Source organism: Schistocerca gregaria, chromosome 1 (genome assembly GCF_023897955.1).
Source record: "Schistocerca gregaria isolate iqSchGreg1 chromosome 1, iqSchGreg1.2, whole genome shotgun sequence".
Classification (NCBI taxonomy): Eukaryota; Metazoa; Arthropoda; class Insecta; order Orthoptera; family Acrididae; genus Schistocerca; species Schistocerca gregaria.
The window spans coordinates 1,131,116,519-1,131,260,697 of record NC_064920.1 but is presented as its reverse complement, the minus strand read 5'-3'; the positions used below and the strand labels follow the sequence as shown (position 1 = coordinate 1,131,260,697).

At 43.2% G+C, this 144,179-nt stretch overlaps 1 protein-coding gene across 1 annotated transcript; it reads left to right on the top strand.

Annotated features, from left to right (window-relative positions):
• Nucleotides 1–70,772: 70,772 nt before the first annotated feature.
• Nucleotides 70,773–133,121, top strand: LOC126316172 (uncharacterized). Its single transcript, XM_049992712.1, has 5 exons — nt 70,773–70,821; nt 81,726–81,847; nt 110,732–110,806; nt 116,913–117,068; nt 132,645–133,121. The coding sequence occupies exons 2-5, from the start codon at nt 81,741–81,743 to the stop codon at nt 132,778–132,780; spliced, it is 474 nt and encodes a 157-aa protein (XP_049848669.1). The 5' UTR covers nt 70,773–70,821; nt 81,726–81,740; the 3' UTR covers nt 132,781–133,121.
• The last annotated feature ends 11,058 nt before the right edge of the window (nt 133,122–144,179 follow it).

The following is a 144,179-nucleotide window of genomic DNA, read 5'->3' as shown; positions in this document are numbered from 1 at the left end:
ATTGTTTGTTTATAACTGGTATCTCTTCTAATTTTAGCTTTTGCTCAAAGAGAAGTGTGACATTCCCAAATGTTACGCTACCTTTCCCCATATCTATTATCGCTCGTCTCTCATTTAAAAAATCTGCACCTATAATCAAATCTACAATTAGTTTAGGTATAATCACGAAGTTGGCTTCGATCTTTTGACCTTGGCACGAAAGAGTTAACCTTGTTTGTCTCGTAACTTCCGCAGCATTGTTTCTAATAGGACCTCTTACTTCAATCTTACGTGTTTTCAGAACTGGCAATTCCTCATTGGCATTACACTGCATGAATAAATTTTCTGAGATCGCAGTAAGTTCACTTCCGCTATCAATTACAATATTGACTGGGATATGCTTTACCATGGCCTTCACAATTGGTTGAATTTTAATGGGTTGGTTCTGTTCTTCTTCTTCTTGCATCAACGAATCCTCCACTGAATCATACATGAGTCTTTTTAGGAGTTTCCCTTGTGAATTCGAACTTTCTGTAGGATAAGCTTCGACTGCTACTTCTCTCTCTTTTATTTCCTCTTCTCTAGTTCTTCCTTCATTTACGCTTTCTTCTATATCCTCTACTTTTTCCTCATCCTCAACTATCTTCTTCTTCTTCGTCGCTACTTCCACATAATCGCATCTAAATGCACTAATTATCGCTTCATAACTTCCTCCATTATATACGTTGGGTTGTGTGCCCACTCGTAACTTATTACAACTTCTGTCGACTGCGCATTATCCTCATTGAATTCGCTTTCCCTGGTTTTCATCTCAAATAGCTCTGCAATACTCATTACTTCGTCCTTTCCTCCTACATTCGTTGTGCATGCCTCTGGTAATTCATCTTCCTCGTCAGTATTCTCCCAATTAATTTCGTCCCAACACGATATTCTTATTTTCTTGTCTTCGTTTTCATCTGGTCCCTGCGGATTTGTTTCTTCCTTCCTCTCTTCTCGTGATAAGATTTTTACTTCTCTGTTCAAGGTGCTGCAATTGTCCTGGGTCGGTGCGTCATTCTCTTTGGCATGGGCGCTTAGCTGTCAACTCGAACGTTTATTGGGGTTTGGTGGTTTTACCTCCACCTCTTCTATCTGTATTCGCTTTTCTTGTTCAGCTTGTTGATAGTGGTTTCTTTGTTGATAATTTGTCGGTCTATTGGTTCTCCAGTACCCGTTCCGGTTGTCGTTATTCCCTCTGTAATAGTTGTTGCCGTTCCTGGGTGAATTATAGTTATTGACATATTCTCTTCTAAATCCATAACCGGTTCTTTGTTGAAATCTATTGTCGTTTCTTGGTGCGAAGTTATCACGTGGTTCGTAATTATTGTTTCTTCGTACTGTGTCTTGAGGATTCCACTGCTTTTTGCTTCGTTTTCACGTGCGCTTCCTCTTTTTCTTGCGTCATCTTCCGAAAATATGAACTCTAGTTCCCTTAGAATACTTTTAAATGCTTCGACGTCATTGCCTCCGCGACCTACTAATGATTGCTGGTATTTCAATGGTAGCTTCATCGCGCATAATTTAATCAGCTCTCCGTCACTGTATGGTACATCTAAGCATTGATTTTTGTTTGCCATTGCTTCGAAAAATTTCACGGGACTCTTCTCTCCAGAATTTTCAAAATATGGGTTCTGTAATAATCCGTACTTCACTCTGTTCTGTGCTTCGCTGGACCAATATCGTGAGAGAAACTTCTCTCTGAAATCTTCGTACGATCGACATGTCGGTGCAACATTTTGCACGATTTCTGCGACTGTTCCTGACATGTGTGCACATATAAAGTCTAATTTGTGTGCTAGCGTCCAGTGTTCTGGTAATCCTACTCGGAATTGATCAATAAAAGTTCGTGGGTGTAATGAGTTTCCTTCTCGAAAGTGTTGAAATTTTCTGACTGTGAGGAAATGATCGTTGTCGTACTTCGTCATAGTTCCATATGAAATTCGCGATTCTTCGCCACTTTTGTTTCTGATCATTTCTCCCGTCGTTCTTTCCGGTTGTGGTAGATCCATTGGATATTGTCCACTGTAACATTCGCGTACCCGCGGTGCAGGCTGTCCGATTTCACATATGCTACTTTCCGCCTGTGATTGGAATCGCAAATACGTAATATCTTCTTTAATTGCCTGTTTTTCCGTTGCTGTTACAGATACGGATGTGGTTGCAGATTCTGTGCTTATTCCATCCTGTTCACTACGGTCTTCAATGGTTTGCAACAACTCTGCTCGCAATTTCTAAAATTGTCGCTTCGTTTGCGCTTCTATTTTGACTATGCGGTTACCATATCTTTTCAGAGCTGCTTTTGTGATACGTTTGTGTAACATACTGTTTTTAACAATTTCACGCGCTGTACCTGCTGCTTGTCTAGTAATTACGTTTATCTGTTTCTTTAGTCTCTTGACTTCTCCCTGGGTGTTGTTACGTAATGTTTTGATCTCGTCCTCAGTGTCATTACACAATGTTTGTACGTTCGCTTGTACCTTGTCAATGTCTGTTCTCAATTGATTGTGACCTGTTATTAAGTTTCCTATCACTTATCGAGATTCTTTTGCCTCGTCTTCAATATGACTTAGGTGTAACTGAATTTTTTTGTTTTGTTCTTTAATCTCACGCATTTGTATTGTGGTTTCTGCATTCTGAATTTGAATTAGGTTCGCTATGTCTTTATTTTGCCTTGTCATGGTTTCCGTAATTTGTTGTAATAATTCTGCCAGATTGGTGGGTCCTATTGCATTTTCTTCCGACGTCCTACGCTCTGTGTTTTCGCCCAAGTGTTGGTTCGCAACCGATTGCATTGACTTCTGCTGTGACACGTTTCTGCTCGCATTCCTTTTACTCTGTGGTGAGAGAACTCTGATTACTTGTACTATGGGTTCTACGTATTCAAGACGCAAGTTAGAATCCTCATCGCCTGTCTCTCTACTTTCCTGCTCCTCTGTCGTATGCTGACCTAGATTTTCTGTGCCTTGGCGTACATTATCCTCGTTATGGTTCGTTATCTGTCCTACTTCTCGCGATACTGCATCGTCTGTTGTACTGTACTCTATTCTCTGTCCATTTTCATGCTGGGTCTCTACCTCAATTCGGTCAAGGTCTCGATTTGCCATTGCTAATCTTTCCGAATGACTTATTTTCTGTTTTAAAAGCAATTCACGCGACATACTTCGCGTCACAATGCGCTCATACGATCTCACACGTTTCATAAACTTTTTGTTCACACAATTTGACACTACCAAGACTGACAATCCATTCACTTACTTGTTGGGACAAAACCAACTTGTCAACGATGTACACGCCACCTGCGCGCTTGCATTGGAGAGAAAAATTATTTCTAACAATTTTCAATATTCATAACTTAATTATGCTATACACTAGAATTTTCACTATTTCTTGAATACTTTTACTATCTATCGCTGCAGCTACTGTTTTACTATGAATAACTTCGAGAAAAAATTTTTTTAGTAGGGAAACTTTTTCACCAGGTATTTTTCTGACCTAGTTAGGCATGTGGTCGACCTTCAATCATGGTATTTTACCATCCTGGCAGGGTCACCATTTTCTAAACATTCATGGTGGTGTCTGATTGTTCTATATCGTGTCTCCCTACCACTTTCGCGCAACGACGCTCTGAGCGTGTTTTTTAGGGAATAAACTAGTTTGAACCTGGGACCTGCTACTGGTAAGGAGACGCCAGACCACACATGACATGTAGAATTCAGAAGAGTTCAGTGAGACTAGCGATGACATAACCAAATACTAAATGATCTCAGCGTCAGCTCCACTGCACTCCCTGTAAAAGAATCTTAATACTAACTAAATTTAGTGGAAAGGGTTCAAGGCTTTCCTATTTTTAGTTAGCTGGTAAAATAACGTCGAAAAAGCAGTTAAGTTTACCATTGGAAATTTTATTCTACTCACAAAACATCGTTTATAAATTGCATTATTGATAAAAGGAAATGTTTTAATACAGGATGGTAAAAACCAACTGCGTTCAACAAAAATGTGAACGAATATTCCCTAAATGGGTTTCCAAGTTCTACAATCGATCGAAGGACGACCTATGCCATGTCACATTTATAATCTAGGTTTAAATTAAGTTTCACGAAAGAGAAAACTATCAAAATGGTTTACAGTGACCCTCAATTAATTTCAGTTGCTTATCTAACTTGTCGTAAATTACAATGGCTGATGTGGCATCTCAATAACTGTTGTTGTTGTCTTCAGTCCTGAGACTGGTTTGGTGCAGCTCTCCATGCTACTCTATCCTGTGCAAGCTGCTTCATCTCCCAGTACCTACTGCAACCTACATCCTTCTGAATCTGCTTAGTGTACTCATCTCTCGGTCTCCCTCTACGATTTTTACCCTCCACGCTGCCCTCCAATGCTAAATTTGTGATCCCTTGATGCCTCAAAACATGTCCTACCAACCGATCCCTTCTTCTAGTCAAGTTGTGCCACAAACTTCTCTTCTCCCCAATCCTATTCAATACCTCCTCATTAGTTACGTGATCTATCCACCTTATCTTCAGTATTCTTCTGTAGCACCACATTTCGAAAGCTTCCATTCTCTTCTTGTCCAAACTAGTTATCGTCCACGTTTCACTTCCATACATGGCTACACTCCAAACAAATACTTTCAGAAACGACTTCCTGATACATAAATCTATATTCGATGTTAACAAATTTCTCTTCTTCAGAAACGCTTTCCTTGCCATTGCCAGTCTACATTTTATATCCTCTCTACTTCGACCATCATCAGTTATTTTACTTCCTAAATAGCAAAACTCCTTTACTACTTTAAGTGTCTCATTTCCTAATCTAATTCCCTCAGCATCGCCCGATTTAATTTGACTACATTCCATTATCCTCGTTTTGCTTTTGTTAATGTTCATCTTATATCCTCCTTTCAAGACACTGTCCATTCCGTTCAACTGCTCTTCCAAGTCCTTTGCCGTCTCTGACAGAATTACAATGTCATCGGCGAACCTCAAAGTTTTTACTTCGTCTCCATGAATTTTAATACCTACTCCAAATTTTTCTTTTGTTTCCTTCACTGCTTGCTCAATATACAGATTGAATAACATCGGGGAGAGGCTACAACCCTGTCTCACTCCTTTCCCAACCACTGCTTCCCTTTCATGCCCCTCGACTCTTATGACTGCCATCTGGTTCTGTACAAATTATAAATAGCCTTTCGCTCCCTGTATTTTACCCCTGCCACCTTTAGAATTTGAAAAAGAGTATTCCAGTCAACATCTCAATAACTATAAAACAGAAAAATCATCGCGTGTCAGATCTTTACTTCAAGTGGCAAATGTGAACACCATGAGTTTTAATTAACGATCGTCACTAGTATTACGCAAAAAGGGGGTGTAACAGATGAGACTTCTGCAGTTCTGAGTGAAGCCTTATGCGCTCAAAAAAAATGCTGCATCGCGTGCGTTCATTACCTTGTCGGTGTCTAAGCAGCGTCAGGGCGGCAGCGGCCGGCGCAGCAGCCATCCAGCCCGCCGTCTCGGAACCAACTCTCTAACTTCTCCTTACTACAATTTACCGAAGTTATTTTTAAAAAAAACTATCTGGCTATGTTTTCATCTGACCAATCAGGGTCTTAATGTTAACCTTAAGCTCCGCCTACAAAAAAAAATTCTGTCTATCCAATGAGAAACGTTATACTTTCCGTGGTGGGGCAATGTTTTTAAAGTTTGCAACGTAACAGAGTCGCTAAAAAGTCTCACGCTAAAACCTGCAGCTAGTGTGGTCCTTTTAGCGTTAGCGTAAGATCTATACTGCTCTTCTGGAGGGCTATATCTTTTAACATGGGCTGGGGAGTGATCCTAATGTAACAGACACGCGAAAAAGTCTCACGCTAAAACTTGCGGGTGGTAGTGGCCCTTTTTGTGTTATCGTAAGATCTATACTGCTTTTCTGCTCTAGCTTTTAACATGGGCTGGGGGTGATCCTTGACGTACCTGAGACGCGAAAAAGCCTCACGCTAAAACGTGCGGTTTGTATAGTCGTACAGGTAGGCTCGCGGCGTGGGTGCCCAGCCCCTCCCTTATCTAGCTTAACACGGTTCTGCTCTCGGCTTCTGTCCTCGTTTCTCCCCTCGGAACTGCGTCTGCCTCACGGTGGGAAGGTACGACATGCATTTAGGCATTCTTGTGTTACTCTGTGGTATTCTATTTGCTTACTCGTTACTCGTATTACTTTGGTTAATTTAATGTCACGATTTATTCCGAGCTATGTGACATACTACTGGATTTGCTTATCATGTCAGGGTTTTCATGTAAGGTGTTGGATTTGCCTGACACCTTACACATTATATAGAAAAAACAGAAAAGTTATTTTGCTATAAATTACAGTATTAAAACGTTTGTACAAATACGGGTTTGAAATCACTTTTGGGGCAAGCGACAAATGCCTTTCATAAATAGCGATCGTATTTAGCAATTTACTAGGGAACCAACGCGCTCAGCATTCGCTGAAAACATGTTGGCGTACGAGGCATTGACACATTACCTGTAAAACCTTGCGCGATATAAATGCCAACAAACTATTTCGAAATGTAAGAGCTCTTTGGGAAATGTGCAGCGACAGACGAATAATTCACACATCTGGCGATCGCGTACGGCTATATATGGCGTGGCACGAGTTTATCCCTTGGGCAGATACGGTGCCCACGTGGATGACCGCCATCCACCGCTACAAGAAGGCACACGATGTTCCTCATCTTCTGCGGCAATTATGATATTATAACGAAGTAAGTGATTGGATAATGAATGTCCTGTTTGTGTATAAAAATGTATTCAATCTCTTCTTGGCTGCTCTTGAACCAAGTTAATTTTTATGAAACGGAGTTAAGACTCTTTATTACGTGGTCTGCCTTTCAGTCTGAACGAGATCGTGTCATAGGGCTACGAAAAACTGGGAGTTCCTTCCGCGATATTGCAGAAAGACTTGGCTAGAATGTTCTCTGCATAATTGCTGGCAGTTGTGGTCACGGGAAGGTACGGTTGCAAGAAGACAGGGCTCTAGACAGGCGGGAGGCTCTACCGAGAGGGAAGACATTTTTTCGGTTCCGGACAGAAGTGCCTAGACCCGCTCAGCCACATCGGCCGACGATAACATTTGTGTCTGGCGTATAGCTGCGGCGCATCACACAGCTACTGCAGCTGCAATCTGAGCAGCAGTCGCCACCAGCGACGCAACGAACTATTCTATATTATTGTGACATATTATTGGTCCTTTTTACATCTTACTTTTACTGGTCATTTTCCAGTTCATTGAATTGCAGATTGTTGTTGTTGTTGTGGTCTTCAGTCCTGATACTGGTTTGATGTAGCTCTCCATGCTACTCTATCCTGTGCAAGCTTCTTCATCTCCCAGTACATACTGCAACCTACATCCTTCTGAATCTGTTTAGTGTAGTCATCTCGTGGTCTCCCTCTACGATTTTTACCCTCCAAGCTGCCCTCCAATACTAAGTTGGTGATCCTATGATGCCTCAGAATGTGTCTTACCAACCGATCCCTTCTTCTAGTCACGCTGTGCCACAAACTCCTCCCCAATACTATTCAGTACCTCATCATTAGTTATGTGATCTACCCATATAGAATTGCACATTTTGCTTTTCATATTACTGCATATTTTATATCTATACGAATAAAACTAGATTTTGTTTTCTCGGCTCCTAACTTGGAATAATTTAAACACCCAATGAATCACCTATGACCAAGAGTTTATGCCAAACGATAAAGAAATAAATTAAAACACCTGGTTAGATGCATACGAAAAAGTTCTTAAAATGTGACAAATGCTAAAAGTCAGAAGTATATCTTCAGCTTATAGTACACTAAAGGAATAAAATAATTAATGAAGAATTATTAAATTTCGGGAGAACACTTGCCTAGGTACACTACTGGCCATGAGGAAAGTTTCCAACTGATTTCTCATACACAAACAGCAGTTGACAGGCGTGGCCTGGTGAAACGTTGTTCTGATGCCTCGTGTAAGGAGGAGAAATGCGACTTTGATAAAGGTCGGATTGTAGCCTATCGCGATTGCGGTTTATCGTATCGCGACATTGCTGCTCGCATTGGTCGAGATCCAATGACTGTTAGCAGAATATGGAATCGGTGGGTTCAAGAGGATAATACGGAACGCCGTGCTGGATCCCAACGGCCTCGTATCACTAGCAGTCAAGATGACAGGCATTTTATCCGCATGGCTGATCGTGCAGCCACGTCTCGACCTCTGAGTCAACAGATGGGGACGTTTAGAAGACAACAACCATCTGCACGAACAGTTCGACGACGTTTGCAGCTGCATGGACTATCAACTCGGAGACCATGGCTGCGGTTACCCTTTTCGGATGAATCGAGGTTCTGTTTACAGCATCATGATGGTCGCATCTGTGTTTGGCGACATTGCGGTGAACGCACATTGGAAGCGGTTATTCGTCACCGCCATACTGGCATATCATGTAATCACATGTTGATGGTATGGGCTGCCACTGGTTACACGTCTCGGTCACCTCTTGTTCGCATTGACGGCACTTTGAACAATGGACGTTACATTTCAGATGTGTTACGACCCGTGGCTCTACCCTTCATTCCATCCCTGCGAGTCCCTACATTTCAGCAGGATAATGCACGACCGCATGTTGCAGGTCCTGTACGGTCCTTTGTGGATACAGAAAATGTTCAACTGCTGCCCTGGCCAGCACATTCTCCAGATATCTCACCAATTGAAAACGTCTGGCCAATGGTGGCCGAGCAACTGGCTCGTCACAATACGCCAGTCACTACTCTTGATGAACTGTGGTATCGTGTTGAGGCTGCCATCCGAGCTCTGTTTGACTCAATGCCCACAGGTGGTTGTTCTGGGTACTGATTTCTGAGGATCTATGCACCCAAATTTCGTGAAAATGTAGTCACATGTCAGTTATAGTATAATATATTTGACCAATGATTACCCGTTTATCATCTGCATTTCTTCTTGGTGTAGTAATTTTAATGGCCAATAGTGTAAATCTAGTAATATTGTAAATCATATAGTATAGTACTAAATATTTATTCATTTACAGCCTCCTAGTTTCATTTTTAACTATAAGAACGTCCCAACTTTTCACCCAGATAAATCAGTTAAATTCTGTACCGCCATAGTATACCACAACTTCACTGTAAACTGTTTTCCTTATCATTGTTTTATAAGCAGTGGGGACCTACTTCACCAATACAGACAAAAAGCTACATCGAGGAAAAGCAATTCTAATGTAGCCCACTGATCATGCCGAAGATGAGGATGTAGACCCTGTGAAAGGATCGTGGAAGAAAATATAAGTGCCGAATGAGACAGTATTGTTTTAATTTGAAAGCTGCGTGACCAGAGCCTCCGACCCGATGCCTGATATTCGTCCTCAGCTGAACGAGTTAGGCAGCGTCTGCGAGCGGAGCTAGCTGGCGTCTTGCAGCGGCCGGCCGCGTGCTGACATGGGCGTTTGCGCTGACACCCGAGGATGCGACGCAGCGCTGACTCGGGCTGACAGCGCGCTGAGCTTCGCCGTGGGTGCCATTGTCTGGCTTCTTTTCCGTGGGACTTGCCGACGATGAAAATCTGTTTCCGGGGCCGACGTCTGTTCACGTGATGGCACGCGGGCACTCTGCTGGCTACGGTAACGTGCTTTTCCACATGTTCAGCACATAACGGCCATTCCTCAGCTAAGCAAGCCCACAGCACTGCACAGCCGTCTGCAGTTTCACAGCCGGGCTCACGTCCCGGTTCTTGTGTATTGTTAAAACGTGGCTGCGAGCGCGAAGATAGGTTCACTGTAAATTTAAATGAAGCCAAAACAAACGCAAATGGAGCATTGCGAGAAGCGTTCACTTCTGTTTCTAAAATGGAAGTGTATCTCTCCCACCTATCTAATCGTCCAACATCGCCAAAGATCAGTCCAGGGTTGGTCAAATAGAACTAAGAGCCAAAATACAATGGTTGACAATTGCTAAGGAACAGAGACACTGTTGGCGGGAATAATCACAGGCACTGATGGACGGCATGAAACATAATAAATAAGTAAGGATGTAGATGGACATATCACTAGGGGTAAGATCCGATGTTATTCAATCTCCATATTGAGCGAGCAGTAAAGCAAACAAAAGAAAAATTCGGAGTTGGAATTAAAATCGATCGAGAAGAAATAAAAACTTTGAGGTTCGCCGATGAAATTGTAATTCTGTCAGAGACAGCAAAGGACCTGGAAGAGCAGCTGAACGGACTGGACAGTGTCTTGAAAGTAGGATATAAGATGAACATCAAGAAAAGCAAAACGAGAATAATGGAACGTAGTCGAATTAAATCGGGTAATGCTGCGGGAATTAGATTAGAACATCAGACGCTTAAAGTAGTAAATGAGCTTTGCTATTTGGGGAGCAAAATAACTGTTGATGGTCGAAGTAGAGAGGATATAAAATGTAGTCTGGTAATGGCAAGGAAAGCGTTTCTGAAGAAGAGAAATTTGTTAACATCGAGTATAGATTTTAGTGTCAGGAAGTAGTTTCTGAAAGTATTTGTATGGAGTGTACCCATGTATGGAAATGAAACATGGACCATAAGTAGTTTAGGCAAGAAGAGAATAGAACCTTTCGAAATGTGGTGCTACAGAAGAATGCTGAAGATCACATACCTAATGAGGAGGTATTGAACAGAATTGGAGAGAAGAGAAATATGTGGCACAACTTGACTAGAAGAAGGGATCGGTTGGTAGGGCACATTATGAGGCATCAAGAGATCACCAATTGAGTATTGGCGGGCAGCGTGGAAGGTAAAAATCGTAGAGGGAGACCAAGAGATGAACACACTAAACAGATTCTGAAGGACGTAGGTTGTAGTAGGTACTGGGAGATGAAGAAGCTTGCACAGGATAGAGTAGCATGGAGAGCTGCGTCAAACCAGTCTCTGGACTAAAGACCACAACAACAACATAGACAGAGTAGTATATTTTTAACAAAAAAATGGTACAGCTTTTACCACATGAGAAAGCAAGATAAAGTACATAACGGTCATATTTGACACAGGTCAGTCTCCCAGCATAAAGGTCGATATCGGACTCTCAGTGAGAAGTATGACCTTCTCCGGCACTAATTCACATTTTGCTCCTGTAATTCGTTTTAGCTACCATACTATTGAGGAGTCCTTCGGGGATTCGTGCACAGTCAGAGTAGCAGACTTTCGTTGAGAAACACGTCTGCCAAGAGCGTTCCAGGCATGCTGTTTACGATTTAGGTCCGGGGAGAACGCAGGCCTTTCCACTCGTTCAGTATCTTCACTTTCCAGTGTGTCTGACATTCAGCATTCTATATGGGCGCGCATTGCCGTCCACAAATAGAAAGTAGGGACCTACAGCCCCCTAAGCAGACCAGGAACGATCCAGAATAATCTCCTTGCAATACCGCTGTGCTTTAACAGTACTACGCACAAATATACGCAGCATATTTGTGCCGTTGTGCATAATGCCTGCCCACACCATAAAGCCTAGACCATACCAACCACACCGAGCTAGATGGCTGAGTATTTAGCACACTGGACTCGCATTCGGGAGTAAGATGGTTCAAATCCCAGACCGGCCATCCGGATTTAGGTTTTCCGTGATTTCCCTAAATAACTAAAGGCTAGTGCCGGAATGGTTCGTCCGAAAGAACACGGCCGATTTCCTTCCCCATCCTTTCCTAATCCAAGTTTCTGCTCCGTCTCTAATGATCTAAGGGTGGACGAGACGTTGAACACTAACACTAACACTAACACTTGTTTTCGTGCCAAGGACGTTCATGAACATTCTCTGGGGTGTAACGTGTTCTCTCTTCCGACACTAACTAGTGGCCAGAATCACTTGCCACAGTGAAACAGGATTATTATTTATTTTTTTATTTATTGCTCCGTGGGACCAAATTAAGGAGTAGTCTCCATGGTCATGGAACGAGTTAATACATGAAATTATAACACGATATTACAAACAGATAAAATGAAATATAAAAAAAAAACATATTCAGGTGACAAGTCGTAAGTTTAAATAAAGATTCTATATCCTGATTCCATATCCTCGACCTGTCTCTGCAGACCAGCCACTTCCTTTACGACTGACCATATGATTTTAATTTTATCCTGAGACTTAGCTATTCTAACTGCATACCACATACCTTTTGCCTTCCTAATAACATTTTAAGCACCTTACAATACTGTTTGTAATGTGCTGCTGCATTTAGATTTTGACTGTTTCTAACGTTTTAATATAATTGCCACTTTGTTCTACAAGATATTCTTATCGCTCTAGTCAGCCACCCAGGCTGCCTGTTTGTGCTAGTACCCTGTTTTGAACGTTCTAACGGAAAGCAACTTTCAAAGAGCACGAGAAAAACCTTGAGAAAAGCATAATACACTCCTGGAAATGGAAAAAAAAAACACATTGACACCGGTGTGTCAGACCCACCATACTTGCTCCGGACACTGCGAGAGGGCTGTACAAGCAATGATCACACGCGCGGCACAGCGGACACACCAGGAACCGCGGTGTTGGCCGTCGAATGGCGCTAGCTGCGCAGCATTTGTGCACCGCCGCCGTCAGTGTCAGCCAGTTTGCCGTGGCATACGGAGCTCCATCGCAGTCTTTAACACTGGTAGCATGCCGCGACAGCGTGGACGTGAACCGTATGTGCAGTTGACGGACTTTGAGCTAGGGCGTATAGTGGGCATGCGGGAGGCCGGGTGGACGTACCGCCGAATTGCTCAACACGTGGGGCGTGAGGTCTCCACAGTACATCGATGTTGTCGCCAGTGGTCGGCGGAAGGTGCACGTTCCCGTCGACCTGGGACCGGACCGCAGCGACGCACGGATGCACGCCAAGACCGTAGGATCCTACGCAGTGCCGTAGGGGACCGCACCGCCACTTCCCAGCAAATTAGGGACACTGTTGCTCCTGGGGTATCGGCGAGGACCATTCGCAACCGTCTCCATGAAGCTGGGCTACGGACCCGCACACCGTTAGGCTGTCTTCCGCTCACGCCCCAACATCGTGCAGTCCGCCTCCAGTGGTGTCGCGACAGGCGTGAATGGAGGGACGAATGGAGACGTGTCGTCTTCAGCGATGAGAGTCGCTTCTGCCTTGGTGCCAATGATGGTCGTATGCGTGTTTGGCGCCGTGCAGGTGAGCGCCACAATCAGGACTGCATACGACCGAGGCACACAGGGCCAACACCCGGCATCATGGTGTGGGGAGCGATCTCCTACACTGGCCGTACACCTCTGGTGATCGTCGAGGGGACACTGAATAGTGCACGGTACATCCAAACCGTCATCGAACCCATCGTTCTACCATTCCTAGACCGGCAAGGGAACTTGCTGTTCCAACAGGACAATGCACGTCCGCATGTATCCCGTGCCAACCAACGTGCTCTAGAAGGTGTAAGTCAACTACCCTGGCCAGCAAGATCTCCGGATCTGTCCCCCATTGAGCATGTTTGGGACTGGATGAAGCGTCGTCTCACGCGGTCTGCACGTCCAGCACGAACGCTGGTCCAACTGAGGCGCCAGGTGGAAATGGCATGGCAAGCCGTTCCACAGGACTACATCCAGCATCTCTACGATCGTCTCCATGGGAGAATAGCAGCCTGCATTGCTGCTAAAGGTGGATATACACTGTACTAGTGCCGACATTGTGCATACTCTGTTGCCTGTGCCTATGTGCCTGTGGTTCTGTCAGTGTGATCATGTGATGTATCTGACCCCAGGAATGTGTCAATAAAGTTTCCCCTTCCTAGGACAATGAATTCACGGTGTTCTTATTTCAATTTCCAGGAGTGTATTTATCACCTACTGTATCAGCGCTATAAACATCTTGCCACTCTTCTTCCTTGATAAGGTTTACAAAAGTGTCTACAGCAACTGGATCAGCTTTCCTAAACAGCTGATGACTAGATTTAACACGTGTTGCAGCACAAAAATCTTTTAGAGTTAAAATTTGTGCATCATGATCTGAAAGGCCATTCACCTTTTTGCTAACAAAATGCCCTTCTAGTAATGAGGAATGAACAAAAATGTTGTCTATGGTTGTTGTACTGTTCCCTTGCACTCTCGTTGGAAAGAATACGGTTTGCGTAAGATTATATGAATTAAGGAGGTCTACCAGCATCCTTTCCCTTGCACAGTCTCTTATACAATTAATACTGAAGTCGCCACATGCAACTAACTTTTTGTATTTCCTATAAAGTGAACCAAGAACCTCCTCTAGCTTTAGCAAAAATGTTGTGAAATCGGCGTCTGGGGATCTATAAATAAGAACAGTTAGAAGTTTAGCTCCATTAAATTTAACCACACCTGCACAACATTCAAACACCTTTTCAGTGCAGTACTTTGAAACATCAATTGACTCAAATGGGATGCCGTTTTTCACATACATGGCTACTCCCCCACACTGCAAAGAGCTCATCGAAAAGCTGCCAGCCAACCCGTATCCTGGTAAAGGAAGCCTCTGAATTATCTCCTTATTTAAGAAGTGTTCAGATATATCTTAATAATTTCAGAGTCAACATCTATAAGCAGTTTACTAACTTTATCTATACCTAAGCTTTGTCAAAAGTGGTGCCTTTGTTAGAGAGACTTCCCTTAAGCAGGAATACCTATTCGTCGGAGAACAAAAGTGTGGATCACTGTTGATGACCCCCAACCAACATGCGCCCTACAGCAACGAACTTCTTCTCGACGATGACTTCTGAGCACGGAAACCAACCTGATTTCGCCGCGAAATGATTCTGGCAGACACGCGTTTCTGTAGCGTTTGCAAAGTCTGCAGCGATCTGTATAGGAGTGAGATTCCGGTTCCTTTTATCCACTAAGAGTTATGTATCGACCCTGTTGCAATGTGGTGGTCCATCTACGACCACCGGTATGCTTCCGCAAAATATTCCCCCTTCAGCGGGCTTTTGCGACCGCTAGATGACACTTTTGAAAACACCTGTCGAAGTATTAACACTATGACTGGCTTCAAGACGTCGAATTGCTTTCCCGCCATTATAAGTACTAAAATGATATTTTAGATTCATCCCACAGTACCACACGAAATGTCGCATTAATCGGTTCCTCAACAGCCTTCGACAAACACCGTACTGCATGAAGCGTCGAATGCATACAGAGCATCCGCGCACACGCTCCACTGCACTCAACACGTTCCGCCGTCTACGTTTAATTTTAGAGTCACTGGTCGAGTATTACGTAGCAATTGTTGTTTCGTAGCAACTGGCAGTTGTTCCTTACCATATGTCAATTGTTCCTTACCAACTAACAAGCAGTGTTCCTCGGTGGCACATTTGACCGACGGACCTTTGGAACTGAGGAAAGAAGGTAAACAGACTAGTGAACCTCGTGAGAGAACCGGTAGGTAGTACATGGGCAACAAATGAATTGGTTCTTCTCAAAGCATCCCTTGCGAGGTGTATTCTGCAGCAGACCACTGCGCACCAGTTTCAATCCGAAACACTCATGTGAAGGCAGTTGACGCAATAACAATAAATAAAATGGCCTCAGGCGATGTGATGGATAATGAAGGAAACAGACGTAACATTTGAATTCAGCTACGTGAACAAGTGGTGTCACAATCAAATCTTTACTTACATAACAATGCAGTCAAACATCTGTCCGGCTCACCTTCGTCGAAAGGCGGCTCTCTACAAAATTTGTCGGGAAGTTGCTAAAAGTGAATCAATCTCTCTCCACGAAGATTTACCCTCGTTGCTTAGGAAATAGCTCAAATACAGAAGACAGCATATGAAGAAGAAATTGATCGTAATGGAATTGTAAGAAATGCTCATGTGCTTGCAGAAAATGATAGTGAGTTAAATTTTGTTTTGTTTAATCCACAAATACGTTTCACCACGATTGTACCATCTTAATTGGGTTCAAATGGCTCTGAGCACTATGGGACTTACCATCTGAGGTCATCAGTCCCCTAGACGTAAAACTACTTAAACCTAACTAACCTAAGGACATCACTCACATCCATACCCGAGGCAGAATCCGAACCTGCGACCGTAGCAGCAGCGCGTTTCCGGACTGAAGCGCCTGAAACCGCTCGGTCACATCAGCCGGCTCTTCAGTGGGTTATTTATTTTAGTGTGCCTGAATATACCCACTGTTCACAAATTTTGTGTAGGTTAGGAATATCTTCGCCTCAGATTTGCCGCGCCAGCTAGCCGCGCCGTCTTGGCGTCTTGTCACAGTCCGTGCGGCTGCCCCCTTCGGAGGTTCGAGTCATTCCTCGGGCATGGGGGTGTGTGTCGTCCTTAGCGTAAGTTAATTTAAGTTAGATTAAATAGTGCATAAGCTTAAGGACGATGATCTCAGCAGTTTGGTCCCGTAAGACCTTACCGTAAATTTCCAATTTCCACATCAGATTTTGGTGTTGTTTACACTTTATACATACCTTACCTGTTTTTACATTATGTGTGCCCTGTGGCTGCCAACATAAATCAACCACAAGTATATATCAGTACAGCATGTCATCTGCAACAGAGGGATGTTGGGACAGCGTCAGAATCGAATGTTTGTTTAGATTATAACCTCTAAAGTTTAAACTATGTATTCCGGTAAAACATGGGAATATACATTTGAAGACCACCTCAATGAAAAAACTGCCATCCTAGTGGCACAGAAACGAACCTCAGGGCTTAAGAAGCAAAGGTCACCCTTATCATTTATTAACAACACAAGAAAAAGACGCTATCAAACAGGACAAAAAACTCATCTCTGCAAGAGAACAATAAAGCTATCAAAGTGCAAACAAATAGTATACTTACACACACACACACAAAATGAATACACATATGAACAATTCCACACTTCGTAGCCGCTAACCGAAAACAGAACAGTTCAACAAACGACTGTGTACGCCATATCTACAACATAAGTGTTGTGGTTGGCAGGAGAGCCAACACCGTGTTACTAGAGGAGGCCGAAAGGCACGCGTTTTAGCTCACGCAGGCTGGCGTGAGGTCTGGAACAGGACAAGGAAATTAGAATTTATAAAAACGGACGTAGCTGATGGAATACTTAACTTTAATCCATTAATGACGAACGTCGGCTTTGACGGTACATGTTTCTCAATATCAATAGTAACTGATAGTGGCGCCTTGCTAGGTCGTAGCAAATAACGTAGCTGAAGGCTATGCTAACTTTCGTCTCGGCAAATGAGATCGTATTTAGTCAGTGAACCATCGCTAGCAAAGTCGGCTGTACAACTGGGGCGAGTGCTAGGAAGTCTCTCTAGACCTGCCGTGTGGCGGCGCTCGGTCTGCAATCATGTAGTGGCGACATTCGGGTCCGACGTATACTACCGGACGTGGCCGATTTAAAGGCTACCACCTAGGAAGTGTGGTGTCTGGCGGTGACACCACAATAAGTGTGCAGTGAAAAGTACGTGTAACCCGCAGCAGCATAGTAACATCATGAATTCGCAATGAGCACGACAAAATATAAATAAACGCTGCTATTAATCCGCGAAACTATTTGTAAATAGCAAATCATACCAAATAACTCTACACACTAAAACCTCGTGACATTTCACCGATGCCCACTTGTCATTTTAAAAGAAAAACGCATTAAGCAGGTAAATAATAACAAAATTGCACTTCAGGACAGGTGAACTAGGCAATAGTAAACGTCAAAAAGAGGTACATGCCACTATTTTAGTGGAATTCATAGTTTAGAGGTTATATTCTAAACGCAAATTGAATTCAGACTTTGCCCTAACATCCCTGTGTTGTAGATAACATCTACATCTACATCTACATCTACATGATTACTCTGCAATTCACATTTAAGTTCTTGGCAGAGGGTTCATCGAACCACAATCATACTATCTCTCTACCATTCTACTCCCGAACAGCGCGCAGGGAAAACGAACACCTAAACCTTTCTGTGCGAGCTCTCTCTTATTTTATTTTGATGATCACTCCTACCTATGTAGGTTGGGCTCAACAAAATATTTTCTCATTCGGAAGAGAAAGTTGGTGTCTGAAATTTCGTAAATAGATCTCGCCGCGACGAAAACCGTCTTTGCTTTAATGACTTCCATCCCAACTCGCGTATCATATCTGCCACACTCTCTCCCCTATTACGTGATATGCTTTATTAATTCATGTTTGTGTCTGAATTCTGTTGGTAGCCATGGGACACATGTAAATTAAAAAGGGCAAAGCACTTTTGTAATCTAAACAACGACAAAATCTAATGTCAATAGATCCCCAACCTACATGAAATTTGAATTTGTATATTCAGAAACAACAAAAGTAAAACCACTAACGATCCCACAACCGTGGTGAAACACGTTTCGGGATTAAACACAACAAAACAAAAATTGTGTTCTTCCAAGAAAGTGGACCCTCTTTAATTCTTTATTAGCATTCAGTTTACTGAGAAGTTAAATTTTGCCAACTGATCTGACAAGAAATTTTCGGAACTTTTATTCTAATGTAGAGTCGTATCGGAGTTACCTTCCGTACTGTAGTCAGCTTGCACCGAAAGGGATAGAAAGATGATAGAGAGAAGACAGAAAAACTACATTGTTGACATAGCAACAGCTACGTCCTGCGCTGGTGATACAAATGAATATGCACCATATATTACGACTATGGAGATCAAGCTACGGCCTGCGCGGGGTTAGTATTTTAAAGTGTTCCGCTGAAGTCGGGAACTGGTGATCCTTTGTGATCTACAAAGTCACTTTCAAATACGGAAAGATTGTGAGACTCGTATTTTCCCTGTGCGGGTGTGTAATTCTGGTAATTTATTTTCAGTTTTCCAAAGCTATTGTTGCGTTTTATTGGGTATGCAATACTTGACAGAAATTTGAATCTTCTATAAGAGCTAGCAGCCATTAGCTGGCTTACGGTAGCGAAAACTGAAGGAAGCAGATTTAACGTGGTTGAATTTAAGGGAATAAATTCAATTTGTTTCCGTATAAATTCGAGTGTTGTATTTTTGCTTGTTTACGACATGCTGACGTTGAACTAAATTCCTGTTTTGCTGAGTGATGTTTATTAGCTGAGGCTGACTGGAGCGAATGTTGGAGACGCTCCAGGAGCTATTAGTAGTCCACTTATTCCGGTCCAGTGCACGGATCTCGGAATCTTCCTGATTGTAGTTGGACAGCCGCAGGCTCTCAATAATAGACGTTAGAGTACTGAGAGGTTTAATGCTCTCTCCAGGCTTAAAGCAAGAGTGGCGAGCTTCATGTAGATAGATGTTTAAGTGTAGCAATGCATAGGTCTAACCAATTTATCACATCTTCCATTAAAAGCTAGAGATACACGAAACCTATTTTAAGAAACGGTGCTGTACTCCATAGGTGAATACTTTGTGCGTTTCCCGTTTTATAAAGGCAGTCAAATAAAAACGAGACGGATGGAAAAAAGTGAATAGAATGTTTATTATTTTAAAAGTAATCGTTGTATCTGTTAATACATGTACGACACTGTGAGACAAAGCGGCCAGTGGAAGTAGATATTCTCGGTGTAGCGAAGCAGCTTAAATCATTTAAAAATGGCAAGTCTGAGATTTCCACATATTTTGCACCCGGTAGAATACATTCGTGGCCGTCGATTTGCTTCGGACGAAGAGATGAACGCCTGGGTAAATCAAGGCTCTGTAGACAAGCGCAAACCTTTTTCCATGCAGGCGCTGATCGTCTTGTCTCACAGTGGGATAAATAAATTGATCATTTTGGTGATTGCTCTTGAAATAAAAAACAGTTTGCTTACCTTTTTCCATCTGTTTCATTTCCATTTGACTACCTCTTATGTTGATGTTGTGTTCTGATACAGCTGGTCTGGTCTGATACAGCTCTCCATACTACTCCATCCTGTGCAAGCTTCTTCATCTATAAGTACCTACTGTAATCTACATATTTCTGAATCTGTTTAGTGTATTCATCTCTTGGTATCCCTCCACGATTTTCACCCTCCACGCTGCCCTCCGATACTAAATTGGTGAGCCCTACATGAATCAGAACATGTCCTACCAACTGATCCCTTCCTATAGTCAAGATGTGCCACAAATTCTTCTTCTCCCCAGTTCTATTCAGTACCTCCTCATTAGTTATATGATCTACCCATCTAATCTTCAGCATTCTTCTGTAGCACCACATTTCGAAAGCTTCTATTCTCTTCTTGTCAAAACTATTTATCGTCCATGTTTCACTTCCATACATGGCTACACTCTATACAAATACTTTCAGAAATGCCTTCCTGAGACTTAAATCTATACTCGATGTTACCAAATTTCTCTTCTTCAGAAACGGTTTCCTTGCCATTGCCAGTTTACATTAAATCCTCTCTACTTCGACCATCATCAGTTATTTTGCTGCCCATATAGCAAAACTCCTCCACTACTTTCAGTATCTCGTTTCCTAATATGATTACCTCAGCACCACCTGATTTAATTCAACTACATTCCATTATCCTTGTTTTGTTTATGTTGATGTTCATCTTATTTCCTTCTTTCAGGACACTGTCCATTCCGTTCAGCTGCTCTTTCAGGTCCTTTGATGTCTCTGACAGAATTAAAATGTCATCGGCGAACGTCAAAGTTTTTATTTTTTCTCCATGGATTTTCATACCTACTCCGAATTTTTCTATTGTTTCCTTTACTGCTTGCTCAATATATAGATTGAATAACATCGGGGATAGGCTACAACCCTGTCTCACTCCCTTCCCAACCGCTGCTTCCCTTTCATACCCCTTGACTCTTGTAGCTGCCGTCTGGTTTTTGTACAAATTGTAAATAACCCTTCTCTCCCTGTATTTTACCCCTGCCACATTCAGAATTTGAAAGAGAGCATTCCAGTCAACATTGTCAAAAGCTTTCTCTAAGTCTGCAACGTCTAGAAACGTAGATTTGCCTTTCCTTAATCTATCTTCTAAGGTAAGTCGTAGGGTCAGTATTGCCTCACGTGTTCCAACATTTCTACGGTTTCTATCACTCTTTCCATTCGTTTGCAAATAATTCGTGTTAGTATTTTGCAGACGTGACTTATTGACTTATACAGTGTAAATAATAAGATACTCATTTTAGTTTTTAGCATAATGATTACAATAATAACTATTATCGGTTATTTAACATTTAAAAAAAAGTTCTTTTTTACCTCCATAAATGCTTTATGATCCACCAAGTTTCTGATACTGAAACCTTGAACAGTGATTTAGTGTTGAGAATTTAAGATATTCAGTATTTGTAGTGGATCGCTGTGCCTGTCATGGGGAGAAATGGCTGCTCGTATTATCATCGCAAATAAGTGTGAAAATGACAGAGTTTATTTCCGTTGATAACTATCGCTTGTGCCAAGTGGACCTTAATGCAGTCTGCCAAGAAGTGACCGCGAAAAGGAATTCTTGATGATGTCCTGCGTCGTCCGGGTTCAAAGGTGCAAAACTTTCTTTTGATGTACTACATCCACGTGTGGAATGTGTATACCTTTTATGGGTTTGCTGATAGTTACCTGCCAACTTTTCTCCGAAAGACAGTCTGTTCCTTGTTATAAGCCGCACTTAAGATTACGGCTTTGCGGCACTGCCGCGTAGAACGCATTGCAAAAGGTCCGCTCTTGGAACAGAAGACCTCTTGTGATGGCTCTTGCGGCTTCCTTTAGTGCTCCATCTGCCTACTGACGTCATTCTGCGAAGGAAAATAAACTCTGCAGCGAGTTTGAAAGCAGGTCGCCGTAATCTCTTTATACCTCTTGGCCTAGCAAACAGCGCTGCGATCCGACTGTTAAGAAATCGCCTATCTCTCCTCCATCTGTTGTGTGTCCCGTTGAAAGTGTATTGTCTGGTAAAAAGCATAGAAAGAAAAAGACGTTACATCCAAATTTAAAGCTCACTACTTTTATTTCGTTTGTGTCTTGCATTTAAAATCATTTAATTACCATAAATTTTTTCTCTCAAAGCAATTGCAGTATAAAGTACCTAATGCTCCATTTCAGCCATAGCTACAAGATGTAACTCTTAAAACGGACAGATTTTGTGGCAGCATAACTGGTTCTGCCTGCTACAAAATTCTATAGTAATTTTATCTTTTGCTATCAGTAACCACAAAGGCGGAGTTACATTTTGAGTACTCAGTGATCTTACGAGTTTCTGGCACTTCTTACACCGTGATTCTTTGATATCCTAAACCTTCATTATTTTCTACATCTACATCTACATGTACGTGGATGTTCTGCAAATCACACATAAGTACCTGGCAGAGGGAAATAGGTTATGGGTTTAGTGTACGTATTGCAACGTACAGGGAATTTTATTGTACAATTATCGATATATTGAAAAATATCTACTGGTAGTCTTTGTCGACTTTGAGTTGCTATTTGACTTACGTCGGCTCTGTTTAACACGCTGTTACGCCTCCAGTATTGTTTTCATCGAAATTATCATTACACTCTAATTATTAAACAAAAATATGGTGATTGCTAGCAATGAAATCAATAAAACGGTGATTAGCATATGATACCAAATTAAAATTTATTCAGAGAACAGGATGAGCAATGTTTGTAGCCTAACATGACAATCCAATACACTCGCTAACCTAACCAGCCTATCATTGGCACAATGTATCCTCTTTTTCTATCTCCTTAAGTCAACACTGAAACCGCAAGTGACTCTAGTAAAGTTCTGCCTGAACGGGCACAGACTCAGAGAGCCCCAGTCAAAGAGCTAGAGGAATACGAACTCATTTAGAATTACAGTGCCCTACTTTGGCTGGTGATTGCTAATATCACAGTAATTTTCCGTGGTGATTATGAGGGTCGCCCCAGCCAATGTCGTGATGCCGTCTTTCCCGTGAGCGAGCTTGGCTTTAATCTAAAGCGTGGACGTGATTTGCGTCCCTGAACTACTGTACGTAAGTGTCCAGTTGCGGAGTCCGCCACGACTCAATACTCAAGCTACTTGCACATATGCCAAGAGCAGTTAGTCGATTCAAATGCGCGGCAGCAAAGGTACACTCCGGGTTGCATATGAAAACCACAAGTTAGTAAAAATCTGTTTCTCTTCTCAGAGGAACAGATAATGCTACGTGTGTACAGTCGTATGCTCTACACTGTTCAGACTTGGAGGGTAACCACTGGACTCAATGCGGTAATTTCTCTAACCTACTTCTCTCCACGCTCTCCAAGCAGAGCGGCCAGACACAGCGAGTGTTCCGACCGAATCCTGACCCCAGAGTCCTCATTCAGATTTTTGCAAACTTGGCCGTTGTTCACCGCATGGATCCGTGCGCGTTGGTAGCCAATCACTACACAGACTTCCATGTATCTGTGCGCCTTTGTACCAAACCACGACACAGAATTCTCCCGCGGTTACTGTTGCCGCCAAACTTTTAATATGTATCTCTACGCGCTGTGCGCCAATCCCGTCACAGTCTTCCGCAAATTTTCCACTGTGGCGCGAAATCGTCTTTCTCTCTTTCGCATATAGCTCCTTCTCGCTTCTTGTTGTGATGGCCCAGCCTCTCCCAAAGTCTTTGGTGGCCTGAAGTGCCGGCCGACAAAGGGGTCCGGCCGTGTTCCACCCTCTGCGGCCATCCCGTTAGTTTGACATGACACTCACAACTTCCTTCTTTTCTGTGTCCATTCTCTCCTACCGGTGGGCCAATTATCTAGGTTTTTATGGCTGTCTCCGTGTATACGGTGTATTAGTACTGGTTTAGCATCGCGTAAGGTGCAAAATCTGCTACCTTGCAGTATTATTTGCCGAAAACAGCAGATATAAATTGTTGTTGTTGTTGTTGTCTTCAGTCCTGAGACTGGTTTGATGCAGCTCTCCATGCTACTCTATCCTGTGCAAGCTGCTTCATCTCCCAGTACCTACTGCAACCTACATCCTTCTGAATCTGCTTAGTGTACTCATCTCTCGGTCTCCCTCTACGATTTTTACCCTCCACGCTGCCCTCCAATGCTAAATTTGTGATCCCTTGATGCCTCAAAACATGTCCTACCAACAGATCCCTTCTTCTAGTCAAGTTGTGCCACAAACTCTTCTTCTCCCCAATCCTATTCAATACCTCCTCATTAGTTACGTGATCTACCCATCTAATCTTCAGCATTCTTCTGTAGCACCACATTTCGAAAGCTTCTATTCTCTTCTTGTCCAAACTAGTTATCGTCCATGTTTCACTTCCATACATGGCTACACTCCAAACAAATACTTTCAGAAACGACTTCTTGATACATAAATCTATATTCGATGTTAACAAATTTCTCTTCTTCAGAAACGCTTTCCTTGACATTGCCAGTCTACATTTTATATCCTCTCAACTTCGACCATCATCAGTTATTTTACTTCCTAAATAGCAAAACTCCTTTACTACTTTAAGTGTCTCATTTCCTAATCTAATTCCCTCAGCATCACCCGATTTAATTTGACTACATTCCATTATCCTCGTTTTGCTTTTGTTGATGTTCATCTTATAACCTCTTTTCAAGACACTGTCCATTCCGTTCAACTGCTCTTCCAAGTCCTTTGCCGTCTCTGACAGAATTACAATGTCATCGGCGAACCTCAAAGTTTTTATTTCTTCTCCATGAATTTTAATACCTACTCCAAATTTTTCTTTTGTTTCGTTTACTGCTTGCTCAATATACAGATTGAATAACATCGGGGAGAGGCTACAACCCTGTCTCACTCCTTTCCCAAAGACTGCTTCCCTTTCATGCCTCTAGACTCTTATGACTGCCATCTGGTTTCTGTACAAATTGTAAATAGCCTTTCGCTCCCTGTATTTTACCCCTGCCACCTTCAGAATTTGAAAGAGAGTATTCCAGTCAACATTGTCAAAAGCTTTCTCTAAGTCTACAAATGCTAGAAACGTAGGTTTGCCTTTTCTTAATCTTTCTTCTAAGATAAGTCGTAAGGTCAGTATTGCCTCACGTGTTCCAACATTCCTACGGAATCCAAACTGATCCTCCCCGAGGTCCGCATCTACCAGTTTTTTCCATTCGTCTGTAAAGAATTCGCGTTAGTATTTTGCAGCTGTGACTTATTAAACTGATAGTTCGGTAATTTTCACATCTGTCAGCACCTGCTTTCTTTGGGATTGTAATTATTATATTCTTCTTGAAGTCTGAGGGTATTTCACCTGTCTCATACATCTTGCTCACCAGCTGGTAGAGTTTTGTCATGACTGGCTCTCCCAAGGCCGGCAGTAGTTCTAATGGAATGTTGTCTACGCCGGGGGCCTTGTTTCGACTCAGGTCTTTCAGTGCTCTGTCAAACTCTTCACGCAGTATCGTATTTCCCATTTCATCTTCATCTACATCCTCTTCCATTTCCATAATATTGTCCTCAAGTACATCGCCCTTGTATAGACCCTCTATATACTCGTTCCACCTTTCTGCTTTCCCTTCTTTGCTTAGAACTGGGTTTCCATCTGAGCTCTTGATGTTCATGCAAGTAGTTCTCTTATCTCCAAAGGTATCTTTAATTTCCTGTAGGCAGTATATATCTTACCCCTAGTGAGATAAGCCTCTATATCCTTACATTTGTCCTCTAGCCATACCTGCTTAGCCATTTTGCACTTCCTGTCGATGTTGTTTTTGAGACGTTTGTATTCCTTTTTGCCTGCTTCATTTATCGCATTTTTATATTTTCTCCTTTCATCAGTTAAATTCAATATTTCTTCTGTTACCCAAGGATTTCTACTAGCCCTCGTCGTTTTACCTATTTGATCCTCTGCTGCCTGCACTACTTCATCCCTCAAAGATACCCATTCTTCTTCTACTGTATTTCTTTCCACCATTCCTGTCAGTTGTTCCCTTATGCTCTCCCTGAAACTCTGTACAACCTCTGGTTCTTTCAGTTTATCCAGGTCCCATCTCCTTAAACTCCCACCTTTTTGCAGTTTCTTGAGTTTTAATCTACAAGTCATAACCAATAGATTGTGGTCAGAATCCACATCTGCCCCTGGAAATGTCTTACAATTTAAAACCTGGTTCCTAAATCTCTGTCTTACCATTATATAATCTATCTGATACTTAAAGGTCTTGAAATCCACAGCTAACACTTTTCAGACTAGCCTCTCTTCAGGTGAAAAAAACTGAAAAATTTTCATCTTCACTTTTTCGTTATTACCGAAGTCAGCAAGACTGGGTATCGCCTTGTTTATAGTATACACATCGTCTTCACCACTGTTTCGTTTCAGCTTTATGACCTTTCCTTCCCTGCTTTTCATGTCGCACACGTTTTTATTTTTACCTTTAGTTTGCACTATTCCGTTATTACAAAGCTGCAACTTCTATCTTCAAAAATGGTTCTAATGGCTCAGAGCACTATGGGACTGTTTCTGAGGTCATCAGTCCCCTAGAACTTAGAACTACTCAAACCTAACGAACCTAAGGACATTACACACATCCAGGTAGGATTCTAACCTGTGACCGTAGCGGTAGCGCGGTTTCAGACTGTATCGCCTAGAACCGCTCGGCCACCCCAGCCGTCCTTCCAACTTTAACCTGTACCTAAAACAAACGGTATTTCCAAGCTACCTTCGATTACAAAGTGCTACCATGTACGTGATGTAGACATTAAACTATGTTGTCAACCCTAGATAACAACTGCGCAGCGCAAAGCAACAAAATTGTGCATTGGCCCTATATGGGAGTGGATATAAACCAAGTTCTGAGTCAGCTTATTGTGAATGTTCATATATACAATATGGGCATCCAGTATAGATCAAGATAGATCATCATATGTCAGAAGCAAGCACACAAGCAACAATCTCAAAATTGACGACTGTGTGCTTTAGGCCCTTTTGGTTTTTGGAGCCTCAATTACATATTTTGAATCTTTTTAATTTGTTGCTTAAAAAAGAAAAAGCTGTGCTTTTTAAAATAATTTTAAGTGAATGTGAAGGCTACGGATTTACTTCATGAAAATCGAAGTCTGTTATTAATGTACGGTAACTACAATATTTGTGTGTATAAGCTGCGTAATTAATTGTCACGTTCATTATTGAAAAAGCACAATTTCGTTTGCAATGGATGTCCTCATTTTACAGTAGCGCATTTCACTTAATGTTTTAAACGCAAAACAATCCTCTCTTCATGTCAGTAGTGTCTAGTTGGTTATAGTTCCGTTTTCACTTGTAGATCTATTTTCTCGTTGCTCAATCTGACTCGCAGCCAACGCCTATTGTTCGGCAACCAGGCACACAGCGACGTCGGGCATGTAGAGTACTGGCTAGGAGGTCCTCCTTAAACGGCCCTTAGACGGTCTGTATTAGTGTTCAATATTTCCGAATGTGTAGTAATGTTGAACGGGGGAGGATTAGACTGAGAGATTGCGCAAGAATAACGTGCACATCACAGCTTTCACAACACACTGGGCTGCTTGAAATACCGTGTCTCTGTGGGCAGTATTGAAATATACTCGCCAGTGTCGCCCATACTAGAGTCATTAGCCATCTTCGTGTTCGCTGTTCGTTATTATCGTTGTACTGAGTTCAAAACAAAACGGAAAAGCGTTTTTATTGGAGTGCTGTTCCTCTGGTACGGTATCGAATACTAACGGAGGAAGATGTGCCTGTAAAAACTTAATTAATGCGGAATTTAAAAAAAGACGTCCACTTCCATGGTTGAGAGAGAAACGCCTACTGGAACATAAATGCAGTTCCTGTGTGCATGTCTCGTTCTTCAAGCGGTTTCTGGAACGTCTTTGGTGTGCACAGCGTACGGCAAACCAGATAAGAAGACGCACTACGGTAGCTCTGCTTCTGGCCTGAAGCCATCTGAGGTGCGTAGTGGAACTAGTCAATGGATCATCTTTTGTTGGATGGAAGATCCGCCAGTTATGTAATACGCCGTTTTTTCAAAGTTCCCAGACATGTTTCAGCAACTCTGTGCCATCATCAGTGAGTTTATGTTTTATTTAATCTGTCTTGTGAACATTTTACTGAACGATTACAAAATTACTGAAATATTTAGTTCAAACGACTATTTGTTCCTGTTAGTTGATACCTTTACATTCGGTATGCACGGTTTTGCAGGACCACTTGGGTATTATTTCCTACTGGTAGCTTGTCATCTGCCACCAAACGATGTTGATGAGAAATTTTGTTGGGAGTTAACCTAACACTTTATGCTATAAAGTTAATTTAATTTGTCGCAATATTTCGCATATGTATTCGTTTTTACCTAAATTGTCGTGTGGCAAGCCCTTTTTTCTAAGCGTCCTGATGAGGTGTTGTGAAGCAAATCTAAGTATAAACACACACTTTCAGAAATTTGTTCGTAAAAAAACACTTTACACTCCACCAAAACACAATGTAATCGCGGTTGTTGTGTTTCCCAGCCCAGTCAGTGTTCATTTGTTCACCAGTGACTTTGGCGCCAAATTTGAATTTTGTTCACATTTTATCTTTCTTCTTCGCTGTTTGTGTTGTCTTTTACTTGGTGTTCTTTTAGTGTGTAAAATGTTGAGCTTTTGCTGAGTGTATATGTTGTCGTTTTTGCAAAGTTCCTTTAACGTGTTAAATAGTGTAGCTCATCTTTCGTTTCGTACTCAATTACTTCATACAATTCATAAATTTACCTTACAATACAGATAATCTCAAAATTTCTCACAGTTTTAATATCATAAATGAAGTATTTTCGTACAATTAAGTAGACAATGTGTGTTCAAACATGAATGTAACATAAATAATGTTAATTTAATGATTTTTCAGAAAAAATTAATTATTTTTCATGTTTTGGATGTATCTCAAAATTTGGCTGTCCATCTTTTAACTTCATTTAAAGTCATCGACGCTAGAACTGTAAATAATACCTTTTCAAAAAGTAAACTAGGTCATACGGTAATGTAATCATAGAGAGGGATCAACAGGTGACGTCACTATTAAGCATTCTGGATTGGGATCAGGAATTTGAAGGTCCAAAATCTTCCGTTCCAGGTCCCTGTCGAACACATCGCAACGCGCTGCAGACTGTACGGAAATGTATTCGGTATCAGAGACTATTGCAAAAGTTCATACGAGGTGTTCGCAATGTAAAAGTGGATTTAAAGAAACATATTCTGTCATCCATTAACCTCTGCGCCCACAGAGACTTCGTGACGCACACAGGACAGCCTCAGACGCGTTCTGTTTGCAACGCCACGGACCATATGAGGAACGAATGCCGGAGAAAATGACCAGTACAGTTGGAAAGGGGAAACACTTCAGCAGGCGACTTCCTTCCAGTAGCGCTCCTCAAGTTAGCAACCAAATGTTTTGTAAATAATATAAAAATGCCATGACGAAAGTGTGAAGCCCGTGGCAAACTTGTGTTATGCCAGGTAGCAGCATCTTTAACGCCACCTGCACGTATCACTCAGTCTTCAGGCCACAAGTGGCCCATCGGGACCATCCGATCGGCTTGTCATCCTCAGTTGAGGATGCAGATAGGGGGGTGTTTGGTCAACACACCGCTCTCCCAGTCGTTTTGATGGTTTTCTGTGACCGGAGCCGATACTAATCGGTCGAGTAGCTTCTCAAATGGCATCACGAGGCTGAGTGCACCCCGAAATATGGCAACTGCGCATGACGGCCCGGATGGTCACCCATCCAAGTGCCGGTCACGCCCGACAATGCTTAACTTCGGTGATCTGACGAGAACCGGTGTATTATTTCGAGCAGTTAGTCCACGAAACCACGCGAATTGTAAATGGTTGCGAAAACACACTTGACCTCTTAGCCACAAACAATTCAGAGCTAATAGAGAGCATCATGACTGATACATAGAGTAGTGATCAAAAGGTCGTTGTAGCTAGGCTCAATATCATTTCTTTCAAATCCACCAGAAACAAACGAAAATAATTTTATTTAAAAAAAGCGGATAAAATGTCACTAGAAGTCTTCCTAAGATAAAATCTCCATTCCTTCCGAACTGACAATGCAAATGTAGACGAGATGTGGCTCAAATTGAAAGATATAGTAGCAACAGCAATTGAGAGATTCATACCTCATAAATTGGTAAGAGATGGAACTGATCCCCCATGGTACACAAAACAGGTCCGAACGCTGTTGCAGAGGCAACGGAAAAAGCATGCGAAGTTCAGAAGAACGCGAAATCCCGAAAATTGGCTAAAATTTACAGATGCGCGAAATTTGGCACGGACTTGAATGCGAGATGCCTTTAATAGGTTCCACAACGAAACATTGTCTGAAAATTTGGTAGAAAATCCGAAGAAATTCTGGTCGTATGTAAAGTACACAAGCGGCATGACGCAGTCAATACCTTCGCTGCGCAGTGCCGATGGTACTGTTACCGACGACTCAGCCGCTAAAGCGGAGTTATTGAACGCAGTTTTCCGAAATTCCTTCACCAGGGAAGACGAATGGAATATTCCAGAATTTGAAACACTAACAGCTGCTAGCATGAGTTTCTTAGAAGTAGATACGTTAGGGGTTGCGAAGCAACTCAAATCGCTTGGTACGGGCAACTCTTCAGGTCCAGATTGTATATCGATTAGGTTCCTTTCAGATTACGCTGATACAATAGCACCCTACTTAGCAATCATATACAACCGCTCGCTCACCGATAGATCTGTACCTACAGATTGGAAAATTGCACAGGTCGCACCAGTGTTTAAGAAGGGTAGTAGGAGTAATCCATCGAACTACAGACCTATATCATTGTCGTCGGTTTGCAGTAGGTTTTTGGAGCATATATTGTATTCAAACATTATGAATCACCTCGAAGGGAACGATCTATTGATACGCAATGAGCATGGTTTCAGAGAACATCGTTCTTGTGCAACACAGTTAGCTCTTTATTCGCTCGAAGTAATGGCTGCTATCGACAGGGATCTCAAGTTGATTCCGTATTTCTGGATTTCCGCAAAGCTTTTGACACCGTTCCTCACAAGCGACTTCTAATCAAGCTGCGGGCGTATGGGGTATCGTCTCAGTTGTGCGACTGGATTCGTGATTTCCTGTCAGGAAGGTCGCAGTTCATAGTAATAGACACCAAATCATCGAGTAAAACTGAAGTGATATCAGGTGTTCCCCAAGGAAGCGTCCTGGGACCTCTGCTGTTCCTGATCTATATAAATGACCTGGGTGACAATCTGAGCAGTTCTCTTAGGTTTTTCGCAGATGATGCTGTAATTTACCGTCTAGTAAGGTCATCCGAAGACCAGTATCAGTTGCAAAGCGATTTAGAAAAGATTGCTGTATGGTGTGTCAGGTGGCAGTTGACGCTAAATAACGGAAAGTGTGAGGTGATCCACATGAGTTCCAAAAGAAATCCGTTGGAATTCGATTACTCGATAAATAGTACAATTCTCAAGGCTGTGAATTCAACTAAGTACCTGGGTGTTAAAATTACGAACAACTTCAGTTGGAAAGACCACATAGATAATATTGTGGGGAAGGCGAGCCAAAGGTTGCGTTTCATTGGCAGGACACTTAGATGATGCAACAAGTCCACTAAAGAGACAGCTTACGCTACACTCGTTCGTCCACTGTTAGAATATTGCTGCGCGGTGTGGGATCCTTACCAGGTGGGATTGACGGAGGACATCGAAAGGGTGCAAAAAAGGGCAGCTCGTTTTGTATTATCACGTAATAGGGGAGAGGGTGTGGGAGATATGATACGCGAGTTGGGATGGAAGTCATTAAAGCAAAGACGTTTTTCGTCGCGGCGAGATCTATTTACGAAATTTCAGTCACCAATTTTCTCTTCCGAATGCGAAAATATTTTGTTGAGCCTAACCTACATAGGTAGGAATGATCATCAAAATAAAATAAGAGAAATCAGAGCTCGAACAGAAAGGTTTAGGTGTTGGTTTTTCCCGCGCGCTGTTCGGGAGTGGAATGGTAGAGAGATAGTATGACTGTGGTTCGATGAACCCTCTGCCAAGCACTTAAATGTGAATTGCAGAGTAGTCATGTAGATGTAGATGTAGATCCACTGGGTCAAGGCCGTTGCATCTGCACGTATAAAAACATGACAACAGATGCAGCGACTGCTAAAAATCCAGCAACCGTAATACCTGTAGGCTTTTATAAGGCTTTCGATAGAATCTACTACAATTACTTGACGAAAACATTAAGCCCGTGGCAGACCTGTGCTGTGACAGGTGAAAGCATCTTTAAATCTGACTGTACATAATGATATCCGATAGCACCTGCAGCGGCTACTCGAAAGCCAGCAGCCACCGTGTCTGTGGACTTTCATAAGGCTTTCGATAGCATCGATCACAGCCACTTGATGAAGACATTAGCCAGACTAGGTTTAGGATTGAAATGTAAAAGCATTGTCGATAAACTACTAAAGAATGCCAAATCCAAAATATCTACAAACGGCTGGATATCCAAATATATAACATTAAACATTTAAGTGAGAGAAGGCTGCCCCTATAAAATATAAATGTCGTGTGACTAGGGCCTCCAGTCGGATAGACCGTTCGCCGGGTGCAAGCTATTCGGTTTGACGCCACTTCGGCGACTTGCGCGTCGGTAGGGATGAAATGATTGACGATTAGTACAGCATAACACCCAGTCCCTGAGCGGAGAAAAATCTCCGACCCAGCCGGTAGTCGAAACCGGACCGTAGGATTGACATTCTGTCGCGCTGTCCACTCAGCTACCGGGGGCGGATTGCCCCCTGTCAATGGCCCTCTTCGCTGTAGAACTAAACACACTACTGAGGATGTTCTCTTATAGTATGGGAAACTACTCTGTGGGAGACAAAACAGTGACCTGCATAGCCTACATGGGTGACATAGGAATCTTCATCAAACAACAAGAAGACGTAACAACAGTAGAAGAAAGGTTGAAGACCTTTGAAGAAGCGTCACGCGCGAAGATAAACAGAACGAAAACAGCGCTACTGCCAATTGGCAATCACCAACTAAATGCAGCAAGCCAGTAGTATGCAGTAGTCGAGATCCACAAAGTACTCAGCATCTTCATACAGTCTTCCTCCCTGAGAATAGCAATAAACAACTGGAGAAACGTGTTACATCTACATCTACATCTACATCTACATGACTACTCTGCAATTCACATTTAAGTGCTTGGCAGAGGGTTCATCGAACCACAATCATACTATCTCTCTACTATTCCACTCCCGAACAGCGAGCGGGAAAAACGAACACCTAAACCTTTCTGTTAGAGCTCTGATTTCTCTTATTTTATTTTGATGATCATTCCTACCTATGTAGGTTGGGCTCAACAAAATATTTTCGCATTCGGAAGAGAAAGTTGGTGACTGAAATTTCGTAAAAAGGTCTCGCCGCGACGAAAAACGTCTATGCTCTAATGACTTCCATCCCAACTCGTGTATCATATCTGCCACACTCTCTCCCCTATAACGCGATAATACAAAACGAGCTGCCCTTCTTTGCACCCTCTCGATGTCCTCCGTCAATCCCACCTGGTAAGGATCCCACACCGCGCAGCAATATTCTAACAGAGGACGAACGAGTGTAGTGTAAGCTGTCTCTTTAGTGGACTTGTTGCATCTTCTAAGTGTCCTGCCAATGAAACGCAACCTTTGGCTCGCCTTCCCGACAATATTATCTATGTGGTCCTTCCAACTGAAGTTGTTTGTAATTTTAACACCCAGGTACTTAGTTGAATTGACAGCCTTGAGAATTGTACTATTTATCGAGTAATCGAATTCCAACGGATTTCTTTTGGAACTCATGTGGATCATCTCACACTTTTTGTTATTTAGCGTCAACTGCCACCTGACACACCATACAGCAATCTTTTCTAAATCGCTTTGCAGCTGATACTGGTCTTCGGATGACCTTACTAGACGGTAAATTACAGCATCATCTGCGAACAACCTAAGAGAACTGCTCAGATTGTCACCCAGGTCATTTATATAGATCAGGAACAGTAGAGGTCCCAGGACGCTTCCCTGGGGAACACCTGATATCACTTCAGTTTTACTCGATGATTTGCCGTCTATTACTACGAACTGCGACCTTCCTGACAGGAAATCACGAATCCAGTCGCACAACTGAGACGATACCCCATAGCTCCGCAGCTTGATGAGAAGTCGCTTGTGAGGAACGGTGTCAAAAGCTTTCCGGAAATCTAGAAATACGGAATCAACTTGAGATCCCCTGTCGATAGCGGCCATTACTTCGTGCGAATAAAGAGCTAGCTGCGTTGCACAAGAGCGATGTTTTCTGAAGCCATGCTGATTACGTGTCAATAGATCGTTCTCTTCGAATTGATTCATAATGTTTGAATACAGTATATGCTCCAAAACCCTGCTGCAAACCGACGACAATGATATAGGTCTGTAGTTAAATGGATTACTCCTACTACCCTTCTTGAACACTGGTGCGACCTACGCAATTTTCCAATCTGTAGGTACAGATCTATCGGTGAGCGAGCGGTTGTATATGAGTGCTAAGTAGGGAGCTATAGTATCAGCGTAATCTGAAAGGAACCTAATCGGTATACAATCTGGACCTGAAGACTTGCCCGTATCAAGCGATTTGAGTTGCTTCGCAACTCCTAAGGTATCTACTTCTAAGAAACTCATGCTAGCAGATGTTCGTGTTTCAAATTCTGGAATATTCCATTCGTCTTCCCTGGTGAAGGAATTTCGGAAAACTGCGTTCAATAACTCCGCTTTAGCGGCACAGTCGTCGATAACAGTACCATCGGCACTGCGCAGCGAAGGTAATGACTGCGTCTTGCCGCTTGTGTACTTTACATACGACCAGAATTTCTTCGGATTTTCTACCAAATTTCGAGACAATGTTTCGTTGTGGAACCTATTAAAGGCATCTCGCATCGAAGTACGTGCCAAATTTCGCGCGTCTGTAAATTTTAGCCCATCTTCAGGATTTCGCGTTCTTCTGAACATACCACACAGAGCATCACAAGAATAAACGCAACTAGGAAATTATCCCTCAATCAAAGAGCAGAACTTATGACTACAATGATCCCGTGGAACGGCTTTTACCTGACACAGACACTCAGCATACCTACGGAAATACCCACAAGAATAACGGGTACTACGTACTACCTCGTTTGGTGCAAGGAAAACAGTGGCCTGCATAGCCTACTTGGGTGACATGGGAATCTTCGCCAAACAACAAGTAGACATAACAACAGTAGAAGAAGTTGCGCAGGAAACATGCTCGCTACCGGTGGAAGTCAGAACGACATGTGCGGCGCTGTTTCTAAAAAGGACGCTCGAAATAAAGGACAAGAACCCGACAGCATCACTGCAGCGTTGCTGGAAAGAATGTAACCATGTTGACATAAATTTGTTGCACAGAGTCCGATTAATATTTGGCTATGCATGTTTGACAGAGCACTGAAAGACCTGTGTCGAAACTAGGCCCCGGGAGTAGACAACATTCCATTAGAACTGTTGACAGCCTTGGGAGAGCCAGTCCTGAGAAAACTCTACCATCTGGTGAGCAAGATATAGGGTACAGGTGAAATACCCTCGGACTTCAAGAAGAATTTAATAATTACAATCCCAAAGAAAGCAGGCGTTGACAGATGTGAAAATTACCGAACTATTAGTTTAATAAGTCACAGCTGCAAAATACTAACGCGAATTCTTTACAGACGAATGGAAAAACTGGTAGAAGCCGACCTCGGGGAAGATCAGTTTGGATTCCGTAGAAATATGTGGACACGTGAGGCAATACTGACCCTACGGCTTATTTTAGAAGCTAGATTAAGCAAAGGCAAACCTACGTTTCTAGCATTTGTAGACTTAGAGAAAGCTTTTGACAATGTTGACTGGAATATTCTCTTTCAAATTCTAAAGATGGCAGGGGTAAAATACAGGGAGAGAAAGGCTATTTTCAATTTGTACAGAAACCAGATGGCAGTTATAAGAGTCGAGGGACATGAAAGGGAAGCAGTGGTTGGGAAGGGAGTGAGACAGGGTTGTAGCCTCTCCCCGATGCTATTCAATCTGTATATTGAGCAAGCAGTAAAGGAAACAAAAGAAATATTCGGAGTAGGTATTAAAATTCATGGAGAAGAAATAAAAACCTTAAGGTTCGCTGATGACATTGTAATTCTGTCAGAGACAGAAAAAGGACTTGGAAGAGCAGTTGAACGGAATGGACAGTGTCTTAAAAGGAGGATATAAAATGAACATCAACAAAAGCAAAACGAGTATAACGAAATGTAGTCGAATTAAGTCGGGTGATGCTGAGGGAATTAGATTAGGAAATGTGGCACTTAAAGCAGTAAAGGAGTTTTGCTATTTGGGGAGCAAAATAACTGATGTTGGTCTATGTAGAGAGGATATAAAATGTAGACTGGCAATGGCACGGAAAGCGTTTCTGAAGAAGAGAACTTTTGTTAACACTGGGTATAGATTTAAGTGTCAGGAAGTCTTTTCTCAAAGTAAATGTATGGGATGTAGCCATGTATGGAAGTGAAACAGGGACGATAACTAGTTTGGACAAGAAGAGAATAGAAGCTTTCGAAATGTGGTGCTACAGAAGAATATTTAAGATTAGATGGGTAGATCACATAACTAATGAGGAGGTACTGAATAGGATTGGGGAGAAGAAGAGTTTGTGGCACAACTTGACTAGAAGAAGGGATCGGTTGGTAGGACATGTTCTGAGGCATCAAATGATCACAAATTTCGTATTGGAGGGCAGCGTGGAGGGTAAAAATCGTAGAGGGAGACCAAGAGATGAATACACTAAACAGATTCAGAAGGATGTTGGCTGCAGTACGTACTGGGAGATGAAGAATCTTGCACAGGATAGAGTAGCAAGGAGAGCTGCATCAAACCAGTCTCAGGACTGAAGACCACAACAACAACAACATTCATGTACGGCTTACCGCCTGATCCCATACTTCCATATGTCGTCAACCATACGTCCAAACATGTACTCGTACATCTATTATGTACAATTCCGTACAGGTGGGACAGTTGGCTGCATAATGTTGGTGGATATATAACAAAATTTCCTGTCAAAAGGGACATCGTAAATCAGAAAAACACTTGCACTGCTATATTGCATACTGTAATTAACTGAATCCTTTTTTTTTGTTTTGTTCAGTGTCTTGTTCAGGATATGGGGCTTGTTATTGTATGTTTCGCAACTGTAGCTTTTTTATGTTGAGGAAATGACAGCTCCCTGAGAGACAGTCGGATTGTCGTGGTTTTTAAAACTAAATAGAAGCGTGCAATTAGTACTGGTATTGTCTTCAAAATAAACTAATCCTATACCTTCGATCCCTATGAGTGCAAAATGTAGATGGTTGTTGTAAATTTCTTGATTCATCAATTACAGTTTGTTTTGAAACTTAGTAACGAGGCTTTCTCGGGGAAGCTTGCGTCTGTCTTCATGTGTGAGCCAATTCAGTTTCTTTGCATCTCTGTGGCACTGCTACACGGACGTCTGAGTCACAGCTCTTGTACAAGATAAGTAATTTAAGTAGTAATAAACTGTTTTTTAACACTTTAAACTAATTTATTACGTTAATTATAGTGCTCTGCAAGCTTACCATTAAAGGTTTTTGTCTTACTCGCGTATTTTCACAGTAATCACGTAAAGTTCGTTTTGTTTACATATCGCGGCCAGGCCGAACTTTTGAGTTTTCAGATTAAACTTCATACCGCAATCTTAAGTGCATTTACTGATAGTTTAGTGTGCTAAATACGTTTACTGCCCCTTTATATCTGTAGAGTATCGTCATCTCTTAAGTAATTTCCAGTAAAAAACTTCTGAACCACTGTTTACATAGTCGCGAGTAGGCCTAATTTTTCGTACACGTATTTTCATTGTTTTCCGGTAACTTAATTGTCTTTCTGTCACTAAAATCGATTTGTACCATGAGTGTAAAGTGCCTGACGTGCCGTAGGATCGTTAGCTCCGGGGTCTGGTGTGATGGATGTAGTAACATTTTTCATTGGGGCGACTGTAGTGGCGTGGGAATTGGGAAAATGAGCGAGACTCATCAGTGGTTCTGTAGGCTATGCAGTAGAGATAGGAAGATTGTGGAACAGGAGGGGAAAATTGCTGCCCTTCAGGCTGAGTTAGATGAGGCTAGGCGAGAACTGGGCAGGTTAAGGGGGGAGAAGGGTAAACAGGGGTGGGAAGTGGCAACAGGCATGAGGAACAGGCCAAGAAATTCTTCTGACAGCTTTGTTATTAATGTACAAAATAGGTTTGACCGGTTGCCTCAGTCAGAAACTGATGAGCCTCTCACAGAAGTAGATGTAGACAGGGCTCAACAAGCTTTCAGCAGCAAATTGATTAAGAATGTAGGGAAGTCTGCAAAGAGAAAGAAAGTCTTGTTGCTAGGTAGTTCGCATGCTAGGGGTGTGGGCCAACTTCTGCAGGATGAATTAGGGTTGGATTACCAGGTCACAAGTTTTTTCAAACTTAGTGCTGAACTTGGGCAGGTTACAGAGGATTTAGGTTCACTATGTAAAGGTTTTACTAAGGAAGACACCGTGGTTATTGTGGGTGGGCTGGGCAACAGTATTGACAGAGATCTGGGGTACAGCATAGAGTGTGACCTGGCAAAGATTGCATCGGCATCGAATCATACCAGTGTTGGGTTTGTGTCGGTTCTGGAGCCCCACGACCGACCTCATTTGACCTCTTCTGTCAGAAGAGTTAATTTGGAGTTGGAACGGCTACTTGGATCTGGTGCAGGGTCACACATTGGTGTGGTTCCTGTTGATTCACTCTGTAGGTGGGACTATACTAGACATGGCCTACACCTCAGCAGGAAAGGGAAGGGTAAACTGGCTGGGCTGATAGCAGGAAATTTAAAGGGGGGAGGAACTACATCTCATGGTGGAAACTCTTTTTTAGTGTAAGATCAGTGTCCAGTGGGAAACTCAGCCAGGCAAGTACTAAAGATGTTAAAAAAGTTCAAGATACTCACAAAAGTAAAGTGAAAAATACTGTTAGTATATTTCATCAAAATGTTGGGGGATTGAAGAATAAAATTGATGAGCTTCTGCTTTGTTTAGAAGATATAGGAACCAAGAATGTAATAGACATACTGTGCCTGTCTGAGCATCACATTGTCACTGATATGCAAAAGGTTAGCATCAATGGGTACAAATTAGCTGCACATGTAAGTAGAGATAATATGATGAGAGGAGGAGTTGCCATATATGTCAAAAGCTTCCACAGTGCAAAAAATTTAGAAACTAAAAAATTTTGTGTAGAGCAACATATGGAAGCATGTGCCACTGAACTTAAACTAAATGATCGCACTTTCATAATTGTAACAGTGTATAGGTCCCCCTCAGGGAATTTCCAGCTATTTCTAGAAAACTTGGATGCTTTGTTGTGCTATCTGTCAGACAGGGGGAAGCAAATTATCATTTGTGGGGATTTCAATGTTGATTCCCTGAAAGAGTGTAATAGGAAGAATGACCTTTTAGTATTACTCAGTTCTTTCAATTTGAGCTCCGTCATTGATTTTCCTACTCGGATAACAAAGAACAGCAGTACATTGATAGATAACTTTTTTATAGACCAAGATAAGTTTAAGGATGTAAATGCTTATCCTGTTGAGAATGGTCTTTCAGATCATAGTGCACAGCTTGTTACAGTACATGACATAGCTCCATGCAGTATAATAAATCAGACTTTCAAAGCAGTGCGTTCAATTAACAATATAAATATTGCAAACTTTAGGGAAAGCCTACAGCAGCTAGACTGGGATGAAGTGTATAAGGAACCCGATGCAAACTTGAAATATAACTTATTTCACAATACATTTTTAAGGGTATTTGAAAATTGTTTTCCCAAGAAAATAGTTAAACATAATTCCAAGAAAACATATAAAAAACCTTGGCTAACTAAAGGAATAAGAATATCTTGCAAGCGCAAAAGAGAACTGTATCTAACAGCAAGAGGGAGTACTGATCCCGAAATTGTTCAATATTATAAAAACTATTGTGCAATACTAAGAAAAGTTATTAAAAAGTCCAGAAGCATGTGTATCATGTCTGAGATCAGTAACTCTGATAATAAAATTAAAGCAATTTGGAATATTATTGAAAGGGAAACAGGGCAACCAAGAGCACAGGAAGACTTTAGTGCAATAAAACTGAATGACAAGTGCACTAACAAACAATCAGAAATTGAAAATATTTTGAATAATCATTTTTTAAATGTTGTGGAGAAAATAGGATCTAGATCTTCACTAGAAGAGGCAAGGCTATTAATAGAAGAGGCCATACCTGCGCAGTTTGAAACAACTGTAATTCCACCAACCTCTCCCTCTGAAATCAGTAAAATAATAAACTCACTGAAAAGTAAAAGCTCTTACGGAATTGATGGCATTTCCAGCAAAGTACTTAAAGCTTGTTCTCCACAGATAAGTAGGATTCTCAGCCACGTATGTAATAGCTCTTTGGAGCAGGGTGTTTTCCCTGATAGACTGAAATATGCCATTGTAAAACCATTGCATAAAAAGGGGGATACGTCGGATGTCAACAACTACCGCCCAATCTCTCTTCTGACAGCTCTATCAAAAATTTTTAAGAAAGTAATGTATTCAAGAGTAGCCTCCCATATTTGTAAAAATAAAGTACTAACAAAATGTCAGTTTGGTTTTCAGAAAGGCTTTTCAACAGAAAATGCTATATATGCTTTCACTGATCAAATATTAAATGCTCTGAATAACTGGACATCACCCATTGGTATTTTTTGTGATCTCTCAAAGGCCTTTGATTGTGTAAATCATGGAATTCTTTTAGATAAGCTAAATCATTATGGTTTGAGTGGGGCAGTGCACAAATGGTTTAATTCATACTTAACTGGAAGAATGCAGAAAGTTGAAATAAGTGGTTCGTGTACTGTCAAAACAACAGCTGATTCCTCAAACTGGGGTGCTATCAAGCACGGGGTCCCACAGGGTTCGGTCTTAGGTCCTTTACTGTTCTTGATATACATTAATGACTTACCATTCCACATTGATGTAGATGCAAAGTTAGTTCTTTTTGCTGATGATACAAGTATAGTAATAACATCCAAAAACCAAGAACTAAGTGATGTAATTGTAAATGATGTTTTTCACAAAATTATTAAGTGGTTCTCAGCAAACGGACTCTCTTTAAATTTTGATAAAACACAGTATATACAGTTCCGTACAGTAAATGGCACAACTCCAGTAATAAATATAGAATTTGAACAGAAGTCTGTAGCTAAGGTAGAATTTTCAAAATTTTTAGGTGTGTCCATTGATGAGAGGTTAAACTGGAAGCAACACATTGATGGTCTGCTGAAACGTCTGAGTTCAGCTACGTATGCTATTAGGGTTATTGCAAATTTTGGTGATAAGAATCTCAGTAAATTAGCTTACTATGCCTACTTTCATTCACTGCTTTCGTATGGCATCATATTCTGGGGTAATTCATCGTTGAGTAGAAAAGTATTCATTGCACAAAAACGTGTAATCAGAATAATTGCTGGAGCCCACCCACGGTCATCCTGCAGACATCTATTTAAGGATCTAGGGATCCTCACAGTAACCTCACAGTATATATATTCCCTTATGAAATTTGTTGATAATAATCCAACCCAATTCAAAAGTAATAGCAGTGTGCATAGGTATAACACCAGGAGAAAGGATGATCTTCACTATGCAGGGTTAAATCTGACTTTGGCACAGAAAGGGGTAAATTATGCTGCCACAAAAGTCTTTGGGCACCTACCAAACAGCATCAAAAGCCTGACAGATAGCCAACTAACATTTAAAAGTAAATTAAAAGAATTTCTAGATGACAACTCCTTCTACTCATTGGCTGAATTTTTAGATATAAACTAGGTTTAAAAAAAAAAAGCCTTAATCATTAGTGTCGTGCAATATTTTTTGTAATGTAATTTCTTGTACAGACATCTTTTATTAACCTGACACGTTCCACATCATTACGAAGTGTCGTATTCATGATCTATGGAACAAGTATTAATCTAATCTAATCTAATCTTTCACATGTGTCATAATAACCTGTCACCACTCGCGATTCCCTTTTCTGCATACATTCAATATCCCAAGTTAGTCCTATTCGGTACATGTCCCACACAGCTGTTCAATATTCTAGGATACATCCCGTAGATTTGGTTTCCCTAGTATCCTTCCAGCGAACCGAAGTCTACCATCTGCTTTACCTATGAGTGAACCTGTGCGATTTTTCAATTTCATATCTCCATAAATTGTTGAAAGAAGATTACCCTTTTTTTTTTTTTTTTTTTTTTTTTTTTTTCCAGTCTACTGACTGGTTTGATGCGGCCCGCCACGAATTCCTTTCCTGTGCTAACCTCTTCATCTCGGAGTAGCACTTGCAACCTACGTCCTCAATTATTTGCTTGACGTATTCCAATCTCTGTCTTCCTCTACAGTTTTTGCCCTCTACAGCTCCCTCTAGTACCATGGAAGTCATTCCCTCATGTCTTAGCAGATGTCCTATCATCTTGTCCCTTCTCCTTATCAGTGTTTTCCACATATTCCTTTCTTCTCCGATTCTGCGTAGAACCTCCTCATTGCTTACCTTATCAGTCCACCTAATTTTCAACATTCGTCTATAGCACCACATCTCAAATGCTTCGATTCTCTTCTGTTCCGGTTTTCCCACAGTCCATGTTTCACTACCGTACAACGTTGTACTCCAGACGTACATCCTCAGAAATTTCTTCCTCAAATTAAGGCCGGTATTTGGTATTAGTAGACTTCTCTTGGCCAGAAATGCCTTTTTTGCCATAGCGAGTTTGCTTTTGATGTCCTCCTTGCTCCGTCCGTCATTGGTTATTTTACAGTCTAGGTAGCAGAATTCCTTAACTTCTTTGACTTCGTGACCATCAATGCTGATGTTAAGTTTCTCGCTGTTCTCATTTCTACTACTTCTCATTACCTTCGTCTTTCTCCGATTTACTCTCAAGCCATACTGTGTACTCATTAGACTGTTCATTCCGTTCAGCAGATCATTTAATTCTTCTTGACTTTCACTCAGGATAGCAATGTCATCAGTGAATCGAATCATTGATATCCTTTCACCTTCTATTTTAATTCCACTCCTGAACCTTTCTTTTATTTCCATCATTGCTTCCTCGATGTACAGATTGAAGAGTAGGGGCGAAAGGCTACAGCCTTGTCTTACACCCTTCCTAATACGAGCACTTCGTTCTTGATCGTCCACTCTTATTATTCCCTCTTGGTTGTTGTACATATTGTATATGACCCGTCTCTCCCTATAGTTTACCCCTACTTTTTTCAGAATCTTGAACAGCTTGCACCATTTTATATTGTCGAACGCTTTTTCCAGGTCGACAAATCCTATGAACGTGTGTTGATTTTTCTTTAGCCTTGCTTCCATTATTAGCCGTAACGTCAGAATTGCCTCTCTCGTGCCTTTACTTTTCCTAAAGCCAAACTGATCGTCACCTAGCGCATTCTCAATTTTCTTTTCCATTCTTCTGTATATTATTCTTGTAAGCAGCTTCGATGCATGAGCTGTTAAGCTGTTTGTGCGATAAATCTCGCACTTGTCAGCTCTTGCCGGAATTGTGTGGATGATGCTTTTCCGAAAATCAGATGGTATCTCGCCAGACTCATATATTCTACACACCAACGTGAATAGTCGTTTTGCTGCCACTTCCCCTAATGATTGGATCTATGGTGGAGAACGTGATCTGCTGGGCCTCGACACACGACACTAACCAGAACACTACTAGCTCTATCTCACTTCACACACGTGAATCCAGGTTATGGCATCAAACTACGCCACCACGAAGCATCTATATTCTACCATACAAAAAAAAGGAAAAATATGGTTCGAAAGAACAGGGTGCTGAGAAATAGATATTATAGCTCTGCGTCGCAGCAGCAAATACTTTACCGTCCTACTGGTCAAGCCGGCACACTATGATGCGTTCGGTGACTGAAGTCATGGATGGCGGAAATCTGTTATTAAATGCAGGTTCCCGAAAAATGCAAGTACGCGGTCTCGCTTTCGGTTAATTCAGAACGCATTTACTTCCCTAAGAGCCTCTGAAACCCTGACGGATTCCAGTGTGCAGGTGGACCAGTTTGCTGGTCTGCCAAACCAATTTGACACTGTGAGACGACTGTGCGTGTCGGAATACGTCAAATGTTTAGACGGCGACTCAAGACAACTAAGTACACCCACGTGTCATTCGTTGTGACCGTGATGATATAAACAGTGCCTCTGAGGGTTCAGAAGGTGACTGGCACAGGCTCTAAGTCACGCCCTAGTAAAGGACACAAGTCTCACCGTTTAGGTAGATCTGCATTTCTTTACTAGCGAAGCGCCAGTACAAGAGGCTTGTACATGAGAGTGACGATCTCCCGTTCACTGTGTTGCCTCCTCAGCTCGGTTTGAAAATCACATTTCTCTTTCTTGACTTCCCCCAATTTTTCACAAGCCAATCACGACCTGGAGCCCGGCATTCTAAGCTCAGTGAATGGTCTTTGCACTGCAAACCAATTGACCAATCAGAAACTTAAAGTTAATTGGCAGAAAATGGAAAAAAATTCAGCTTCGCGGCCTCTTTCCCACATGTTTACCATGTCTTCTGCTAACACAATACAGAGTGGAAGCACAGCCCACCATAAACAGCCTGTTATCTCCCCTGTTGCGTCCATTTCAAAGTTTGCAGGGAACTACCATAAAATCGCATTGACAAAACATGTTTTGTAACAGAGTCTGCATGTCTGGGCGCCAGTTTTCCTGTCCCACGAACTTTTGCAGAATGTTTACATTTCTTTTGGCGGCTTGCTCGCTAACAAGGCCTACAATGCGCTGTCGGCGACTTTTCGGCGCTGGGCCGTATCCCTGAACATCTACCCCTGTCCGTGGCGCCAAGCTTAATGTGTTTATGCACAATACGACCACGGCATGGAGCTGTCTGGAAATGTCTCTTCATCGTTCTCCTGAAAAAAAAAGCGCTTTGTGGCCCCAACAACACCGTGCTTTTAGTGCAGTCATTTAAGTCGGTACCCTGTTCCTTTGAACGCAGGTAAAGCTTACCGTATTTCTTTCCCTAGAGCACGCAAACAAGACCATAAACTGCTGCCCACCATTTCATCACAATGTAGGAAGTCAAATCGCCGTAGATCGTATTCCCTACACTGAATCAGAAGTGAGAGTGCTCATTGTTACACCCAGGTATTTATTTGAGTCGACCAATTCCAGTTGTGACCAGCTGATATTATATATAGCCATAGGATGCTGCAATCACTGTAGCTTGAAAACTCTTTGGTTGGCGTGCGTAGAACAAAATGGGATTGTGGGTCTGCCTTGATGCAAACACCTGTTTGATTGCTTCCCCAAACTAATATCAGAGAAAATTTCGCCGTCGTGAGTGGGTTCCTTTTCTTTTCTAAAACATGCAAAATAAGCGTCGTTACAAAATGTTAGGAAAACGACATTACATTGTGCTGTTTAGTTCCACATGTTCCACATGCTGTATTGTGGGATAGTTGTATAATAGGAAACTACGTTTTTTAGTTTCCTGAAGTGCACAGGTTTATATGTTAGAACATTTAAAGCAAGTAGCCAACCTTTTTACCACTTTGAAATTCTGTAAAGGATCGACTGAATATTTATGCAGCTGTTATTTGATATTGCTTCATTGTAGTTACGTAACTGCATAACCTGGAGGAAGTCTGAGCTTACTATTAATATTGTTTGTAAAGTTACTAATACACAACATGAGGATATAGAGTCCCAAAAGATACCCAGGGGCACAAATGAAGTTACTTCTTCATCTGTCGATAATATCACTATTGGACAGGTGTAATAGAAGACATAAACCGTCAATAGAGTGCAGTGTATCCGACAGCTTTCCTGAATGCAAAAATCTAGGCAAGAGAGTGCAATATTTCACAACTGCGATTTTTAATACCATAAACTTGGAGCAATTCCTGTTGTTTATTGTATCACATGTTGATAGATTTATTGCATTATTTTCGTTCCTTCTATTTTCTGAAGCTGACTGGCACAATGAAAGCTAAATAATATGCGGTTTTAAAGCTACATTTTTGCGTTGTGTGGCTAAAGGGTAAATATTTGACGAGGGGACTATGGTATACCTCCCGCAACAATCAAATTTCCAGTTACAATCGACTCTTAATAGACTGGAACAGAACCAACATGACAGCATAATACGTTGTGTTGGACTCCATGGAGTCTGAGAAGCTCCAATCTCGAGTGAAAATCTTCTCCATCATGATTCTTTTCAATGTTTCGCCTCTTCTAGTGAAGAAATTGGTATTTTCTATTTCCAAGTGAGGCTTTTGGGTCCTTCGATGAAGAACAGTGGAGTACATCTGCGGTACAGTAAGATCGCGTTCATTAGAGTCCACTACAGTCGTTCTGCGACTATAGGACTAAATGTTGTTGAAGCAAGTCGTGACGGGTTTCCATTGACCACAGAGAAATGATAAACAAGTGCTGTGATTAAGTTGCTCAGCGGTAGGAGGAGATGGTGTCTTTGTGAGAACTTGGGGGGCTGATATTGGCCAGTTATACTGTGGACACATTAGTTTGAGCTGGGAATAGGGGCCGGAAATAGTACGTAGTTGTGTTGGAACGGTCCCTTTCTTGGCTCGGCAAGGTGAGAGGCACCCACATGCCTTGCTCATACTGTGGCATCAAGCAGTCAGGCCTGCAAGGTGAATGGTCAGCCAAGCGAATGGATTTGTTGTTATTTCTCGTGTAACATCAATGACTGATTATGAGCTCTAGTACCCACAATTAAGCTACAAATTATTCTCCTGTTTGAATATTACGCAACGGAAACGGATAGCGCACATCTGACTATTAGTAATTTACACAAGTCTGATTGTTCACTACGCTCTGGCAATACCACATTTTCTTTCTTACCCAACGGCTTTGACGAACACGTAGCCATCGCACTGAATGTGAATGGCGCACACATTATAAATTCTGGGTATCATGACTACACACTACTCGAAGAACAAGGCCACCAATCTTTTTCTTTTCACTATCTTCTTTATTCCGATAAATTATATTATGGTTCAAAGATAACCTAAACACACCATTACATTTTATGCAACAATTTCACATGAGGAACTCCGCCCAGTGAACATGGCTTTACATTGGTGATTCTCTATCTTATTGTCTCGTAATTATTTAACGCTACAGTGCACTTTCTGGATAGGATGGTGGATCTTTTATTATATCTCACACTTGGACTCTCACTCCCATTATCACGAAAATTTACTCCAGACTGAGAGCTACAAAAAGGAACGTGCATAACCCACTGCCTCTGAACCTGTCTTGCTACTCTCCCATGCAAACCACACATACTTAAATTACATTAAATACATCACACTGGCAACATACATCACAAAGAATAGTCACAACGTTAGAATCGCTTCACTTTCAGCTTTCCCACTTCAATTAGTATAACATCCCAGTTTCACACGACACTGCCCCACTTCGTAACTTTTCTTTCCTACTACGAACTCTGGAGGATATATGCACGTCTTCCTGTGCAAATGCAAGCCAAGTGGCGTTGCTGGGTAGACGACTGACTCACCTTGCTTCTCTCTCAGAGTATTAGAGTTTGAATCCAGCGTCACACGGAAATGTAACACACAAAGTAATATTAAGGAACATATTCGTCACACATGCGAGTCCTCAACTGATACCATGGACGGGTACTTCTCTTTATCCTTTGTCCCATACACAGATTGAGACTCACACAGTACTCACCACGTGGAAGTACCCGTCTCTAATTTCAAATCCTGCTCACGCCATTTCCTAACTATTTCCAACTTATAGTACACACGCCAGTAATTCAGCTTAACTTTGGCACTCGGAAGTATTTCAACTTAGTACTAGCACTCGTAAGTATTCCAACTTAGTACTAACACTCGCAAGTATTTCAGCTTATTGCTACACGTGGTTTCTCTGAGACTGTTGGTCACTTCTGAAGATTACTACAATCCCCTTAATATTACCTGCCTGTCATTTAATTCTCCCCCAAAAGTTCCTGAAATAGAGAAATAATTATTCCAAACTACTCTTAAGTATTTTCGTGCGTACCATTTTCTCCACTCTTTTGCCTTTACGGAGCACGCCTAAGACAGGTCTTACCAACACAAGATCCAGCGCCAGAGCGCTGAAAACATGACCGTTCTTCAGGTCATCTCGTACCTCTGACGAGGTGAGGGGAGCACCAAGCTACCGTATTGGCCAGCCACATTTCAGGCGCTCAAAACTCAGGTAAATTTCATCTCTTTGGTTCCACCAAAGGTGACCAAAGGACCGTCTCAAAGATGATCATATATTGCACATTCACTATCTGCTGTTAGCAGACGACCATACATTCGTTCATTTCGCAGATCTCACCAAATTGGATGTAGGGATTTATTTTGCGGGAGTGTACATGTGATCGATTAAATAAACAAATTGAAATTCTTTCCTACACTGATATCTGGCTTCGGTGTATTAAGTGAAATTGAGTTATTACCCACAAACAATATGTTGTTCTGACAAGAATAACGAAGAATGTTGTACCTATTTTCAATGTCGGGCGGTACTGTGCCCTTTCAAAGGATTGTATGAGGAAGGGCCAATGAAGGTTTGGGGGCTATGGCTATGAACACTATGGGACTTCACATCTGAGGTCATCAGTCCCCTAGAACGTAGAACTACTTAAACCTAACGAACCTAAGGACATCACACACATCCATGCACGAGGCAGGATTGAAACCTGCGACCGTAGCGGTCATGCGGTTCCAGACCGATGCGCCTAGAACTGCACGGACACACTGGCCGACTTTGGGGGCTATATTTAGACAATATTCTCTAAATCTTCACATGCACCTCGAATGTACAACAACGCCGAAATGAGCGCCGGTCCAAAGAAAAGCCATAATTTCCCGTTTGTAACAGCCTGTCTATGAAGCCTTCCCTTGTGGACCCCGATGTCGACTGCGTAGATCAGGCGATGTTAAAATGGGCTCATACATTTGGATTCCGCAGAAATATTGACACATTGCGAAGCAATGCTGACCGGACGACATAACTTAGAAGATACGTTAAGGAAAGGCAAACCTACATTTATAGCGTTTGTAGACGTAGAGAAAGCTTTTGACATTGTTGAATGGAGTACTCTCTATGAAATTCTGAAGATAGCAGGGGTCAAATACAGGGAGCGAAGGGCTTTTACAACTTGTACAGAAGTGAGACGGCAGTTATAAGAGTTGAGGGTTATGAACAAGAGGCAGTGGTTGAGACGGGAACGAGACAGGGTTGTTGCCTATCCCCCATTTTGTTGAGTCTGTACCATGAATAAGGAGTAGAGGAAACCAAAGAAAAATTTCGTATAGCTTTTTTTTTGTTTTGCATTTTTTTTAAGGGTGAGTGGTTTATGGTGTGGGTTCCTGTAGTCATGTCCTAGTTCATGAACCACGGGCAGTGGAGAGTGGTTTATGGTGTGGGTTCCTGTAGTCATGTCCTAGTTCATGAACCACGGGCAACGTATGAGTGGCCAAGTAAATGGTCCCGACAGTCGGGATACCAGTTACTTTGGAATAAGGCTGGGCATCTCGGACATATTCTGAGTCGTGGTCACCTTGTGCTCATACGGCAAAGACTACCAAATTCACCGGTTAGTCCCTCAGCCGTTAGGGGTAAAACCCAATGGGGCTCGGGGCAAGTAAGGGTAGCAACCTGCTTCCCTGGTACTTTAAATATGATGCTGGCAACAATCGGAGCAAAATGCCTCGGACCTTTGGAGGTGACGGAGTCCCACCTCCAACTGACAAACCAGGGACTCCTAAGATACGACTTGGCAAACAAATGGTAATGAGATGGGGAGCTATTAATATCAATGGGGACTACTCTAGGAAGAAGGTAGAGCTGGCAGAGGCTGCAAGTAAGATGGGGCTGGACGTTTCAGCTGTTAGTGACATTCGGGTAAGGGGTGAGAAAGAAGAAGTGGGAGAATACAAGGTCTACCTGTCAGGAGTCAAAGCAGGAATAGCACAATGGGGTGTAGGGCTTTACACCGGGAAAGAAATGGAACCCAGCGTAGTTGCAATAAGGTACGTAAACGAATGACTGATGTGGATAGATTTGACAGTGTCTAGCAAGAAGATTGGGATTGTGTCAGTATATTCGCCTTTTGAAGGGACAGATCAAGATAAGATGGATAATTTTTATGAGGCACTCAGTGATGTAGTTGTTAGAGTAAAGGACAAGGACAGTGTTCTGCTCATGGGTGATTTTAACGCCAGGATTGGAAATCGAACAGAAGGGTATGAAAAGGTTATGGGTAAATTTGGAGAGGATATGGAGGCGAACAGGAACGGGAAACAACTCTTGGATCTCTGTGTCAGTATGGGCTTAGTAATCACAAACTCCTTTTTTAAACATAAGAACATTCACCGGTATACATGGGAAAGCAGGGAAACCGGATCTGTCATTGACTATATAATAACAGATCTGGAATTCAGGAAGGCTGTGAGAGACACGCGTGTATTCAGGGGATTCGTTGATGACACTGATCATTATTTAATCTGCAGTGAAGTTGGGATTGTGAGGCCGAAAGTGCAGTAGGTCAGGTCGATATGTAGGGGGATAAGAGTGGAGAAACTTCAGGATAAGGAAATCAGGCGCAAGTACATAACAGCGATCTCAGAAAGGTACCAGTTAGTTGAATGTAGTCAATGACAGTCATTGGAAAAGGAATGGACAAGGTACAGGGACTCAGTACTAGAAGTGGCTAAAGAATGTCTTGGAACAGTAGTGCGTAAAAGTAGGATGAAGTAAACAGCTTGGCAGAATGACACAATCAAGGCAGCCTGTAAAAGGAAAAAGAAGGCGTATCAAAAATGGCTACATGCTAGAACTCAGGTAGACAGAGAAAGTTACGTTGAAGAAAAAAACAAATCCAAACAGATAATTGCAGCATCCAAGAAGAAATCTTGGGAAGACTTTGGAAACAGGTTGGATACTATGGGTCAAGCTGCTGGAAAACCATTCTGGAGTGTAAAATTAGCAGTCTTCGAAAGGGAGGTAAGAAGGAAATGACAAGCATTTTGGTGAACCCTGTGGATGCCTTGGGCAGATGGAGGGAATATTTTGAAGAGTTGCTCAATGTGGTGAAAATACGATCAGTAATGTTTCAGATTTCAAGGTAGAATGGGATAGGAATGATGATGGAAATACGATCACATTCGAGGAAGTGGAGAAAATGGTCAATAGATTGTAGTGCAATAAAGCAGCTGGGGTCGATGAAATTAAGTCAGAACTCATCAAATACAGTGGAATGTCAGGTCTTAAATGACTACACCGGATAATTGAAATGGCATGGGTGTCGGGACAGGTTCCATCAGACTGGACAAAAGCAGTAATCACACCAACCTTTAAACATGGAAACAGAAAAGATTGTAACAACTACAGAGGTATCTCTTTAATCAGCGTTGTGGGTAAAATCTTCTCAGGCATTGTTGAAAGGAAAGTGCGAGTATTAGTTGAGGACCAATTGGATGAAAATCAGTGTGGGTTTAGGCCTCTTAGAGGTTGTCAGGACCAGATCTTTAGCTTACGGCAAATAATGGAGAAGTGTTGTGAGTGGAACAGGGAACTGTATCTATGCTTTATAGATCTAGAAAAGGCATATGACCGGGTTCCTAGGAGGAAGTTATTGTCGGTTCTACGAGATTATGGAATAGGAGGCAATCTTTTGCAAGCAATTAAAGGTCTAGACATGGATAGTCAGGCAGCAGTTAGAGTTGACAGTAAACTGAGTTCATGGTTCAGAGTAGTTTCAGGAGTAAGACAGGGCTGCAACCTGTCTCCACTGTTGTTCATATTATTTATGGATCATATGTGGAAAACAATAGACTGGCTGGGTGAGATTACGATATGTGAACACAAAATAAGCAGTCTTGCATATGCAGATGACTTAGTTGTGATGGCAGATTCGATTGAAAGTTTACAAAGTAATATTTCAGAGCTAGATCAGACTATGGTATGAAGATTAGCATCTCCAAAACGAAAGTAATGTCAGTGGAAAAGAAATATAAACGGATTGAGTGTCAAATAGGAGGAACAAAGTTAGAACAGGTTTACGGTTTCAAGTACATAGGATGCATATTCTCACAGGATGACAACATAGTGAAAGAACTGGAAGCAAGGGGTAGCAAAGCCAATGCAGTGAGCGTTCAGCTACGATCTACTCTCTTCTGCAAGAAGGAAGTCAGTACCAAGACTAAGTTATCTGTGCACCGTTCAATCTTTCGACCAACTTTGTTGTATGGGAGCGAAAGCTGGGTGGATTCAGGTTACCTTATCAACAAGGTTGAGGTTACGGATATGAAAGTAGCTAGGATGATTGCAGGGACTAGTAGATGGGAACAATGGAAGGAGGGTGTCCACAATGAGGAAATAAAAGAAAAACTGGGAATGAACTCTATAGATGTAGCAGTCAGGGCGGACAGGCTCAGATGGTGGGGTCGTGTTACACGCATGGGAGAAGCAAGGTTACCCAAAAGACTCATGGGTTCAGGAGTAGAGGGTAGGAGGAGTCGGGGCAGACCAAGGAGAAGGTATCTGGATTCGGTTAAGAACGATTTTGAAGTAATAGGCTTATCATCAGAAGAGGCACCAATGTTAGCACTGAATAGGGGATCATGGAGGAATTTTATAAGGGGGATTATGCTCCAGACTGAACGCTGAAAGGCGTAATCGGTCTTAAATGATGATGATGATGATGATGATGATTTAGGGAGAAGAAGTAAAAGCTTTGAGATTTGCCTGCCGGCCGCTGGTGGCCGAGTGGTTCGAGGCGCTTCAGTCTGGAACCACGCGACCGATACGGTTGCAGGTTCGATTCCTGCCTCGGGCATGGATGTGTGTGATGTCCTTAGGTTAGTTAGGTTTAAGTAGTTCTAAGTTCTAGGGGACTGATGACCTGAGGTATTAAGTCCCATAGTGCTCAGACCCATTTGAGCCATTTTGAGATTTGCCGATGACATTGTAATTCTATCAGAGACAGCAAAGGACTTGGAAGAGCACTTGAACGGAATGTACAGTTGCTTAGAAAGTGGGTATACGATGAACATCAACAAAAGCTAAACAAAGGTAATGGAATGTAGTTGAATTGAATCAGGTGATGCTTAGGGAATTAGATTAGGAAACGAGACACTTAAAGCAGTAGATGTGTTTTGATATTTGGACATTAAAATAACTGACGATGGCCGAAGTAGGGAGGATATAAAATGTAGACTGGCTATTATAAGAAGAGCGTTTCTGAAGAAAAGAAATTTGATAGCATCGTTTATAAATTTAAGTGTTAGGAAGTCTTTTCTGAAAGTATTTACGAGGGTTGGAGCTTAAATAGTGGCAACTATTTATTCACAACCGATATAAAAGAATTGTAGGTTTTCACCTGTTACTGTTCTTCAAAGTAATCACCAGCGTTTGTAGAACCTGTTGCCAGCAAGTTGAAGATGTAGTATACCGTTAACATAGCCTGTTCTGTTGATGGTGCAAATGGAGCGAACTACTGTCTGTTTAATGTCTGTTACATTTCTCAAGAGAATGCCATGAAGTGGTTCCTTCATTTTCGGAATCAAATCAAAGTCACAAGGACTTAAGTCCTGGGAGTATGGTCGACGGTACAGTACTTCCTAGTACCTTCGACTGAACAGAGCAGCCACAGGTTGCGCTGTATGCGCCCGCGCATTGTCTTGCAAAATGATGGGTAGGTTGCGCAGAAAGTGTCGCTGCTTCTTTTGCAAAGCTGGTCGCAGGTGATGCTCCAAAAACGAACAGCATTGCTGTGCATTGAGGGTCTGCTGTGGAGGAACGTAGTGCATTAGGATAACACCATCACAGCCGTACACGAAAATCACCACAACTTTCACCATACTGGGGCTCTGACACTCTTTCGACTTTCGCGGCGACCCATAATGACACCATTCGTTGGATTGGTGTTTCAGTTTTGGCTCGTACTATGTGGTCCATGACTCATCCAGTGCTACAATGCGGCATAAGAAAGCCTCTCCTTCGCGCTCATAGCGCTCCAAGTGCGTCTGAGCAGAGTCGTAACGCATCCATTTCTGCATTTTTGTCAAGTCATGCGGAACCCATCGTGATGCAATTTTCGCATGCCCCGGCGTTCCTACAGGATGCGAAGCACAGTCGTTTACGCTAATCCGAATTCGTGGGCAAGCTCACGAATCGTATGGCATCGATCACTCTCCACTAACGCGGCAACAGCATGCACTTCTTCTTCAGAGACGCTAGGATGACCTGCCCGATGCATGTTTGCCACAGTTTGCGGACCTTCGTTGAAGGCTTTTACCCAACGTGCCACTGTTCTATACGGCAATGCCGATTCCCTGACGCCTCTTGAAGACCTTGATGATACTGTCGTGCTGTACAACCTCTGGTACATTCAATCTTGATCCAACTTCGTAGTTCCTGTTTCGAAAACATAGTGACACCGTTACGTTATACCACTCGCTCACAAGTGACTGTGTTTCCCTCGACTGAGCGCACGCCGGTGACGTGGGACGGGCGAGTCCATTTGCTCGGGGATAAGGTAGGTATGTCAACAACGTGTGCTATCAGCGACAATAGTAGATTCCATTGCATAGTGTCTCCACAGCAGTGTTGCCACTATTTAAGTTCCAACCTACGTATATGGAATCTAGCCGTGTATGGAAGTGAAATATGGACGATAAATACACTCCTGGAAATGGAAAAAAGAACACATTGACACCGGCGTGTCAGACCCACCATACTTGCTCCGGACACTGCGAGAGGGCTGTACAAGCAATGATCACACGCGCGGCACAGCGGACCCACCAGGAACCGCGGTGTTGGCCGTCGAATGGCGCTAGCTGCGCAGCATTTGTGCACCGCCGCCGTCAGTGTCTGCCAGTTTGCCGTGGCATACGGAGCTCCATCGCAGTCTTTAACACTGGTAGCATGCCGCGACAGCGTGGACGTGAACCTTATGTGCATTTGACGGACTTTGAGAGAGGGCGTATAGTGGGTATGCGGGAGGCCGGGTGGACGTACCGCCGAATTGCTCAACACATGGGGCGTGAGGTCTCCACAGTACATCGATGTTGTCGCCAGTGGTCGGCGGAAGGTGCACGTGCCCGTCGGCCTGGGACCGGACCGCAGCGACGCACGGATGCACGCCAAGACCGTAGGATCCTACGCATTGCCGTAGGGGACCGCACCGCCACTTCTCAGCAAATTAGGGACACTGTTGCTCCTGGGGCATCGGCGAGGACCATTCGCAACCGTCTCCATGAAGCTGGGCTACGGTCCCGCACACCGTTAGGCCGTCTTCCGCTCACGCCCCATCATCGTGCAGCCCGCCTCCAGTGGTGTCGCGACAGGCGTGAATGGAGGGACGAATGGAGACGTGTCGTCTTCAGCGATGAGAGTCGCTTCTGCCTTGGTGCCAATGATGGTCGTATGCGTGTTTGGCGCCGTGCAGGTGAGCGCCACAATCAGGACTGCATGCGACCGAGGCACACAGGGCCAACACTTGGCATCATGGTGTGGGGAGCGATCTCCTACACTGGGCGTACACCTCTGGTGATCGTCGAGAGGACACTGAATAGTGCACGGTACATCCAAACCGTCATCGAACCCATCGTTCTACCATTCCTAGACCGGCAAGGGAACTTGCTGTTCCAACAGGACAATGCACGTCCGCATGTATCCCGTGCCACCCAACGTGCTCTAGAAGGTGTAAGTCAACTACCCTGTCCAGCGAGATCTCCGGATCTGTCCCCCATTGAGCATGTTTGGGACTGGATGAAGCGTCGTCTCACGCGGTCTGCACGTCCAGTACAAACGCTGGTCCAACTGAGGCGCCAGGTGGAAATGGCATGGCAAGCCTTTCCACAGGACTACATCCAGCATCTCTACGATCGTCTCCATGGGAGAATAGCAGCCTGCATTGCTGCGAAAGGTGGATATACACTGTACTAGTGCTGACATTGTGCATGCTCTGTTGCCTGTGTCTATGTGCCTGTGGTTCTGTCAATGTGATCATGTGATGTATCTGACCCCAGGAATGTGTCAATAAAGTTTCCACTTCCTGGGACAATGAATTCACGGTGTTCTTATTTCAATTTCCAGGAGTGTATTTTAGACAAGAAGGGAATACAAGATTTTGAAATGTGGTGCTACCGAAGAACGTTGAAGATCAGATGGATGGATCACATTACTATTGAGGAGGTGATGAATGTAATTTGGGGGAAAAGAAATTTGTGGTACATCTCGACGAGAAGAAGGGACAGGTTGACAGGACAAATTCTGAGACATCATGGGATCACCAATTAAGTTCAAATGTTCCTATGGGACCAAACTGCTTAGGTCATCGGTCCCTAGACTTACACACTACTTAAACTGACTTAAACTTACTTATGCTAAGAACAACACACACATCCATGCCCGAGGGAGGACTCGAACCTTCGGCGGTAGGGGCCGCGCAGTCCGTTACATGACGCCTCAAACTGCGAGGCCACTCCGCGTGGCACCAATTTAGTATTGGAGGGAAATATGTCGGATAAAAATCGTAGAGAGAGATGAATTGAGGAATACTGTAAACAGATTTAGAAGAATGTAAGTTCAGTAGTTATCCGTGGACGAAGAGGCTTTTACAGGATAGAGTCGCATCAAAACAGTCATCGGACTGAAGAAGACAACAACAACATGTTAGATTTGAGACACCTTGTATATTCCGGGTAACTGCTGTTTCGTTCGTGCCTCTTGTCGATGGGCGCAGGTGAACGCAAGAACGAAACAGGCGCGAGCTGTTGGCAACAGAGGAGAGACCTGTGTGGCCACCGTGTTGATGGAGAACGCAAGAACGAAACAGGCTCGAGCTGTTGGCAACAGAGGAGAGACCTGTGTGGCCATCGTGTTGATGGAGAACGCAAGAACGAAACAGGCGCGAGCTGTTGGCAACAGAGGAGAGACCTGTGTGGCCACCGTGTTGATGGAGAACGCAAGAACGAAACAGGCTCGAGCTGTTGGCAACAGAGGAGAGACCTGTGTGGCCACCGTGTTGATGGAGAAGCACACTGCGCACAAAGGCGCCCTCTGTGGGCCGCGGCGAAGTCAGCAGCGCTCGCCCGCATGTCACACTTCGCATCGTCACTTCTCTCACGCACAAGAACGCCGCCAGGCAACGTTCTCAATCTGTTTCAGGATCGCCGGGGAAAATGGTACAGCTGTCCCGCCGACTTTAATTTACTGTAAAATTACGAATCAGTTGTTTTTGTTCCTGTGTGATGTCTTCCATGGAACCGTAAGCACACCTGTCAACCTCATGAAACGTCTCGCTAATACCGCCTTTGACTTGGCTTAGTTTCGATGAGGACCAAAGTCTACAGGTTTCTCGAAGTGTGCTACATCTAGCTGAAGCCACTCATTAATAATTAGGTACCGTAGAACTGCCAAACTGCAGGAGTTTTGATTTGCACTCTGTTCCAAATACTTTCAAACAATTTCTGTGGGACTGAGACTCCATGGTTTAGCCACCAACACCACATGTGACGCTGCTCGAGAGCTGAGTAAAGCAAGACAGGCGAAACCGGAAGGGAAAGGTCGTCGACGAAGGAAAAAATAACTGAAAGAGTCACTTCCCAAATGGTTGGAAGAAACGTTTCAGCCGCAAGGTGTACAACTTTGCTTCCACCGTTTTCTCCACAACATTTGAGGCTTTAATGAAACAAATTGCTTACACATGTATTATTCAAAGTATTTGCCATCGCTGGCCACTACTTTTTCCCATCTTTCGGGCAGTGTAAGAATCCCGCGTCGACATAATTGTTCATCATTTGAAGCGAACCACGAATCGATCCAATTTGTGACTTCTTCATGAGATCGGAAGTGTTGGTCAGCCAGGCCATGCGCCATTGGTCTGAACAGGTGATAGTCAGAGGGAGCAATGTCTGGTGAATACGGTGGGTGGGGCAGGACTTCCCATTTTAACGTTTCCCTTTTGACTTCTTTTGCAACGTAAGGTTGTCGTGCTACAAAATCACATTATCGTGCCTCTCACTATATTGTGGCCGTTTGTCTTAATACTCTGTTCAAACGCTTTAATTACGTTCGACAACGGGCACCTGTGATTGTTTCACTTGGTTTTAACACCTCGTAGTACATGAGGCCGAACTGGTCCCATCAAATTCAGAGCATGATCTTGGAGCCGTGAATATTTGGTTTGGCTGCCGATGTGGAAGTATGGCCGGGACATCCCAATGATTTTTTGCGTTTAGGACTATCGTAATGGACCCATTTTTCTTCCCCGGTCACAATGCGATACAGAAATCCCTTCCGTTTTTGCCTCAGAAGCAACTGTTCACAAGCACACAAACGACTTTCAACGTCTCTTGGTTTCAGCTCACACGGCACGCAAGTTCCTTCTTTCTGAATCATGCCCATAGCCTTGAGACGTTTTCAAATGGCTTGTTGTGTCACTCCCGCTAATCGTGCCAGTTCTTGAGTTTGACGTGAGTCTTCACTCTGCAATGTATCCAGTTCTACATCTTCGAAAACATTCTCTCTTCCACCAATATGCCGGTCTGTGATGTTAAAATCACTGTTCTTGAAGCGTTGAAACCACTCACGAGACGTTCTTTCACTAATAGCGTCCTTACCATACGTACTTGAGAGTATTCGATGAGACTGAGCCGCTGCTTTCTCCATATTGAAACAAAAGAGTAACACCTCCCGCAAATGACGAGAATTAGGCTCCTTAAGCGACATTTTCAATCAAGAACAACTTCATGGTGCAGACACAAATCGACTAATGTTTGAATGAGGTTATGTTGACCAAGGTCCAAGCTAACTGCCTGACGTTTGCGATCTGTTTCTTTCGACTGCTACTTACCGATGTCGCCACCAATGGGCAAACGGCGGAAGCAAAGTTGTACACCTTGTATTTACACGCTCACACTGTCATATGCAGCCTCGGCCATGAAGCTACGTGAACACTGGTAATACCTTGGTAACACTGCGATTTTAACCCAAGTAAATTATCACAATTTCTGATTTTTGAGAGTTGGTTGCTATTATAGTTCTTAGTTTTTCGGTACACATATGACAGGTTGTTGTGACCGCAGAAAATTTTAATTTTTATTCTTGCTTTTGTGACCATAATAAGAGTCCTGGCTCCATAGGCAAACAGCCAGCCGACATTAAGAAATAGTCCACCAGGACGTAGGGACAAGATAAGCAGCGGAGGCTGCCGAGTATGGCTTGTTGATCAAATAACTTTGACTTCCTGCCAGAGGAAGCAGCGTGAATCAAATTTGCGCAATGGAAGACTCAAACACCAGGGCGATAATACAGCAAGCGAGAGTGTCAATCATGTGTGGAAAAGACTCGTGTGGAACCAAATTAAGTTGCGTGCAGCTAGAAACGAAAGTGTCGTGTGGAACTGAAGGCATTCTTGCGCAAGCCGACCAATTAGAACGAGAGTGTCGTGTGGAACCATAGTCATTGTTGTGGAATCCGATCACTTAGAAATGAAATGGTCATGTGAAATAAATTAACTCTTGTGCACCCAAGTAAATGAGTAACGAAATAAAAGGCGAGGCAGCGGAATAGCTAGAGGCAGAGATTCAGATGTGGATTCAGAGCCAGTGCCGGCAGCTTGGAGATTCCGCAGCGAGACGCCAGCGTGGCCGAGTAGGCCCACAGCAGACGATACAGCTGATAAAGATTTCAACAAAGAGAAGACGGTGATAGACTCTGGTGGACACTCAGGAACTGCAGGTCAAGTAGGATTTTTAGAGTTTCACTGGAATAGTGTTGAACAGAGGCTGTCAGTCTTTGTCTCAATTACTTAGAGAGATTTCAGTGCTAACCAAGAATAAGTGATTGCTTTGTACTTGTTTCTTATATGTACTGGCAATTAGCTTTCAAGTAGCAAGTCCGAATAAATAGACTGAATCTTACTAAGGGGTTTATGGTCCAACAGCTCACATAAGTATATGTGAGAACAAACTTGATAGAAACTAACCAATCTTTTCTGCCTATTGCAATTCTGCAACCTATTTTCAGGAAACTTATTTGCTTCAAACCAAGGAGATTCTCTCCCTCTCATCTCCGATACAAAGGTTGACAGCAATTTATAACTAACCCATTGTCGTTAACGTCCCGGTTGCGCTACGCAGTTCGCACTGACTTCATTCTGGTATAGTGTGGCTGTGCCGGGATGCGACAGGGTAGTCAAATGAAACTACACAAATGGAAAAAAGTAAGTAAACTGTTTATTATTTCAAAAGTAATCACAATAACGGCAAATGCATTTGTTCCACTGTCAGGCAAGATGGTCAGAGCTTTCATGGATAAAAGTTTGCGTTTGCCTACGGGACCACGATTGCACCTAAGCTCGCAGGGCATCGTCCAGAGCAAACTGAAAGCCACGAATGTCTTTCGTCAGGGCACCAAAGATATGGAAATCTCGCGGGAAGAGATTGAAAGTCCATGTAAGATGTGTAAGAGCTTCCCAGAGAAACATCTGCACTCGAGACAACAGGCACGCCAGCTCCGAGAATGTCATGATGACCTATGCAAGGGCCAACTGCTCAGTGAGTTTCTGGAAAACGGCGCTGCAATTAACGCCCAGCGGAACGTGGGCGCTGAAGCTCGCTGTCAAGTCCAAACGCAGGGAAATGTTGACGGACGGCATCATTCTGTTGCAGGATAATGCTCGCCGACATGTTGCCAAAATTGCTTCGACTAAGTTGCAGAAGTTTCGCTTGGAAGGCCTTCAGCATACTCCATAGAGTCACGATCTCTCCGTATGCGATCCCCGTAATTTTGAGGCCCCGAAGAAAGAGATGCGTGGCCGTCGGTTTGCTTATGACGAAGAGGTACACGCCTGGTAGAATCATGGTTTCACAGGCAACAGCAAACATTTTTCCATGAAGGCATTGATCGTCTTATCTCACCTCTATGGCGATTACTCTTGAAACAATAAACAGTTTACTAACTTTTTCCCATATATCTCGTTTTAATTTTACTGTCCCCTATATTTCTCAAAATTTTTGACAAATTCTGTTCAGATGCTGTATTCCTGTGAATTAAAGTTTCTTGGATATTTTAATAAAGCGGTGTACTAAACATTAATAATAATTACTACATTCAACATTTTACAAATATTTTATTCTAATTAAACTATTTATTATCATTGTATTAAGCTCAGTACGTACCACCCATCGTTGGAGTCAAAGAGATAGCTACGTAGTCCTGATTGGAATCATATTCCGATATCATTTGGGAACCCCTGATGATCACTATCACAGTTTTAAGTAAAATTTCCTTGGCATAATCGATCTAAATTCATCTTCATCTACTTAATTACTGTACAATATACAGTTAAGGTTCATCGACCAACCTTAAACCTTTTTCTCTACCGTTCCAGTCTCGAAATGCGCACGGGAAAAACAAACACTTAAATACGAGGGCTATTCAGAAAGTAGGGAACGTTTTGACATTAAAAACAAACTAAGTACAAGAAATACATTTTATTATATACATCTGAAAGAGCGACTGACATACTACTTTTCCACATAGTCACCAAACACATTGAGGCACTTATCCTGTCGGTGGACAAACTCTGAAAGACCTTCGTCGTACAATTCTGCCTCCTGAGACTTCAGCCGGTGAGTCACGCCCGCTTGGATGGTTCAAATGGCTCTGAGCAATATGGGACTTAACAGCTGAGGTCATCAGTCCCCTAGAACTTATAACTACTTAAACCTAACTAACCTAACGACATCACGCACGTCCATGCCCGAGGCAGGATTCGAACCTGCGACCGTAGCGGTCGCGCCGTGCCAGAATATAGCGCCTACAACCGCTCGGCCACTTCGGCCGGCGCCCGCCTGGAGTCCCGAGTCGTCATCAAGGCGCTGGGTTGGAAGCCACTTCTTCATCTTGGGAAACAAGTGAAAGTCACTTGATGACAGATCGGGGCTGTAGGGCGGCTGAGGGAAATTTTCCCATTAGAATGAATTAAGGAGTTCTTGAAACTCCCTGGCAGATTAAAACTGTGTGCCCGACCGAGACTCGAACTCGGAACCTTTGCCTTTCGCGGGCAAGTGCTCTACCATCTGAGCTACCGAAGCACGACTAACGCCAGGTACTCACAGCTTTACTTCTGCCAGTATCCGTCTCCTACCTTCCAAACTTTAAGGAAGCTCTCCTGCAGGAGAGCTTCTGACGGCCTTGGGAGAGCCAGTCCTGACAAAACTGTACCATCTGGTGAGCAAGATGAATGAAACAGGCGAAATACCCTCAGACTTCAAGAAGAATATAATAATTCCAATTACAAAGAGAGCAGGTGTTGACAGATGTGAAAATTACGGAACAACCAGTTTAACCCTTTCGCGGCTACGGGCATACATGTATGCCCGGCAGTTAGAAGACCAGACGGCTACGGGCGTAGATGTATGCCCAGCCGGCGGGAAGTCCAGGCGGCTACGGGCATACATCTACGCCCGGCAGGCGGGAATACCAGACGGCTAATGGCATACATATACGCCCGGGCTCGGGAACAGGTAAACGTTCACAATAGAGCGGCTGCTGGCTGTTGTCCACTTTTCAGACAACACTTTCATTGTCTGGTCTTCTTTGTAAAGTGAGAAAGCACTTTAGTTTTCCCCTCCCCTGCACACTTTCTGCTTACGAGTCTAACAATCGGCCAGTCCGTTTTTCGCTTCTGGTGAGACGACAGCGTTCGCGTGTGTAGACTTTGCCATGTCGGGACACAGTTTATCGGACAAGGAAATCATGGATATCCTCATGAATAGCAGTGACGAAGATTGTAGTGATACTTCGGAGCTTTCTTCCGATGAAGAGTTGGATGCTCCTGGACTTATTGCTGAATCCTCGGTATCACGAACAGAAGATTCTTCCTCTGAAGACGGAAAAGAAGATAGAGTAAGTGAAACTTCGTCAGGAAAAAGAAAGTATGACTGGACGGAGAATCATCCTGTGACGAAACGACACCGTTTTTTGAACACATTTAGCGGGTTAAAGGTGGAATTCGAAGAGTCAGCAAGTCATTTAGATTTCTTTTTGTACTTCATGTCCATGGAATTTGTTTCTGCCATTTGTACACAGATCAATAATTATTATAAATTTATTACTGAAAAAATGACGACAGTGCCCAGTAGATTAGCACGCTGGAAGCATATAGAGCCATCAGAATTTTATTGTTTCCTAGCATGTTCTCTGCTTATGCCTAGAAGTAAAAAGTTAGAAGTGAATGAATATTGGTCGACAGATTCTTTGCTTCAGACACCAATATTTTCTAACATAATGGCCAGGGACCGGTACAAATTGATTCTGCGTTTATTGCACTTCTGTGACAATTCCACCGCGTCTCAAGATATTCTTGTAAAGATACGTCTCATTGTAGGTCACACAAGAAATAAATTCCGCAAGGCAGTAGTACCCTTTGAAAACCTAGTGATGGACGAAAGTTTGCTACTTTTCAAGGGAAGGCTCCGATTCAAGCAGTACATACCAAATAAACGTAGTCGTTTTGGCATTAAAATTTTCGTCCTTTGTGACGTAGAAACGAATTATATTCTGGATTATATTATCTACACTGGTGCTGCCACGGAAATAGAATCTGGAAATTCTGATTGGGGAAAATCAGGCGATGTTGTTGTGAGTTTGTTATTGCCATACCTCAACAAAGGTCATACCATTTATTTGGACAATTGGTACTCGAGCCCAGAATTATTTCTATGGCTCCACAAAAAATGTACAAACGCCGTCGGAACAGTACGAAAAAACAGGAAACATCTACCACCGTTACCAGACAAGCTGAAAAAAGGGGAAGTACAGTTCAAATCTTGTGGAACATTAATGGCACTAAAATGGATGGACAAGAAAGAAGTGTGGATGCTTTCGACCGTAAATGGACCAGAGTTTGTGGAGACACAGAAGAAAGAACATAGAACAGGCCAAAACAAATTGAAACCCACCTGTGTCGTCAGCTATAATAAGTCAATGGGTGCAGTGGATAAGACAGACATGCTACTATCTTCTGTACAGTGCATCCGAAAGACACTGAAGTGGTACAAGAAAGTATTCTTTCATTTGACTGACTTGTGTGTGCTGAACGCAAAAACTGTTTTTGAAATACAAAAGCAACAGAAGATACCACTAGCGAAATACCACTTGGAGCTAATCCGTCAATTGCTTGACAGATTTCATAGTCAAACGTGTAAAAGTGCGATCCCACGGACAACCAAAGAAGAAAGCCCTTTCCGACTGCAGAATAAAGAGGGACGTTATCCAGGGTTCCTCGTAGCAACGGAGAAAAAGGAGATTCCCCAGAGACGCTGTGTAGTATGCACTGCTCATTCACAACGAAAAATGACACGCATAAGATGCAAAAAGTGCGATGTGGCTCTCTGCATGGTGCCATGTTTAGAAAATTACCACACGCTAAAGAAATATTAGCACGTTTTAGTAACTTTGTACGTTTCAAACAGATAAAAGTAAAAAATAAAAAAATAAAAATAAAAAGCAGATGATGATGATGATGAGTCCCATACTCCGTTTACCGAGCGTAGGGGAGCGACGCGGGAGACCCGCGCCGCCATACTAGGCAAGGTCCTAGTGGAGGTGGTTTGCCATTGCCTTCCTCCGACCGTAATGGGGATGATTGATGATGATGAAGACGACACAAACACCCAGTCATCACGAGGCAGGTGAAAAATCCCTGACCCCGCCGGGAATCGAACCCGGGACCCCGTGCTCGGGAAGCGAGAACGCTACCGCGAGACCACGAGCTGCGGACAAAAAAAAAGCAGATAAAAGTAAAAAAAAAATGGTTTTTAACTCAGCCAGCGGCAGTCCAAAGCCTGCGTCGAAAATGAGGATGGGAAACCATTAAAGTAAACCGTACTGAACGTGACGGGCTGAAAAAGAAGACAGCGAGCTAGAAGAAGGTAGGCGTTTACTATCCAATTTCTTACTGTGGAGAATCGACTTTAGGTTTTAATTACAAACGAAGGCAAGGGCCTATCGCAAAATGAGTTATGCAGATATATTCCTTGTTTAACTTTTAGTCCGATTGCATGACAAAATTAGGTTTTAAATTTCTGTAATTATTATCTATTTAAGACCGTAGTAAGAATATTGTTCGAGATTTGGGCGTTTTCGCTACGCACAACTCTATTTAAAACTATATATCTTGAAATACATTCATGTGATGATAGTGGAATTTTAATATGTTTTAGGCACATACATCGACGGTGTAAATCTCTAGTTAGAGGATTTTGGAATTACTATTAAAAAAGTTCCTATCATTTTTCTAAACCAACCATTTTTCAGCCCATAATAAACATATAACTGAAAGTGTTGGCTATTTTCGAAGCTCTCATTCGTTGTTATCAGAAACTATAACCAAAGTGACCATACAGAGTATAGTGTTTTTTTAAGGCGCTGCTGAACAGTGGTTCTGTGCACGCGGCAACACGCGGGAAGCCTGCGGCGGCCGTAGCCTGCAGCGGCCACAGGGCTGCGACAGCCGCCGCCGGCCAGGCGCGCAGTGCGCTCGTCCCTGTCACCCGGCCAGGCAGGCAGGACGCTCAGCCTTCCAGCCGCGAAAGGGTTAATAAGCCACAGCCGCAAAATACTAACACGAATTCTTTACAGACGAATGGAAAAATTAGTAGAATCCGACCTCTGGGAAGATCAGTTTGAATTCCGTAGAAATACTGGAACACGTGAGGCAATACTGACCTTACGACTTATCTTAGAAGAAAGATTAAGGAAAGGCAAACCTACTTTTCTAGCATTTGGACACTTAGAGAAAGCTTTTGACAATGTTGATTGGAATATTCTCTTTCAAATTCTGAGGGTGGTAGGGGTAAAATACAGGGAACGAAAGGATATTTACAATTTATACAGGAACCAGATGGCAGTTATAAGAGTCGAGGGGCGTGAAAGGAAAGCAGTGGTTGGGAAGGGAGTGAGACAGGGTTGTGGCCTATCCCCGATGTCAATCAATCTGTATACTGAGCAAGCAGTGAAGGAAACAAAAGAAAAATTCGGAGTTGGAATTAAAATCAGTGGAGAAGAAATAAAAACTTTGAGGTTCGCCGATGACATTGTAATTCTGTCAGAGACAGCAAAGGAGCTGGAAGAGCAGCTGAACGGTATGGACAGTGTCTTGAAAGTAGGTTATAAGATGAACATTGTTGTTGTTGTTGTCTTAGTCCTGAGACTGGTTTGATGCAGCTCTCCATGCTACTCTATCCTGTGCAAGCTGCTTCATCTCCCAGTACCTACTACAACCTACATCCTTCTGAATCTGCTTAGTGTACTCATCTCTCGGTCTCCCTCTACGATTTTTACCCTCCACACTGCCCTCCAATGCTAAATTTGTGATCCCTTGATGCCTCAAAACATGTCCTACCAACCGATCCCTTCTTCTAGTCAAGTTGTGCCACAAACTTCTCTTCTCCCCAATCCTATTCAATACCTCCTCATTAGTTACGTGATCTATCCACCTTATCTTCAGTATTCTCCTGTAGCACCACATTTCGAAAGCTTCTATTCTCTTCTTGTCCAAACTAGTTATCGTCCATGTTTCACTTCCATACATGGCTACACTCCAAACAAATATTTTCAGAAATGATTTCCTGACACTTAAATCTATATTCGATGTTAACAAATTTCTCTTCTTCAGAAACGCTTTCCTTGACAGTCTACATTTTATATCCTCGCTACTTCGACCATCATCAGTTATTTTACTTCCTAAATAGCAAAACTCTTTTACTACTTTAAGTGTCTCATTTCCTAATCTAATTCCCTCAGCATCACCCCATTTAATTGGACTACATTCCATTATCCTCGTTTTGCTTTTGTTTATGTTCATCTTATATCCTCCTTTCAAGACACTGTCCATTCCGTTCAACTGCTCTTCCAAGTCCTTTACCGTCTCTGACAGAATTACAATGTCATCGGCGAACCTCAAAGTTTTTACTTCGTCTCCATGAATTTTAATACCTACTCCAAATTTTTCTTTTGTTTCCTTTACTGCTTGCTCAATATACAGATTGAATAACATCGGGGAGAGGCTACAACCCTGTCTCACTCCTTTCCCAACCACTGCTTCCCTTTCATGCCCCTCGACTCTTATGACTGCCATCTGGTTTCTGTACAACTTGTAAATAGCCTTTCACTCCCTGTATTTTACCCCTGCCACCTTTAGAATTTGAAAAAGAGTATTCCAGTCAACATTGCCAAAAGCTTTCTCTAAGTCTACAAATGCTAGAAACGTAGGTTTGCCTTTTCTTAATCTTTCTTCTAAGATAAGTCGTAAGGTCAGTATTGCCTCACGTGTTCCAACATTTCGACGGAATCCAAACTGATCCTCCCCGAGGTCCGCATCTACCAGTTTTTCCATTCGTCTGTAAAGAATTCGCGTTAGTATTTTGCAGCTGTGACTTATTAAACTGATAGTTCGGTAATTTTCACATCTGTCAGCACCTGCTTTCTTTGGGATTGGAATTATTATATTCTTCTTTAAGTCTGAGGGTATTTCGCCTGTCTCATACATCTTGCTCACCAGCTGGTAGAGTTTTGTCATGACTGGCTCTCCCAAGGCCGTCAGTAGTTCTAATGGGATGTTGTCTACTCCGGGGGCCTTGTTTCGACTCAGGTCTTTCAGTGCTCTGTCAAACTGTTTACGCAGTATCGTATCTCCCATTTCGTCTTCATCTACATCCTCTTCCATTTCCATAATATTGTCCTCAAGTACATCACCCTTGTATAAACCTTCTATATACTCCTTCACTTTTCTGCCTTCCCTTCTTTGCTTAGAACTGGGTTGCTATCTGAGCTCTTGATATTCATACACGTGGTTCTCTTCTCTCCAAAGGTCTCTTTAATTTTCCTCTAGGCAGTATCTATCTTACCCCTAGTGAGATAAGATTCTACATCCTTACATTTGTCCTCTAGCCATCCCTGTTTAGCCATTTTGCACTTCCTGTCGATCTCATTTTTGAGACGTTTGTATTCCTTTTTGCCTGCTTCATTTACTGCATTTTTATGTTTTCTCCTTTCATCAATTAAATTCAATATTTCTTCTGTTACCCAAGGATTTCTAGCAGCCCTCGTCTTTTTACCTACTTTATCCTCTGCTGCCTTCACTACTTCATCCCTCAGAGCTACCCATTCTTCTTCTACTGTATTTCTTTCCCCTATTCCTGTCAATTGTTCCCTTATGCTCTCCCTGAAACTCTGTACAACCTCTGGTTCTTTCAGTTTATCCAGGTCCCATATCCTTAATTTCCCACATTTTTGCAGTTTCTTCAGTTTTAATCTACAGGTCATAACCAATAGATTGTGGTCAGAGTCCACATCTGCCCCTGGAAATGTCTTACAACTTAAAACCTGGTTCCTAAATCTCTGTCTTACCATTATATAATCTATCTGATACCTTTTAGTATCTCCAGGGTTCTTCCACGTATACAACCTTCTTTCATGATTCTTAAACCAAGTGTTACCTATGATTAAGTTGTGCTCTGTGCAAAATTCTACTAGGCGGCTTCCTCTTTCATTTCTTAGCCCCAATCCATATTCACCTACTATGTTTCCTTCTCTCCCTTTTCCTACACTCGAATTGTAGTCACCCATTACTATTAAATTTTCGTCTCCCTTCACTGTCTGAATAATTTCTTTTATTTCATCGTACATTTCTTCAATTTCTTCGTCATCTGCAGAGCTAGTTGGCATATAAACTTGTACTACTGTAGTAGGTGTGGGCTTCGTATCTATCTTGGCCACAATAATGCGTTCACTATGCTGTTTGTAGTAGCTTACCCGCATTCCTATTTTCCTATTCATTATTAAACCTACTCCTGCGTTACCCCTATTTGATTTTGTGTTTATAACCCTGTAGTCACCTGACCAGAAGTCTTGTTTCTCCTGCCACCGAACTTCACTAATTCCCACTATATCTAACTTTAACCTATCCATTTCCCTTTTTAAATTTTCTAACCTACCTGCCCTATTAAGGGATCTGACATTCCACGCTCCGATCCGTAGAACGCCAGTTTTCTTTCTCCTGATAACGATATCCTCCTGAGTAGTCCCCGCCCGGAGATCCGAATGGGGGACTATTTTACCTCCGGAATATTTTACCCAAGAGGATGCCATCATCATTTAATCATACAGTAAAGCTGCATGTCCTCGGGAAAAATTACGGCTGTAGTTTCCCCTTGCTTTCAGCCGTTCGCAGTACCAGCACAGCAAGGCCGTTTTGGTTAATGTTGCAAGGCCAGATCAGTCAATCATCCAGACTGTTGCCCCTGCAACTACTGAAAAGGCTGCTGCCCCTCTTCAGGAACCACACGTTTGTCTGGCCTCTCAACAGATACCCCTCCGTTGTGGTTGCACCTACGGTACGGCCGTCTGTATCGCTGAGGCACGCAAGCCTCCCCACCAACGGTAAGGTCCATGGTTCATGGGGGGAGATGAACATTAACAAAAGCAAAAAAAGAGTAATGGAACGCAGTCGAATTAAATCGGGTGATGCTGCGGAAATTAGATGAGGAAATTAGACTCTTAAAGTAGTAAATGAGTTTTGCTATTTGAGGAGCAAAATAACTGATGATGGTTCAAGTAGAGAGGATAGAAAATGTAGTCTGTTAATGGCAAGGAAAGCGTTTCTGAAGAAGGGAAATTTGTTAACACCGTGTATAGATTTAAGTGTCAGGAAGTCGTTTCTGAAAGTATTTGTATGGAGTGTAGCCATGTATGTAAGTGAAACATGGACGATAAATAGCTTAGACGCGAATAGAAGCTATCGAAATGTGGTGCTACAGAAGAATGCTGAACATTAGATGAGTAGATCACATAACTGATGAGGAGGAATTGAATAGAATTGGGGAGAAGAGAAGTTTGTGGCACAACTTGACTAGAAGAAGGGATCGGTTGGTAGGACATATTCTGAGGCATCAAGGGATCACCAATTTAGTATTGGAGGGCAGCGTGGAAGGTAAAAATCGTAGAGGGAGACCAAGAGATGAATACACTAAGCAGATTTAGAAGGATGTAGGTTGCAGTAGGTACTGGGAGATGAAGAAAATTGCACAGTATAGAGAAGCATGGAGTACTGCATCAAACCAGTCTCAGGACTGAAGACCACAACGACAACATTATTATTAAAACCGTAGGCACCAGTGTCACGTTAAAAGTTAAAAGTGGGGTAGCTGTAAGTTCTGTTTGGTGGGGAGTTTGGGAGGGTGGAGTGGTAGGGTAGGGGGGGGGGGGGAGGGACAATGAACTAAGACCTACCTCTTCCACATCCCCTCCCACCCCCCCGCAACACCACCACCCGCAAAAAAAAAAACAATGATACTTAAGACATGCGCGTGGAAGAAATTTAGTAATATCTTGTGCTCGATAAGTGTCAATAATATTTACAACGAATCACGGACGCTACAGTAATCAGTGAACTGACTGAATTGCGCAAGCAGTAAAAGAGTGAGGAACACAGTCGGCTCGTAAAAGTCGGCAGCAGAGACGAATCACCGACGCGCGGAGTAGTGGCCGCGCCCCTCTGTACACAGACCCGACGGGCTTAATTTCGAGGTTCCCCGGTATCGGCCGTCGGCTGTGTCGCTGTGAAGCAGTAATGAAAACCTCCCACTGTATATATAGCGTCGGTGAGCAGACGTCGACGCCGCAGTCTTGCAGAGCACCCCGCGGGAAGGACTGGACGCTGCAGCTGGTGAGTACACGTCAGAGGCGACGGTCTTCCACTCTTCATGGGGATGTTGGCTATCCACGTGCCAGTTATACTTTCTTCATCCATTATTTTGGATCCACCTCGTACTCCGAAAAACCATCTAACGGTGTGTAGCGAACAGTACTTCTGATACCACCAACCTGCCCCCCGTCTCCTGTTCCTCTCGCGAATGGAGCGTGGGACAGATGACAGTCGGTAAGCCTCTGCATTAGCTCTAATCTCTCGATTTTTCTCGTCGTGGTGATTTCTCGAGATCTGCCTGGGAGGAAGTAATACGCTACTGGCCCTTAAAATTGCTATACCACGAAGATGACGTGTTACAGACGCGAAATTTAACCGACAGGAAGAAGATGCTGTGTTATGCAAATGATTAGCTTTTCAGAGCATTCACGCAAGGTTGGCGCCGGTGGCGACACCTACAACGTGCTAACATGAGGAAAGTTTCCGACAGATTTCTCATACACAAACAGCATTTGACCGGCGTTGCCTGGTGAAACATTGTTGTGATGCCTCGTGTAAGGAGGCCAAATGCTTACCTTCACATTTCCGACTTTGATAAAGGTCGGATTGTAGCCTATCGCGATTGCGGTTTATCGTATCGCGACATTCCTGCTCGCGTTGGTCGAGATCCAATGACTGTTAGCAGAATATGGAATCGGTGGGTTCAGGAGGGTAATACGCAACGATGTGCTGGATTCCAATGTCCTTGTATCACTAGCAGTCGAGATGACAGGCATCTTATCCGCATGGTTGTAACGGATCGTGCAGCCATGTCTCGATCCGTGAGTCAGCAGATGGGGACGTTTGCAAGACAACAACCATCTGCACGAACAGTTCGACGACGCTTGCAGCAGTATGGACTATCAGCTCGGATACCATGGCTGCGGTTACCCTTGACGCTGAATCATAGCGTCTGCGATGATGTACTCAACGACCAACCTGTGTGCACGAATGGCAAAACGTCATTTTTTCGGACGAATCCAGGTTCTGTTTAAAGCATCATGATGGTCGCATCCGTGTTTGGCGACATCGCGGAGAACGCACATTGGAAGCGTGTATTCGTCATCGCTACACTGGCGTATCACCCGGCGTGATGGTATGGGGTGCCATTGGTTACACGTCTCGGTCACCTGCGCATTGACGGCACTTTAAACAGTGGACGTTACATTTCAGATGTGTTCGACCTGTGGCTCTACCCTTCATTCGATCCTTGCGAAACCCTACATTTCAGCAGGAAATGCACGACCGCATGTTGCAGGCCCTGTACGGGCCTTTCTGGATACAGAAAATGTTCAACTGCTGCTCTGGCCAGCACATTCTCCAGATCTCTTACCAATTGAAAACCTCTGCTCAATGGTGACCGAGCAACTGGCTCGTCATAATACGGCAGTCACTACTCTTGATGAACTGTGGTATCGTGTTGAAACTGCATGGGCAGTACACGCCATCCAAGCTCTGTTTGACTCAATGGCCAGGCTTATCAATGCCGTTATTACGGCCAGAGGTGGTTGTTCTGGGAGTAATTTCTCAGGATCTGTGCACCCAAGTTACGTGAAAATGTAATCACATGTCAGTTCTAGTATAATATATTTGTCCAATGAATACCTGTTTATCAAGTGCATTTCTTCTCGGTGTAACAATTTTAGTGGCCAGTAATATATGTTGTCCGACTCTTCCCGGAAACCGTTCTCACGAAATTTCAGTAACAATCCTCTCCGTGATGCACAGCGCCTCTTTTGTGAGGTGTCACTGAAATTTGTTGGGCATCTCTGTAACGTTCTCACTCCGACTAAACGAGCCCGTGACGAAACACGCCGCTCTTGATTGAATCTTCTGTATATCGTATACCAGTCCTACCCGGTAAGTGTCCCAAACTGAAGAACAACACTCAAGAATCGGTCGGACAAGAGCCTTGTAAGCCACTTCCTTCGTGGATGAGTTAAACTTCCTCAATATTCTTCCCGTGAATCTGTGTGACACCTATTTTCCCTACTATATATTCTCTGTAGTCATTCCGCATAAATTCGTTCTGGATAGTTACTCCTAGATATAGAACGACAGATACTACGAGGGTCGTTTGAAAAGTCCATGCAAAGTCCGAGAGATGGCAACACCAACGGGTATCGAGGTCATGTTTAGCTAGTAGCAAAAAAAAAAAAAAAAAAGGCTCTGAGCACTATGGGACTTAACTTCTGGGGTCATCAGTACCCTAGCACTTAGAACTACTTAAACCTAACTAACCTACGGACATCACACACATCCATGCCCGAGGCGGTTCCAGACTGTAGCGCCCAGTACCGCTCGGCCACCCCGGTCGGCAGTTAGTAGCATCTTTGGAGAGAACGCACAACAAGTTTCAGCCATATTGGCCTGTTTATTTGTGTTTGGCATTCGTCTAAATCAAGGAAGTCGAGTGATTGTCAAAAAATGGACGAAAAAGAATTTCGTGTGGTGATTAAACTTTACTTTATGAAAGGAAAACCGACTCAGGAGACTAAAGAGAAGCTTGATAAACATTACGGTGACTCTGCACTTTCGATTAGAACAGTTTATAAGTGGTTTCAAAATTTTCGGAGTTGCCATATGGGCACAAGTGATGCTGAGCGTTCTGGACGCCCTGTGGAGGTTACAACTCCAGAAATCATTGATAACATCCATGATATTGTGATGGATGACAGATGGTGCGTGAGATTTGTAGTGCCGTGGGCATCTCGAATAAAAGGGTGCATAATAATTTGCATAAACATTTGGACATGAGAAAGCTAACCGCAACATGGTTTCCGCGATTGTTCACGCTTGACCAAAACAGGAATCGTGTAGAGTGTTGCAAGGATGGTTTGCAGCTGTTTAGGACGAATCCGCAGGACTTTAAGCGTCGTTTAGTCACTGTGGATGAAACATGGATACATTACTATATTCCTGAGACCAAATAACAATTTAAACAATGGGTTACCATGCGAGAATGTGCACAAAAAAAGGCGAAGACCATTCCTTCGGCCGGAAAGGTTATGGCGACTGTCTCTTGGGATTCGCAAGGAATAATTCTCATCGACTATCTGGAAAGGGGTAAAAATATTACAGGTGCATATTACTTATCGTTATTGGACCTTTTGAAAATCGAGCTGCAAGAAAAACGCCGACGATTAGATCCCAAAAAAGTTCTTTTCCATCACGACAGTGCACCAGCACACACCTCAGCAGCTGTGATCGAAAAATTAATGGAAATAGGATTCCAACTCATTTCACATCCCCCTTATTCTCCAGAGTTGGCTCCCTCGGACTACTACTTTTTCCCAATTTGAAGCAATGGCTGGCGGGACAAAGATTTTATTCAAACGAGGAGTTGATTGCAGCAACTAATAGCTATTTTTCAGACTCGTACAATTCTATTATTCGGAAGGGATCAACAAATTAGAACAGCTTTGGACGAAATGTATAGGTCTAAAACGAGGCTATGTCGAAAAATAAAAAGAAGTTTTACTTCAAACACGTAAGTAGTTTTTATTTTTGCACAGACTTTTCAAACGCCCCTCGTATTTACAGTACAGTAATGGATTTCTTTTCCTTTGTATGTGCAGTATGCTACATTTATTTACGATCAGGGACAACTGCCAGAATCTGCGCCATTCATCAGTCCTCTGAAGGTCATTCTGCAATGCAATACTGTCTTCTGCCGTAGCTACTGCGTCACAAACAATCGCGTCATCTGAGAAAAGTGTTAAAAGAGCTCTGACGCTCTCTGCTAAATGATTTCGTTTCATTGTAAAAACTAACGGTCCTATCACACTTTACACTGTCGATTTTCTTCCGTTAAAGACGACTTGTTGATTTCTATCTGGAAGCAATTCTCGCATCCAGCAGCATATCTGATTTGATACTCGGTAGTATCTGTGACATTCTCTCTATTATTTCGCTATAATACAAGTTGCCATTCTTTCAACTTTTACACTCGTGTGATTCGATTGAAGAGTTCCTAGATAATAGAAAGATGCATGTCATTCTCAATGGAGAGAAGTCTTCCGAAGTAAGAGTGATTTCAGGTGTGCCGCAGGGGAGTGTCGTAAGACCGTTGCTATTCACAGTATATATAAATGACCTTGTGGATAACATCGGAAGTTCACTGAAGATATTTGCGGATGATACTGTAGTATATCGAGAGGTTGTAACATTGGAAAATTGTGCTGAAATGCAGGAGGATCTGCAAGGAATTGACGCATGGTGCAGGGAATGACAATTGAATCTCAATGTAGACAAGTGTAATGTGCTGCGAATACATAGAAAGAAAGATGCTTTGTCATTTAGCTACAATATAGCAGGTCAGCAGCTGGAAGCAGTTAATTCCACAAATTATCTGGGGGTAGGCATTAGAAGTGATTTAAAATGGAATGACCATATAAAAATAATCGTCGGTAAAGCAGATGCCAACCTGAGATTCATTGTAAGAATCCTAGGAAATGCAGTCCGAAAACAAAGCAAGTAGGTTTCAGTTCGTCCGCTGCTTGAATACTGCTCACCAGCGTGGGATCCGTACCGGATATGGTTGATAGAAGAGATAGAGAAGATCCAACGGAGAGCAGCGCGCTTCTTTACTGGATCATTTAGTAATCGCGAAAACGTCACGGAGATGATAGATAAACTCCAGTGGAAGACTCTGCAAGAGAGACGCTCAGTTGCTCGGTACGGGCTTTTGTTAAAGTTTCGAGAACATACCTTCACCGAGGAGTGAAGCAGTATATTGCTCCCTCCTACGTATATCTTGCGAAGAGACCATGAGGATAAAATCAGAGAGATTAGAGTCCACACAGAGGCATACGGACAATCTTTCTTTCCACGAACAATACGAGACTGGAATGGAAGTGATAACCGATAGAGGTACTCAAGGTATCCTCCGCCTCACACCGTCAGGTGGCTTGCGGAGTATGGATGTAGATGTAGATGTAGACAGTGTTTTCTATTAATCCTATTAAGGGTCTAGCAGTACTCCAATATTAGAGCTCTATTGGTCGAAACATCCACGCTTAATGACTCAGAGATGGAAGCACATACCCGAAGTAAACCGAGTGGTGACCGTATCCTCCTCTTTCCGTCTCCTTCTTTCGGTGTGACACTAAAACCACCGTGTGCCGTGGTTTCCTCAACAGAATGTTGTCGTTGAGAATATGAGAACTTAGGTTCATATCTATTTCCGTACAGGGTTATTCGTAAGTACTTACAGGATTCAGAAGACGACTGCAGGAAAACTACAAGACATACAGAAAATAACGTAACATCGCTTAAAAGACAGGCGACCATGTTGATAATTAAAATTACTATTACACAAAGGCTTCATTGGTCGCTGATCAAAAGGCCATGCTTCATAACTAGAATGACTTTATTGCTCTTGATATGACATTTCTGACTTAGCGATGTTCAGGCAACTAGGAGCAACAAGCTGTACGTGGATATAAAGGTTAAAATATGTCCGCGTATGGTTGTTACGTGTACATCTTGTAACATTTTAATCTACATGCAGCGTGCTGCTCCTAGACATCTGAAGATGGCTAAGACGAAACGCGTCATATTACGAGCAATAAAGTAACACTATGCATTTTAGAGTCTATGTTTACCAGACTTGTTTTGTTTCGACTGGCCATTCGTATCATATTCGTGAAAACTGCCCATTCCTCCTCAGCACCCTGTATACCACATATGAAACCTTTGAAACAATAACTACGGCAAATCGAATCAGAGAAACCCTTAGTACATTGCAGTAGACATTTCAAGCAGTAACTGGTAGCTGCAGTTTAATAAGACTCTGAGGAATATCACATAGTGAGCTGTTCAGCTTCGACCTCGATGCATTTCATCCACATCTACGTCTGGATAAGTACGCCGGAAGCTACCGTAAGGTGAGTGGCGGAGGGTACCCTGTACTGTAACTAATCGTTTCCTTTCCCGTTCAACTCGGAGGTAGAGCGGAGGGAAAACAACGGTCTATACGCGTGCGTATGAGCGCAAATTTCTTGTACCTTATCTTCGCGGTCCCTACCTGAAATATATGTATGCGGCAGTAGGATCGTTCTACAGTCAGCTGCAAATTTCGGTTCTCTAAACTTTGTTACTTGTGTTCTTAGAAATGAATGTCTTCTTCCCTCCAGAGATTCCCACTTGAGCTGTCGAAGCTTAGACGTAACACTACTTGCTGATCGAATCTACTGGTAACTAATCTAACAGCTTGCATCTGAATTGCTTATATGTCTTCTTTCAGTCCAACCTAGCGCGTATCCCAAACACCCGAGCAGTACTCAAGAATAGGTCTCACTAGCGTAGTGTATGCGGCTTCTTTTACAGATGAACAACACTCCCATAAAACTCTCCTAGTAACCATAAGTCGACCATTCACCTTCCCTGTCACAATCCTCACATGCTTGTTCCATTTGATATTGCTTCGCAATGTTTCAGATATTTAAATGATGTGACTGTGTCAAGCAGGACACTGCTAATACTGTATCCGAAAATTATGGGTTTGATTTAATTTTATCCATATTTTGCAGCTTCAAACGTGACTGTACTCAACACACTCGAGATATGAATTAAAAAACGCCTTCAATCACAATTTTCTTTGTTTTATTCAGAACACGATGCATTTCGGATCCTTTGGGTCCATCTTCAAGTGTAATTCGTCTTAACACATGCTTTATTTGTTCTCTCGAATGAGATGAAGTGCATATTCCTGTTGCGAAAAGGTTTGATGTTAGGTTACAAATTTCGTAAGTCAGAAACTATGTGCAAAATAGTGGAGAAGATGAATAGTGTAAACTTATCGAATAATCCAAGGAAAATGTTTTTAACGTTTTAACAACAGCATAACTTTTTTTTCCTTCATCGTTACACACATATCACGTCATTCAAGAGGCACATTCGCAAACACATGTTTGTAAACACTTCACAGATATTTTGTGCATGGCATGGTCAAAGATGATTTTTTCATAGTTCTAAAGATATAATTATTAAGCAATTGACATATGCAGGAAACAATTGACATATGCAGAAAACAATTTTAGAACAGATATTTAAAATTACTGAAAAGCTGTGGCTTGCGAAATCTGTTTGTTCATTTAACATCGATTTTGGTTTTTTGATTTTGTGGAGGTATATCTCCAGTTGTTCTAACAGATTTAGGGTCCTCCCCTTGGCCTCATTATGGAATACTACTAAATTGTTTTCTAGATTGTTGATGACATGTTTCGCTTCCAACATATGATGTGCAATGACTGATGTTTCAAAGTGGTTGAGCCTGAAAGCATTTACATGTTGTAAATAGTCTTAACGGATTTGCCGCCGGGTCACGTTGTACAAATTTCACAATATTTCCTCGGAGAGAGCTTGAAGAGTCACATTTACATGTTCTTGGAAACGGGTTTTAAAGTTTCTGCCTGTTTTCCCTACGTAGTAGGCAGGACAACTGGGGCATGATACTTTGTACACTCCACTGTTGTTGTATGTTTTCGTATTTGATTTTTATGTTCTGAAAGAGGAAGTTTCCTAAATTCCTGACAATTAAACTGTTACATTTGTTTTTTTTGAACAGGTTAGCTATTTTTTGTGATACAGGGCCTAGATACGGGATACTGGGGAATATTTTCTCTTCTGTCATAGTGTTGCCATTCGTTGTCTTGCTTCTGTGTATTTGTCTGCCTAAATTGTCAATTGTTTTGGCTGTGTACTCATTGCTTATGGCAATGCTCTTTATTGTATCTATCGCATTCTTGAGGGTGTTTCCATCTAGATCAAGAGAGTGTACTCTGTGTAGCATGGACCTAAATGCAGCATGTCTGTGTGGTGGGATTGGCATGATGAGTTGTCATGTGTATGTGTGTGAACTTATGTTTTTGTTGGTGGCTGGTGAATTTAAGATCCAGGAAATTTATGCTTTTGTTTTACTCATATTCTATTGTGAATTTTATGTTTTGTGGAAAGAATTGAATATTGCTAGTAGTTCTTCGATCTCATGTTTTGTCCCATCAAATAGAAGTAAGCCGTCATGGGTTTGTTTTTCCCACTCATCCGCATTAATTTACGTTTTTCTACTTTAAGAGCCAGGTGCAATTCATCAAACCAGCTAGAAATTTTGCCTAGGTCATCTTATATCGATCTAGAGTCACTTATTTTCGACACTTCACTGTACACCACAGCATCATGACTGAACAACCGCAGACTAGAAACTGGAAATTTATGGTAAGATCCTGTGAGACAAAACAGCTGAGGTCATCGGTCTCTAGGCTTACACACTACTTAATCTAACTTAAACTAACTAATGCTAAGGACAACACACACTCCCATGCCCGAGGGAGGACTTGAACCACAGACGGCGAGAGCTTCGCGAATCATGAAAAGGCGCCGAAGACCGCACGGCTACCCCATGCGGCAATCGCAGACTGCTACCACCCTGTCTGTCAGATCATTATGTGTATAGAAAACAGCACCCTTCCTATCACACTTCCCTGGGACGCTCCTGAAGTTACTCCTGCCTCCGATGAACGCTCGCCGTCGAGGACAAGAAGTTTGACAGTAGAAACAATCGTCAGTTCATACAGTGAACGCTTTTGCTACTGATATTTACTTCCGTGAAATCTCTCTGTACTGGTGTTAGTTGAAACTTACGGCCAGAGAGGCCGTAGTCGACGTATAAAACTATTTACTACGGTTTCATCTCCTTCTACGAAAGAGATATTCAGAGAGCTGCCACGTTTATCTCCGAAGATCTCTCCCACAGACGGGGATGAACGTTAGTAAATACTTTTATATGTCAACTAAGGCTTCTCAGCCTGGAAATTTGAACTTTAGGAAATCGACATCTGTTAAAAACTATCAAAAGTGACCTACATTTAAGTACAACATTGACTGGGGCAACCAATAGCTAAAAACTACTTTCGAGTCCAGTTTAGTGTCAGGAACAGATGTTGCAGAACCCTGTTTGTAGGCCCCCACCACGTCTTTGGTGTACATTTGTTCTCTTACATCCATGTCATTAATTGGTCATACGTATTTGCTCAGTTTCTCTGCGTGGCATCATCACCGATATCTTAATACTCATGAACTGAGTACCGTATTCCAAGTCTACTTTAATTTGAAACCTCTGTCTCCGTTTATAAGGTTTTTCGAGAAATATGTCATCCCAAAAAATTACAGCGTACAGCACAATATTGTTCGTATAAGCAACTGTGCAAGAAGATTCTAAACATACCACACACTTTGCTGCATTTTTTCTGTTTGAATTCAATTCATAATACACTCCAGGCCATTACAATAGATACACCAAGAAGAAATGACATGTGATAACTTTTTCACGCAATTTAGGTGCATAGATACTGAGAAATCAGTACCCAGAACAACCACCTCGGGCCGTAATAACTACCTTGATACGCCTGGGAATTGAGTCACACAGAGCTTGGATGGCGTGTACAGGTACAGCTGCCCATGGAGCTTCAACACGATACCACAGTTCATCAAGAGTAGTAACTGGCGTATTGTGACGAGCCAGTTGCTCGGCCACCATTGACCAGACGTTTTCAATTGGTGAGAGATGTGGAGAATGTCCTAACCAGAGCAGCAGTCGAACATTTTCTGTATCCAGACAGGGCCTGCAACATGCGGTCGTGCATTATCCTGCTGAAACGTAGGGTTTCGCAGGGATCGAATGAAGGGTAGAGCCATGGGTCGTAACACATCTGAAATGTAACTTCCACTGTTCAAAGTGCCGTCAATGCGAACAAGAGGTGACCGAGACGTGTAACCAATGGCACCCTGTACCATCACGCGGGGTGATACGCCGCTATGGCGGTGACAAATACCCTCTTCCAATGTGCGTTCACCGCGATGTCGCCATACACGGATGCGACCATCATGATGCTGTAAACAGAACCTGGATTCATCCAAAAAAATGACGTTTTGCCATTCGTGCACCCAGGTTCGTCTCTTGAGTACACCATCGCAGGCGCTCCTGTCTGTGATGCAGCTTCAAGCGTAACCGCAGCCGTAGTCTCCGAGCTGATAGTCCATGCTGCTGCAAACGTCGTCAGTCTGTTCGTACAGATGGTCGTTGTCTTGCAAACGTCCCCATCTGCTGACTCACGGATCGAGACATGGCTGCACGATCCGTTACAGCCATGCGGATAAGATGCCTGTCATGTCGACTGCTAGTGATACAAGGACATTGGAATCCAGCACATCGTTTTGTATTACCCTCCTGAACCCACCGATTCCATATTCTGCTAACAGTCATTGGATCTCGACCAACGCGAGCAGGAATGTCGCGATACGATAAACCGCAATCGCGATATGCTACAATCCGACCTTTATCAAAGTCGGAAACGTGATGGTACGCATTTCTCCTCCTTACACGAGGCATCACGACAACGTTTCACCAGGCAACACCGGACAAGTGCTGTTTGTGTATGAGAAATCGGTTCGAAATTTTCCTCATGTTAGCACGTTGTAGGTGTCGCCACCGGCGCCAACCTTGTGTGAATGCTCTGAAAACTAATAATTTGCATATCACAGCATCTTCTTCCTATCAGTTAAATTACACGTCTGTAGCACGTCATATTCGTGGTGTGGCAATTTTAATGGCCAGTAGTGTAATAACTATATGAGGCCGAATAATACGGATCATGTCCCTCTTTCTCTCTAGTAATAACAGACACAGAACAAAAATAACGACCTGTATGTCAAGGATTTGAAGAGAACTGTAACGCTAGTTAATCTACAACGCGTGCTTCACACTGTGCAAAAATTTGCGACAGCACGATTTTTCTCCCCTAATCGACCTGCTTTGGTTTTCGATGTTGGGCTAGTAGTGAATGACAGCATAATTCGTTCAGATGCCGGATTTTTGTTTGTTGCAGTTCTTTGTCAAGGTGATGACGTCAACGGTTGGTGTGCTGACAGCAGTGGTGGCAGCGATCGCCCTGGCGACAGGCTCCTGGGTCCCGCCTGACGGGGACTCTGCCAGAGATGTGGAGAACAGGTACCGCACCGCTCTGTTACTGTGCCGTGAGTTCCCGTTTCTTTTAAAGACGTGCAAAACCAGTGAGACGCCGTATCTCACGCCTGCGTTTAGCTCTTCTGTTTTCCCCATTTTGCCTCTTCGTGGACTTTCTCCAATACTGCCATTTCATGGCAAATTTGTAAAAGTGTAAAGCAGCGTTTCTTAAATTACGTTGCACGAAATACTCAACTTCAGCGAAAAACAGTAAACATGCAAGCCCGCAAAAAATTATCCAGGTTAGAAAGGGGGGAATTAGAAGTCCTACCGCTCCAAAAGTAAATTTTGCTTGCAACTTAGATGGGCGACAGTCATCCACTTAATATTTTTTGTAGATAGACGACTTCGATACTTAAATCATATTTAGCCTGGTAGCAATGGGCTACAGTTATTCACTTAATAATTTTTTGTAGATAGATTACTGTGGTACTGAAATCTTATTTAGCCTGGTGCCGAACAAGAATAATTTTTTTTAAAAAGATGACGGAGTGAGAAAATCAGAAATCACAACCAATCTCAAGCGCTGAGGTTTAGTTTGCACTAACTGTAGAACCTTTCTCTCTCACTTTCTGCTTCTTTCACGTAAGGCAACTTGGAAAATGCCAAATCGTAGCATGGTTTGGCGGTTAGTTTTCACCGCTCCTTCCCCATAAAAGGCTGTCGTAAATCAGTTTAAAAGTGGAACGAGGACAACAGCAAAATGTTGCCAGTAATTTGCTTAATTTTGTCCGCAACCGGTTTCAAAGCATAAAGCTTCATCTTCAGGTAAATTAAGAAAATTACTGGCAACTGACGTGGATTTTTATTCTATTAATATGTTCCTCAGCTGCGGATGTTAACCGGATCAAATATTTTGGTATACAATGTTGCTTAAGGATTGGCAGCTACTTCAAAAAAAAAATTGTAGATTGAGGAGCCACGCATTCCGCCAATTCCACGAGACCTGCAGTGTAGCTGCAGCAACGAACGGAGATTCATCCCCGCTACAACACTTCCCGCTTGCGCTATTCTCCAAATTTTTAGGTCGATTGCTATTCTGTGGGAACGTTCGTTGCGCGATGAGGTCTTGTTTGTTTTCGTTTCCGACAGTTGAGGATTTCTTTTGAGGATTTCTTTTATTTTGTTTGTTAGTAGAGAACCCGGCACAGCTAAATATGTTTCGGAATTCGAAATACGTCCTAGTCTGGGAATTGTGTTAAGCGCAAACTTGGCTCCTCGTTGCGATTTCGCCCACTCGGAACTCGAAATTACAAAAATCATACCCAATTAGAAAAAGACCCCCTTCTTTTCGTTTTTGGGTTTTATTGTTTTAAAGGTTTTTTACATTTTTTATGCATATTACAGTTACAAAACTTCCAAATATACAGCATTTTTCGTGTTTTGTTTACTCTGTGCAAAGAGTATGGAGTGGTTTCCTGATCTACTAGTTCGTGAAAGGGCAACATACGACTGATCATGTGAAAAATTTGTCCAATATTTTGAATGCCCTGCTATCGTATGTAAAACCGATTGTAAGGAAGAAAGCAAAACACCCCATTTACACAGAACATCTATACTACTGCATACACATTGTTGAGTATACAATTGTAGTTTAACAATGAATCCTACTTCCTAATGGTGCACAGTTTTAGGTTTTGGTATACCCTGGTGCAGTAGTTAGTGAAATATAATGCTCAACTGGCCATGGTAAAAGCACTCTCATCAGAATTCAATACCAACGTATTTAAATGTCCGACCTTGGACTTGGTTTCTTGTTACTGCAAAATGAAATCTTGATTCGCTTAAAGTGAACAGGTAAATCGGTTGGTATCATTAGTATACCGAGTACAAGAGAGACCTCTGCTGCTCAGGGTCTATGAGGATAGTACCTTCAATTAGATTTTCTCGCATAGTTTTAATCTAGAAGTAGATACCATTACAAGGACGCTTCAAATTACGTGGTAATATTTTAATCTTAAGCCAATAAGCTGTAAAGAAAGGTTTTCTGTTAGAAGCTACCGCGTGGAAGAAAATTGTATATACATTAAAAAAATAATATATACGCAGAAACAACACTTATGGGAGAAACAATTTTTAAGGATTTATTTAACGCGGTAAGATTGGTGACATTGGGACTTCCTTTAGTCAGGCATTCTCAACATTTCACACTACATATATTTGAGCAAGCATGTTACACTACATTCAGATATTAAAAATTACAATAGCACAGGTAAAGAAATATACACGAACACAGTTTAACATATTTGGATACGATGAAGACATCAAAATTCAGAAATTATGGTGAGGTAGGTTTTTAGTAATGCGTGCTAACATCAGTGAACATGAGAGAAAGCGGTGGAGGAGGGAGACAAAAGGGAATGTGATAGCATACAGTAAAAGAATAGAAGGGGAGAGAAGGCAGCGTGGCTCACAGAGGAAGGAAAAGAGAAAGGAGCTTAACAATTTGTATCCTGTTATTAACGCCGTGCTATCGTGGTTAAAGCCGCCTGCGAGAAAGAAAACTAACCTTCACATTTTTAAAGCACAGCAATTTCTTTCTCACAGTCCGTTTTTAAAGAAACCATGCAAATTTTTTTGTTTAGAAAATTTGTAGCAAATGTCGGTTCCTAAATTTTATTCCAGTATCATGCAGTAACTCGAAGTAAATCGGCTAAGAATTTTCCAAGATTTTTGGAAAAACATTTCCCCTCGTTTACCTTCGTATAATAATGTTGGCTACTACTGAAGCTTACTGGCAGATTAAAACTGTGAAGCGAACCGGTACACGAACTGGTGACCTTTGCCTGTCACAGGCAAGTGCTCTACTATTTAACTACCAGAACACGACTCCCAATCCGTCCTCATAGCTCTACTTCTGCCAGGACCCGATCTCTGACATTCCAAATACAGAAGTTCTACATAACTTACAGGACTGGCACTCCTCGGGGAGAGGGTATCCCAGAGTCATGGCTCACCCACACTATGGGGGATTGTTTCCAGAATGAAATTTTCGCTCTGCAACCGAGAGTACTCATATGAAACTTCTAAGCATTACTAAATGAGAGGGTGCGCCACACAATTTTAATCTGCCGGGAGGTTTCACAGCACACTCCGCTGCAGAGTGAAAAATTCATTCTGGATTACTACTATTTGTTGGTGATACTGAACGATGTCACTAGCACAAGTTATTCTGCCGTCAAGGGTTGCCGCATGTCAGTCGAGATGAATGATTTGTGTGTTATGTATCTACACCGTCAACAAATTACTTGATAATGCTCCCAATCATTTGCTGTTGTTAACAAAATGCCTACCACGATAAGTCGGCAGAATATTATGGGCTTCACCTTCGAAACAACGAAGTGCATGATTAATTCAAAAAGATGGAGCTCATATCTCTAATGTATCTCTACAAACCTTAATTCCCCATGTACATGTGGGCATATAGTCATTAGGCTGCCACCCTACCGCTGCCATTTCACACACAACAGAACTATACGGACCGAAACTACGTGGCTACGTGCCCTGCAACAATAACAGCAGCGAATCTGTTACTGAGGTCATTTCTGCAGAATGGAAGAAATCCGTCAACATATGCAGCGTATGATGGAAAAAGAATGGCTCAATCCAGCTACTTTATAAAATCCTTATTGAAATTATAACGTCATTCAAATTGCGGCGACAGCATCTGTGGTAGTGACAAGAGTAATGTCAGTAGGGTTTTTATACTGTCATTATTAAAAAAAATGCACCGGAGGATTTAACTGAGTGTTTGGTGTGTGCTGATTAAGCACCAGCACTGTAAAATTATATTTTCGCAAGTTCTGCTTGTTAATAATAAGGCTGTTATATGCGACTGAGCCTGAAATAAGTTATTCTCAGGAACTCAGTCTTAATCACACAAAAGAAGACCATCTTGTCGTCTACACTGTAATCGTTGTAATACTGAGCTTAGAGTATTTCATGTCAGTATTCTCCTTTCTTCTAGACCGACAGGTTCTCTCATCTCGATTAACAGTAGTAATTTTTTTGTTACGTGACAAATAAGTTGAAAGTTTGGTCACGAAACGTAATAACGAGTGAATTATAAACATTGCAATCTCTTTCCAGTAACGAAAGCAAACCGATGGATAAGTCACTATCTCAACTTTTTCATATTCAGGTCTGCTTCTCGATGTTGTTATTACCCCTAGACATATTTTTGTGAGACGACAGAATTTATCGGTATGAGCAGCGATTGATGGTAGCATGTACATTAGGGAGAGGAACATCGCAATGCACTTACCGGTGACGGAACGCTTGTCCCAAGAATATGTCGCACCGGGGTGCAAACAATGCTTTTGACCGAAGGGGCGAAAAAAAACTGCCTACCTGGACCTATCTGCTAGGCCACGGCAAGGACAGGGGGCGAAGGAAAGAGCGGGTCGCCAGGTCATGGCCACATCAAGGCGTTTCGACAGGATCGTAAACCGACAGTGTGTAAAGAGCTGACGCCCATAAAAATCCGCGAGGTCCCACGTTCACCTTAGAGGGTCTCGGGAAAACACAAGAAGGGCTTCAGTCACAAAAGGTGCAGTCTGAACACCGGAGGAACGTAGATACAGGAACCATTGGTATAACAGTTGTAAATTGTCGTAGCTGTGTTGGGAAAGTACCAGAGCTCCAAGCGCTAATAGAAAGCACTGATGCTCAAACCGTTGTAGGCACTGAAAGCTGGCTAAAGCCGGATATAAGCTGAGCCGAAATTTTTGCGAAGAACGTAATGGTGTTCCGAAAGGATAGGCTAAACACAGTTGACGTGTTTGTTGCTGTCAGAAGTAGTTTAACTTGTCGCGAAATTGAAGTAGATACTTCCTGTGTGTTACTATGGGCAGAGGTCATTGTTGGCAATCGTAATAAAATAATAATTGGATCGTTTTACCGACCTCCCAATTCAGGTGATACAGTTGCTTAAAGGTTCAAAGAAAACTTGAGTTTGATTTCAAACACGTACCCGAATCATACGATAATAGTTGGTGGTGACTTTAATTTACCCTCGATATGTTGGCGAAAATACATGTGAAATTCCGGAGGTGCGCATAAAATATTTTGACCTTTTAGCAACAAATAGTCCTGAGTTAATAACGAGCATCAAAACCGATTCAGTTATTAGTGAACACAGGGCTGTCGTAGCAAGATTCCATACTGTAATCTCCAAATCCTCGAAAAATAAGCAAAAAATATACCTATTCAAAAAAGCAGATAAAAATTCACTTGACACCTTCCTGAGAGGCAATCTCCACTCACTCCAAATTAATGATATAAGTGTAGACCAGATGTAGCTTAAATTCAATGAAATACACTCCTGGAAATGGAAAAAAGAACACATTGACACCGGTGTGTCAGACCCACCATACTTGCTCCGGACACTGCGAGAGGGCTGTACAAGCAATGATCACACGCACGGCACAGCGGACACACCAGGAACCGCGGTGTTGGCCGTCGAATGGCGCTAGCTGCGCAGTATTTGTGCACCGCCGCCGTCAGTGTCAGCCAGTTTGCCGTGGCATACGGAGCTCCATCGCAGTCTTTAACACTGGTAGCATGCCGCGACAGCGTGGACGTGAACCGTATGTGCAGTTGACGGACTTTGAGCGAGGGCGTATAGTGGGAATGCGGGAGGCCGGGTGGACGTACCGCCGAATTGCTCAACACGTGGGGCGTGAGGTCTCCACAGTACATCGATGTTGTCGCCAGTGGTCGGCGGAAGGTGCACGTGCCCGTCGACCTGGGACCGGACCGCAGCGACGCACGGATGCACGCCAAGACCGTAGGATCCTACGCAGTGCCGTAGGGGACCGCACCGCCACTTCCCAGCAAATTAGGGACACTGTTGCTCCTGGGGTATCGGCAAGGACCATTCGCAACCGTCTCCATGAAGGTGGGCTACGGTCCCGCACACCGTTAGGCCGTCATCCGCTCACGCCCCAACATCGTGCAGCCCGCCTCCAGTGGTGTCGCGACAGGCGTGAATGGAGGTACGAATGGAGACGTGTCGTCTTTAGCGATGAGAGTCGCTTCTGCCTTGGTGCCAATGATGGTCGTATGCGTGTTTGGCGCCGTGCAGGTGAGCGCCACAATCAGGACTGCATACGACCGAGGCACACAGGGCACACACCCGGCATCATGATGTGGGGAGCGATCTCCTACACTGGCCGTACACCTCTGGTGATCGTCGAGGGGACACTGAATAGTGCACGATACATCCAAACCGTCATCGAACCCATCGTTGTACCATTTCTAGACCGGCAAGGGAACTTGCTGTTCCAACAGGACAATGCACGTCCACATGTATCCCGTGCCACCCAACGTGCTCTAGAAGGTGTACGTCAACTACCCTGGCCAGCAAGATCTCCGGATCTGTCCCCCATCGAGCATGTTTGGGACTGGATGAAGCGACGTCTCACGCGGTCTGCACGTCCAGCACGGACGCTGGTCCAACTGAGGCGCCAGGTGGAAATGGCATGGCAAGCCGTTCCACAGGACTACATCCAGCATCTCTACGATCGTCTCCATGGGAGAATAGCAGCCTGCATTGCTGCGAAAGGTGGATATACACTGTACTAGTGGCGACATTGTGCATACTCTGTTGCCTGTGTCTATGTGCCTGTGGTTCTGTCAGTGTGATCATGTGATGTATCTGACCCCAGGAATGTGTCAATAAAGTTTCCCTTTCCTGGGACAATGAATTCACGGTGTTCTTATTTCAATTTCCAGGAGTGTAGTATTGGCAGCAATTGAGAGATTTATACCAAATAAATTAACAAACGACGGAGCTGATCCTCCTTAGCACACAAAACGGGTTAGGACACTGTTGCAAAAACAATGAAACAAACATGCCAAATTTGAACAGACGCAAAATCCCAAAGATTGGCGATCTTTTACAGAAGCTCGAAATGTAGTGAGGAATTCTATGCGAGATGCTTATAAAAGTTTCCACAACGAAACTTTGTCTCGAAACCTGGCAGAAAATCCAAAGCGAATCTGGTCGCATGTGAAGTATGTTAGCGGTAAGAAACAATTAATGCCATCTCTGCGCGATAGCAATGGAAATACTATCGAAGACAGTGCTGCCAAAGCAGAGTTACGAAACACAGTCTTCCGAAATGCCATCACAAAAGAAGGCGAAGTAAATATTCCAGAATTCGAATCGAGAACAGCTGCCAACATGAGTAACGTAGAAGTAAATATCCTCGGAGTAGTGACGCAACTTAAATCACTTAATAAAAGCATGTCTTCTGGTCCAGACCGTATACTAACTAGGTTCCTTTCGGAGTATGCTGATGCATTAGATCCATAGTTAACAATCATATACAACCGTTCGCTCGACGAAAGATCCATACCCAAAGACTGGGAAGTTGCACAGGTTACACGAATGTTCAAGAAAGGTAGTATGAGTAATCCACTAAATTATAGGCCCACATTGTTGACATCGATATGCAGCAGGATTTTAGAACATATATTGTGTTCAAGCACTATGAATTACCTCGAGGAAAACTGTCTATTAACACACAGTCAACATGGGTTTAAAAAACTTCGTTCCTGTAAAACACAACTAGCTCTTTATTCACATGAAGTGTTGAGTGCTATTCGCAAAGGGATTTCAGATCGATTCCGTATTTCTGGATTTCCGGAAGGCTTTTGACACTGTACCACACAAGCGGCTCGTATTGAAATTGCGTGCTTATGGAATATCGTCTCAGTTATGTGAGTGGATTTGTGATTTCCTGTCAGAGAAGTCACAGTTAGTAGTAACTGACGGAAAGTCAACGAGTAAAACAGAAGTGATTTCTGGCGTTCCCCAAGGTAGTGATCTAGGTCCTTTGCTGTTCCTTATCTACATAAACGATTTGGGAGACAAACTGAACAGCCATCTTCGGTTGTTTGCAGATGACGCTGTCGTTTATCGACTAATAAAGTTATCAGAAGATCAAAACGAACTGCAAAACGATTTAGATGAAACACTGGAATGGTGCGAAAAGTGGCAGTTGACCCTGAATCACCAACTTTCTCCTCCGAATGAGAAAATATTTTGTTGACACCGACTTACATAGGGAGGAACGATCACAGACATAAAATAAGGGAAAACAGAGCTCGTACGGGAAGATGTAGGTGTTCATTCTTCCCACGCTCTATACGGGATTGGAATAATACAGAATTGTGAAAGTGATTCGATGAACCCTCTGCGAGGCACTTACATGTGATTTGCAGATTATCCATGTAGATGTAGATGTAGATGTAGACTGGATGCTACCAATGGAGCCATCCGATGTTTTTTGATAAGCCTCAGCCCTCGGAAGAATTTTAGGACGGAACGCAACGTTTATGGCGGCTCTGAAATGGTCTGTGTTGAGACACAAAAGCTCTTCTCTCTGTTTAGCCGAGGCCCCTGGTTAGACGTGTTGTAAGGCTCGACCCGCCCACATAATGAGCTCTGTGATAAATGTGTTGTTCATTTTAGGCCTAAACAAAAACTCAAAACATGCTGCCTAAAGTGGCCTTGGGAAAAACAGTTCAGGAGCGTAATGTCTTCTCCCTGCGCGGGAATTTACAAGTCAGGGATTGGCTGCTTCTCCAATAGGGAAAAGAATATTATTAACTTTGGTTAGGGTTGGCTGGAGGGTAGAGCAAATGAGCTAGGGGGAAGACATAACACTGATGGAGACTTGTGACTGGTTGCATGGGTGCTCTTTTTCAATTTACTGAGGTTTGATGGAAAGGGAGGAGCAGAAAAACGTGGCTTCTGATTCAGACTCAAGTCTTGGGAGGAAATTCAGTCCTGGCTCTCTTTATGAGTGGATTGCACTTGGGACACTGGACCTGAGCGTGACTTTGCATTGGCGCTGGTATTAGCTGGGGAGCCTGTGGTGAAGTCCTAGTTGTATCGACACCTGAGACCTCAGTGGTCTCGGACAGCTCACTGTCCCAAGGACAATCTTATTCGTGTCAGGACTGCTTCCCTGACCTTTGATTTGCACGTGCGCACTGCTGTATAAGTGAGTCAAATTGGTCCACGGTATGACCACCGAACGGGAGTTTCACAAGCTGGAATCTGCCGAGATTTCAGGACTCTGATAGGTAATAATTGCGATCTGTCTAAAAGTTCACCAGCCCTCGACTTTACCCATGATAACGAATTGTAGGCACCGCACATCCCTACAGTGCAGACGCTTGGACCGCGACTGTCACGTGACACAGCGCTACACATCGAGAATGGGGTATAGCATTGCCGTTTCGGCTTTTTAGGGCAAAAAGAATCACAGTCTCGACATTTGTTCTCAATGGCACCAACGTAATATAACTTCTGTATAGAATAAATCCATCAAAGTCTATTCAGCGTTAGGTAGTTCCATATTTTGGGGCGGCATAAGTAGATTCAACAGATAAACATCAGTCTTTGCCAACCAAACGCCACCCAGTAGAGTGCTAATTATTTGTTGCTGCCACTTGTTGCCAACAGTTCATGGTTTACTGTCATCTCGCTTGACTTGTGTCGTTCGTCCTATTTTGTAATCAATAAGCTTTCGCCTTTTCTTTTATGGAAGGTTAAATCCTTGTTGATATATACTGAAGCGCTAAAGAAACTGGTATAGGCGTGCGCATTCAAATACAGAGAGACGTAAATAGGCAGAAAACGGCGCCGCAGTGGGCAACGCCTGTTAAAAACAAGAGTTTGACGCGACTGATAGATCGGTTACTTCTGCTACAATGGGAGTCTATCATGATTCACGTGAGTTTGAACGTGGTAGCACAGCATCTCTGAGGTAGCGATGAAGTGCGGATTCTCACGTACGACCATTTCACGGGTGTGCCGTGGATATCAGTAATCCAGTAATCCTTAAATCTGAACACCGCTGTTCCGGAAAAATATCCTGCAATAACGAGACGAACGACGACTGAAGACAATCGTTCAGCTTGACAGAAGGGCACCCTTCCGATAATTGCTGAAAATTTTCAAATAAACATAATCGATATGGGCTTTCGAAGCCGAAGGCCCACTCGTATAACCTTGATGACTTCACGACACAAAGCTTTACCCCTCTCCTGGGCCAGTCAACAGTGACAGTGGACTGTTGATGACTGGAAGCAGGTTGCCTGCTCGGACGAGTCTCATTTCCAACTGTATCGAGCTGATGGACGTGTACTGGTATGGAGACAACCTCATGAATCCGTGGACCGTGCATGTCAGCAGGAGACTCTGCAAGTTGGTGGGAGCTCAGTAATGGTGTGGGGCGTGTGCAGTTGGAGTAATATGGGACCCGTGATACGTCTAGATGCGACTTTGACAGGTGACACGCACGTAAGTATCCTGTCTTATCACCTGCATCCATTCATGTCCATTGTGCATTCCGACGGACCTGGGCAGTTCCAGCAGGATACTGCAACACCCCACGTGTCCAGAATTGCTACAGAGTGGCTCCAAGACCAATTTTTTCAGTGTAAACACTTCCGCTGGCCACCCCAGACGTGAAAATTATTGAATATATCTGGGGTGCCTTGCAACGTGCTGTCCGTAAGAGACCTCCACACCCTCGTACTCGTACGGATTTATGTGCTGCCTCCTGCAACGTTCTGTGGAGTTACAACTCATTGTGCCTGACTTGGACGAGGAGCATCTTCCACTGAAGTCACACAATTTACGAACTTCCTACTCCATTCGTAGACTTGCTGCTGTGACAAATATACATCACCGTACTGAACCTTCATTCGTCGATGAATTTCAATGGGTTTCTCACCTTCACTAAGCAAAAACCGAATAACAGAACGCTGTTCTTCCCTGGTGCAAGTCGCAAGTGGTGCGGCCATCTTTATACTGATACTTCGACGGTATGTGTGCATCTGCACTATGCTGCCACTTACAGGCCATTCTGTATGCTGTTCGTAACACGCTCATCAGCTTACAGGATAAGGGTGCGAAATTTCGATTTGTTATTACAGATTAAAGGTTTTCATTTGAGGGCTCAGCTACAGGTATTTTTGGGGCGAGAAAGTTTCAGTCTCACGCTTATATAATCCTCACACCTTGCCTGCCGTGTTCTGCCGAGAGGCTAGAGCTACAAGGGCTATTCGGAAAGCAAGAAACGATAGGTCGCGAAATGGAAACCATAGTGTAAACCAAAACTGTTTTATTTTCAACAGTTAGCTACTGCTTCCAGCTACTTATCTCCATAGTCGCCGATCCGACTTATTCGTTAGTCGTAGCGCTGTACCAACTTTCCAATACCCTCGTTATAGAAAGCAGCTGCTAGTGCTTTCCGCCAATTCCCTACGCTAGCATATAGCTCGTAGTCTGTGACAGAATGTTGTCCTTATAGCCAGCGGTTCATGTGAGCAGAGATAAAACTCAGAGGGAGACAATCAAACATTTCCTATTGAAAACGATGCAGGAGCATCTTGCCCCTGCAGAATGCGGCTGAGAATTGTCTTGAAGAAGAACACGAGCGACAGTTATGTAATGTTGGCTGCATAGCTTCAGGCAAAATCTCTCACCAGGCCCTCGTACTTGGCGGGAGACACTATTGTTATAGATATCTTTATGTGTTCTCAGCGTGCTCACAACTAAAAAAAACGACGTAATGCGATCTACGGGCATACTAGAGACACTGCCCAAACACACCTGTGCAAAACTTCATCAGACTTTCACTGTGGTTTACATTTCGTGACCCTTCGTATAAATTACCTGTAGCTCTGACAGAGTCTGCTTGGTGTCCACCAGTATATTGCTCTCCCATCGTCAGACTGGCGCCTCCTTTATTGCTTTCTCCGTCCAAGGCTCACTGTTGTTCGCCTTTCGGACCTTTACTGTATTTTACAAAGCCCTTTCCGCAGAAAAAAAAACAACGTTAGAAACGTGGGAGCGGCGATGATCTCGTGCAGAATTCCAACGACGGCGTTACCTGCTGTCCGCGTTGTGTCAGCTTGCGATGGTCAACCGCTCACGCTGTCCAGTGTGCAGAAAAGCTATCGCCGAACGCTGTCCTACCTGACGTCGGTGTCATCTTTACAACCTGCGTTAAGTTAATGGCGCCCATGGGCCCACTTCTATCTCATGTCTATCTATGAAAGTGTCAGCCCAGACAAACGCAACTCACAAGAATATCGATCTACATATCACTGTATATAATTTGCATTTCAAACATCGATAATGTGAAGTAAGAGAAAACAGTCAGTTTCGCCATCTTTCAACGTAAATAGTCCAGTTGGGACTACGTGCATACTCTCGTGTTTTAAATTAACATTTCTGGTATGTATCTTATGACTGACTTACATTTAAAGCTTATGCAGTTGTACATTTAATAAGGTTTAATAAGGCTTGCATGTTACCTTATTGTAACTGGTTCTTCACTGGTTTTTAGCAATGAAGATAGTGACCTAAAGATAGATATGCAACAAACATCATTGTCACCGATTGCTGCACCATTTTCTACTTGTCATCAACAATGGCGCCCAAAGACTTCCGACAAAATAAGTCATCGAAATTCTGAGAGAAACAGCAGTAAACTACAGGAAAAGACGGGTAATATAGACTAAAATACGTAGAATAATCAAGAGGGAACAAAAAGACTGAAAGACCAAGAACACAGTGCTCCAATTGAAATTGGTGTAAGATAGAAATTAGTCTTTCCCCGCTACCGTTCAATCAATAAATCAAAGAAACAATGAAGGCAATAAAAGAAACATATAAGAATGGTATTAAAATTCAGAACGAAAGGATATCGCTTATACGATTCACTGATGACATTACTATTCTTTAGCTGAGTGCAAATCGAAGAAAGACGGAATAGTTAAGAAGTAGCAGAAACTAGAATAGAGATGCTTAACATCAAAACTGGTGATGAAAGTTAATGAATTCTGCTACCTCGGGAGTAAAACATTTGAGATTCCATGTTACAGAAGAATGTTGAAAATTAACTGGACTTAAAACCCAAGGAAAGATGAGGTTCTTCACAGAATAAGCGAACAATGAAACATATGGAAAACTCTGGCAAGAAAAAGGGACAGGATGGTAGGGTGTATGATAAGACATCAGGAAATTACTTCAATGGTGGTAGAGGGAGACGTAGAGGATAATAACTGTAGAGGAAGACGCAGGTTGGAATACACCCAGCAACTGATTGAGGACGTAGGGTGCAAGTGCTAGTCTGAGATTAAGAGATTGGCACCGAAGAGGATTATATATATACACTGAAGAGCCAAAGAAACTGATACACCTGCCTAATATCGTGTAAGGCACCCGCGAGAACGCAGGAATGTCTCAACATGACGTGGCACATGGACTCAACTAATGTCTGAAGTAGTGCTGGATGGAATTGACACCATGAATCCTGCAGAGCCGTCCATAAATCCGTAACGGTACGAGAGAGAGGAGATCTCTTCTGAACAACATGTTGGAAGTCACCTCAGATATGCTCAGTAATGTTCACGTCTGGGGAGTTTGGTGGCCAGCGGAAGTGTTTAAACTCAGAAGTGTGTTCCTGGAGCCACTCTGCAATTTGAACGTGTGCAGTGTTGTATTGACCTACTGGAATTGCCCACGTCTGTCGAAATGGACAATGGAAATGAATTGATGCAGGTGATCAGAAAGGGTGCTTACTTGTCAGAGTCGTATCTAGACCCATTAGGGGTCCCAATCACTCCAACTGCACGCAGCCCACCCCATTACAGTGCCCCCACACGTTTGAACAGGCCCCTGCTGACATACAGGGTCCATGGATTCATGAGGTTGTCCCCAAACCCGTACACGTCCATCCCTTCAATACAATTTGAAACGAGACTCGTCCGACGATGCAACATGTTTCCAGTCATCAACAGTCCAGAGTCGGTGTTGACTGGCCCAGGCGAGGCATAAAGCTCTGTGTCGTGCACTCATCAAAGGTACACGAGTGTCCCCCCTAACTCTGCCACCTCACATATTTTCCAAACGAAACAGAATGTGGAAAATGCAATTGGCCAGCCAAGCACCTGTGTCAGTGTCTCAGGGGCTCACACAGTGGCCAAAAAAGCAAAATCTCTAAATGTAGATGAACATAATTTCTATAAAAAGTTACGTTGTTTTAAAGGGCATATGTGTGTTTCTTTTCCTAGGGAAATGAAAACTACAGGTACATTAGCGATGGGAGACTTGTTTTTACTGTCTAAGCCTCATACCTTCTGAAATACGTAGACTTTAAAGGGCATCAATGGCCCGCAGTTTCCGCTGTAATACGCAGAGCAAGGGTTGCCTATAGCAGGCCCCAGAATAGCGCAGGGAACCCGCGTTACGTATTCCTTGAACTGCATGAAATACACTCCTGGAAATTGAAATAAGAACACCGTGAATTCATTGTCCCAGGAAGGGGAAACTTTATTGACACATTCCTGGGGTCAGATACATCACATGATCACACTGACAGAACCACAGGCACATAGACACAGGCAACAGATCATGCACAATGTCGGCACTAGTACAGTGTATATCCACCTTTCGCAGCAATGCAGGCTGCTATTCTCCCATGGAGACGATCGTAGAGATGCTGGATGTAGTCCTGTGGAACGGCTTGCCATGCCATTTCCACCTGGCGCCTCAGTTGGACCAGCGTTCGTGCTGGACGTGCAGACCGCGTGAGACGACGCTTCATCCAGTCCCAAACATGCTCAATGGGGGACAGATCCGGAGATCTTGCTGGCCAGGGTAGTTGACTTACACCTTCTAGACCACGTTGGGTGGCACGGGATACATGCGGACGTGCATTGTCCTGTTGGAACAGCAAGTTCCCTTGCCGGTCTAGGAATGGTAGCACGATGGGTTCGATGACGGTTTGGATGTACCGTGCACTATTCAGTGTCCCCTCGACGATCACCAGAGGTGTACGGCCAGTGTAGGAGATCGCTCCCCACACCATGATGCCGGGTGTTGGCCCTGTGTGCCTCGGTCGTATGCAATCCTGATTGTGGCGCTCACCTGCACGGCGCCAAACACGCATACGACCATCATTGGCACCAAGGCCGAAGCGACTCTCATCGCTGAAGACGATACGTCTCCATTCGTCCCTCAATTCACGCCTGTCGCGACACCACTGGAGGCGGGCTGCACGATGCTGGGGCGTGAGCGGAAGACGGCCTAACGGTGTGCGGGACCGTAGCCCAGCTTCATGGAGACGGTTGCGAATGGTCCTCGCCGATACCCCAGGAGCAACAGTGTCCCTAATTTGCTGGGAAGTGCCGGTGCGGTCCCCTACAGCACTGCGTAGGATCCTACGGTCTTGGCGTGCATCCGTGCGTCGCTGCGGTCCGGTCTCAGGTCGACGGGCACGTGCACCTTCCGCCGACCACTGGCGACAACATCGATGTACTGTGGAGACCTCACGCCCCACGTGTTGAGCAATTCGGTGGTACGTCCACCCGGCCTCCCGCATGCCCACTATACGCCCTCGCTCAAAGTCCGTCAACTGCACATGCGGTTCACGTCCACGCTGTCACGGCATGCTACCAGTGTTAAAGACTGCGATGGAGCTCCGTATGCCACGGCAAACTGGCTGACACTGACGGCGGCGGTGCACAAATGCTGCGCAGCTAGCGCCATTCGACGGCCAACACCGCGGTTCCTGGTGTGTCCGCTGTGCCGTGCGTGTGATCATTGCTTGTACAGCCCTCTCGCAGTGTCCGGAGCAAGTATGGTGGGTCTGACACACCGGTGTCAATGTGTTCTTTTTTCCATTTCCAGGAGTGTAGATGTTGCAGCTGGACAGGACGAACAGATCCCATAACTGAAAACTGTTCTACTTCTTTATTTTAGCAAGCTTGCCCAATTTGTGCTGCTATCAATGAGTAAGCTTCTTACTGATAAATACCGCATTTGTTGAGCCAAGTCCATTTTCTGGTTTGCTTCCATTTGAATACTCTTCAATAGAATAGTGCTTCTTTTCTACCCTCTCAGTTACTCTTGTGATGTCTGCTGGACGTGCCCAACTTCTGCATCCTGCGTCGATGTCTATTGCCTCTTTGGTGTCTTTATTTTAGACTATATTATAACTTATGGCCAACTCTTGTCTGTTAATGATTAAGGGCGTCAGGTTTGAAAAAATATATTGTGGTTTAATGGATGTCATGCTGAAAACTTGTGAGCTATTAATTTTAGTGCGGTTGTATTGTCACGCGTTTTTGTTTTCTCAGTAGAACTAGATCATTTGCAAAAGCAACTATTAGACAATTATGTTCTAACATTAATTCATAGGAAACTGTCGTGTGACTAGGGCCTCCCGTCGGGTAGACCGTTCGCCAGGTGCAAGTCTTTCGATTTGACGCCACTTCGGCGACTTGCGAGTAGGTGGGGATGAAATGATGATGATTAGGACAACACAACACCCAGTCCCCGAACTGAGAAAATTTGCGGCCCAGCCGGGAATCGAACCCTCGCCCTTAGGATTGACATTCTGTCGCGCTGACCATTCAGCTACCGGGAGCGGACATATGAAACTGTAATATCATGCCTTATTTGCGCCACCTGAAATGTTCTAGACTTCTTGAATGCTACTGAAATATGCGCGATTCCTACTGAATTGCACTTACAAACGACAGCGAGTGTGTAAGGAGTAATATTACATTGGATAAGGGCCCAGTACATCTAGAACAAGAGAAAAGAGACGCGTTGAAATATTTGAACAGGCAAACAATTTAGCAAGTTACCTATTTGGTACCGAGCGACCGCTACGGTCGCAGGTTCGAATCCTTCCTCGGGCATGGATGTGTCTGATGTCCTTAGGTTAGTTAGATTTAAGTACACTCCTGGAAATGGAAAAAAGAACACATTGACACCGGTGTGTCAGACCCACCATACTAGCTCCGGACACTGCGAGAGGGCTGTACAAGCAATGACCACACGCACGGCACAGCGGACACACAAGGAACCGCGGTGTTGGCCGTCGAATGGCGCTAGCTGCGCAGCATTTGTGCACCGCCGCCGTCAGTGTCAGCCAGTTTGCCGTGGCATACGGAGCTCCATCACAGTCTTTAACACTGGTAGCATGTTGCGAAAGCGTGGACGTGAACCGTATGTGCAGTTGACGGACTTTGAGCGAGGGCGTATAGTGGGCATGCGGGAGGCCGGGTGGACGTACCGCCAAATTGCTCAACACGTGGGGCGTACATCGATGTTGTCGCCAGTGGTCGGCGGAAGGGGCACGTGCCCGTCGACCTGGGACTGGACCGCAGCGACGCACGGATGCACGCCAAGGCCGTAGGATCCTACGCAGTGCCGTAGGGGACTGCACCGCCACTTCCCAGCAAATTAGGGACACTGTTGCTCCTGGGGTATCGGCGAGGACCATTCGCAACCGTCTCCATGAAGCTGGGCTACGGTCCCGCACACCGTTAGGCCGTCTTCCGCTCACGCCCCAACATCGTGCAGCCCGCCTCCAGTGGTGTCGCGACAGGCGAGAGTCGCTTCTGCCTTGGTGCCAATGATGGTCGTATGCGTGTTTGGCGCCGTGCAGGTGAGCGCCACAATCAGGACTGCATACGACCGAGGCACACAGGGCCAACACCCGGCATCATGGTGTGGGGAGCGATCTCCTACACTGGCCGTACACCTCTGGTGATCGTCGAGGGGACACTGAATAGTGCACGGTACATCCAAACCGTCATCGAACCCATCGTTCTACCATTCCTAGACCGGCAAGGGAACTTGCTGTTCCAACAGGACAATGCACGTCCGCATGTATCCCGTGCCACCCAACGTGCTCTAGAAGGTGTAAGTCAGCTACCCTGGCCAGTAAGATCTCCGGATCTGTCCCCCATTGAGCATTTTTGGGACTGGATGAAGCGTCGTCTCACGCGGTCTGCACGTCCAGCACGAACGCTGGTCCAACTGAGGCGCCAGGTGGAAATGGCATGGCAAGCCGTTCCACAGGACTACATCCAGCATCTCTACGGTCGTCTCCATGGGAGAATAGTAGCCTGCATTGCTGCGAAAGGTGGATATACACTGTACTAGTGCCGACATTGTGCATGCTCTATTGCCTGTGTCTATGTGCCTGTGGTTCTGTCAGTGTGATCATGTGATGTATCTGACCCCAGGAGTGCGTCAATAAAGTTTCCCCTTCCTGGGACAATGAATTCACGGTGTTCTTACTTCAATTTCCAGGAGTGTAGTTCTAAGTTCTAGGGGACTGATGACCTCAGAAGATAAGTCCCATAGTGCTCAGAGCCATTTGAATCAACCTATTTGGTCGCGGAAACCTGATTACAAAATTAAAAGAATACTTTTTTAATATCCAGCCTACGCACATTCCTCCTTATCCTCTATATCGCATTCGCAGAAACCATAGATTAAACGTCACATAGAGCCATATAAGTGGAAAGTGCTCTTTAGCAAAAACAGCCCCCTCCCATATATTGACACTGACAAGGAAAAGAATCGTAATACCAAGAAGGAGGAAGTTGATGGGTGTGTTTCAACATCTGAAAGATGATGTCTATTCAAATTTCTCTCCAGTCCCGTAAGAGCGCCATCTGTAACGGTCGTGAGCATTATCTTTGAGTTTGGACGTGGTGAGTTGATGTTGGTCAAGAATGCGTTTAAAGCGACAAAGAAACCATTATCAATACCTCGCTGAGTTTGAACGAGGTCATGTAATAGGGTTACGAAAAGCTGGACGATCCTTTTGCGACGTTGCAGGACTATGTAGGAACGTAACCACTGTATATGATTGCTGGCTGCGGTGGTCACGAAAATAAACGGCCGCAAGAAGACCGGGATGCGGACGGTCACGTGACGCTATTGAGAGGGACGATCGTCGTGTTCGGCGTATGGCTAAGTCGTATCGCACTGTATCTGCAGCGGTTGGCTCCACAGTGACACAACGAACTGTTACAGATCGATTACTTCAAGGACAGATCCGAACGAGACGCCTTGCAGCGTGAATTCCACTGACATAGAACCACTACCATTTGCAACATCACTGGTATCAAGCTAGAATTCATTAGAGGGCAGCTTCATGCTATCCGTTTACAACTTTTCTGAATAGTTTTTGATAGTTAGTAATTCCTATCCGTCAAATTTTAAACAGTACAATAACAAGAAGGAGAAAGTTGATGGGTGTGTTTCAACATCTGAATTCTTCCACGAAACAGAGGTGGTTGTCAAGGAGAAAATTTTCGGTTTGTTTTAAAATTTTCTTTTGCTGTCTGTCAGACTTCTTATATCACTGAGTAAGTGATCAAAAATGTTGGTTGCAGCATTGTGCACCCTTTTTAGTGCTGGATCTTACCTTAATATGAAGTAACTAATGTCATTTTCTCTTCTGGTACTGTAATTCTGTTCATTATTGTTCCTTTTGAACTGGATTATTTCCAACAAACTTCATGAGGGAATAAATATACCGCGAAACATTAGTCAAAATGTCTAACTCATAAACAGATGCCTACAAGATGATCGTGGGTGAGCTCCACTTATTATTATTATAGTACGTTTGTTAGAAATGAAGACTTTATTTGCTAAAGATTATTTACTCCAGAACCTTATTCTATATGACATTATCGAATGAAAATATGAAAAATACGTCAGTTTACTGATTTGTCTCTCCCCAATATTTTCTGAGATTCTAAGTGCAAACGTGAGTGAACTAAGTTGTTTTAGGAATTCCAAAATATGCTTCTTTCAGTTTAAATTCTCATTTGTGTGGACAACTAAATTTTTTTATGTTTAATCACTATCTTTATTGTGGTCTTTAGTCCGAAGACTGATTTGACGCACCTCTTCACGCTACTCAATCCTGTGCAAGTCTTTCCATTTCTGTGAACTACAACCAGTAAAATCTGTTTACTGTAACCAAGCCTTGCCTTCCCTCTGTAATTTTACCCCTGACACTCCCTCCATTACAAAATAAAGTATTCCTTGATTCCTCAAGCTGTGTCCTGTCAAAATACGCCTTGTTTCAGTTACGTTTTGCCACAAATTTCTTTTCTCCTAGACTCGCTTCAGTAACTCCTCATTACTAACTCTATCTATCCATCTAATCTTCAGATTTCTTCTATGGCATCACATTTCAAAACCTTGGGTTCTGTACTTGCCTGACCCATCTATCGCCTACGTTTCATTTCCATGTAAGGCTACACTCCAAACGAATACTTTCATAAAGGACATATTAAAATTTAAATTTATGTGCTGACAGATGTGAAAATTACCGAACTACATCTACATCTACATCTACATGACTACTCTGCAATTCACATTTAAGTGCTTGGCAGAGGGTTCATCGAACCACAATCATACTATTTCTCTACTATTCCACTCCCGAACAGCGAGCGGGAAAAACGAACACCTAAACCTTTCTGTTCGAGCTCTGATTTCTCTTATTTTATTTTGATGATCATTCCTACCTATGTAGGTTGGGCTCAACAAAATATTTTCGCATTCGGAAGAGAAAGTTGGTGACTGAAATTTCGTAAAAAGGTCTCGCCGCGACGAAAAGCGTCTATGCTGTAATGACTTCCATCCCAACTCGTGTATCATATCTGCCACACTCTCTCCCCTATAACGCGATAATACAAAACGAGCTGCCCTTTTTTGCACCCTTTCGATGTCCTCCGTCAATCCCACCTGGTAAGGATCCCACACCGCGCAGCAATATTCTAACAGAGGACGAACGAGTGTAGTGTAAGCTGTCTCTTTAGTGGACTTGTTGCATCTTCTAAGTGTCCTGCCAATGAAACGCAACCTTTGGCTCGCCTTCCCGACAATATTATCTATGTGGTCCTTCCAACTGAAGTTGTTCGTAATTTTAACACCCAGGTACTTAGTTGAATTGACAGCTTTGAGAATTGTACTATTTATCGAGTAATCGAATTCCAACGGATTTCTTTTGGAACTCATGTGGATCATCTCACACTTTTCGTTATTTAGCGTCAACTGCCACCTGACACACCATGCAGCAATCTTTTCTAAATCGCTTTGCAGCTGATACTGGTCTTCGGATGACCTTACTAGACGGTAAATTACAGCATCATCTGCGAACAGTCTAAGAGAACTGCTCAGATTGTCACCCAGGTCATTTATATAGATCAGGAACAGTAGAGGTCCCAGGACGCTTCCCTGGGGAACACCTGATATCACTTCAGTTTTACTCGATGATTTGCCGTCTATTACTACGAACTGCGACCTTCCTGACAGGAAATCACGAATCCAGTCGCACAACTGAGACGATACCCCATAGCTCCGCAGCTTGATTAGAAGTCGCTTGTGAGGAACTATCAGTTTAATAAGTCACAGCTGCAAAATACTAACGCGAATTCTTTACAGACGAATGGAAAAACTGGTAGATGCGGACCTCGGGGAGGATCAGTTTGGATTCCGTCGAAATGTTGGAACACGTGAGGCAATACTGACCTTACGACTTATCTTAGAAGAAAGATTAAGAAAAGGCAAACCTACGTTTCTAGCATTTGTAGACTTAGAGAAAGCTTTTGACAATGTTGACTGGAATACTCTTTTTCAAATTCTAAAGGTGGCAGGGGTAAAATACAGGGAGCGAAAGGCTATTTACAATTTGTACAAAAACCAGATGGCAGTCATAAGAGTCGAGGGGCATGAAAGGGAAGCAGTGGTTGGGAAAGGAGTGAGACAGGGTTGTAGCCTCTCCCCGATGTTATTCAATCTGTATATTGAGCAAGCAGTAAAGGAAACAAAAGAAAAATTTGGAGTAGGTATTAAAATTCATCGAGACGAAGTAAAAACTTTGAGGTTCGCCGATGACATTGTAATTCTGTCAGAGACGGCAAAGGACTTGGAAGAGCAGTTGAACGGAATGGACAGTGTCTTGAAAGGAGGATATAAGATGAACATCAACAAAAGCAAAACGAGGATAATGGAATGTAGTCCAATTAAATCGGGTGATGCTGAGGGAATTAGATTAGGAAATGAGACACTTAAAGTAGTAAAGGAGTTTTGGAATTTAGGAAGTAAAATAACTGATGATGGTCGAAGTAGAGAGGATATAAAATATAGACTGGCAATGGCAAGGAAAGCGTTTCTGAAGAAGAGAAATTTGTTAACGTCGAATATAGATTTAAGTGTCAGGAAGTCATTTCTGAAAATAGTTGTTTGGAGTGTAGCCATGTATGGAAGTGAAACATGGACGATAACTAATTTGGACAAGAAGAGAATAGAAGCTTTCGAAATGTGGTGCTACAGAAGAATACTGAAGATAAGGTGGATAGATCACGTAACTAATGAGGAGGTATTGAATAGGATTGGGGAGAAGAGAAGTTTGTGGCACAACTTGACTAGAAGAAGGGATCGGTTGGTAGGACATGTTTTGAGGCATCAAGGGATCACAAATTTAGCATTGGAGGGCAGTGTGGAGGGTAAAAATCGTAGAGGGAGACCGAGAGATGAGTACACTAAGCAGATTCAAAAGGATGTAGGTTGCAGTAGGTACTGGGAGATGAAGAAGCTTGCACAGGATAGAGTAGCATGGAGAGCTGCATCAAACCAGTCTCAGGACTGAAGACCACAACAACAACAACATTCGATGTTAAGATATTCCTTTTTTTTCAGAAACGTATTTTCTGTTATAGCCTGCTGCATTTTATATTTTCTTTAGTTAGGCTATCATCACTTATTTTTGGTCCAAATTCGTCTGCTACTTACGAATTATTCATCCGTGTGGCCACTGCTTATAGTATCTCATTTGCTAAGCTAATTTTCTTGGCATCACCTGATTTAATTTTTGATAATCCGTTACTGTTGCACGAAAGTGACAGAAAGTCACTTTTTTACTATGCAGGTAACTCGAATGCAGTTCTGTTAAACATTTGTAGATCGTGTACATACTTCTGGTTGTGCTGTACGAAAGAAGTAAGAGTTTGATATTTAAATATCAATGCAAGAAGAGGAAGTTTTGAGATCCTTAAACGGGGAAAACGGAGAAAGCGAACGGAAAATAAAACATTCCTGAACCATCTTCGTTTCGCTGATGACATTATTGTTCGCCCTGCTGCAGCTAACCTGAATATCACACTGGCAACTGACCCTTAACATAGACAAATGAAATGTGTTGCGAATACATAGAAAGAAGGATCCTTTATTGCATGATTATTTGATAGCGGAACAAACACTGGTAGCAGTTACTTCTGTAGAATGTCTGGGAGTATGCGTACGGAACGATTAGAAGTGGAATGATAATATAAAATTAATTGTTGGTAAGACGCGTGCCTGGTTGAGATTCATTGGGAGAGTCCTTAGAAAATGTAGTCCATCAACAAAGGAGGTGGCTTACAGAACACTCGTTCGACCAATACGTGAGTATTGCTCATCAGGTCGGGTTGACAGAGGAGATAGAGAACATCCAAAGAAGAGCGGGGCGTTTCGTCACAGGGTTATTTGGTAAGCGTGATAGCGTTACGGAGATGTTTAGCAAACTCAAGTGACAGGCTCTGGAAGAGAGGCGCTCTGCATCGGGGTGTAGCTTGCTCTCCAGATTTCGGGAGGGTGCGTATCGAATGTATTGCTTCCCCCTACTTATACCTCCCGAGGAGATCACGAATGTAAAATTAGAGCGATTCGAGCGCGCACGGAGGCTTTTCGGCAGTCGTTCTTCCCGCGAACCATACGCGAGTGGGACAGGAAAGGGAGGTAATGACAGTGGCACGTAAAGTGCCCTCCGCCACACACCGTTAGGTGGCTTGCGGAGTATAATTGTAGATGTAGATTCGTAAAAACATCAGAAAATTAGATAGATGTGAAAATGAATTATAATGCGACTGAAAGAAAGTATAGCCAACGAACGAAACAGGAATTTGTTCAAATTAAGAATCTGCACACAGCACTAGCCGAGAAATTGTATAATTTCAAGTTGTAACAATAGTAACTGGATGAACATAACACTAAAGAAAGAAACGTAAGAGAAAGAATAACGTGGTGTGCAGTTGTGAACTAAATTTCCGATGCGTGGAAAGGAAAATTGAAACCATTTTACCAGTTTTGACATATGACAATAGGACAGCACCATCAATACGAAAATCACTAAAAATCTGAAGGTTTCTCAACGACGAAAGGAGAGGTGCATGTGGGGGAATTGTTAAAAGTGGGAGGGAAACAAACAAATGAATCAGGGAGCACGCTGCGGGTGGAGGACGTAATTACGACTGAAATGATGATGTGGACTGGCTATGTACCTGAGTGGATGGACGGTAGATGCGCAGAAGTGCTTTGCTAGTTTTCAAAAATAAGAAAAGGACCATACCGTGCGACGACCTGATGATGGCAAGTGAGTGCATTACTGACAGTTGAAGGCCTATATTTAGCTGTGGATGTCAAAATGCTGATAAACAAACTAGACTAAATTAGAAAGAAAACTATAGTCTAATGAGTAATGTACAATGTTTGACAAGAAACTGACGCACCCAGAATGGGAGGTGGAAACTTCACGGGTGGAGAGGTTATGTGATGTTAGTGATTACAAAATAGAATCAAATTTACATAGAACTTGGCAATATGAGCGCACTTATCAGGATGACGTTGCACACATCTGGCCTTGAAGCGTGCGCTGATTCGTTTGCGAAGGGTATCATATGTCCGCTGTATCCTCTCCTGAGGCACCGCAACTATTGTAACATTTCGTTGATATCCTGGATACTGGCTCTGAAGTAGGGTTGACTTCCAGTCTGGTCCCACACATCTAAAGGGGGCGGATCTGGAGATCTTGATGACCATGACATTACTTCATGAACACACAGGCAGTTCACAGGTACACGTCCCGTCTGTGGACGAGCATTGCCATGTTGAAAAATGGCACCACGATACTGTCGCATGAGAGGTAACACACGAGTACATAGGATGTCTGTGACTTACCGTTGCACCGTCAGAGTTCTCCTAAGTCACTACCAGCCTTGGCTTAAAGTCATAACCGGTGGCTCCCCAACATAACCGCTCTGTCTCTCCGAAACACTGGAAGACAGGGACCTCCCTCCACGTCGCTGCTTTACTCGCTATCAATGGTCACTGGGTTAGTGCAGAAATGCAATTCACCGCTCAACACAATGCGACACCATTCACCTGCACCGTTCACGTCAGCTCTCCAAACGCAGCCGTTTGTGTTGCGTTAATGACAGCCTACGCATGAGATGGTAATTCCCTAGTTTGGCTGCTGATAGTCTCCGACCAATGGCGCGGGATGACACAGAAGGTTGTTGGTAGTCCATTACTTCTTCTCGAATAACAAGCGCAGATTTGAAGGGGTTACGATGAGCTTGGTGCGTTCCTATGCAGTCCATCGTTGGATCACTGTCACACCCGAATTCCCCACAAGTTTGCATACTGTACGGTTCAACCAGCTGGCCAAATGGAGACCCACAACGTGACTTCTTTCAAACTGTCAGGTGCTGGTAATGCTGTCTCACCTGATTATGGAGCATCTCCATGTCCTCCAGTGTGATCACACATCTGATGTCGTAACTGGTTTAAAAATACCGTACCAGGAATGGTAATAACACTAATACATTCGGGTTGCCGTTCCACCTTTCACAGAAACTGCAACTGTAAACATTTACATATGTACTGATGGTGTGTACGTTTACGGAGTTGGAGCGACATCCGACGGTGACTTCCGGGCTCATCACTTTGTCAGTGTCTATTGGAAACTTGTCAGGTTAAAAGACCATTGTATCGAAGAATACATCACGGTTCGCTCTTGATTCTGGTAGCTCTTGCACTGAATACCAATTGTTGATCAGATATCCGCTCTACATTGAAATCTCGCGAATTTTTGTAACAATATGTCTCTCAGATACATATTGCGCTGCTCATAGGAGGAAATAGAGCTAATAGATTGCTTTGAAATATGTTACGCACTGCCTGTCGAGGGCAAGGGCTTAAGCGAAAACAGAACTGAGTCACAAGCAACGGGAAACGGTAGAAAAATTGAGAAAAAAGAGCCACGAGGTGGGAGACGTGAAGGTTTTCTATTATAAATGAGGTAGTGAAATAATGAAACGCCTATCAAGCAGTTTATGAGTCAAAACAGAGAGACACTTTTGAAAATAAAATACGGAATTCCCCCCTGAGGCCTGAATGTATTCAATATTTACCAGCTATTAAGGACAAAGTTTCTAAAAGAGCACGCACAAAGTGTAGAATAGTACATAAATAGAACATGAGCTATGGGAAAACCACGCTCAAACAAACAGAGAACGTTCTAAATTTAATGCTGTAATTCTATCTTAAAATGAGACGGAGAGTAAAAAACGATATGATTAAATACTAAATTGTACACGCGAGGGGGAAATTGTGAGGGAGGAAATACCACTACTGGAATGAACAGGGCGAAGCGACATTTACTGGCCGACGCGTCATTAGTTTGATAGCAGGAGGAGGAGAAAGAGGTAAAGACTGTGGACGTCACGAGTCGAACATGTGGCGCTGGGGAGATCTTTAGATCGTTAATGTAGGCAATCGGTATCCATTTCGGTGATTGGGGACGGCAAATGGTCCCACGTAGGACTTTGATGGTAAGCACTGCTCGGTCAGAACTGGAAAAATGAAAACGCCTTATAACACAGAGTTACTCCTAAAGAAAGAACATACAAGCCATAAGCAATAGAGATGTAACGCTTTCGTTTTTTTCTTTGTTTTTCCAATAGTAATTTTTATATATCGAGTGAACCCGAAACCATCCGCCGACAAAATTTTAGAAGTTGTACGAGAATATTGTCTATTTTGCTGTATGGGGCCAGTGATCTCTGGTGGCAAGTTAGAGAGTAGTTGTATTTCGTTTCGTTTCTTACGTTTTTGTCTGTATTACGCTGAAAATATCTGTACAACAATGAAAATGTTGACGTTATGCTCTGTGTGTCTTGTTTGGAAACAAAATTGTTCCATTAACTCCTTGCTCATCGTGACATTCGCATCTAATGTAGCGAAGCAGGACACTATAGGCTTCACACCGCTCTTTCCGCTCCACAGTTCGAGACCGAAACGACAATGGGTACACTGTTACCGTTTCAACTGACGGTACTCAGGATGAATACTTGAAAAAGCCTGATCACCAGGAACGAATAAGCAAGAAAGTCGACTCGTATATAGTCTACGGGCGCCAGGAGTTGAACCGAGAATGCGGTAACGCCAAGCACATGCTAGCGATACACAGTCCGGGAGATATGGCACAGATATTTATGCCTGTGCGGAATATGGACGTGCCGGAGAAGTTACTAATATGCTACTTTGTACCGTACCGTATTCATCATCGTTTGTCTCACCTCACATAAGAGATCGAGAATTACGACCCTTCATTAAGAAGACAAAACGCCAAAGACCCCTTCGTTTGAAACCCAACTACAGTTCTTAGGTTCAGTTAGACGATTCAGGTTTCTCATTTGAAGAAAATATAAGCCCACTCGATGATCTCAAAGATTCATCACAGTGAAGAGGATGTAGTAACACGACCCGAACGCCACACTCCGCCAGCTATGCCATATGGAGGACTATTGACAAGCGCTACACCTAAGATGCTGTAGTCGGCTCGAATGCTACTGAAACAGCTGTTCGCTGTTTCTCCAGGAGATGAAGCAACTGCCTCATGAGCGCTGCGTGCGATCTGGATCAACGGACAGCGTCGGTGGCTGGATTACTGCGCGTCGGTAGTTCAAACCCGAGCACCAGAAAATATTACTTTGTAGTATCTATCATTTTTAGAACGTCCTCGAAATTTCTTATTTTGGTAATGTCTGAATATTCAGGAACATTCGGTGTTTGTGTAAATAGCAATCCCGTCCAGGAGGCAGTTCTGTTCTATTTGTAACTTGCTGTCCGTAATAAACTTGCTTTCAGGGCTAAGTGTTGTATGTCACTGACGACCGACCCTGCTTTCGGATTTGGAGTTGACTGTGGTTCGAGTGTACGATCTTCTAGAACGTGCTGGAAACTATGCAATGAGCTCTACTACATATGTTATGTTGAAAGAACAACAAAGCTCTTTCAACATATTATAGATAGTAGAGATGTTTGTGTAAATAGCAATCCCGTCCAGGAGGCAGTTCTGTTCTGTTTGTAACTTGCTGTCCGTAATAAACTTGCTTTCAGGGCTAAGTGTTGAATTTCACTGAGGACCGACCCTGCTTTTGGATTTGGCGTTGCTTGGGGTTCGAGTGTACGATCTCCTAGAATGTGCTGGAAACCATGCAATGAGCTCTACTACATATGATATGTTGAAAGAACAACAAAGTTCTTGAAACATATCATAGATAGTAGAGATCATTGCCACAATATTTTCGTGGACAGCGACGTGAAGCTTAGACAGTGCACAGCACAGCGCTTTGGATCTTTTCTTTACACAAATATGCTGTTTTTGCGTGATGTATTTTATAGCTGTAAGTTTCTTTTCTCCAAGAGTTGGAAGGGGCAGGTGTTGGCTGAGCGGGTCGTAATATTAGCAACAGACATGCCGACAGTAACTCAGTGCATGTGAATGTCTGATTGGGGTTTGACTGTGAAATATCTTACTACTTAGAGACTCGGATATTGGCAGTTGGCAGTTGATGGTGGAGTGCTGACACATTATCTGTGAATCCAGTAATGCTGGCAACTGATATGTTATGCAACATGTACAGCATCAAAACAGCCTGAAGATGACGCAATGAAGCTTTGAAACTAGTAGCGACACAATAGAATAAAACCATAAGGACGGCTTTAGGTGTATTTATTTTTTGTCACGATAGTAAACGGCCGTCGTTCCAGAGACGTCCTGCTAAAAGGATAGACATAGAAAAGTTAGACATTACATGTTACTCGCAATTTCTTTCTTCAGGTCATCAACCGGGTAGCACTGCAGTCTCACACTCAGCTCATTTTTGATAGTGTCCATTGTTGTACTGTTCCAGCAGTATCCTGGAACCGGTCTTCATACGGCGTCTCACCATAGACGGCCTCCGGCATCGAGACTATGGCACCCGTGGGTGAGTAACGTGTAAAACAATTTTTTAAATCTTGTATTCTTCAGTATCTTCCGTTATGGTGGTGACAAAATTAGAAGCGAGTAGTCTCTATTTTATAATCGTTTACTTCTTTATTCGAAGCATAAAAGGTTTCAGGCATACAGGTTGACTCAAAAGGATTGCAAAAAAATATATGGAGGTGATAGACGAGTGGAAATTCTGATTTTAGTCTTGGAAGCAATCATCATCATGCGAAAGTTTTAGAATTAGAGGAACAACAACAACAACAACGAATGACCAGTTCCCTTTTTTTCAGGAAGGTTCATGTACTGTTCGATCAACTATGTTGTGCACCTACATCATACTTCTCAAGCCACCTAACGGTGTCTAGCTGAAGGTACATCTGGTACTACTAACTGATTCCCCTCCTACGCTGTTCCATTCAGGAATGGCGCGTGGGAAGAATGATTGTCAGTAAGCCTCTGTACTGGCTCTAATGTTTCGGATTTTCTCTTTGTAGTCATTACGCGAGATGTATGTGGGAGGAAATAATATGTTGTCTGACTCTTCCTGGAATGCGCTCTCTCGAAATTTCAATAGCAAACCTCTCCCTAACGCACAACCCTCTCTTGTAATGCCTGCCAATGGAGTATGCTGGGCATCTCGGTAACGCCGCCGCGGCGACTAAACGATCCCGTGACGAATCCTACCGCTGTTCGTTGGATGTTCTCTATTTCTTCTACCAGTCCTACCTGGTACGAATCCCATAGTGAAGAACATTATTCAGAAGGTGTTCAAAACGGCGAACACCACATTCAATATTCGAATGACATCTTCGTCGAAAGTTCTGGTGCTCTCTACAGGGCACATTAGGAATCGCATGGTCCTCATCGGATGCTGCAAGGGTCCTCACGAAAAGTGTATCTTCCTTGGGATTTTTTGTCGCGCACAGGAGGCTTTTAATACTAAAAAGAAAGCTTCACACTAGGGGGGCGAGTTGAAAGTGCTGCTGGATCTTACCGCCCGATCCAACACCCAGTTGCATCTACATGAGACGACCCACGTTAAGCGCTACATGCCTGTAAGGCACACTATGAACTGTGAAGGGTCTTCGTCGCAAGTTAATTTATTGACACGCTCTGACACATCATCATCAGACATAGCTGTGGCAGAAACAAGGTAATACAATATATAAAAAAAATGCTTCAGGAAAATATAGGCAATGTGGACAACAGCTTCCATCAGTAGTTATACTTAAATACAGAAACAAGCCATACACATAAGTTACTGAAAATATAGCTCTTATATATGTAGAGCTAGCTGCCAAACTGTCCCTAAATCCAGGAACGCAGTGGTAAGTAAACCAATAGCCGTCAACAGATGGCATCAGCAACCGTGCAGATAATATTTTGTTCATATGTGGGTCCACGCCCCCAAGAATTTTGTGACAGAAAACATTACGCGTAGCAGGCTGCATAGTTACCCTTAATTTGTTGTGTAATTGACTCTAAGACATTTCAAAGGACCTGTAAAACTGAATGAACATGAATGAGTATTTCATTAACATGTATACGCTGTGGAATGTCATTAACTGAAATTGTAATTGTATTTACACCCAAAAGAGGCAGTCTTATCATTCAAAACTGTTGAGGCTTTCGTGGCAACTTGTTGACAAACTGCCTATTAGCTTCTGTCTCGGGTTCTTCGACCGACGTTCATCTAATGATTTTACTGACATTTCGCCAGCACGAGTGGCTGGCATTGTCAAAGCTTCACCCTCCATTGCCGGTGGTGAACTGGAGCCGAGCTCGCGGCCGCAGACTATATGTGCCTGGCGCACCAACGTCTGAGGGCTTCTCCGCGGCCATTTCCGGTGCGGATCTCCTCTTGCTACCTGCGACGGTCGTTCGCTGCAGTGCAGGAAGCCAGGATCCGTTTACCTTAAGGCTTTCCTCTTTCTTGTTCAAACTGTTCCCGTGTTTTTTATTTCTACAGCTTCTCTGAACAAGCGCGTGTGATAGTGCTTCTCTACAGCCAGAACTTCCGTGTCGGCGAATTTTATTACGTGGTCGGTCTCACTCAGTGCTTGCCCTGCCACGGCCAATTTCTCCACCTTTGATTGAAAGTCGTTTACCCGGTTTCGTTGGATAAATACGACGTTAGAGTGACTGTGTTGTTCAGAGCTGCAACACAAAATTCCTTCGGAGATGCATGGATAAGCAAGTAAGATTCCCTCTATGCAGTGTAAGCACAATGACAATTATCGTTAATGATATTCCACAGTGTACATATATTTATTGTAGGTGCTGGAAAATGACTTATGAGTCGAAACTAGCGAATCACGCAACAAATAGAGGATAGCTATACAGCCTACTAAGGGCAACGTTTTCTTTCATAAAATAAAGGCAACAGTTGGCTCTCAAAGAACATAATCAGAAGGAAAGCATGCAAAGAATATATCGATTACGTACTACATGATTTTGAAAGCCATGGAGGAACCATGCCGGCGTAAAACTATAAAAGAACGAATTATGTAATCCGCAGATTAAAAATAAATAGCTATAAGAAAATAGGAAAAGATGGGTAGATCACGTAAGTAATGAGGAGGTACTGAATAGGATTGGGGAGAAGAGAAGTTTGTGGCACAACTTGACTAGAAGAAGGGATCGGTTGGTAGGACATGTTTTGAGGCATCAAGGGATCACAAATTTAGCATTGGAGGGCAGCGTAGAGGGTAAAAATCGTAGAGGGAGACCAAGAGATGAATACACTAAGCAGATTCAGAAGGATGTAGGTTGCAGTAGGTACTGGGAGATGAAGCAGATTGCACAGGATGGAGTAGCATGGAGAGCTGCATCAAACCAGTCTCAATACTGAAGACAACAACAACAACAACAACAACAACAACAACAAGAAAATACTCATACTTCATGTAGGATGTTAGCTGTCAAAATTTAGAAAACTAGAGTAATTATGAAAGGAAACGTAAATTAATGAAACTAGTTTGCGAACAAGGCCTTTCACAGTTCGCTGTGTGCAATTTCTGAAGTCGTCTGCCTAACAGCCGAAAGCATTTCGCTATAAACTGAAGAAAAGTTGCGAAGGACTTGTTCGATGAAGACCTTGCATCTCACATTCGCTCACTCACTTTCACTGATCAGGAATATTTCCAGGACCATAAGTCGCTATTCTACAGTTGTATTTCGACTCCTCTAACAGCTCCTTCCATTTGTGTGCAGACTTTTGAATCAACCTTATATGCCCATCTTGAGATGGTTTCAGATGGCTTGAGATGACAACTTTCACACATTACGCGCAGCATGTTCTCTGCATCATGTCGTATGCAGTTGCGCTGTATGAAAAATGTTTCACACTTAAGGCGACGTTTATTTACACTGAAGCGCCATAGAAACTGGTACAGACATGAGTATTCAGATACAGAGATATGTGAACAGGTAACTGCGGCCGGCAACGCCTATATAAGACAAGTGTCTGATGCATTTATTAGATCTGTTACTGCTGCTACAATGGCAGGATATCATGATTTAAGGAGTTCGAACGTGGTTTTATAGTCGGCGTACGAGCGATGGGACACAGCACCTCCGAGGTAGTAATGAAGTAGATCCTGCAAGAACGGCACCAACGATGACTGAAGAGGATCTTTCAACGTGACAGAAGTGCAGTCCTTCGCAAATTGCTGCAGATTTCAGTGTTGTGCCGTCAACAAGTGTCAGAGTGCGAACCATTCAACGGAACATCATCGATATGTGCTTTCGGAGCTGAAGGCCAACTGATGAACTGAATGACAGAAAGCTTTACTTGTCGCCCGGGACCCTTCAGTACCGACATTGGACTGTTGACGACTGGAAACATGTTGTCTGGTGGGACGAGTCTGGTTTGTATCGAACGGATGGATGTGTACCGTTATGGAGACAACCTCATGAATCCATGGACCCTGCATGTCAGCAGGGGACTGTTCAAGCTGGTGGAGGCTCTGTAGTGGTGTGGGGCGTGTGCAGTTGGAGTGATATGAGACCCCTCATCCGTCTAGATACGACTCTGACAGGTGACACGACTAAGCATCCTGTCTGATCACCTGCATCCATTAATGTCGATTGTGCATTCCGACGGACTTGGGCAATTACAGAATGACAATGCGACACCCCACACGTCCAGAATTGCTATAAAGTGTCTCCAGGAACACTTTTCTGAGTTTAAACACGTATGTTGGCCACCAAACTCCCCAGACACGAACTTTATTAAGCATCTTTAGGATGCCTTGCAACGTGCTGTCCAGAAGAGATCTCCAAACGCTCGTACTCTTACGGATTTATGGATAGCACTGCAGGATTCACGATTTCAATTCCGTCCAGCACTACGTCATACTTTACTCGAGTCCATGCCACGTCGCGTTGCGGAACTTCTGTGTGCTCGTGGGGGCTCCTACACGATGTTAGGATGGTGTACCAGTTTATTTGGCTTTTCAGAGTAATTTGATTCGGCATATTTAAGAGGGTCGGTCAAAAAGTAATGCCTCCCATTTTTTTCTACTTAAAAAAAATTAAGTTAAGTAAAAAATTTGAATTTGGCGCCATTCCTCAAACCTTCTTCTGCAATCCACTGCAGTAGTAACTTTCTGTGTCAACAGGTGGCAGCACAGCAGAAGTTTGTAAGATGGCCGACACCGATGTTCGTTTGAGACAGCGTTGTGTGATTGAATTCTTGAATGCAGAAGGTGAAACGCCCATACGCATTCATGAAAGACTGAAGAAGGTGTATGGTGTTGTGACAGTGGATGTCAGCACTGTTAGACGATGGGTTCGTCGTTGTAAGTAAGCTGAAGGGCAAACACCGTTGACTGACGAAAAGCGGAGCGGCAGGCCGGTGAGTGCAGTGACTCCACACAACATTCAGCAAGTTGATGACATCATTCGTGGTGACCGTCGGGTGACTGCAGATGAAGTGTGTCGCATTATTTCTCTTAGTAAAGGCAGTGTGATCACGATTATTAAACAATTGGGGTACTCAAAAGTTTGTGCACGGTGGGTTCCAAGAATGTTAACCGATCAGAATAAAGAGGCAAGGAAAACAATAGCCTCCCAACACTTGCAGCGCTTCCGTTTGGAGGGAGATGAGTTTCTGAAAAAAATTGTGACCGGGGACGAAACATGGGTGCATTTTTTTGAACCCGAATCAAAGAGGCAGTCAATGGAGTGGCGTCACACAAGCTCGCCGAGGAAGAAAAAATTCAAAACTGTGCGATCGGCAGGGAAAGTTATGGCAACAGTTTTCTGGGATACAGAGGGTGTGATTCTGGTTGATTTTTTGGAGCAGGGATGCACAATAAATTCTGTTCAATACGTCACAACCCTCAAAAAACTTAAAGCACGTCTTCAGCGAGTTCGCCCAACAAAATCAATGGCAGATGTTCTTCTTTTGCATGACAATGCAAGACCACACACCAGTCGTCACACCTCTGACGAGATTGTCAAAATTGGATGGGAAGTTTTGCCTCATCCCCCATACAGCCCTGACCTGGCACCATCAGACTTCCATCTGTTCGGGCCACTAAAAGAAGCTCATCGTGGGATTCATTTTGAAGATGAGGAGGCTGTCAAAACATCCGTGCGTCAATGGCTTAGGAAGCAGAGCTGTGATTTTTACCGTGCTGGGATACATGCCCTTGTTCAAAGATGGACCAAAACTGTAGAGATGGGCGGAGATTACATTGAAAAATGACAAAATGATCCTCAATGTTGTGGTTTTCAACCTATGTAATTGCATTTAAATTACCTGACAATTAAACGTAGAAAAAAAAATAGGAGGCATTACTTTTTGACTACCCTCGTAGAAATATCAAATGTATGTATGATCTACTTGGAGCAAATGTATGTACAATCTACTTGAAACAATGATAATTGATACTGAATTTCTGAATTTTCCTGCTTTTGAGTCGGAAATCGCCGTCGCATCATGTATCGCGCAGCCACACGGCGACTTCCGACTCGACAACCGCAAACTGAAAAGACTCACGCCAATAGCTTAGCAACATTTTCTGTTCAGAAATCGTGCTGTTAGTGGCAGTTTTGCGCCTCACTGTGGCGGATGTAAACGCCTTTGTGTTCAGGAAGCGGCGCAGCGGTGTGGTGTGCACGGACGTGGCCGGAGAACCCCGCAGGTGCTTCTACGAGGAACTCGTGGAGATGCGCCGGCCTGAAGACGTGCTCAACGACCTGTTGTCCGCCAAAGGTGATCGCCAACCGCTGGAGTCACACGATGTAGGGTAAGTCAGTAAGCAAACAAGTCAACAGCCGGCTTCACTGTCACTCGCGGAGTAGTTACCAAACCTCGCTTCAGTCTAGCTAACATCTGAGGACGGAGGACAATAGAAACCCACCTGAGTACTCTCATGGGAATAAGGAGACAGCTGTAAGCCAACCTTACAAGGTACATGAAGCCGGACGTGGAGGTATACCTAGTTTCTCACGTGGCTGATGAGTGCTCTGGGACTAACAGATGGTACTTAGTCTCAGCGTAATCTCTAATGGCATCACTTTCACTAAGGGGAAATGTTTGTGGTTGTGGTCTTCAGTCCAGAGACTGGTTTGATGCAGCTCCCCATGCTACTCTATCCTGTGCAAGCTTCTTTATCTCCCAGTACCTAATGCAACCTACAATCTTCTGAATCTGCTTAGTGTATTCATTTCTTGGTCTCCCTCTACGATTTTTATCCTCCACGCTGCACTCCAATACTAAATTGGTGATCCCCTGATGCCTCAGAACATGTCCTACCAACCTATCCCTTCTTCTAGTCAAGTTGTGCCACAAATTTCACTTCTCCCCAATTCTGTTCAATACCTACCATCTAATCTTCAGCATTCTTCTGTAACACACCATTTCGAAAGCTTGTCTAAACTATTTATCGTCCACGTTTCACTTCCATACATGGCTGCATTCCATACAAATACTTTCAGAAACGACTTGCTGACTCTTAAATATACGCTCGATGTTAACAAATTTGTTTTCTTCAGAAACGCTTTCCTTGCCATTGCCAGTTTACATTTTATATCCTTTCTACTTCGACCATCATCAGTTATTTTGCTCCCCAACAAGCTTTAAGTGTCTCATTTCCTAATCTAATACCCCCAACATTACCCGATTTATTCCGACTACATTCCATTATCCGCCTTTTGCTTTTGTTGAGGTTCGTCTTACATTCTCGTTTCAAGAAACTTTCCATTCCATTCAACTGCTCTTCCAGGTCCTTTGCTTTTTCTGACAGAATTACAGTGTCATCGGCGAACCTCATAGTTTTTATTTCTTTTCCATGGATTTTAATACCTACTCTTTTTTTTTCTTTCGTTTCTTTTACTGCTTGCTCAGTATTCAGATTGAATAACGTCAGGGATTGGCTACAACCCTGTCTCACTCCCTTCCCAAACACTGCTTCCATTTCATGCCTCTCAACTCTTATAACTGTCATCTGATTTCCGTACAATTAGTAAACAGCCTTTCTGTCCCTGTATTTTACCCTTGCCACCTTCAGAAGGGGAAATAACTTCTAAACTTTCGTTATCGATTGTTGAATATGGAAGGAGAAAATCCAAGAGAATATTGTGAATACCTCAAGAGCATTTAACATATTGTAAAGAAAGGTTTGAAATCATTCACCCTCCTGCTACTCAAAAAGACTTGCGCAACATATTTGAGAACATTATTTCTAAGATTGTGATCAGATAAAAATAAAAAAATAGAAAGCATTCTGTAATTGGAGCAAGCAGTGATGGGTATAAAATGCTAAAAATCTAACAAAGATCAGTCTCGATCGCGTTTTGAGATTTTTATTCGTTATCAACCAGTTTCGGCTCTCTCCTCAGACCATCATCGATCTTCTCGCCGCCATTATGCCTGCTGGTGGCGGCATCCATCGACATAACCAGTAACAACCTTACTTCTATGTATCTCTCTCCATCTGCCGCAACCAGCAGCCATAATGGCGGGAAAAAGCCCGAAGATGGTCAGAGGAAAGTGCCAAAAATGGTTGCTAACAAATAAAAATCTGAAAACGCGATCGAGACTGTTTTTATTGGATTTACAGATAGAAATACATGTCAAGCGAGATATGAGAAAACAGTACGCTATAAAATACGACTGTGTTACTCATGCATGACTTACCTATGACCTCAAAGCATTTGTTTTAAACTTGTTTGTGGTGGACAGTTATTATATTAGTGACAAGTTGTCTAACATTCATGGTGGTGTCTGTTTGTTCTAAGTCGTGTCTCCCTACCATTTTCGCGCAACGACACTCTGAGCGTGTTTTTTAGGGAATTGACTAGTTTGAACCTGGGACCTGTTGCTGGTAATGAGACGCCATATCACACATGACATGTAGAGTTCAGAGGAGTTCAGTGAGACTAGCGATGATATAATCAAATACTTAATGATTTCAGCGTCAGCTCCACTGCACTCCCTGTAAAAGAATCTTAATAGTAACTAAATTTAGTAGAAGCGGTTCAAGGCTTTCCTATTTTTAGTTAGCTGGTAAAGTAACATCGAGAAAGCTGTTAAGTTTGCCATTGGAAATTTTATTCTACTCACGATACATTGTTTATAAATTGCTCTATTGATAAAAGGAAATATTTTAATACAGGATGATAAAAACCAACTGCATTCAACAAAAATGTGAACGAATATTCCCTGAGTGGGTTTCCAAGTTCTACATTGGATCGAAGGATGACCTATGCCATATCAGATCTATAATCTAGGTTTAAATTAAGTTTCACAAAAGGGAAAACTATCAAAATGGTCTACAGTGCCCCTCAATTATCTTTATTTACTTATCTAACTTGTCGTAAATTACAGTGGCTGATGTGGCTTCTCAATAATTATATAACAGAGAAATCATCGCGTTTCAGATTTTAACTTCTAATAGCAAATGTGAATACCAAGAGCTTCAATTGGCGATCGACACTAGTATTACGTAAAAAGGGGATGTAACAGATGAGACTTCTGCAGTTCTGAGTGAAGCCTTATGCGCTCAAAAATACGGCATCGCGTGCGTTCATTACCTTATCGCTGTTCGTCAGGGGGCAGCGGGCGCCACAGCTCCACTCACCTCGCCGTCTCGGAAGCAACCCTCTCCTAAATTCTCCTTACTACAATTTACCGAAGTTGGTTGAAAAAAAAAAAGTATCTGGCTGTGTTTTCATCTGACCAAACAGGGTCTCTGTGTTAACCTTAAGCTCCGCCTACAAAAATTCTGTCTATCCAATGAGAAACGTTATACTTTTCGTGATGGGGCAATGTTTTTAAAGTTTGCAACATAACAGAGACGCGAAAAAGTCGCACGCTAAAACCTGCAGCTGGTGTGGTCCTTTTAGCGTTATCGTAAGATCTATACTGTTCTTCTGGAAGGCTCTATCTTTTAACATGGGCTGGGGGTGGTCCTGGTGGTTGGCTGGAGACTTGGGTGTCCATCCCTTATCGTAGGGCCTTCTAGCTTAACACGGCTCTGCTCTCGGCTTCTGTTCTCGTTTCTTCCCTCGGAAGTGCGTCTGTTTCACGGTGAGAAGGTATGACATGCACTTAGGCGTTCTTGTGTTAGCCTGCGGTATTCTATTCGCTCACTCGTTGACCGTATTACTTTGGTTGATTTAATGCCAGGATTTATTCGGAGCTATGTGACATACTGCCGGATTTGCTTATCATGTCAGGGTTTTCATGGGAGGTGTTGGATTTGCCTGACACCTTACAGTTGTAATAAATGACATGTTTTAGCGTCTTTGTCGCTACGTGAGAAACAATTTTCTCTCGCTGAGGATGACATAGATCGCGTAAATAGACTGATTACCGTATTCTTGTAAGATGCCTAGAGAGTGAGATATTCGGCTGTGAATTCGATAACGTGTAAACATGGCATCAACAAATACAATTGAATTGAAAAAGTATCGCAGGTAATAATGAAAATGTTTACTTTTTCATGCGTTAATTTGTCAGCTGACATCCCCACCGTCTTTGATCGAAACTGAGGTTTTCACACAATCGATGTAGCTGCACACAGACACTTAATGATGTTTTTATTTCCACCCACACCTTTGCAGTTAAAGAATAGACAGGTCTGTTCGGCAGCGACGTACTAGCTCCACACAGTTTCCTCTTTTTAGGGATTCAATGTGTTGCCTGTGCTTTAAAACAGCATAATTACGTTTCATTAAAATTTATCAAGAACAAGGGAAATAAGAACTGAGCAGCATACGCATCTACATTCGACGACACGTCTTTCACTCTTGAGGCAAACTGCATCTTTTTCTGTGTGTTGCTCGTAGAATATACTATCCTTCTGAAGGGAATGTGTAGACGAAGTGTATTATGCAGTTGATGCACAATTCTCTCTCTTTCTGTCATTCTAATTCTCGAAGGCTCTAATTTTCTTCGTCTTCTTAATCTACACGGTGCGTCGAATGCAATTGACTGCAGCAGTAGTGAAAGCAGAGAAATCGTCTGCATCAAGCACAATGCATGAAAGGCACTTTTCTGCGAACACGTACTGTCCACACAATATGCGACAGAGAGCAAATTTGTTTTACGTTCTTGAAGAGCCTTCTCCTGTCGCTTAATTTCGACGCATACTGTGCTCGCAACTTATCGACTACTCTCTGTCACGAACATCTTTTCTCTGACACTTGTATTTAAGTATGTGATACCTCTCATTCAAGTAATGGGGTTATCACTACACGGGTCCTGTATGATTTTCAAGGGACACTCGTGCCATTCACTATTGTATTATGCAGCTGCTGCACAATTCTCTGTCTTTCTAATTCTCGAAGGCTCTAATTTTCTTCGTCTTCTTAACGTACACGGTGCGTCGAATGCAATTGACTGTAGCAGTAGTGAAAGCAGAGAAATCGTCTGCTTCAAGCACAATGCATGAAAGGCATTTTTCTGCGAACACGTATTTCCACACAATATGCGACAGAGAGAAAATTTGTTTTACGTTCTTGAAGAGCCTTCTCCTGTCGCTTAATTTCGACGCATACTGTGTGTACGATAAGATAGTTGGAAATAGGAGGCTTGACATCCGAATCCCCACAGAAAAAAGTACGTGTCGTCAAAGATCATGGGCACATATGCCGACAACTTATTTTTTGCTTGTTCATAATAATGCAACAAATATAAAAGATGTAACGCGATTAAGCGCACATATTTTTAAATGTGGTACCTTAACATGTATATGCATCAATGTGTTTATTGCTTTTTCTCTGCATCGTACAGTCTTCCCACAAACAAGTAACAAACTTTACGACCTGACACACTATGTAATCAAAAGTATCCCGATACCTGGCTGAAAATGAATTACAAGTTTGTGGCACCCTCCATCGGTAGTGCTGGAATTCAATATGGAGCTGGCCCACCCTTAACCTAGATGACAGTTTCCACTCTCGCAGGAATGCCTTCAGTCTTGTGCTGGAACATTTCTTCGGGAATGGCAGCCCATTCTTCACGGAGTGCTGCATTGAGGCGAGGTATCGATGTTCGTCGGCGAGGCCTGGCACCAAGTCGGCGTTCCAAAACACCCCAAAGGTGCTCTGTATGATTCAGGTCAGGACTGTGCAGGCCAGTCCACTACAGGAATGTTACTGTCGTGTAACCCATCCGCCATAGGCCGTGCATTATGAACAGGTGCTCGACAGTGTTGAAAGGTGCAATCGCCATCCCAGAATTGCTCTTCAACAGTGGGAAGCAAGAAGGTGCTTAAAACATCAATGTAGGCCTGTGCTGTCATAGTACCACGCAAAACAACAAGGACTGCAAGTTCCCTCCATGAAAAACACGACGACACCATAACACCACCGCCTTCGAACATTACTTTTGGCACTACACACGCTGGCAGATGGCGTTCACCGGGCTTTCGCCAAACCCACAACCTGCCATGGGATCGCCACATTGTGTACCGTGATTTGTCACTCCACACAACGTTTTTCCACTGTTCAATCGTCCAATGTTTACGCTCCTTACACCAAGCGAGGCGTCGTTTGACATTTGCTGGCGTGATGTGTGGCCTATGAGCAGCCGTTCGACCATGAAATCGAAGTTTTCTCACCTCTCGCCTAACTGTCATAGTTCTTGCAGTGGATCCTGATGCACTTTCGAATCCCTGTGTGATGGTCTGGATAGATATTTGCCTATTACACACATTACGACCCTCTTCAACTGTCGTCGGTCTCTGTCAGTCAACAGACGAGGTCGGCCTATACGCTTTTTCTTCTCCATGGATTTTAATACCTACTCCGAACTTTTCTTTTGCTTCCTTTACTGCTTGCTCAATATACAGATTGAATAGCATCGGGGAGAGGCTACAACCCTGTCTCACTCCCTTCCCAACCACTGCTTCCCTTTCATGCCCCTCGACTCTTATAACTGCCATCTGGTTTCTGTGCAAATTGTAAATAACCTTTCGCTCCCTGTATTTTACCCCTGCCACCTTCAGAATTTGAAGGAGCGTATTCCAGTCAACATTGTCAAAAGCTTTATCTAAGTCTACAAATGCTAGAAAAGTAGGTTTGCCTTTCCTTAATCTAGCTTCTAAGATAAGTCGTAGGGTCAGTTTTGCCTCTCGTGTTCCAATATTCCTACGGAATCCAAACTGATCTTCCCCGAGGTCGGCTTCTACTAGTTTTTCCATTCGTCTGTAAAGAATTCGCGTTAGTATTTTGCAGCTGTGACTTATTAAACTAATAGTTCGGTAATTTTCACATCTGTCAACACCTGCTTTCTTTGGGATTGGAATTATTATCTTGAAGTCTGAGGGTATTTCGCCTGTCTCATACATCTTGCTCACCAGATGGTAGAGTTTTGTCAGGACTGGCTCTCCCAAGGCCGTCAGTAGTTCCAATGGAATGTTGTCTACTCCGAGGGCCTTGTTTCGACTCAGGTCTTTCAGTGCTCTGTCAAACTCTTCACGCAGTATCGTATCTCCCATTTCATCTTCATCTACATCCTCTTCCATTTCCATAATATTGTCCTCAAGTACATCGCTCTAGTATAGACCCTCTATATACTCCTTCCACCTTTCTGCTTTCCCTTCTTTGCTTAGAACTGGGTTTCCATCTGAGCTCTTGAGATTCATACAAGTGGTTCTCTTATCTCCAGAGATCTCTTTAATTTTCCTGTAGGCAGTATCTATCTTACCCCTACTGAGATAAGCCTCTACATCCTTACATTTGTCCTCTAGCCGTCCCTGCTTAACCATTTTGCACTTCCTGTCGATCTCATTTTTGAGACGTCTGTATTCCTTTTTGCCTGGTTCATTTACTGCATTTTTATATTTTCTCCTTTCATCAGTTAAATTCAATATTTCTTCTGTTACCCATGTGATATAACCGCTATTATTTTCTATCTACGGAAACAGTCTTACTTACAGTGCGAGCAGCTATCTGCGGTTGTTTGTTGATGATGCTGTGCTGTACGGAAAGGTGCTGAAATTGAGTGACTGTGCAAGCATACAAGATAACTAGACAAAATTTCTAGCTGGTGCGATGAATAGTAGCTTGCTCTAAATTTAGAAAAATGTAAGTTAATGCTGATGAGTAAGAAAAGCCGAACGGTCTAAGGCGCTGTAATCATGGACTGTGCGGCTGATCCCGGCGGAGGTTCGAGTCCTTCCTCGGGCATGGGTGTGTGTGTTTGTCCTTAGGATAATATAGGTTAAGTAGTGTGTAAACTTACGGACTGATGACCTTAGCAGTCAAGTCCAATAAGATTTCACACACATCTAAACAAAACCGTAACGTTTGAATACAGCATTCGTAGTTCACTGCTTGACACAGCCAAGTCGTTTACCTATCTGGGCGTAACGTTGCAAAGCGATACGGAATGGAACGACCATGTGAGGATTGTGGTAGAGAAGGTGAATGGTCGACTTCGGTTTATTGGAAGAATTTTGGGAAAATATGGTTCACCTGTGAAGGAGACCGCTTATAGGACGGTAGTGAGACCTGTTCTTTAGTACAGTTAGAGTGTTTGGGATCAGTATCAAACCGGACTAAATGAACTGGGAATGCGTGGAGGGAAAGAGACGTCCTCTTTGCGGAACACTATAAAGAAAATTTAGAGAACCAGCATTTGAAGCCGACTGAAGAACGATTCTCTTGTCACCAATATACATTCCGTGTAAGGAACACAAAGGTAATATATGACGAATCAGGACTCATACGAAGGCAAAGAGATAGTCATTTTTCCTTCACTATTTGTGAATGGAACAGGAAAGGATAGAGATGGGGCCCCACCACGCCCGCACCAACGTGGTGACCAAACCAAAAGTTACTGTCACCTCCGTCAACATGTTAGTTAGCTAATAAATGAATCACAGGATGCTGGACTGTGATGTTATTCGTGCTACTGGGTAAGACTACGCATTAACACGGTCCGTCAGGTGATAGATAGTGGACGAAACGCGAGTGAGGGTAGAGATTTGAAGAGCAGAGGGAAAAAAGTGCCAAGGCACGTGCCGACTGAAAAAAACCTCTGCCACAGTGGAATGGGTAGTAAGAGCTATAGTGGCTTACTAGCTGCGATTGTTCATGCAAGGTTGGGTTTGTTATTGTGGGTATCATGCATCATTACCGTGGCAGGCGATGGCGATGTACCCCGGCTTGCTGCAGCCGCTGCATTCCTGGAACAATCAGGATCGTTATATATTAGTGGGAAATCGGCCATATCATCTCACTGTGGGGGGAATGTATAGCTTGTCTGCATTTAGTGTACGGTACACCTTCCCTAAGTGGTGCAAGTTTTTGGCAAGTATGTTCCAACTGGAAATCCAGTAATGGTGGCTGATTAACAGGGGCTCGCCTGTATCATTGTGTTTGCATGTACTTGGCCGTAGATGTTAGCTCCTTGCAAGTATGTTTTTTGCTCTGTTATGTTTCCATCTATGGTTGTGGTCGGATATGACTCGTAGTGGTACAGGGTACCGTCCACAAAGCATCTTACAGTGGATTGCGGAGTATGTATGTAGATCTAGACTTGGATGCAGAATTATGCTTCGGTGCAGTGTAATGGGTCGGAATTACAAATTGCAACATTTCAACATTAGGGGAGGATGCAAAATAACGAAAATTGATTTACTGTGCGTGTGGAGTAAGAGGGAGAATATATGATTAAATCTGTAATTTGGGACTGTACATACGCGAAATTTAGTGCAGACACCTGTCATCTGTGTCAGCAGCTATGGCTGTGATGTGACGGGGTATCAGGTCGAGATGAACTTGATAGATCCCGACTTATCATTCCATGTTGCTTCAACTCGATGTCAGAGTGAGGAAATTGGAATGACTGTGTGCCACTGCTCATAGCAATGCATGATCAGCTGAGTGAAAGACCTGGAGAACGTGCTGGCCAGGGCAACAACAAAATGCACACTGCATCGGCGTAGGTTGGGGCAGGAAGGGTAACTTGTGGTCTTGCATTATCTTGTTGAAAGACGGGGCGTAGCAACTGGCCTCAAAACATCAAAAATGAAAAGCTATTATCAAAATTATCAGATATTCGAAAAAGAGGTAATCCTGTTGTGTACTGAGAGGCACACCACACCAAACTACCATGTGCTGGGCACATATTTTTGATGGTCTGCCAATATACGCTGTCTTCGAACTTTCCACACACGGGTACGTCCGTTGTGGTGCTGTACGCAGAATGGGGCTCGTCCATAAAGACGACGTAGCGCCAGTCCTGTGTCTAGTGCAGTTGGGAGCACCACTATCTGCGCGCGTCTCTCTGATCCCGTGTCAAGGGAAGCCGCAACATCGGTCGCTGCATTGAACGTATGTGGTCCTCCATACGTCATCACATTGCCCGTGTAAATATTAGTCATGTTTCGAAAAAAGCCTGTTTCCTGACTCAAGGTAAACGACGTCGCTATACGATCCTGCACGGCGTAGCAGACAACATTTCTGACCTCATGGGGGCTACAGTAACCACATGGAGCCGTAAAACCCAGCTTGGCCTCCAGTACGGTGTTCCTGAGACCACCGATTTATATTCCCATGGTCATCATTGTGTCCTGGCGAATTCGTGCAGCAGTATCATTTAACGGTAAACTACAACTTAGCCGGCCGCGGTGGTCTCGCGGTTCTAGGCGCGCAGTCCGGAACCGTGCGACTGCTACGGTCGCAGGTTCGAATCCTGCCTCGGGCATAGATGTGTGTGATGTCCTTAGGTTAGTAGTTCTAAGTTCTAGGGGGCCGATGACCACAGCATTTGAGTCCCATAGTGCTCAGAGCTATTTTTGAAACTACAACTTAGACATGCGAAGATGCTGCCGCTACTAAATTCCAACAGACGCTCGCACGTGTGTATTCTTTTTACACTAGACGTAATTCGAGCTTTCTCACAAACAAACAGTATTAAAATGCAACTTCTGAATGAAACACCCACTGCATAATCTTCTTTTGTAGATACAGAATGGAGACGCCTCTACTCCTTCCTCGTTCATGCAGTTTTGCTGAAATACTGATCGCTGGCGTATCCAAGCATGTAGAACACTTTGTGACAATTTGACAGTTGCTCCCTGCTGTCTTCATGGCATTACATTTTAAAATGGCTTTGAGCACTATGGGACTTAACTTCTGAGGTCATCAGTCCCCTAGAACTTAGAACTGCTTAAACCTAACAAACCTAAGGACATCACACACAGCCATGACCGAGGCAGGATTCGAACCTGCGACCGTAGCGGTCTCGCCGTTCCAGAGTGTAGCGCCTACAACCGCTCTGCTGCTACGGTCGGCCCATTACATTTTAATGGCCTACAGTGTTTCGTGCAGAAATTTAAATAGATTGTTAATTTACATATCTTAACGAAGTACTTTTACATGTACAATATTATACTGCTCCTTATCTGCTCTGTGGGGTTGCTTTCCAGGTTCCTTCTTTCTTGCAGAAATTATGTCTGGTAACAATTTTATTTATAGTGGATAAAAGGGTATCACTCCTCGAATATTACACAACTTTATGTTGATGTAACAAATCCGTTATACGAGGGTTAGGACTTTAATAATGGCAATTATTTATTTACAGCTCGTACAAAATAGATACGTGTTTCAAAGTTTTACTGATTTTCAAACTCGTCACCAGCATTGTGTATAACCTGTTGCAAGCGATGTGGAAGTCGTAGGATACTCTTAGCAATGCCGGCCGGTGTGGCCGAGCGGTTGTAGGTGCTTCAGTCTGGAACCGCACGTTCGCTATGGTCGCAGGTTCGAATCCTGCCTCGGGCATGGATGTATGTGATGTCCTTAGGTTAGTTAGGTTTAAGTAGTTCTAAGTTCTAGGGGACTGATGACCTAAGATGTTAAGTCCCATAGTGCTCAGAGCCATTTGAATTGTGCTTAGATACCTCAGTCGGCAGAGTTCTTCCCTTTGTGAAATGATTAGTTCCAGGTTGGACCCCGCGTTTTAATTTGTGAAGGAGTTTTAAGTGTCTGTGATGGCATGACAGGTCAGTCTCTCTCTCTCTCTCTCTCTCTCTCTCTCTCTCTCTCTCTCTCTCTCTCTCTAGAGGCGAAAATAGAGAGGGTAGTAGAGTTAGACACTGGGATCTGGAGCGTGGTCGCCTTTGTAATTCATCCCGAGGGTACTCCATTGGGTTCTGGTCGGGACACTGGGTAGACCAGTCCTTTTCAGGGATGTTAATATCTACAAAACGTAGGCACAATTGCTGCTATATGAGTGTCATGCTGACTCAATGGGTGTCTCTGAAATTTCCATCTGCAGTAGGAAATGCACAACTCTGTTAAATACACTACTGGCCATTAAAATTCCTACACCACGAAGATGACGTACTACAGACGCGAAAAGTAACCGACAGGAAGAAGATGCTGTGATACGCAAATGATTAGCTTTCCAGAGCATTCACACAAGTTTGGCGACAACTACAACGTGCTGACATGAGGAAAGTTTCCAACGGATTTCTCATACCCAAATAGCAGTTGACCGGCGTTGCCTGGTGAAAAGTTGTTGTGATGCCTCCTGTATGGAGGAGAAATGCGTACCATCACGTTTCCGACTTTGATAAAGGTCGGATTGTAGCCCATCGCGATTGCGGTTTATCGTATCGCGACATTGCTGATCGCGTTGGTCGAGATCCAATGACTGTCAGCAGAATATGGAATCGGTGGGTTCATGAGGGTATACAGGACGCCGTGCTAGATCCCAACGGCCTCGTATTACTAGCAGTCGAGATGACAGGCATCTTATCCGCATGGCTGTAACGGCTCGTGCAGCCACGTCTCGATCCGTGAGTCAACAGTTGGGGACGTTTGCAAGACAACAATCATCTACACGAACAGTTCGACGAAGCTTGCAGCAGCATGGACTATCAGCTCGGAGACCATACCTGCCGATACCCTTGACGCTGCATCACAGAAAGGAGAGCCTGCGATGGTGTACTCAACGACGAATCTGGGTGCACGAAGAGCAAAACGTCATTTTTTCGAATTAGTCCAGGTTCTGTTTACAGCATTATGATGGTTGCATGCGTGTTTGGCGACATCGCGGTGAACGCACATTGGAAGCGTGTATTCGTCATCGCCATAGTGGCGTATCACCTGGCGTGATGGTATGGGGTGCCATTGGTTACACGTCTCTGTCACCTCTTGTTCGCATTGACGGCACTTTGAACAGTGGACGTTATATTTCAGATGTGTTACGACCCGCAGCTCTATCCTTCATTCGATCCCTGGGAAACCCTACGTTTCAGCAGGATAATGCACGACCGCATGTTGCAGTTCCTGTACGGGCCTTTCCGGGCACAGAAAATGTTCGACTGCTGCCCTGGCCAGCATATTCTCCAGATCTCTCACCAACTGAAAACATCTGGTCAATGGTGGCCGAGCAACTGGCTCGTCACAATACTCCAGTCACTACTCTTGATGAACTGTGGTATCGTGTTGAAGCTGAATGGGCAGCTGTACCTGTACACGCCATTCAAGCTATGTTTGACTCAATGCCCAGGCGTATTGAGGCCGTTATTACGGGCAGAGGTGGTTGTTTTGGGTACTGATTTCTCATGATCTATGTACCCAAATTGCGTGAAAATGTAATCATATGTCAGTTCTAGTATAATATATTTGTCCAATGACTACCCGTTTATCATCTGGATTTCCCCTTAGTGTAGCAATTTTAATGGCCAGTAATGTATGTTTTTACCTGTCAACACTTAGCGTTGTCTTAAGAGCAATAGGGGGACCACACCCTAATCATTAAAACACCTACATATCGTAACACCACCTCCTCCGTACTTCAATGTCGGCAATACGATGAAGGCAGGTAACGTTGCACAGAAATTCGCCAAAGCCAAACCCTTGCAAAGAATTGACACGTCATCAGTTATCTTTCCAAATCACTTGTTTCTAGTCATCTACTGTTCAGTGGCGTTACTTTTTACACCACCTCAAATGTCCACAAAAAACTGTGGCTTATGTGGCTGGCCAGCCATTGCACCCTATCGTTTTCTTTCTGCGCCCATCTGGACTGTTGGTTGCACTTTGGTACTCACGAATGTTTCCTATCACCGTTTTCTTGCGAGTTTTTGCAACCACCCTCCATAATGCTTGACGGTCCGTTTCCATCAGTATATGAGTTCTTCTCGGTCTTATTTAAGCCGTGCTGGTTCCTTCGCCGATTTAACTCACAAACAGATCACCAACAGTCGACGTGGGCGGCTCTAAAACGGTTGAAATGACACTGATGGTTTTGTTACTCAGGTGACATACAGTGACTGGTCCAGAAGGAACTGTTACTGCTTCTCTACAGGTAACACGATACTCTCCGTCTCCTTTTGTACCAGCGGGACCGCCTCCTGTGACATCTAGTGGTCAGTTCCACATTACGTAGCTTATTCCGGATAATTTTGATCATAGAGTGTAAGTGTCAGCATGTGCGAGGGACCGCTTCACGTTGTTAGCTTATTTGTCCGTCGCTGACATAGAAGACCGCAAACCTTCTTTCCTTCCCGTCTGGCCAAGCTGTGCAATGACTGGAGTACATGTAAAGCTTACTGGGACAGGGTAAATGCTAACTACAGTGAAGTCGATAATTCTATCGTAATACTGGCATTTTAATTTGATATCCCCCCACAACTGACAAAATTTTTTAAAAAAATGTGAATTGTTTTGTCCACTCACACTCCTGAGAATGGCACATAAAGAATTTGCAATTACGCGCCCCTATTACCGGCAGCTACGTTGCTAAATACTCGGCACTCCGCAAGGATAACTATCAGATCAAGAATATTAGGTAAGTTGTTGGAAGTGGTTAAACATTGGTGAAAATCTCGCTTCTGAGCACACAAAGAGCTCTAACCGCTGAACCCTGCACGGAACACGCGTTGGTGCGATACAGACAGTTGCTGCGATACAGACCGTATATCTTCCTTCGAAGACGATGGCCGAGACGCCGTCTTCAGGTTCGTACCGCTCGATGGCTGAAGGCGAAATCCACTCCCTCCACAACTCTATAATTGCTGAAATGAACATTTTTATCATGTAAATCAATTTTTGGTTTGGTAGGGCGACATGTAACGACCTTGTTGTTGTTGTTGGTGTGGTCTTCAGTCCTGAGACTGGTTTGATGCAACTCTCCATGCTACTCTATCCTATGCAAGCTTCTTCATCTCCCAGTACTTACTGCAACATACAACCTTCTGAATCTGCTTAGTGTATTCATCTCTTGGTCTCCCTCTAACATTTTTACCCTCCACGCTGCCCTCCAATACTAAATTGGTGATCCCTCGATGTGTCAGAACATGTCCTACCAACCGATCCCTTCTTCTAGTCAAGTTGTGCCACAAGCTCCTCTTTCCCCAATTCTATTGAATACTTCCTCATTAGTTATGTGATCTATCAATGTAATCTTCAGTATTCTTCTGTAGCACCACATTTCGAAAGCTTCTATTCTCTTCTTGTCTAAACTATTTATCGTCCACGTTTCACTTCCATACATGGCTACACTCAATACAAATACTTTCAGAAACTACTTCCTGACACTTAAATCTACACTCGATGTAAACAAATTTCTCTTCTTCAGAAGCGCTTTCCTTGCTATTACCAGTCTACATGTTATATCCTCTCTACTTCGACCATCATCAGTTATTTTGCTCCCCAACTAGCAAAACTCCTTTACTACTTTAATTGTCTCATTTCCTAATCTAATTCCCTCAGCATCACCCGACTTAATTAGATTACATTCCATTATCCTAGTTTTGCTTTTGTTGATGTTCATCTTATAACCTCCTTTCAATACACTGTCCATTCCGCTCAACTGCTCTTCCAAGTCCTTTGCTGTCTCTGACAGAATTACAATGTCATCGGCGAGCCTCAAAGTTTTTATTTCTTCTCCATGGATTTTAATACGTACTCCGAATTTTTCTTTTGTTTCCTTTACTGCTTGCTCAATATACAGATTGAACCTTCCCAACCACTGCATCCCTCTCATGTCCCTCGACTCTTATAACTGCCGTCTGGTTGTTGAACAAATTGTAAATAGCTTTTCGCTCCCTGTATTTTACCCGTGCCACCTTCAGAATTTGAAAGAGAGTATTCCAGTCAACATTGTCAAAGGCTTTCTCTAAGTCTACAAATGCTAGGAACGTAGGTTTGCCTTTCCTTAATCTAGGTTCTAAGGTGAGTCATAGGGTCGGTATTGCCTCACGTGTTCCAATATTTCTGATATTTTTCATAATTCCATAGAGTCACGATTTGATGACCTTGCCATTCCCATTATTATTAATGCTAATGTTGGTAAGCTAACGTGTAAGCGGCTATGTCCTGGCACGTCACACAGTTGCCTGTGTGTTTTGCAGCAAGCGGCGGCGCACGCTGGAGTGCTACATCGGCGGCCGGATGGGCGGCTGCGACTACCAGGACATCAAGCAGGCCCAGGGCGAGGACCAGCACCTCAACAGCATCGACTCGCCAGGCAAGAGGGACCTCGACTGAACCACCGGACCGGCTCTTCGACCACTCTCCGTGTCCCCACCCCGTTTATTGCTTCCGCGCTTCAAGGACACCATGCCAAACTTGTCAACGACTTTCATTCGTGGCCGTTAGACAGTACTCAGTGCATTCTCTCAAGTTAACCTGCACTTACTTCTTCTACTTTACTGGTTAAACTTTTTACATGGTTCTTTCGCAAGATTACAGTTGCTTTATGTATGAACACTAATTTCTAGGACGACTTTGTTCAGACACATGTTCTCGGCCTGATAATAGTTAGCTGGCTAAGAGAGTGTAACATCAGGAGGCTAAGCGTTTTTTTATGGAACGTTCAGATGTACAATTACAAATAAATAAATAGAGAAGTGTGTAATGAATTTTGTGTGATCTCTGCAGCAAATACCCTCTAAGTAATTATACAAATAAGTAGTGTGGTTCAGCGCGTAAGTGCAAACAACATATACAGAGACTTCCTGGCAGATTAAAACTGTGCGCCCGACCGAGACACGAACTCGGGACCTTTGCCTTTCGCTGGCAAGTGCTCTACCAACTGAGCTACCGAAGCACGACTCACGCCCGGTACACACAGCTTTACTTCTGCCAGTATCCGTCTCCTACCTTCCAAACTTTACAGAAGCTCTTCTACGAAACATCCTACTGTAAAATGAGTACACAAGGTACCTGTACAGGTACATGAGAACAGTGAGAATTTTCACACAGTTCTTCATGAGTACATTACTCGTGTTACATAACACATGGGAAGTTGCAGTTTTATGGTAAGACTGAACGGTTTTAGGTAAAGCAGTGTTAGCAACAGTATTTATTTATGTGTTAAATTGCTACTACAATTTGTCTACAAAATGAATTGTGAAACTACATTTTATTGCAGTACCATTACCAGGAGCATTGCTTGTCAATTACCATTCAGTGGCAGGATTCTCTCAAAAGCTACATTGTATAATGCCTCACATTTTGTAAATTGGAGTATGTTAGAGGAAATAACAAAATTTTGTCTCTCCTAACCTATATTTTGCTTAAGAACTACCATTCAGTTTAATATGTAGTATACACTCACCAGCACATTTCTAGCACATTTTAGGCATAAGACAAATACATCATCATAACCTTCACTTTGGAGATATTTGCCAAATACAACTTCAACTGTTGTGAAACTATATGTATATTAAGTATTACAACTGTAGTTTCTAGAAAATGAGAAAAGGAAGGTTACTGTAGCTTTTTCACACCAAATGACTCTTTCAATAGATTCAAACTGTATATTCCTCTTGCCTAGCCAGTTCTATGTCGTTTGCACTTATTTTCAAGGAGCTCTCCCTTACACTTGGAAATAGCTTCAGGACGTCTTTCTACTTCAGCCATTTGCAGAAAATGTATGACAGCAAAGATTATTAACATGTTACTGTCCTATGGAGACCAAATAAATACTGAAAATTTAACAAACAATACCCCTTTGAAATGATAAGCAAATTGTAATCTCCGTAAAACAAAACAGAACTTTTCAAATTTTTAGGTCATTTTCACGTATAGATTTCCTTAAACAAGTATTAAACGAATCATGTATCCCACAGAAGAATAATTTCTCAGGTAGAACATTATGATCGACTTAGTCAAATGCCTTTGATAAGTCACATTAGATCCGAATTATACACTCCTCGAAATGGAAAAAAGAACACATTGACACGGGTGTGTCAGACCCACCATACTTGCTCCGGACACTGCGAGAGGGCTGTACAAGCAATGATCACACGCACGGCACAGCGGACACACCAGGAACCGCGGTGTTGGCCGTCGAATGGCGCTAGCTGCGCAGCATTTGTGCACCGCCGCCGTCAGTGTCAGCCAGTTTGCCGTGTCATACGGAGCTCCATCGCAGTCTTTAACACTGGTAGCATGCCGCGACAGCGTGGACGTGAACCGTATGTGCAGTTGACGGACTTTGAGCGAGGGCGTATAGTGGGCATGCGGGAGGCCGGGGGACGTACCGCCGAATTGCTCAACACGTGGGGCGTGAGGTCTCCACAGTACATCGATGTTGTCGCCAGTGGTCGGCGGAAGGTGCACGTGCCCGTCGACCTGGGAAATTAGGGACACTGTTGCTCCTGGGGTATCGGCGAGGACCATTCGCAACCGTCTCCATGAAGCTGGGCTACGGTCCCGCACACCGTTAGGCCGTCTTCCGCTCACGCCCCAACATCGTGCAGCCCGCCTACAGTGGTGTCGTGACAGGCGTGAATGGAGGGACGAATGGAGACGTGTCGTCTTCAGCGATGAGAGTCGCTTGTGCCTTGGTGCCAATGATGGTCGTATGCGTGTTTGGCGCCGTGCAGGTGAGCGCCACAATCAGGACTGCATACGACCGAGGCACACAGGGCCAACACCCGGCATCATGGTGTGGGGAGCGATCTCCTACACTGGCCGTACACCTCTGGTGATCGTCGAGGGGACACTGAATAGTGCACGGTACATCCAAACCGTCATCGAACCCATCGTTCTACCATTCCTAGACCGGCAAGGGAACTTGCTGTTCCAACAGGACAATGCACGTCCGCATGTATCCCGTGCCACCCAACGTGCTCTAGAAGGTGTAAGTCAACTACCCTGACCAGCAAGATCTCCGGATCTGTCCCCCATTGAGCATGTTTGGAACTGGATGAAGCGTCGTCTCACGCGGTCTGCACGTCCAGCACGAACGCTGGTCCAACTGAGGCGCCAGGTGGAAATGGCATGGCAAGCCGTTCCACAGGACAACATCCAGCATCTCTACGATCGGCTCCATGGGAGAATAGCAGCCTGCATTGCTGCGAAAGGTGGATATACACTGTACTAGTGCCGACATTGTGCATGCTCTGTTGCCTGTGTCTATTTGCCTGTGGTTCTGTCAGTGTGATCATGTGATGTATCTGACCCCAGGAATGTGTCAATAAAGTTTCCCCTTCCTTGGACAACGAATTCACGGTGTTCTTATTTAAATTTCCAGGAGTGTATATCCCATCTGTACTCTAAAGCTACCCTACTGCGTGCGGCGAAGGATACTTTGTCATTCCCTCTTTTTTCTGTTCCAGTGGCGAGTGGTTCACTCGAAGAACGATTGCTAATAAGTCTCTGTGTGAGTACGAATCTCTCTAGACTAACCTTCATGGTCTTTTTGGGAGTAGGTGGAAGCAATATTTTGGTTACAGAAAATGTATTTTCAATTGTGAATACGAACAACGGTCAGCTGTGTAAGAGAATACCGACAGTGAAAATCTGTGCTGGACTTGGACTCCAACCCGGATTTCCTACTTTACCCAGGTGGTCGACTTAACTGCTTTGGCTATTCGTATACGTCCCATAGTGAGATCCAAACTGCCACATGTCGTTTTTCCTGTGTCAAAACATATACTATCTATACAGGAGAGGACATTTTAATCGAATGTCACTCACTAGTTCCGGCAGATAAATACGATACTGCAGTGCTTGTGTTGTTAAGAAGAACAACGCAAATTTCGTGTTGATACGGCCCGGTATGAGTTCGAGTAGTACTCAAAATCAGTTGAACAAGTGTTACCTATTTTATTAACCTATCTTGGTACGGGTAGTTCTCAAAATTGGTTGAATAAGTGTTTCGTAGACAAATTCTTCACAGTTGATTGATATCTAAGATATATCCAACGAGCCTGTCAGGCATCCGCCTTTTTCCGATATGGTAACCCAAAAATGTAGCAGTCATCTGCAGTTTCTTACAATGAGCTATTTTCATGCACTTTTTGGTCATAACAACGTTAATGTCGTAGAATCACATCAGCTTTTTCCACCATACACGTGAAAGAGCCATTCTGTACATGGCAAATCATACTCCACTTACCTATCATGGGTAATAAAACTACTCCAGGGAACAGGGCTTAATTTGACTACCACCACTCCCCTGCTACATGTAAAATGTATGTTTAGCTGTCACAAGTAACAATAATACTCCAGTTTGTGGATATCACACACACGATCGTACTGCTGCCAAATTGCTTTGCTCCGGCAATCATTTCTAGCGAAAATATCCATGGAACGAAATTCTCTAAGTCATCTTCTTACCATTCGAATGCAGGAAAGATCGATGTGGAATTCGAGTGGACGTATTTCAGTTCATGTACGTATGTTTTCCAGTAGACAGCAACTGTGCACGTCTCACAACAAAACAATTTCACCAGCTTAGCTACCATTTCAGCACATGGGAACTGCATATCGTAGACGATCGATCATCAGAAAGTACTACACAACGTAACCCAATTTCTTTTCTTTCTGTGAACAAAGTAATCAGTTTTTATATTAGTTACTAACCGTGTATACTCAGATTCCCTATTTTTCGGGACGCTGTCGGGAATACTGTATGTTTGCAACACAAAGGCGTTAATACTATGTGATTGTTAGTTTAATATATAGAACCTGATTTTGCTAGCCTCTTCACTCCAATAATGCATTTATTGACTCGCACGACGTACCTGTAGCTCCGCATCTGACGTGCTGTCTGCATAATATATAAATGAGTAAACGCATATATCGGACGATTGATACCATCTGCACCAAGAGTGTTACTGTTTGTTATGCTTCATTAGCAACACGCTTATTTAATCAGTCTTTATGCTTTACGACACACTCGGAAGATATTAAGAATTCGTTGCACTGTTGTTACAGTCTGTCTGATTGCCACTAATAGAAAGTACTTTGTAGTACTAATTAAGCCCTAACAACTGAGCTGGCCGGAGTGGCCGAGCGGTTCTAGGCGCTACAGCTTGGAACTGCGCGGCCACTACGGTCGCAGGTTCGAATCCTACCTCGGGCATGGATGTGGGTGATGTCCTTAGATTAGTTAGGTTTCAGTAGTTCTAAGTTCTAGAGGACTGATAACCTCAGCAGTTAAGTCCCATGTGCCCAGAGCCATTTTTGAACGTAACAACTGAAAAATCTGAAAAATCCTTCCAATATTGTGCTCATCTTTTCTTCTTCTGTAGACGCACGTATCGCACTCCAATATTCTCGATAGTTTCTTCTAGATTTTTTCTTCCTATTGTAGTACTTCCAGCATTTCTCTGTGCTATGGCAGATAATGCGCTAGCGTCTCCTTCCATCTGAAGTTTTATTTTCTTCCCTATGCTTCCTATTATCTCTCGTTTCCGTCTACCTATTCCCAATTATCTGTGCGAAGTGGCGAAACGTATAGCACACTGGACTCGCATTCGGGAGGACGACGGTTCAAACTCGGGTCCTGCCATCGTGCCTTGGGTTTTCCTTGATTTTCCTACATCGTTTCAGGCAAATGCCTGGATGGTTCCCTTGAAAGGGCACCGTCTATTTCCTTCCCCATCCTTCCGTAATCCTAGCTTGTTCTCTGTCTCTAGTGATCTCGTTGTCGACGGGACGTTAAACACTAATCTCCTCCTCTTCCCAGTTTACTTTTAAAATTGTCTCGCGACGATAGTTTTTACAAGGTTATTAATTTTGTCCTTTTCTGCAGCCCAGCTCCAACACTGTATTTAAAACGTTCAGATTCAGCAACGCCTTTCTAATTTCCATTGCAGTTTTATAAACCAATAGAGTTTTATTGTTGATTAACGATTTCTTCGCCTCCGCTTAATTTTTTCCTCTGCATTTCTCGTCCCAGCCATCTCTTGCTACTTAGATAAGGAAATTCGGTAACTTGTCTCATTAACGGAACTTTCTCTGTTTTAAAGTTTACTAAGGTGCTATATAAAGACCCGTGGTTTAGCGTCTTTGACTAGTAATCAAAAGCGTCTGCGGTCCTAGGTTCGAACTCAGGCAATGCTCAAATTCTAAATAAAAATTTTCAGTAATGGCAGCCGAACGCTTTCGGTGCAAGAAGTCACCCTCGTTCTGGCAAAGGTCTTGTCAAAGAGGCCGGAGGAGCGGATTAAGGTTCAGGGCTCACTGCTGCCCTTGGCATGGGAAACTGCCCCTAAATGCCGGAAGAATCAGTAATGATCGACGGCACGAGGATGCAGAAGGCAATGGGAATTACTACATTAAAGAGACATACTGTGTATCCGTAGAACATGTGACATGTAATTGAAAAATTGTCGTTATGATCTCTCTATTGCCAAAAGATTCCGACTTTCGGATCTCTGGAAGGGGCCGAAAGAGGGAGCTGACCATGAGAAAAAGATAGAATGATCAACGGTAGCACAACATTTTACGATTCGGAGCGGGGAATGTCAGCATGTGAAACGTTGTAGGGAAGCTAGAGAATCTGAAAACGGAAAAGCAAAAGCTCAGTCTAGATAAAGTGGTGTCAGTGAAGTGAAATAGAAGAACATAAGGATTTATAGTTAGACGAATACAGCAGAAAATTTTATAACAGGAGTAGGATTCGTTATGATTAGGAAGATAGAGCAGATATTTTGTTGCTACAAACAGTTTAGTGGCGGGGTTCTTCTCATCAGATTCGACAGCAAATCAATGTTAACAGCAACAGTTTAGATTTACATTCCGGCGTAGTAGGAAGAAACTGAAGAGATAGAGGATTTGTATGAAGCAATTTAATGGATAATTCAATATGTAAGAAAAGATAAAAATCTAATAATCACAGGGGACTGGAACACGGTTACTGGGAGAGAAACAGAAAAAAGGCTTATGGGATAATATCGGCTTGGTAGTAGGATTACGTCAGCAGAGAGACCAATTGAGTTCTGCAATAAATTCCAGCCGCGTGGAATGGCCGCGATGTCTGAGGCGCCATGTCACGGATTCCGCGGCCTTTCTCGCCGCAGGTTCTAGTCCTCCCTCGGGCACGGAGTGCGTGTTGTTCTAAGCATATCTTAGTTTAAGGTAGTTTAAGTCATCTGTAAGTCTAGGAACCGATGACCTGAGCAGTTTGGTGACTTAGGAATAAAAAATAAAAAAAATAATTCCAGATGCTAATAACGAATACTCTGTTCAAGACTCACAAGAGAAGGAGGTAAGAGGTGTGTGAGAAAAGTAACAAGACTGATTCTTTATCTACTGAAGTTTTCCTTTTTTTCAAACACCAATACTGTCCCCTTCAAAGCAGTTCGCTTTGGCAGCGATGCACTGGCCGAATCGTTGTTCCTAATCTTGGTAGTAACTCTGAAAGGCTTCAACTGCTAGGGCCTTTAACATGTCGGTCACATTCTTTTAAATGTTCTCCAAAATCCCAAAATGACGTCCTTTTAAGAGATTTTTCAGTTTCGGGAAAAGAAAAGAGACACAGATCAAGTGAACAGGCGAGCCGTGGCAAAAGCGGAAAAAGCGTTTTGAGGTAAAAAATTCCGTAATGGAAGTGGCCTCGTGACATAGGGCGTTGTCATGATACAACATCCACTTTTCTGCAATGTGTGGTTCCACCCGATGTACCTTTCTCCTGAACCTTTCAGGGATATCTTTGTAAAACACTTGGTTGACAGATTAAAAGTGTGTGCCCGACCGAGACTCGAACTCGGGACCTTTGCCTTTCGCGGGCAAGTGCGCGAAAGGCAAAAGTCCCGAGTTCGAGTCTCGGTCGGGCACACAGTTTTAATCTGCCAGGAAGTTTCATATCAGCGCACACTCCGCTGCAGAGTGAAAATCTCATTCTGGACTTGGTTGACAGTTTGTGTCGCAGGAACAAATTCTCTACGCACAGTATCCCTACTGTACTAAAAAGGAAAACAGCATTGTTTAGCTCTTTGATTTGCGTTTCTCGATCTCCGCTTTCCAAAAATAATTTGTGTCAGATAAAAACTTGCGTTTTTTGATACGGAAACTACCCTATAGACCTGTTTCAACTTTTAGAATGTCACATTCGCTGATTCCCCAAATTTAACACAAAACGTGATGGCATAACATTGCTTTTAATCCGCTGTTTCATTTTTGTAACTCACAGGAAAAAGACAACTTCACCATTGGCGCTCTCAAAGATCACGTGATGGCTGTATGGAGCTGAAATTTGGACGGAGCACCTGGAAGGGATGAACACACTGGACTACACAAGCAGAACACGACGTTGTCATATCGGTCACAGTGTTGTCAGTCTCATTACTTTTTTCACACGTCTCGGGAAAAATCCGTAGTCAGAGTAAGATCCCATCTGTATTACATCATGTTCAGGCAGAGACACCGAAATCAGATACTGGATTATAAGGCATCCTAGGAGCAGATATAGACTCAGATCACAGTTTAGTAATGGTGAAGACTGAAGTCTAAGAGTATCGTCTGGGAGAATCAGTGTGGAAGGAAGTGGGAAGCTGAACTACTGAGCAATGATGAGAGGCGTTTGATGTTTACCAAGGATGTCAGTACTGTGATAAGGAATACCACAACACGTAATGCAGCTGAAGAGGAGCGTACATCTTCAAATAGAGCAATACAAATTTTGGACAGACAAACGTACCTGCAAGGAAGGTAACTTCGAAGAAACCTTGAAACAGAAGAGTTACTTCAAGCCTGCCGCTGTGACCGAGCTGTTCTAGGCGCTTCAGTATGGAACCGCGCGACCACTACGGTCGCAGGTTCGAATCCTGCCTCGTGCATGGATGTGTGTTATGTCTTTAGGTTAGTTGAGTTTAAGTAGTTCTAAGTTCTAGGCAACTGATGACCTCAGATGTTAAGTCCCATAGTGCTCAGACCCATTTGGACTAATTTAGTTACTTCAGTTGGTTGGTACAATAAAGTCCAGGCAAAGACAGGAATAAAGCAATATAAATACCTTAGGAACAAAATAAATAGGAAGTGCACGGCAGCCAAGGCGAAATTGCTGCATGGAAGATGTGAAGAAATCGAAAAAGGAATTACTGTGTGGAGGACTGACTCAGCATGTAGAAAAGTTAAAACAGGTTTAGATGAAACTAAAAATCCAGGGTGATAACACTGAGGAGGTCAACCCTCGAGTCTAAACATTTAGTGGGAGTGAAGGTTGAGCAGGTGAGGTGGTGACGCTGCTGGTGTAGGAACCCGAGCTTGGGAGTAACGCGTAATTTTAAATGATAATAAATGATTGATAGATTAATTGTTGCAACGATAACCGTGCCGCTATTCTTATTGTATGAAATAGTTTTGAAATATAGAAATAATAACCTTCTCTCTTTTACGTATGTTAAAAGCCACGGCTGATTTTTCTCAGGGTGCTATCACCAGCAATAGCATGCATATCCCAACGTGAAGACGTCCGTCCTACTTAAGATGTAGTAAAATCCTTTTTAACTATTACGCGATAATGCCTTTCTTCAAACAATCTTATTTTTTCTTTTTTTGAGGGGCTGGATGTTCCAGGATAGCGGCCTATGTGCAATGGCAGCGTAAGCATTTATTGATATTGTTATTAACAAAAACTGTACCTCTGGCCTAACATCAATTGAAAAATATTGCAGGACGCCGTTTAGAGCTTATCAAAATTATTCTTTTTATACTTTTAGTGTTATATGACAGTTGGAAGAACTTAAATAATTTTTTTCATTAACGGCGTCGCTACAACAATGAGCCTACACAGAAATGGCCAGGGCAACATTTAATTATTACGTACTGAATCATATCACAAAAATACGCACTACAATTATTACTTTCATATGTATTCAACAAAATTATATTCTCACAACAAATAATTGTATCAGTCACAGACCGTGAAAATTTAACGTCCGTCAGTGAGGACCACAGAATCGAAAAGACAATGAAACAAAAGTCACTCGTCCTTCTTATAAAAAAAAATAATATTTGTAATTCTGATAGCACAGATAACTCTTCTCCAGTGTTAGGTCTCTGCAATTTTTTTCTACTATTTTTTTATACAAGACTTCTGGTCAGGTGATTACAGGGTTATAAACACAAAATCAAATAGGGGTAATGCAGGAGTAGGTTTAATAATGAATAGGAAAATAGGAATGCGGGTAAGCTACTACAAACAGCATAGTGAACGCATTATTGTGGCCAAGATAGATACGAAGCCCACACCTACTACAGTAGTACAAGTTTATATGCCAACTAGCTCTGCAGATGACGAAGAAATTGAAGAAATGTACGATGAAATAAAAGAAATTATTCAGATAGTGAAGGGAGACGAAAATTTAATAGTAATGGGTGACTGGAATTCGAGTGTAGGAAAAGGGAGAGAAGGAAACATAGTAGGTGAATATGGATTGGGGCTAAGAAATGAAAGAGGAAGCCGCCTAGTAGAATTTTGTACAGAGCACAACTTAGTCATAGGTAACACTTGGTTTAAGAATCATGAAAGAAGGTTGTATACGTGGAAGAACCCTGGAGATACTAAAAGGTATCAGATAGATTATATAATGGTAAGACAGAGATTTAGGAACCACGTTTTAAGTTGTAAGACATTTCCAGGGGCAGATGTGGACTCTGACCACAATCTATTGGTTATGACCTGTAGATTAAAACTGAAGAAACTGCAAAAATGTGGGAAATTAAGGAGATGGGACCTGGATAAACTGAAAGAACCAGAGGTTGTACAGAGTTTCAGGGAGAGCATAAGGGAACAATTGACAGGAATAGGGGAAAGAAATACAGTAGAAGAAGAATGGGTAGCTCTGAGGGATGAAGTAGTGAAAGCAGCAGAGGGTAAAGTAGGTAAAAAGATGAGGGCTGCTAGAAATCCTTGGGTAACAGAAGAAATATTGAATTTAATTGATGAAAGGAGAAAATATAAAAATGTAGTAAATGAAGCAGGCAAAAAGGAATACAAACGTCTCAAAAATGAGATCGAGAGGAAGTGCAAAATGGCTAAACAGGGATGGCTAGAGGATAAATGTAAGGATGTAGAGGCTTATCTCACTAGGGGTAAGATAGATACTGCCTACAGGAAAATTAAAGAGACCTTTGGAGAGAAGAGAACCACGTGTATGAATATCAAGAGCTCAGATGGCAACCCAGTTCTAAGCAAAGAAGGGAAGGCAGAAAGGTGGAAGGAGTATATAGAAGGTTTATACAAGGGTGATGTACTTGAGGACAATATTATGGAAATGGAAGAGGATGTAGATGAAGACGAAATGGGTGATACGATATTGCGTGAAGAGTTTGACAGAGCACTGAAAGACCTGAGTCGGAATAAGGCCCCCGGAGTAGACAACATTCCATTAGAACTACTTACGGCCTTGGGAGAGCCAGTCATGATAAAACTCTACCAGCTGGTGAGCAAGATGTATGAGACAGGCCAAATACCCTCAGACTTCAAGAAGAATATAATAATTCCAATCCCAAAGAAAGCAGGTGCTGACAGATGTGAAAATTACCGAACTATCAGTTTAATAAGTCACAGCTGCAAATTACTAACGCGAATTCTTTACAGACGAATGGAAAAACTGGTAGATGCGGACCTCGGGGAGGATCAGTTTGGATTCCGTCGAAATGTTGGAACACGTGAGGCAATACGGACCTTACGACTTATCTTA

Bases quoted from the DNA above. Each gene is read 5' to 3' on its own strand.
- LOC126316172 (XM_049992712.1), top strand. From the start codon at position 81,741: ATGACGTCAACGGTTGGTGTGCTGACAGCAGTGGTGGCAGCGATCGCC. The intron at 110,807-116,912 runs GTGAGTAACGTG...CTTTGTGTTCAG, and splicing joins CGAGACTATGGCACCCGTGG to GAAGCGGCGCAGCGGTGTGG. The intron at 117,069-132,644 runs GTAAGTCAGTAA...TGTGTTTTGCAG, and splicing joins CTGGAGTCACACGATGTAGG to CAAGCGGCGGCGCACGCTGG.